Source organism: Sebastes fasciatus, chromosome 9, assembly GCF_043250625.1.
Source record: "Sebastes fasciatus isolate fSebFas1 chromosome 9, fSebFas1.pri, whole genome shotgun sequence".
Taxonomy (NCBI): Eukaryota; Metazoa; Chordata; class Actinopteri; order Perciformes; family Sebastidae; genus Sebastes; species Sebastes fasciatus.
In genome coordinates, this window is record NC_133803.1 from 34229864 (window position 1) to 34374042 (window position 144179).

The following is a 144179-nucleotide window of genomic DNA, read 5'->3' on the forward strand; positions in this document are numbered from 1 at the left end:
AGAGAGACTTCCTCCTCCACTCCTCGTCTCCTCTGGTCCTCTTCTGTCCTCATAATCCCACTCCGGTCTCATCGGCCAGCCACACTCCAAGGGTGGGGTGAAAAGAGCCTGAGGGCTGAGACACCGTAACGTTGGACAGTGTCTCCTGGTGAGACATTCAGAGTGTTGCACTCGGTTGTGCACACAACAAGTGACAGAAATAGTTGTGTAAAGAATGAAATAGAGAGAAGTTGTGCTTTCTTTCTTCCTCTCCTCTGCATCCCTGGCCGACTGCTGTGTGAAGTGGGCCTGATTATCAGAGAGGTGTGTGGGGGGGGGGGCTGTTCAACCATCCAACAAGCACTCTGATTGGAGTATACTGACACCTTTAGTCAGGATGCATTTCAGTTAAGAGCTTTAGTGATGAGTGAGTTAAATCATATGTCTTATTCTGTCTCAATCAGTGTCTATATGCAGCTCTACAGGCTGTGATTAGCAGAGAAAAGACGGTTTCATTTCTTACTAAACCAGAGATTGGGCAGAGCATATTTACACTCATGATATACAGTACTACTGTAGCTCACCCTCGGAACAAGGAGGACCTCATACAATCTTAATTTTAAATGAAGATTCTGTCAAGATTAGTTTCCTGTCTCAGATTAGACAACCACAATGCACAGACAGTGGTGAAATCTCTATATTACATTATGCTTTTGTATATTTTAGGGCTGTCGACCGATTAAAATATTTATTCGTGATTAATCGCGAATTAATCTGTTCAAAATGAACCTTAAAGGGAGATTTATCAAGTATTTAATACTCTTATCAACATGGGAGTGGACAAATATGCTGCTTTATTCAAATGTATGTATATATTTATTATTGTAAATCAATTAACAACACAAATCAATGACAGATATTGATCCAGAAACCCTCACAGGTACTGCATTTAGCATAAAACAATATGCTCCAATCATAACATGGCAAACTGCAGCCCAACAGGCAACAACAGCTGTCAGTGTGTCAGTGTGCTGACTTGACTATGACTTGACCCAAACTGCATGTGATTATCATAAAGTGGGCATGTCTGTAAAGGGGAGACTCGTGGGTACCCATAGAACCCATTTACATTCACACATCTGGAGGTCAGAGGTCAAGAGACCTCTTTGAAAATGGACATGACAGTTTTTCCTCCACAAAATTTAGCCTAACTTTGGAGCGTTATTTAACCTCCTTCACGACAAGCTAGTATGACATGGTTGGTACCGATGGATTCCTCAGGTTTTATAGTTTCATATGATGCCAGTATCTTCACCACTTTGACAGCCCTATATATTTGTATGTTCCAAAATGACTTGTGATTTGTGGCCGATCGGACCAGTTTGTTGTGCCTGCTCGCGTCAGACGAAGACTGTTTGTAAATGTTTCCTGGTGGATTTTCTCAGCATGCAAGAGTTTACTTGAAACTCCGTAGAGGGCTATGACCTCATTGTCTCACCGGCGCCTGCACAAAGATAAGAATAGGTGCGCAAAGAAGTTGTCTCACATTCCTCTCTCTTCTGTCTCACATAATCCAGGATACAAATTACCTTCCTTTCTCCTCCAGAAACGAGTTTCCAGTCTTCCAGCCTGCAGTTCCTCCTCCTCTCCTTTCATGGTGGCTTCTATCATCCCATCATACCACCATGCATTATAGGTGACCGGTCTGTAACCACAGAGATTGTTTTCTTTTGCTCGTATTATTATTGGATTTCTCAACACCAAACATGAAGGAACTCTGGTTTGCATTGTGATGAGAATGTGTTGATGCAGTAATCTGGAAGCAAGGCTGCTATAACAGTAGGACTGCATGACAAAATGATGAATCACGAATACTTTGATCCGTATTGAGATCACAATTATTCATTGATTTTTAGGGACAACATATGTTTATTGCACTTTAACATTTAAATAAACTACTTTCACTTCTATGTTGTGCTACATTCCTGCCGATGTACAACTCTTTGCATATTCACAGTGCATCTCCTAGAAGCAAAATACAATTGTAAAGTTAACAAAATTTTGTACCCAAAATTAAGATCAAAAGAACACGACTTTCACGTTGTGCAACATTCCTGCTAATTAACAAATCTTTGCACCAAAATAAGATTTAAAAGAAGGTTCTTTTTCACCTGAATTCATCGCATTTTAGTTTTGACCGTTTCTCTACAACAGGGGTCTCTAACAAGTAGCTCAAGAACTACCAGTAGCCCGCTACCTGTTTCTGAGTGGCTCGCCAAAGGTTCAAAGAATATGTACATAAATGTGATAACACAAAGTCACTTTGTAAACCTGTTTGAATTTGAACAGCGGTGCCGCTGTAGGGTGTGAACGCGGTGCTGCTGTTGGGTGTGAACGCGGTGCCGCTGTAGGGTGTGAACGCGGTGCCGCTGTAGGGTGTGAACGCGGTGCCGCTGTAGGGTGTGAACGCGGTGCTGATGTAGGGTGTGACCGCGGTGCCGCTGTAGGGTGTGAACGCGGTGCCGCTGTAGGGTGTGAACGCGGTGCCGCTGTAGGGTGTGAACGCGGTGCCGCTGTAGGGTGTGAACGCGGTGCCGCTGTAGGGTGTGAACGCGGTGCCGCTGTAGGGTGTGAACGCGGTGCTGATGTAGGGTGTGAACGCGGCGGCATGACAGCTACCCCGAAACATCTCCATCGACCCCTGGTGTTTGTTTAGAAGCGCTTGATTTGATATGCAGTAGAGTTTTCTATGAGTGGATCACATATTTTAAATGTCAATATTGCAGTCGATCATGTTCATTTAATTGTGGGAGGCCAAAATCGTGATCGTGATTCATATTCAGTTAATTGTGCAGCCCTACACAGACACAGTGGAAGGAACAGCAGAGAAAAGCAGTGAGAACATTCAGCCAAAAACAGGATTTGGCCAGGTGACGGCACACAGCGATGATCTCTGCAATTTACAACAACACACTAAAAGTGTGTCTGTAGCCGGTGTCACCTGGTAAAATCAGCATGTTGCAAATGTACAATCCACGGGGCCGGAGCCAGACTCCTATCTCTGACATATTTAACTCCACAAAACAAACTGCATCTTTCATCTGGCTGGAACAATCGGACCTCTGATGTTTGATTTGCCCAATTCAGAACTCTCTGATTGGACCAACCCAGAAATCTGTTATCTGATTGAATCCACTATAAAACTCTAGTGCGTGACTGGTCGGTGCCCAGACTGATCTGATCAACAACCGGGACCCAAATAATAATAATCAACGTCTCCAGTGGATGGACGGGCTGAAAGGATGCTCGTGTGCCATCGTGGTTACACGCGACGCTGATTCTGACACAAAAGAAGATATTACAGCCGTTTGAGATGCGACACTGCAGACGCCAAAAAAAAAAGCAGAAACATCAGGAGGGAAGAGGGGAAGAGAATATAAAAGGAGGGACGGGGAGGAGAGAGAGAGTCCAGATTAATCTCTCCCCCCTTCTTCCATTTAGCATCAACTGAACCCGCTCATATTTAATGCATTTTTAATGAACTGATCTTTCATTGCAAATCTAAAGCTAATTTGGTTTGTTATGAATCCTCTTTTGCTGGTTAGCCAACGTGCTAAAGCTGACGGTAGCTCTGATGTGTGATGTGTGTGTGTGTGTGTGTGTGTGTGTATGTGTGTGTGTGTGTGTGTGTGTGTGTGTGTGTGTGTGTGCGTGCGTGTGTGTGAGAGAGAGATTGCTGCAGTGCTATGTGTACATGTGCAGTGTTTCTGTGTGGGGATGACAGTTGTTTTGGTGTGTATCGGTAGGACTCTGCTGTGTGTGGCTCACAGATGGGTTGGATATGCAGCGTGGGCACAGAGGGGCTGGCTGAGCTACAGGCCATATCAGCCAATAGCGTCATTACTCACAATTAGACCCTAAACAGATTAAAGAATAGGGTGACAACCAGCCAGCCAGCCAGTCGGGTAGAAAAGAAAGAAATTGTACCATTATTGGTCCACATTGTAGTTTGTTTCTTGTGCATTGCTCCTTCATTCTGAATCCAGCACCATGAAGAGCTGGTTCATTGTGATGCTTCGGACTCTTTGGACCGGCCTTCGTAACTTTGACTTCACCTCTAGACAACGGAGTTGCTTTAGTTCTAATGGTTACACATAAACGCAGGCTGAAGCCCTCCCTGGTTATCCGTGTTACCAGAGGCAGGTCATTTGGTTGTGCCCATGCACAACGGTGATTTCAATCATCCAGATGGTAAAATAATTTACTGGAGGTTTTATGGCAAACCAGGGACGCAGCACACCACATCACCAACAGTACAGCAAAAACTCTAACAACTGTTGCTGCTCCGTCCTGCCGCTGTGTGTGTTTTACTGCCTGGCTCGACGATGATGGAGACACCTGCTGCAAAGGTCAGTGAGAGTGAAAAACACAAAACAACGATCAAGGTTGGATTAAAATGTCCTGGGGTGTCGGTTTTAGCCCAAATTAGAGTTGTAAAACAGTGTTTCCCATACAGAGCTCATATTGCACTCACCCCCCAGTCACCATCAACGGCACAGCGGTGGAGAGGGTGGACACCTTTAAATACCTGGGTGTCAACATCCATAAGGACTTGACATGGGCCACCCACACCACCGCTGTAGTCAGGAAGACCCAGCAGAGACTGTACGCTCTGAGGCGACTCAAGACTTTCAGACTGAAACCGCAAATCCTCAGGGACTTCTACCGGGGCACCATAGAGAGCCTCCTGACAGGCTGCTTCACCACCTGGTTCGGCAGCTGCACCAACGTGGAACGTAAGGCGCTGGAAAGGGTGGTGCGCTCGGCCCAACACATCACCGGGTGCGAGCTGCCCAGCCTGCAGGAGCTTTACACCCAGCGGTGCCTCAGGAAGTCCCTGAGGGTCATTAAGGACACGACACACCCCCACAACAACCTGTTCTCCCTCCTGCCCTCTGGTAGAAGATACAGGACCCCCAGGACTCTCACCAGCAGACTGAGGAACAGTTTTTTCCGCCAGGCCATCAGACTTTTAAATCTATAATTAATTTGACACATTCTTACACAAAAATATTTCTTATACTGTATATACTGTATATATTGTTAATACATATGTTCTTAATATGCCCTTGTATAAAGTATTTCCTTTTATAATTGTAATGTAAATGTAATATAATTTATTATTTAATGGAGCTTCCTAGCGAAAAGTATTTCACACGTTTGTACCTGTACAACCGGCGTGACAATAAACATCTTGAATCTTGAATCTTGAGAGGCTACAGTATATGTGGGTGTTCTGCCCAAGTATATTAAAGCCAGTTAGTGGAGTGAAGGTTAACTGTGGCTACATCGATAACAACTACAGATCTGACCCAAATGCTCTGATGGCCGATGTTTATCTATTGTGTTGCATCAATTTTGCATCTATTTGCGGTCGGTCTCGGAGAACAGTAACCAGCTGATGATCTGGAGAAGAAGCCACTGACTGGACTACGGTTGTCACGAGAACCGATACTTCGGTACCAAGTTGATTCCAAAATTCTAAAAATGTTTTCTACAGTACCGAAGGGACCGCAGTACGATGCCTGCAGGGTCCGAAATTAACACCAAATGCGTCTGCTTCTGTCTTCTGCTCACACAAACACAACATCGCCATGCAGCAGCGAGATCAAGAGATGCAGAGATCCTTTATGTTCGAGAAGAGGGTTCACTCGTGGGGAAAAAAACTGAACTGAACAAACAAAATTTCTATCTTTTGTTGCTTATTGCTAAATCTCTAAAAACGGGGTGTTTTTTTTTGTTTTTTTATTGAACTCTGGACTCTTAATTTCCGGTGAATGTTATTGGGACTTGCATTTGATTATCTTACACCTAACTCCCCAGATCCACTTAGTTTGAATCAATCCAACAGCATCCAATCAAGTTTCAGGAGAAAACCATGAAGAACTAATGCATGTTACTGAGCACCAGTTGGATCCAGTTACTCTGCTGTTAAAGTGACGTTACATTTGGTGAAGAGTGCATATGGCCTGTTTAGGACTCGAGATCTGAGTTGGGACTTGCAGCAGTCCGTACTCCATACCGGGATCCAGTCCCAGGTGAGCAGAGTGCAGCAGCACGTCGTGGCCGCCGCATCGTAGTCCCACTGTGGGTCCAGCCCGTAGAGCTGAGGCAGCGAGGCCCGAGGCTGCACCAGCAGAGCTCTCCGTCCACGCCCCGGCAACGTTCTGCCGCTACTAGTCCACTAGTTAATAGATCGCGGATGGCGTAATTCTCTCGAAAGGATAAACATTTTTAAAGAAAAATGCTAAAAGCCGTCGCCAGATATACTTGGGCGGCTGTTAATACATTGGCCTGTTCTTTAATAATGAAGATGTCTTTGGCACCAGAAACCTCACTCCTGGTTCAGCTGATTTATTCACAAGGACATGTAGCTGTATCCTACATATGGTATTAAAATACCAAAATCAATATTTGGTCAGTATTCTGATCTCTCCATGACAGAAGAGTTTTGAGCGCACACGCTAAATCCACTAATAAAAGGTGACCAGGAAAATCAGGAAATGCTTTGCAAGGATTTATCAGTTTATGGTTTGTGGAAAAATACTCTGCTTTTCAACAGCAATAAAACATTCATTACAAATATTAAGCTGACTTATTTGGAGGATAATTAGGTTATTTTACACTCTTTGTTTCAGTTTCACAGTAATTTTAATAAAATGAAAATGCTAGCAGAGATGATTTCACCATCTGAGTCAACACATGAGAATCAAATAACTACTTAAAGCCAATTTGGACATAACTGAGAATGATCACTCTGTTATGAACACATCAGAAGTATTTTCTCTCTCAGTCTCCACCAATGTGGGACTATTTTGTGATTTGAAATTCATTAGTAATGCCTCATGGCGTGCTCTGTAATCATGACCCTGTGCTCCTTTTGACCAAGTCATATTTCAATGTGGCTCTGAATAAAAACACTGACTGAGGTTTCACTTTGTGGGACCAAAAGGAAGAAATCAAGAATTCCCTTTATTTCTCTCTTCTCTTTCTCTGTTCACTTCATGTCCACGCAGTAAGGAAAGAGAAATGTCCCTTCAGCTGGAGAGATGAATTGAGCACATGGTGACGTCTCTAGAGGGTTTGATGTGGCAGGTTATACTGAGGTACAGAATTGAAGCTTCAGGCACACAGAACCTGCAGTTAAGACATCGCTAATTGATTTGTCAGATAAAACTCTACGATGAATGAATGACTGCCCGGTGTATGACGCTGCATTAATAAGAAGTCATTTGGTTGTGATGTTTCTGATTCACGGGGCTTTAGGTTCAAGTGAATCCATTCATCACATTAAAGTTTATCTGCAAATTAATCTGCAATTACTTCAAATATTTTACAAAGTTCATTGCTGTTTTTCCCCAAATATGTCCCACATATTCACCTTTTCCTTCAGGTTGAATCAGAGGAGATGGAGAGGCATAAAGACACATTTTGAATATATAATTTGTGTTATAAAAGATATAACCTATCTATACCATGCACCATTTATGATCAAGTGGGATTCATCATTCAGCACAAAAGTTAAGGAGTCTTGATAAGTTGAGTTTAGTCAGTCAGCTGACAGCACCTCCTCCTCTCTAGTGTTCATCGTGACTTTGCGATGAAGATACGTATGTAAATGACTTCTTCCTGTTTAGAGGTTCGTTATCATTTCAGCTACAGGCTCTTAAGACACAGATGAACAGTTTAGTAAAGCCTTCGGGATGCAGATTAGACACCGTTAAGCTTACATTGTTTGATTTTCCATAACACCTAAAGAGCTCTCTGATTGGTTTCTCATCATAACAGCAGTCTGGCACAAATCAGTAGAAATAGGCAGAAAAGGTATTTAAAAAAAGAAATCTCATGCTTGGTAAATGTCCTGTTTCAGAGTAATTACAACAACAAATTGAGTAAGATTGACTAAATGTTGGTGAAAATATTTGCAGTTAAACACAGGTAGACCTATAACCCAGCTGCTTCTCTCCTCAAATAGAGCTGGGGTTTTTCACTGAGCCATTTCCTTCTTCACTCAGAAGAAAGCAGGTAAAAGTGCTTTGCAATTACTTCCTCTAATGAATGCTGCCCAACAAACTGTTGCTGCCATGTTGAGACTCGGTGTGAAGTCTGAAGTGGACACAACGTGGGCCGGGTTGAAAGCAGTAAATGTACACGTGACGGAGTGTAAGGGAGGTTTCCACACCGGGTTTTCATAAGGCCACAGAGTGCGTTTTGCAGGTGGAACATCTCAAGAGCCGCAGTGATTTACATCCTGTTGTTCTCTGTTCAGATCATGACACCTACGGGTGGTAGAGTCATACAGCTCCGGGGATCCACCACAATGAGAAAAAAATGCTGCTGACGTCAGGCGCTTTTCCGCTCTGAGCATGGACTGTATATAAGAAGTGGACGAAGTCAGCGTGACGTCACCCGTTGGTTTGTGGACTGCAGTTTTGAAGCCTCGAGTTCGGCATTTTGGCCATCGCCATTTTATTTTTTTTTGCAACCACAAGTGACACGAGAGGGTGGAGCTAAGTACATAATTAACTTTCATGAAGTGAAAACACACTGTGAAAGGGTTAACGTTGTATGACGAAAACACGGACAACGCAGTGGTAGCGACCTGTCAATCACAAGGTAGCCCCGCCCTAAAGCATCCCCTGCTTTATGGTCTATCTAACTCTAAATGGGACCATCATTTACTAAATGAACATCATGCTGTATTGAAGAAGACTTGAAACTAGAGATTGAGACCATAAACTCATGTTTACAATGTTTACTGAGGAAATAAATCAAGAGAGAAGTAGACTCACTTTCTCATAGACTTCTATACAACCAGAGGAGTCGCCCCCTGCTGGCTGGTAGAAAGAATTACAGTTTAAGGCACTTCCACTTTGGCTTCACTTTTCAGACCCAGAAGTAGCCCACTGGCTCAGGGATGACCTTCTTTTTTTAATTTGAGGCGTTCAGGGCACTCCTGTTAAAACGCGAGGCGCGAGTTTAGCTGCTCAAACGCACTCTGTCTGATCGGGGCCTAAAACTTTTAGTAAAAAGACTTAGTGATGATTTCTTACATGCCCCAACGGGTACATCATTTTTTGAATGAGACCCTCGCTCCCTAGAGGTTGGTAATAAATTCAGGATCTGATTACAGCTTCACAGATAGGAAATGTTAACCAGCGCACTCAGCAGCCGATTCAGGCTAACCGTGCTGATTGTCTGTCTGTTTGTGTGTGTGGGAGGCCGACGGCTTAGAGAGTAGTAATTACAATATATGAGGAGAATTCTCAGAATTGTCTTGTCTCCTTTCTGCTCTTTATCTTGTTACTTCCTTCCTTTGTCTTTCCTTCCTCTCCTCTTTTTTGCCTCACCATCTGAGAGCATCCATTTTTATTTATTCTCCTCTATTTTGTCTCTTCTGTCCACCCATCTGCCCTCCTTTCCTCTCCTCTCCTCTCCTCTCCTCTCCTCTCCTTCCCATCTCCTTCCCTCTCCTCCATCGTCTGTCCTCGACATTTTCCCCTCTCCTCTTCTCATTCTCTCCTCTCCCTCTCCTCCTCCTCTCCTGACAGAGCTATGAATAACAATTAGAGGATATACAAGTCACAGAGAAACCATTTAAAAGTTTGAAATCACTTCTCTGTAAAGTATCAGCCTGTCTCAGCCTGAGGGAGGGAGGAGGAGGTTATGGCTAAAACCAGGTCCGTCGCCGAGGATACTGAGAGAAAAAGGAGGTAAATTATTATTTCTCCTCCGCCCTGCCGCCTGCCAGTCCTCAGTAAAGAGGAGATTATTTATCAGCCGTTCCTGTCTGGTGCCCAGAGAGTTCTAGTTATCATGTGAGAGGCGCTTGAACAGCAACACAAAGAAACTCCACTGATTGTCGTCGTCATGCCGCTGCAGCTTTAATAACAAGCTGCTAACAAAGAAACGTCTTTGGCTGGCTGCTTATTAAACACGCTGCTCTGACAACACGCGTGAAACCGAGGTGAAGGCGGGTTTATTTTCTGTTGGGATAGGATCTGTGGTGCCGTGGCACACCTTTCAACGTGTGAGAAGAATTCATTATCAGGGTTGGATGCAGTGAGTTGTTGGCAGGGCCGGGTCGGATTTTACCTGACGTAATCTAAGGGATTAAACTAAAGATGTATTAACGTTTTCAACCTCCATAAGAAATACAAAACTATTTTCTGTAAATACCATTTTCCGAGCATCGTCATTTGGCGTGCACTTTACTCTTCAAATCTCCTCCATGTGTAAGACATCAGTCTCTTTGGCTTTAACACTCCTTTTTGCAATGCCAAACTATTAGTGTCTACTAGTTGTGTGAAACTTGATGACAGGACACATGTTTGAGCTCCATGTGTCAGCTTTTAAAACCACCAACACCACGACATATTTCAAGCCTTTTGAGAAGAATTCACAAGCAGGCAGAGTTATAGTCCGTGTTGGTTTGGCGTGCATGTAGCGAGGCTTGAGAGGTTCAATTAGGCGTGGAAACCTCATGGAAAGGGGACGGTCATCCACCACAATAAAGTCCATAAATCACTTTCCCTCATCAGCTTCGCTTTGTTGCTGTTTTCTGGGATTTCTCACGCTTCATCTCTCCGTCCAACAACGAAGTTTCCCCCACACTTTCTTCTTAGTTTCTTGCAGATCTTCATCACATTCATTCACAAGTGCTGACAGCACTCGAAGTGCTAAAAGAAAATGTTTGCACTCACATTATTTGGATCGGATTACATGGAGTCTGTTCGTCTTCTAAAGCACCGGATATCACAATATTGTATCGATACACGGACGTCAAGTATCAATCTTTCATTATATAGAATATTAACCTCTTAATCTGGGCGCTCTTCTGTCTTTCTTTTGTAGCGGGCTCAGTCTTAAAGCTGGTGAAGATGCTGGTATCATATGAAACAAGTAAACCAAAGGAATCCATTGGTACCAACCATGTTAGCTTGTCGGGAAGAACACTAAATAACACTTTAAAGATGTGCTAAATTCTGGCGAGGAAAAACTGGTATTGCCATTTTTCTCTCTACCTTTCTTTTCTCTTGACCTCTGACCAATCTATGTGAATATAAACTGAGATGAACAGTGTAAAAACTGTATCTTAGTAGATAAAACAGATGTTGACAAACTGCATAGACTGAAGTTGAAAAAAGGAATTCAATTGCAATATATCTTATCGCAATATTTAGCATATCACAAAATGTTTAAAATGGTAATAAGATCATATCGTGACTATTCTAATAAAAAAACAAAATCAATAAAACTGCATGGTGCTAGCTTTACCACGATGCAAAGCGACACCAAAGAGTATAGAAGCAAAGAGACGAAACTCTGGTGTCTTTTTGACAGCTGCTGCCACCATCTTGGACTGAAAACACTTATTATGTGTATAATATGTTTATTGTTCAACACATGGCATTTTGGTAGAGACATTAACTATGTCAATAGTTTTACTTTTGCACGGCACTTGTCGGCGGACATTTTACTGGCGTCCGGTTGTCGCATTCAGTCCAAAATGGCGGAAGCGTAGCTCTGCTGCTGGGCTGACTGTAACGATGAATCGACTTTGACGTCTGCAGCTCGTAGGACATTAGTGGAGCAACAACATCTTCACAGTACACTTTTTTAAGAGGGACTTGATGAAACAAATCAGGAAGCTGCATTAACTCCTGGTATGAAAACAGTAAGAAAGAATAAACAGAGCGAGAGCAGCTCTGCTTCCCAAACATGCCACCGTGCTACCAATCCCCCCTCCCACCACCACCACCCCCTATATTTGAATCCCCCCTCTCCACCAACCAATTTGCACCACAGTCACCTCTGTCCCCTGCGCCGCCTCACACCGGCTAATTGAAATTGGCACATTTAATTTAGCCCCACAGCCAGCTTCATTCCGGTGATGGATGGCGGTGGATGAGTGTAATTGAACTTTGGAGAAAAGAGGAAGGAAGCAAAGGAGGAGACATCAATTAGCATAACCTGACTGGCCACTTCATTTATCAGCAGGGACTGAGGGCTTTGGCATATAATAGAATACAATAGAACCGAACAGAATAGAATAGAAATCAGTGAGCCTAATGTAACTGTCCACTTCATTTAGCACAAGTGTTTTAGTGTTTTCTGCAGTAAACACAAACATGCAGAAAGAGACAGCTGAAAAGGGGAAGACTGGTGTAGAGCGCCGGATGAGTGACAATAAAGATCTCTGGGTATCATTTCATCCCTCAGTAATGCAGAGGGAGGCTGTGCAGTGCCTGTCTTTTACTTTCTTTTACATAAAGTTTTATTTCTGGAGTGTAGCTTCCTGTCAAACCTCGGCTTGTCCGATACCTCGTGTGTGCATTTTAATAATCCTGTTTTCCTTTCTTCATCCCTTCCTTTGTTTTACAAGCAGTCAGCCCGCCCTGACACCGCCGTATATATATACTGTATATATTTATCTGCTTTCATAACAACTCATTGTCCCCTTATTTTATTATTTAAACTGTATTTTAAGACTTGATTCATGCTCGTGTCTCTGAAATGTTTCCCAGAGTCGGGCTGATATTGTTTCATACTGTCAGCTCTGGTTAAGTCACACTAACAACGGATGTACGGCAGGTCTGTGTGTCAGCTCTGTTTCCTCAGCACTGACAATAAACTAACATAATAATAGTGTCTTTGTTGGGGTTTTGAGATGTTAAGGCCCATTGTGCATTATTAATAATAATCATTTTTAATCATATAAGGAATGCAAATGTCACTGCAGTGTGAAAAAATCCCAAATCCTCCGAGTTGATAATACCATCAAGCTGCCTCAAACTTTCCTTTCAGCGACAACAAAGTATTTTTTTTCCAGATGCTAATTTCTTCTTCACTTATGCCATTTTGCTTTATTGATTTTGGTCCATGAATATGCATCGAGGGGCGAGTTAACAAGCTACTAAATGTCATAGAAAGTGCTGAAAAGGTCAAAGATATGCACTTAACACAATGAATTGTTTGGCATGCTCTGATTTAAAGGAACAGTGTGTAACATTTAGTGGGATTTAGGAGCACTAGGGATGCTCATTTTGAAACATTTTCTTAAGCGATAACCGACCCTCGTTAACCGATTATTAACCGACAAGATTTGTGCGTCGCATGCAGCGGTGTACCAGCTGCAGGAGCACAACAAATATTAGTTGACGGGAGTCTCCAGCTCACCGTCCGGGAGCGTTAACTTAGCAGCTACGATGCTGCGTGTAGTGTCGCGGACATGCAGCCACTTTCCCAGTAAAAGTCTTCGCCGCACATTTAGTTTAGTTTAGCAGGTTGTCAGCTGTGTGTCTGCCCGGGGTAACTTTAGCGAGTGTTCAACAAACAGTGTGTGTGTTTGTGCTACGTTAGCAGCTCTAGCATTGCCGGAGGCTTCGTGCTCGCCGCCGCCGCACACGTAGTCTGAGTAACTTTAGTGAGTTTTCCGACAGACCGTGTGTGTGTTGGTGGTGAGTGTGAGGTTGTTGGTGGCGTTCTAGTTGTGAACGTAGGTGTAGCAGTGTGTGTACAGTTTATTTGTCGGTGAATAAATGCTAAGAAACTACAACTCCTCCGCTCCGCTCAAGAGAGCTGGAGAGACCAGAGCCAATCATGAATCATGATTAAATATGTTAGATGATTGACGGCCCTAAAGAACACATCAGGTCTGAACATGAACCACCAGTTTGTTTCCAACTGTTGGATTAACTGATTTCTGAGTTCTTCAGAACCAGCAGGAAGAGAGGCAAACAAAAACATCTGCTTTAAACATGATGAACTTCACAATTCACCAGAGACATAACCTATATATGAATATTACACCAGCACATGTACACACACAATCCACATATTATGGAAGTCATGCAGAGCTGCTTCCGTAGACTCAGGAAGTACTCTACAACAAACACTGTTTGAACAAGGAGTGTTCACAAAGCTTCCAGGCAAAACACAACTTCCACACTTCTGTTTCTTCCCTTTTTGATTTCTTTCTTCTTCCCTATTTCACCTCCCTTTTCTCCATCTATCCCTCCCTCTATGCCCTGTTGTTCTCCTTCCCATCCCTCCATCCCCTCCTCCTCCTCTCTTCCTCCCGCTCCGTCTCTCCTCCAGCTAATTAGATCAAGACATATAGCGGCTGTGTGACAGTATTCTCCATAGAACGCAGGGGCGATATGAATAATTGAGAAGCTATTATCCCATGCTATTACACCCTGAACAGAGCAACAGGGTTGGCTGACACGGATAATACCACAACCAACTGTCATTTGTCATCGTTTGTGTCCGCTGCTAATGAATAAGAGGACATCTGTTTTCTTTCTTTTATCCAAATTATTACTATTAGCAGCGCTGGTATTCCTGTCACTGTTAACGATATTTAGCAACGCCATTTATTCAGTGTCTGTGTGTCTTTGTGTTTCAACTAATAGATGCTGCCCACCTGCTATTATTTCACCCTTGAATTCAAGTTCCTGTTCTGCTTTGGACTCTTATTTGTTGCTCACAGACAAACAAAATGGTGAGAAATTTGATAGTAAGGATAGTGATATTTCAAATTTCATATGTTGCGTCATATCCGTTCTGTATCCTTCAACCAAAACAAACCGCAGCGAGCCGAAACGATAAAGTAGAAAACGTTGGAGGGTCAGCGTGGATACGACCTGCATCCTCACATTTTAAACACTACACAGCCAGTAAAGGATGGAAACACTTTGGGTTTCACACATTGACAGGAAAAGCAGAGCTAGACAGAGCAGAGCTAAAGCTGCATGCTAACTCTGTCACGGACAGGAAACGTCATCGTAACGCGGTAACGTGGCGGTGGAGCCGGCCGTCGCTCTCGTCTCCGTGGTCAAATGGGCCGACGCTACGACTGTAGAGCACCCAGATACTGACATTAATGTTCTCTGCATTGAAACGGCCCCGATGGAGCTGACATGGATGGATAAAGAGAACGGAGCTGACGGGAGAGCTAGAGACCACCTTGGAGAAGTTAGAGGAAGTAGACACGTGGGACTACGTCCGCTTTTCAAAATAGGGTGTTAACAAAGGGAACTGTAGATACAAAATACATCTATGGAAATAAGATTGATGGATTATATTCACCAGAAGTATAAAACATTACATGTCCTTATAAATTAAACAAAATGCTATTAATTTGTGAGGGAAATATCTTTAATCTTTGAATTTGTTGAGAAAATCTGAGAATGTTGTTTCCTGTGAAGACAGAAGTTTATTTTGAAAAGACTGTTTGCATGTAACGAGCAGAAATTGACACGTGTTGCTGGACATTCGTGGGACAACAAACTAAAAAGGAGGAATAACTTTTTCATAAGATATCATACGAACCGTATATTATTTATGAATGTTGTTTTTAAACAGTGAACATTAAACAGAGTATGCATAAGATGCAGGGGCAAACTAAACTAGGATTACTACAACCTGATTACTACTATTACACAACCTTTAGCTACAACTTGAAAACTTAATTCACCCTGAAAGAAATGTTGATCAATATAACAAATATAAACACAGCAGCAGAATATATTAAATGTTGATTAAATATGTATTTACACATTGAAATAACAGCCTTCTGACATCAGCACATCTTATTTTCTAAAGGCTACATACCATCGGTGCTGAAAGAAATCCAATCAGAAAAGGTATTTGCTTTTTGTAATGGGGGCAGAGCAGAACCTGACTTTACTCTTCCTCTCTTCTCTTCTCTTTTCCTTAAATCAGTTTTCTTCTCTTCATTATCTCTCTCTCTCTCTCTCTCTCTCTGTGTCCAATACTGCTTCTCTTTATGTCCTTATCTCTTCACCTTTGTCTTCCTCTGTCTGTTCCTCCGGACGCAGATCACACCGTACACCATCACGCCATATGGCTGAGTGGAGGTGATACCAATTTAACAGGCTGGACAGGAGATGAAGTGTGAGGTAGAGAAAGTGTGTGTGTGTGTGTGTGTGTGTGTGTGTGTGTGTGTGTGTGTGTGTGTGTGTAAATGAGACAAAGAGCAGGACTCTGGAACCCATAAACCCCACAACAACCCCTGTTAAAGAGCAGTCATGCATAACCAAACAATCCTTTACTCACACAGCCGAGCAGATTCATGCACAAAGTCGTACAGTACAAACGTGTGTTGTTGTTGCAAAGAAACAGAGACTGAAGTATCTCATCTAATGAAACAGAAAGACGGAGTTGACAAGGCATTCGTTCAAACGTAATTAAAGGTTCTCAAACAACTCTAGTCTATGTAAAGATATAGATGAGTAATGTCTACCTGAGCAGAGAATGAAGCTAAAGATGCTTTGTGACAAAGATGACGCACTACAAGCTCTGTCAACAGTTTGAGATGATATACACTTCCTGTCTCCTAAGTGGGCGTGGTCACGGCGTGTTCAGAGAGGAAGTTGACTCTCAGTGGACCGTCTCCTTTCTGAACTGTGTCTGATGAAATCACTCTAACGAGCTTCTCTGTTCTTTGTTTCGGTAGCCGGGCCGTTTTAGCAAATTTATCCTGAAGCACGAACATCACTTCTTGCAATTTTCCATACCATATGTGTGTGTTATTAATTTTGTTTTAATGCATGTGTTTCTACCTTCCCATCAGCCGGTGGTTTCAACTCATTTCAGTACATTATGATAATTAACTTCTGGAGGAAAAAACTCAGATAAAATAGGTCATCCATCACAGCCAACACCAGGTTTCCTTCTGCTGCTGTCAACATGTGATTGATATAAGTCTGTGCTGCATTAGTGAGCAAAAATAACACTGCAGAAATCAGACTTCTCATATCAGATTTACGTGTCCATCGAAACCCAACTGTGTTGTAACTGTGGCAATAAAACTTAGACGTGATGCTCACTATGATGGACTACCTCACTCAAGATCAACAACTGGTGCAACAGGCTGCTGACTCTCTCTTCAGTTTGAGTGTACAGTAAACACTGCTATATTAGATCTGGCTAGTTTCACATTATACTGGCCACGTTGTTCACTTCCATTTCTACTTACGAAGTTGATTAATCTCGGTGAACAACTAAGTGGCACTAACGGCAAGTGAAGGCAGCAGAAAATCACACATGTAAAAAGATGTAGTCCGTCACAGGAATGTATTTCTGGTGCCTTTCTAACATGTAGTCTTTCCCATCTTTCGCTATTGCAACATTTAATAAAGCATGACTTACACCTAACAGTTACATACAACTTACACATAGCTGTTGCAACAACCTGCATAACTCTAAAAGAGAAAAAGATAATACGGTACTAAAGTAAACTTTGGAATAAAAGCTGCTTGAGAAAAACAGAAATGTGCGACAGCGTGCCGCCGTACTAGGGATGCACCGATACCGCTACTGGATCGTACATCGGACCAATACTGACTGAAATAGCTGGATCGGGTATCGGTGATAACGAGACCGATCTATTCAATTAAATTCTATGTTTATATACTATATACTACATTATATACTGGAATTGTACGTCCTGTTTGAGTTCCGACCAACTTGTTGCTGCATTAAAAAGGTTTACACTTGAATTGTAACACCATACCAAGATGAACATGTTTCACACAAATAAAGTAAATGTACAGTCGCTGATGTGTAGTTTATAAGAAAACTGGCATTATAGTGACAAAACCCTTTTATTTCTCAAGTGTGGTTTTCTAAAACATCCTTCAACAAAGTATATGTAATCTATCAAAATGCAGGATATGTATTCCCATATCTTAAAGGGACTATTTGTAACTTTCAGAAATGCTTGTTAACAGCGACACCTGTGTCCGTGAAATCAACGAAAGTCAGCGTCTGGCTCGTGCTTGTGCTCGCTCTAAATATACCTGAACGAGCATCACTCAAAACAGTGAGGCAACACACGTCAGCTAAAACCACAATATCACTCTATATTTCAGCTGCTTGGCAGTAATGTTAGCTGACCAGACCAAGGTCTCTCCATGAATCAATGATTTAGATCTGATCCTAGTGTTGGCTTTTCCTGCCTCAGCGCAGGCTGAGGCAGCGGGGCGCTGCAGCGAGTTTTCCTGCTCTCTCGCAGCCCGCAGCCGGAGAGAGCAGGAAGACAAGGGCACCCGGTTGGTAACGAGACAACAACGTGACTCGTTGCAGAGCTCCGTCACTTCACAAGACACGGGAAACCTCTGTTGGTCTGGAGGAGCTGCAGCAGTTATTTCTGCACAAACATGCACTGTACATTCACTAGATATTCTCAGAGCTAAACTAACTCTTCTGCAGTGTGGAGTGAGCGCGCGTTCACGTCTAGAGGTGGAGCGAGCTGAGCGAGAACGCGCGCGCTGTCTGAGTGAAGGCGAGCAGGCAGAGTAGGAGAGGCAGAGGCTACACGCGAACGCGCATGTGTCCCGACCCGGTACATTTATACGCTTAAAAAGTTACAAACAGTCCCTTTAAACAATAACTTTTGTATATGTTTGAAAGTTCCCGTTACCTGCAGACAGGAAGATAATACTCCAGGAGATCCTGTGTTTTTGTGTAGCTTGTTTTGATAGTAACTCAGCTGATATCTAAATAACTTAATGTATTCAGGGATAAAAGAGTATCTGAATGTGTTGAGAGTCATACAGTATGAATCATCGAGATTATTTTGGGAAACTGTCAGATCTCTGTCCCACTAATTTCTCTGTTCCTGTGAAAATCAAAAACAGGATGCAACAGTTTCACCGTTCTACGCGATGGAGTTGTACGTCTACCTGCTGAAGCCCACAGGTCACCTGGGAGAGGATGAAAGTAGGCCAACCAGCGCTAGTTGTACCCAACTCTCACTACTGAAGCTTTAAAAACATGAAGGATTATTTCTGCCGTGCCACAGGAGAACCGCTGTATGAAAACAATTAGTCTCATTTCTGCAGGTTTGATTAACACTAGCTAATGTTTGAGCCCTGAGGCCTGCAGGCCACAGGAGACGCTGCTAATTAAAACATATACCCTCAGCCTTCCACTGCTGGCTAATTAAAACATATAGCACCTTCAATAGTCAAAAATACCTCTTTTAATCCTATAATACTTTCTGTGTTGATTGCTGCCTAATTAGAACATATTACCTCCATTGCTGGCTAATTAACACATACACCTTTATTCTTCATATGTTGGGTGTTCTTATGGAATAGTGATGCTTTTCTTGGCTCTTAACCTTTCTTCTCTCTCCCTCAACACAGAATATGAATCTGTGTAAAAAGGTAAAGGTCGTGCTGAGATGAGGAGGAAGAAGAGCTGACGGTGCTGCTGTCGAGGAATGGGTTGTTAATGGAAATGTTTTAACGTATTTATGGAGTTCTGCTGCAAGTCGGTCATTTAAAACTGGATTCAAAAGCATCAAATTGAAAATGTATAAATATATTCAAAGGGGGAAAAAAAATAGATTGAATTGAACGATTTTCTGAATAAAATTACACCCAAGGTGAACGCAATATAAAATTTACTAGTTCATGAAAAAATAAAAAATAACAACTCTGTTTTAAATCTGTATAGTGCTGGGAAGGTGGTACAGGAAGTGTTTTCCCTTCTTCTGTATTCCCATCTCATTTCTTTTCTCTTTAAACGATATCCTCAATGTCACTTGTTATTTTATCTTTATTTTATTTTACTTTATTCTATTCGATTGTGTCTCTTTTTAAGGTGTATTGGTGTTGGGGCGTGTTGCTTAAAGGGACTTTTTGTAACTTTCAGAATTGCTTGTTAACAGCGACACCTGTGGCCGTGAAATCAACGATAATCAGTGTCGGGCTCGCGCTTGCTCGCTCTAAATAGACATGAACGAGCATCGCTCAAAACAGTGAGGAGACACACGTCAGCTAAAACCACAATATCACTCTATATTTCAGCTGCTTGGCAGTAATGTTAGCTGACCAGACGAAGGTCTCTCCATGAACATGATTTAGATCTGATCCTAGTGTTGGCTTTTCCTGCCTCAGCGCAGGCTGATGCAGCGGGGCTCTGCAGTGTGTCTCTCTGCTCTCTCCGCCCGCAGCCGGAGAGAGCAGGGAGACACCGGCACCCGGTCGGTAACGAGACTACTCTGGCGAGCTCCGTCACTTCACAAGACACGGGAAACCTCTGTTGGTCTGGAGGAGCTGCAGCAGTTATTTCTGCACAAACGTCCACTGTACATTCACTAGATATTCTCAGAGCTAAACTAACTCTTCTGCAGTGTGGAGTGAGCGCGCGTTCACGTCTAGAGGTGGAGCGAGCTGAGCGAGAATGCGCGCGCCGTCTGAGTGAAGGCGAGCAGGCAGAGGAGGAGAGGCAGCGGCCACACGCGAACGCGCATATGCGAGCGCACATGTGTCCCGACCCGGTACATTTATACGCTTAAAAAGTTACAAACAGTCCCTTTAAGCTACTGGATGCCTAGATTTCCTTCGGGATCAATAAAGTATCTATCTATCTATCTATCTATCTATCTATCTACTGACCAGCCGAGTCAGGCCTCTTTCATTGTCATTACATATTTAAACTGTCTTGTTTGAGTATCATCATTTCAGTATTTCTATATGCTTATACTGCCATTTATTTTGCACTTTTATCTGTTTTAAATTCTAGAGTTTGTTCTTTTATTGGCGTTCTAGCTGCCTTATATGAGATCACTTCTGACATTTGCATCTCATGTGTTTATGTGGTTATTTCATTTTACTTAAATGTCACCTGCTTTATATGACCTTATGTCTCTTATCCACATTTTAATTATATATGAATGTATTTTGTTTTATTTTGTGCTGCTAGATGTATGAGCTCTCATTTTTTTTGCATTTTTTTCTGTAAATATTTTAATTTGGAAAACACTTTGTGCTTAAGATTGAAAAGTGCTTTACAGATACAAGTATTATTACAAATTATTATTATTAAGATTATCAATAGCCAAAAGCTGCACAGATCTTTAAAAGACCTGTAAAAGGTCGAAAAGTGTGGATTTATACAATAATGACGCGTGCCATGCCAGTGAAACAAAGAAGAAATCTAAAACGTCATTCATTGAACACATCTGGATGAGATCAGTGATGCTCATCATTTCAGGCAGAAATACAACATCTGCATTAAGAGCATTAAGAAAGACAGATCAATCCTCCGAACATAAATACCCTTTGATTCAGGATTAAGACTAACAAAACTAAATATAGATACTAAGATTTACTTCACATCTCATCTCAAAGTGAGTAGTTTGAATGTAAATGAATGAACAGGGGATTAGTGTGTAACAGGCTATTGTATTTCTACATCCACATTTATACAATTTCATTTTGTTATTATTGCATGCATAGATAATTATGCACAGCCCAAACAGGCTTACAAGACACCGTTATTTAGAAAATAAAGAAAAATACAAAGGCAGAAACCAGAGTAGCCGTATAAACTCCAAATAATACTCAACAAATAAACCATCCTGACTTTTTTTTTCCAAGCTTGAGAAACAGAAGTAGCCGACTTATAAGCATTACAATTAAATAGCCGTTCCATTTTGTCGTCATCGGAGCACCAAAACATTTCTGTATTCTGAACAGACGTTTCATTTAAAACAGAAGTTCTTAACAACAACAGTTGATCATTACCAAGGTCACATTGCTGAATGCAACTTAAAACCAAGGTAACACCCTTAAGATTCAGTTTGTAAAAGTAAATGTTGACATGATTTAATGAGACACTGTCAGGTAATAAAAGGCCATGTATCTGTTCACTAACGAGCTGAATTTAAGTGTTAGTGTTTCATCTAACACCTCTGAAACTCATTGAACTCATTTAATGTGAAGAAAGATGTCACGTTTAGGTGTCCTTGAGCAGGAAGGTGAACATTTTAACTTCAGGATTTCAGCACAATTCATCACCTGACATGAGATATACTGTTTGGTAAAAGGTCATCAGTATTTATGTGTAAACTTCGACAGTAAGACATTAGCAGGTGTCATGAAAGGTCATTCTAATTATACAGATGTCCCAGCCGGTAATCTGTGTGTACATAATAACACCTGAGAAATAATCCTGTGTGACTGTTTCAATCACAGAGATACTGACTGCGGCTTCCTCCGACAACAAACACCTTGAATTATTCAGTGAATTCTTACATTTAATGCCTCTAATGGTAATTCTGTCCTCGATTCATCATTTCTTTGTTTGTTTTTTTCCGGATGAGGGAAATTCATATCCACTGTATTGATATCAAATGGCTAAGCGTATATGATTATCTCGACTCTTCCAGTTGGCTGGAGGGCTTTTAGTTCTGCAACTCTGCTCCTCATTCATCAGCTAATCACAGGCTGTAAATCTCAGCCGGTTCGTTCTAATATCAACGTGCACGCTCATGCACAACAGCGAGGCTGTGTTTATGCAGCGCCTCTAATACCCTCGGTAGTCACGTGTCTCTGATTTGAAAATTCATTAGATTTACACAAGAGCAAAAAGGCAGATGTATTACAATATGATAAATATAAGAATCTCCTATTAGCACCAGTGTCACGCAGAAAATCTACATACATGTTTTATTTTTGTTCTAATTATTATGTATTACTGTACAGCGTCTCACGTTTCTATAAAACATTTTTCAAACAAAAAGGAAATCATTGACTAATAAATCAAAGTGTAACTTTTATGTTTAATTTAAAGATTAAACACTGGAGGTTTTGGGCGTACACTGATCATATACTCCTGAGAAAGGGACAATAATGACACCATTACAAATATGCAGCTTGCGTTAGACAGTTTCATAAATTTGTAATTTTATCTGCTTTCAAACGCGCTTTAAAATAAATCATTTGAACAGTTTCCATTTCTATACTGAGAGCTCATTAGCTGCATGCAGCGACTCAGTAACAGGTAGCACTGATGGCTGTTCACACAAGTCCTCTGAATATGAATATGGCAGACCTATATTTAGAAAGCCCCTGCATTGAATATCTTAAACCTGTGTAATCCAGTTATGGTTTGGATAATGCAGGGTTAAAATCAGCTGTTATGTTTTTCCTGTGGGGAATCTATAAGCTACAATGCTCTGAGAATAGAGTTCATTAACCTTCTCTACTCTCTGTTTCCTCTTTCTATATATCTCCATCTCTCCTACTTCTTTACCACCACCTCTGTCTTTGCTTTCTAAATTAACTTTTTGGCAATAGGAATGGTTCCATTGGGTTCACTACAGTCTTTTATATTTACAATTATTTACAATTTTTCATCAGAAACGGGTTACTGCATCATTTTAGTTTTCCTTGATTCCTTTTTTTTTCTAGTCTGATTTTAAAAATATATATTTTTTCCTTGAATATGATTCACGAAACACAATGAATGTACATGAAATCTGACTTAGTTGACGCTGCATTTGCCAAATTTGCATACTAGTGGTTGGAAATTAGGGCTTTTAAAGCTAGAGTGAAGATACTGGTATCATATGAAACTATAAAACCTGATGAATCCATCGGTACCAACCAGGTCAGACTAGCTGGTCATGAAGGAGGTTAAATAACACTCCAAACTTACGCTAAATTTTGGTGAAGAAAAACTGTCATGTCCATTTTCAAAGTGGTCCCTTGACCTCTGACCTCCAGATCAGTGAATGTAAATGGGTTCTATGGGTACCCACGAGTCTCCCCTTTACAGACATGCCCACTTTATGATAATCACATGCAGTTTGGGGCAAGTCATAGTCAAGTCAGCACACTGACAGCTGTTGTTGCCTGTTGGGCTGCAGTTTGCCATGTTATGATTTGAGCATATTGTTTTATGCTAAATGCAGTACCTGTGAGGGTTTCTGGACAATATCTGTCATTGATTTGTGTTGTTAATTGATTTACAATAATAAACATATACATACATTTACATAAAGCAGCATACTTGTCCACTCCCATGTTGATAAGAGGATTAAATAACTTGACAAATCTCCTTTAAGGTACATTTAGAACAGATAAAAAATGTGATTAATTTGTGATTAATCATGATTAAATATTTGAATCCACTGACAGCTCTAGTTTGCCCTCCTAAATTGCCCTCCTTTTCCAACTGATGTCACCGTTTTGCAAAGCTGTCTTCAAGCTGTTCTTTTTACGGCTATGCACGAGAAAAGTAAAAGTAAACTGCCCAAACCTTTGGATTGCAAAGTTTTCTGCAAAAGTTCTGTCTATTAATGCCACAGTGGTCTACATGTTGAGTAATGTCTGTATTACTCCTGCGATGGTCTGAATGTTACAGTAAAGGTGTGAAGACAGGGTCCACGTCCTTCTCTTTGGAATAACAGATGTCAAATATGTAAAGCACCTTTAATAGGATTCTGTTTCATGACATTAAGTATCATTTCTTTGTCGTTCTCATCGGGAAAATAGTCCCGGTTTTACTTTCATCACTTCACTTCTCAAAGACGGAGAGAGAACGACGAGGCAGCGAGGCAGCAGCAGCAATTCTAGAAATATACGCTCCAGCGCAGACATTCAAAGACACACTGCATATCATGAACGGTATCACGGCGTTGACAGAGTGAGCACGAGGCCTCGTGAACGTAAAGAGTCAATAATGTAATGTAAGCCAGTTATGATTGAATCATTAAATCAAATACTCATTTTGCATTCCAGATATACATCAGATCTCTCTGCAGATACCTGAGGGAGCCGGCTCATTAAAGCAAGACTATTGTTGTGCAGAGGGAAAGAGGTCTGAGCCGTGATGTATTATGAGTCCCGAGCCTGAAGACTTCACCTCTGAGAGGTCAATCTCTCTCTGCGAGATCGACGATTCCCTTAAGTTTATTTTTAATGGAAGCTTTGACTCTCATAAGCATGGACTTTACCCCTTTAATTGGGCTCAATTTAACAGCCAGCGGTCCTGCTGTGTATAGAGGAATACATACATTTAAATGGTTATTCTACATTTAATTTTTATATTTTTTAAATGGAAGAAAAAAGCAGATTAATTTTCATATTGATGACCTGGAGAGTTTTTAGATGTTAATGGGACCTATAGGTCATAAAACTGACTCAGCACGTCACTAATCAGGTAAACGTTTGATTCCATTAAAAATGTAATCAGAAAAAGGTTGAAACTGCCGTAACGTGGCTTTCATTCAAGGCAACAATAAAGCGTTATATACTGTAAAAGGTCACCCTTGTTAATGAGGCTAATTAGCATAAGCTGTGTGTCTTTTAAAAATCATATCTCATGTCCCTTTAACCGCCACCGCTGGTTACGGGGTTAATTAGAAGCCGAGGCAGCAGGTCAAGGACGACCAATCATCATCACGGAGCTCTGGGAGGTGACGAGAGTAGCTTTGGATTCTTTTATATTATTATTTTATTATAACTACTATACATGTTTCAGTCAACAGTATCAGTGCATGTTAATGGTTTCTAATCAGTCCTGTGCACGGTATACCGGGCATGCAAACATTATTTAGAGTCACAAATGAATACAGGTACAAACATCTATACATCTCATATTAAAACTGGAGCCACCACAACTGTTAAAATATGTCATGGAAGATGCTGATTATTAGCATTTTAATAATACACATGAATCCAGGGAAATACCAGAAGAAAACACGTCAACATTACTGCGGCAATATATCGATATTATATCAATATTGTGATATGAGACTGCATATCATCTTAGATTTGACTGTTCTAGCTGTTCTATTATTTGCCTTGACACACTTGAGTCATTAATATGTCCACATTACTGAGAATTATTTATCAGAAATCTCATTGTGTAAATATTTGGAAGCACGAATAGTCAACCTTACAATACCGTCGCAGTATCGATAGAAGTATTTGGTCAAACATATTGTGATATTTGATTTTCTCCAGGCCGACTGCAGTAATATCTGTCCTAATAAGTGAACAATGTTCTCCTTCTACGTTTACTTTGTGTGTAACGTTACTGTTGACAACGACGTCTAGAAGTTGCAGAAGAACCTGATTAGTTCTCAGCTGCCTGACTTCAGCCTGACACGGTGAAACAAGTGACGTCAGCTAAGTTAACACTGCTTACCTAGGGCCAGCTAACGTTAGTGGGCTAAAGGCACCGGCTGGGCTGCGGTGGTCCCTCACAGTAAATTAACTCAATCAACTAACTGTGGAGTTATTGTGAAATATAACATTAGTTGCTCTAACCAGGGCAACCTAATGACCACATAGTAAACACCATTTGGTCGGCATCACAATTAGAACACGTACAAAGTGTTTACTTGTGATTCTAAGCCGAATGATGCGTCGTGGTTGCACGCCGTGGTTGCACGTAGTGACGGCAGCTGTTGACAACACAAACAGAACATGTAGGTGTCCTTGTGAAAACCTTCAATTTTAATATAATCAATTTTAAATACATACTTATCTGTCACTACAACTTGCCACCGCAGTAATGGCAGCGCTGCTAGATAATATACAAGTCTAGTTCCAGGTCTTGTCCACCCTGAGGACCACGGACCCAGGCACATGCAGAGCAATGAAGCAGTCCAGTGCAGCGAGGAGTTTAAACAAACCAGCTCTGTCTCCTAAAAAAATTACGTTCCCAAACTGCATTCTCAATTACGTTTGGAAGGAAACATATTTTGTCATGGATTATGTTTGTCTTTTACATATTACAAATTTGTTTGTAAGTCAGCAGTCGAACGCAGCGAATGACGTAGTACAACGAGCGACGCGCAGAGCAGGTGACGTAGTATGAATGGAAGTTACATCGAATACAAATGTTATTGAATAATTACGGATATAAGAAGCGAGAAAGTCATTTGTTGCTTTTTGTTTGTATTGTTATGCAGTTTAGTTGTATGGGAACGTCATTTTGAGGGAGACAGGGTTGAAATAAACAACCTCTAAAAAAAGTCAAGATGAAGCAGTTCACATCACAGACGGGGGGGGGACACTCTTTTGAGGACATCAATGGACACATATTGGACATAGAAGACAGGTGGTTTGAAAGAGGAGTGAAGGAGGCCATACATGTGAAACTGAAACAACCATCACTCAACAGAAGAGGCGACTTAACACACCTCTTATCAGCTACTTACAATGCTGTCCTGACGTCCCTTTACAGGCAGTTAAAGACCCAATCACACCTTTACTGATGGGACTCTAATGACTCCCACATGAGATGAACTAACAGTAACAGAATCTAAAGTAAAGCCAGTTGCCTTCAACCTGGCACTTCTAGTGATGACTTCTTGTCACAAGGTTTGGATTCTGTGTGCACACTACCTGCTGGTTAAAGATAGCAGGCTTAAACAACTCCACAGCGAGCCAAGTGGACACGGCGTCATTAATAATTCAAAAGATGTGGCGAGACATAGGGATGAAGGATAGCGCTGATACCAATATTTCAAATGAGATAAATCTTAAAAGAAAATAGATGCAGCTGTGCCGGATGTGTAGAGAATCAAAACTTTATTTTAATGGGGAAACTTTTTCGTGCAGAAACATGTTAACCTGAGACAAGAGGGAGGAATCTGAGATTAGCGTTTTACACTGAAGGAACTTGTGTCCAACAAATGTTTGCCTTTTTTCCAAGATATGTTCTAAGTTGACTGCAAGAACATCCTTAAATATGCTCTTCAGATCATGTTAAAGTTAAATAGAAAGTGATTTTTATAAACAAAACCATCTTTTAGTCATCCGTCTCTATGCCTCCTGTATCTCTACTGACAACCAGGGATAAAAAATATCTATAAATTATATTTCTTTAATACAGAGAGCTGTATCTTTTACTCTTTTACACACACATTTGTCTCCCATATGTTCCGTTTGCTCTCATGTCGTCCGCTTCTTCTCTCGTCTTTTTCTTCCCGTCTTTGTCGGCACACACACACGGACACAGATGTTGCTCACATGTCTAACAAATAGCTGACTGATGATTATACACAGATTTTTTTTTATTTATTTATTTTTATTTCCTCCATGTCTCTCATCGTGTCTCGTCTCTTGATCATTTCCAGCTCTGTCCCATCTGGACGAACCAGGAAACATCAAACAGGCACATACATCTGGCCTCGTCATGTTGACATCTGTAGCGCGTGTGTGTGTTCTGTCGGTCGTGATGCACGGATGATTTATTGCTGCATGTGTTGAATATATCACACACACACACACACACACACACACACGATGGGAACATGTTAATATTGAACTGGAATAGAAAAAAAAGTTAACAGCACAAAGTCTAGCAACAAAACAAACCCCATGAACGGGAAGACAACTTTCTAAACCAAACTGCTTCTGTGGTTTCAAAGGCTAACTCTCATGTTTCTGTATCAGAACATGTTAGACTTCCTTTAAAACAGGTTACAACTGGAGGTTAAACACTTCTGAATACACCGTTAAGTCTGGAAGCCATTCTGACACTTCACTGACTACTAATAAGCCTCAAGGGTGATATATGATCCTTGTTATTTGACACCACATAGCACACACCAGACGAAGGAAGCAGTCACCTTGGATGTGCAAATCCAGGAAACAAATGTTGACGCTCTTCTGACTGTCGTCAGGGTCTGCATCCTGACACGGTCAAAAAGTCATGTGATGACATGCAGAAATGTTTTTGTTTGCAGCCAGCCAGGAGAGACACGAGGGTTTTATATCTGAACTTTGACCAGGACACACATTTTTTGATCTGATATTTTCACATCAGATTATGAACAAAGGCATTACACTGAGTTTTGCAGGAAACAAATGAGACTTGTCATGTAGGCTGTGTACTGTATATTTATCATAATTGTAGGTCCGACACATTCTCACTCCTAACTCGTCAAATACCGCCGCTTGCGTTACTTTTGGACGGACCAGGGACGGTATAGTGTCCTTTCAAAATAAACTTCACAGGAAGTTAAGTTTAGGCAACACAACCACTTAGTTAGGATTGGGAAACCATCGTGGTTGACTAACGAATCACATGACTAACGACTGACGTGACAAAATAAGTCAACGTTACTTTTAGTTTCACACGGGACACAAATACCAGTCTCCTGGTTGAAAGCTGTGTTTGTTTGACCCATCCACCAACCCTTTCCTCCGCCTTGACTGGACTCTCGCGCTATTAGTACTATGTCACTTGCTCCACCCTTCGAATAACACCATGGGTGGGTTTATATTGGTTAGTTGAAAACCCGGTTCGTCTCATATTGTTGTTAAAGGGTGCCTCCGTGCGTTGGTTTCCGATGCCGAGGGGCACTGACCACACGGCAGTATTCGACGTGCTGGGAGTGAGAACGGGTCGGTAGGTCAGGTGTAAAAAAAATATCTATAGATAAGAACAAAGTAGGACTGACGTTACATCTAAACTCTGAGCTATGGAGTTAAAAAAAATAAAATAAAATTGGTAGAGATGTGGAGCATGTAATTACTCGTGGTGAAGCCACTTCCCTTCCTTTCTGTGAGGACACACTACTGTATAGGACAGTGAATGCTGCGTCGGCTCCGGTTGTTGTTCCCAGCAGCTAAGTGCTGTTTGCAGGTTTGTATTTGTCCACAATACCAGTAATCCTCCAACATGAACTAAATGTGTTACACTAGAGAAGTTGAATATGATGGAGGTTCTTTATAAGGTTGAAACAATTATGTAAAACCTTGTAAACAATATCAGCTAAATTTGAACAAGCATCAACAGGATGTTGGTGTACGAACACCAGGAGGAAAAAACACATCAGTGGTATCGGATAAGTACTCAGCATCAGCAGGAACCCTTTAAGAGTGTGGACGTCTGTGTTGGAGGAAAAAATCTCCAACACGCACCACTGCAGCTGGAAACAAGATGCTGAGCCCACAAGTTTCTGTGTGTTTGAGTTCAAACAAAAATGTATACAATCAAGCAAATTGCTTGTATTACTTTAATCAATCCAACATCGCAATCACTCAAAGTAATGATTTTGGCTGCAGATAAGGCTAACTTCGTTGGCTATTTGAGTCGGTGTTGACTGAATTGCCAAGAATGGATACGAAGGCAGCCAAAAAAAAGACCTTTATTAGACAAGCGACGTCCAGATAGCAGTCCACACTGTCCTGTTGGAGAAGACAAGAGCCTCAGTAAAGGAACACCTTGTATATTTGTTCTCTTTATTCCTCCTCGCTCTCACTCCTGCACATTTGCTTTGAAACTGCACCTTCGATGGTTTTAATTAGAAACAAACCAGGTTCATTCTCTCCTCTCGCACACAGGACGGGTCGGCTAAAATTAAGATTAAGTGCACATTCTGTTCTCGTTCATCCGCCTCCTCAACCCTGTTTTTTTCTCCGTCTGCCCCCTCACCTTTCTTTTCTTAGCTTGGATACAAATGCATGCAAATGAAATATTTCTGTCATTGGTGCCAGTGAATAGAGTCTCTCTCTCTCTCTCTCTCTCTCTCTCTCTCTCCCACAGCAAAGCATGTCAGCCTCTCTCTGTTGTGGCTTTCAAAGTTACTGCCAGCAGTAAAAGCCAAACAGCCTTGTTATTGCTGCGTTCCTCAGAAGAAACAACATTTATGAAGTGGCCAAGCTAAGATGACTCAGTCGTGTTCTCTGTCTTATTTTATTGCACGCTCTGTGTTGGCTTTTCATTGCTATTTGGTGGTCGTATATACAGTAGTAGAGAGCAGTAGGTAAGATTAGACAAAAGGAAATATGTTTGATGCATGTTGATAAATCAAATTGCCTCAATGTTGAGAACTTTACACATACTTGTGTTGCAAAAAGCAAAGTTGACAACAGATGATACTCATCGCTGCTACCTGAATTATGTGAAATTTAGGCTACATCCACACTTATATGTTTTTGTTTTAAAACGGATAACTTTTGCTACGTTTATTCCTATCGTCCACACTACTCCGACGTTTAAAAACGCTGCTGACCCCGTCTCAGTTTTAAAACTCCGGCATTGCGTTTTAGTCTGGACGGAGAGAAACGGAGACCTTTAAAAACGACGACACAGACACCCACGTTCACTTCTTGATCGGGTCATGACGTGTCCTTCCCTTATTCGTCACGACCCATCACGAGAACCTTTTCCAGAAGAGAACAAGCGCCATCGGCCTCGACCACCAGCGGTTCATTTCAACATTGATAACAAGTTAGAAGCGTTGTTGACCTAACAGCTAGCAGCTGTTGTGCAGTTAAACTCTGTATTTTACAACGTTACTACCGCCTACATGTGCTCAAGCACTTTACATCAATTCCTGTGAACAGCACTGCTTCCTGTTTACACTGGCACGCGCATGCCCGTATACGTGAATGGTCATGGGATATGCGTTTTCAGGTGTGGTAGTATGGACGGAGATTCATTCTGAAACGGTCCTAAAACGCTCGTCTTATCTCTTTTATTCTATTTTATTTTATTAAAATTGATTATTTTAATACAATCTGCTTATTTTGTGGTTTCATAATTTGTATTTACTTTTATTTCCTTGCATTTTATTAATCTTTTATTATCTTAAATACCAATATTCTATTGCTTTCTTATTCAATGAACTTTTATCTTTTTTTTCTCTAAATCCATTTTTAACACTCTATATTTTTGCCAATAGTCTGTCCAGCACTTTGAATTGCATTTGACTCGTTTGAAAGGTGCTATATAAATAAAGCTTGATTGATTGATTGATTGATTGATTGATTGGACGGAGATCATTTTCGTTTTAAAACGAAAACATATTGGTGTGGCTGTAGCCTTAAGTATCTAATGATTCATCCATCCAACAGTTCAAGGCGTTCAAAGGAAAAATAAAGCCCTATAACAGCAGCTACAACTCTGGTGATGTACCTTTTGTTGCTTAAAGGGTATATTTAACATCAACACTTTGCAGCAAATTGGGCTTTTAAGACTTAAGTTTAGTATCAAAGAGCACGGGCTTCTTACTAGACCCCAACGTGTTCAATCAAAATGAAGCTGGAACCAGAATATGTTTGCATTCATACTTAAAGAATGATTGTTTCATTGATTATCATAAATGTTGATGAAGAAACCGTGATGCCAATTTACCAAAGTAGTCATCCATTACCAGCGACTGTTCAAAGTCATTTTGAGAAATGCAGCAAATCCCAATCTGAAATAGGAATAGACAACGGAGGTTGGCGTGAAGCGAATACATCAAGAAGTAGCCTCCATGACTTCATCTCAAAGCAACAACTTGAATGCGCTGAACATCAGATTGGTGATATATGAGAGTGACACGGGGTGAGTTTATCCTCATATAATTCTTTTTTTCTGTCATAATATCAGCATGAAAATCCTCTACTTGTTGACTGGGTTGATTTTGAACTCGGCCACCTCCCGCTAGCTGCCGTCTGCCGGATGCTTGCTGGGAGAGAATGAGAGAGTGTCAAGTGTTGAACATGCTGAGCCAGAACCAGACCCACATTGTTCAGAGCGTAGGTTCAACTCTCTGCTGAGTCACAGCTGGAGTTTCCTCAAGAAACAAGGCCAGAGCGGTGACAACAACAATATTTATATCCATGTTTCAGCAATATTTTATATGCATTTTTTTTGCATGACTTTTGATATATTTCATCTTTATTACCCTGCTGTACTTTATCACCAAGGAACTATAAACATGGCAAAGATACAAAAAAAGGATGGCATTTTTTTACTTGCTTAAGTCTTTATGGTTAAACTATAGTCATTAAACACAAAAATATAATGTCAGTTCTATATTCATATTCCCCAATATACCAAGTTACATTGACATTGATTTTTATGTGGATAAATAATATTAAATAATGTAATCTGACAACAAAATAAAAGCATCTCAGTACACCGACACAAAGCACAATAGAAACTGTTGAACATGCTTCATTCAGACCAGTTGGAGGTATGAGAGCAACGTTTGAGCAAGACAGGAAAAAGGAAGTTGTTAAAATCAAGAAAGACCTTTTGTCATCTGTAAATATCAATAATATAATAATTGGCTTTGTTTTTAAATATTAGGACAAATCTGAGTATCATGCTGGTTCAGGTCTGAGATATCCAACATTTACTGTCAGCAGTGCAGTTCTTCAGGAAAATAATCTCTGAATCATACACAACCTCAGACTTCATGGTGTAAAAATGACACGCCTAAAGCAAGAACGCGTTCTTATTGTACACTTTTGCCTTGCGCATTATCGTGTCACTCAACACGCCTTTTTGTGCAACCGGGCTGGCTGGCAACAGAGAACATGTAGATGGAGAACAGGATGGGGACTAGACCAGAGCCCTGAGGGACCCCACATGGTACGTTGGCTGAGGAAGACGAGGAACTGCATATTTTCACTGAAAACATTCTGTTTGACTGATAAGACCTGAGCCAACTCATGCTGAACCGGAGATACCCACCTACTGCTCAAGGCAGTCAATTAACACGGCATGACCGATGCTGCAAAATGCTGCAGCGAGGTCCCACTAAAGAGAAGTAAAAACCACAGGCTCCATCATCAGTTGTGAAAAGATCCTCTGTGAAGATGTGCTGTAGAGATCTATCCTGAACATATGACTGGTTGTTGATAAGATAAAATGGTAAAAGCTGCTTTTTCTATGATAATATAACGCGGTTCTTAAAATGATGGGAATCTACGAAGAGCTCCCTTTGGAGAGGGTGAAGTTAAACGTGCATTCATTTATTTTTGTGCCTCTTGGGGGCAGTGTACCAAACTGCAAACACTGGCATATTATCACATCATAAAATTGTTGTGGCGGACATGTTTGCAAACACTTGCCTATTTACACATCCATCAGACACCAAGAATGCATTTAGAGTTGTATTTAGTCGTAGGGCAATATCCACTCTCCTGTTAGCTCTGTTTTGGTCTCCGCCAACTCCCAGAGAAAATATTTGTCTCTTTATCTGCTAAATGCTCCAATATGTACGATGTCCGAGTTCAGTCGAGTCATACCATGCAGGGGAAATTGGGCACAACTTTGTGTACCTGCTGTTTACTGCTGCTGGGCAGGTTGTTTACAATTGGATTATCTGAACTTTTTCACTGACACAGCTGCCTTTTATGACTAGAAACAACACGTAAAACTAAAGCTTTAAGCATACGGGTGAAATACGGTCAGGTTGCATTTCTTAAACAAAAGTCTACTACAACTATAAGAACCTTACAATAGTGGTATGACCCTTCACAAAAGTTCCTATATATGGTGATGTGTTTGTATTTCATCAGGAAAAGTAGAATATAAACCACCCAACCCTTCACAATAAAGGCAATAAAAATGCAAATTAAAAATATAACACCTCCTCATGTCACTACTACTTGATAACAAATAGTGATATTAACCGATCTGACCTGCAACGGTAGTGTAGTGCATTACTCATCTATATGAAATATTCTCATCAACCATGAAATCAAGTGTAAATCTTAAAGTAAAAACAATACAGCCAGCATGCTGAACAACTGGAGAAGTTCTACGACGCCATCCGTCACTGCCGGGCTGCTGCACGTTCACTTTACAGTAAACCATAAGGCAGATTCATTATCTAAGATTAAGGCTTTATGTAAAAGAAACGATGATTGTTTTTTCAACCAGTATGTGCCGTACGGAGGGCAGCGATGTGTTCAATCAACCTGGTGGGAATTGTTGCCGTGTTACAGGAGACAGGATCATTGCTTATTATGTGGAGACACGTTTGGCTCCTCAGACCAGAAGCTGTTGAGATGCTGGAGAAAAAGCAGCAGGAAAGCTTTTGAAGATGTGACCCCTAAAATGATTAAAAATAAATGTGTTTACGTTAACAATGTTAATTGAAAATGTTAATAAAAATCAACTGAAGAATAAATATCTAATAAAGGTTTTTCCATGGAGCCTGTTTTCCGATATGAGAATGACGAAGGCTTTGTTTTACTTGCCCTGTATGGTGAAGACAGTAATTGTATTTAAATGTATTTATTTATTCATGTATGTATTTATTTGTATGTTAAGTTTCTGATTTATGCAAAGCCTGTAAATGCATTCATTAATTACTTAGTTTATTGAATACAAACAGGCAGACAAGGACCAAATTGTTTATTGGGTTTGCGCTGCAAAAATGTTTAACTAAAGGTCAAGGAAAACATATATTCATATTTTTAAGCTTTATGAGCTTTAACGACTGATCAACTATTGATTATTAATACTGCCAATGATTACTACATGAAATTGCCAACACATCCTCATACCTCAACGACAGAATACACTATTGCACTATTACAAAACGTTAGTTTCACCTTGCCGTGCAACTTCCTGTTGGTTTGTTTATGATTCTCGGCATTGCAATTAGTTGCTAAATAGCATCCTGAGATCCCGACTCCATGTTTGAGTAATTCTTAACATGATTTATGTTTAATGCTTTGTAATAAACATGATTAATGCTTTAGGCAGAGGATTAAATCTCTCCACCAGAAACATTAGAACTGCATTCTTACACATACACAACACCATATATGCATGTATCGTGTACCTCCACAAACATACACAACAACACGCAGGGACTCTTTTATATGAGTATAAATGAGCAATGTATGTAATTAATCTCTGATATTTTTGTGTCTAAAAGCAGTTCTTTAATCTTATAATGGAAAGGGTTAAAAACAACTCTTCATTTTTCCCCACCACATCCCTCCTTCTCTCCTCTTTCTTTCTGTTTTCTCCTTCTCCTCTATCCCTCTTATTTATTGTTTGGAGGGAAGACTGCCGTCTAAACAGTAGAGTTGGGTCGATTCCCGGTTTTGTTGGTCCAATGTACAAGTTGGTCAGATATTATGCCGACCGGCTGAACCGGCATTTGTCATTATGACACGTTCTGGCAAATTAAAAAGTAGCCGACATCAGCAACCTGTGCCAACGGCGTCAGGGCGCTAAATCCAGCTCGTATTGCATTAGTAATAAGCAACATGACGACGTGATTAACATAATATCATATTGGTTTATAAACGGAGCCACGGTGTCTGACAGGCCAGGCGCAATTTACTGCCGAGCCAAACGAAGGAGATCACAGTTCAGTAGAGGTGGAAGAGGGGGGAAGATGCACACGGACAAACAGTTGTGTTTGTTTATTAGAAAGTTGACGTGTTTTAGTGGAAGACGAGTAGGGGTGGGAGAAGATATTAATGAAGCAATATATTGTATTACTTCCTCTTGCGATACGTTATCGATAAACAGGCCATGTCATGTTATCTTGACATGAAGGAGGTTAAATAACGCTCCAAACGTACGCTAAATGTTGTCGAGGAAAAACTGTCATGTCCATTTTCAAAGGGGTTCCTTGACCTCTGACCTCCAGATCAGTGAATGTAAATGGGTTCTCTGGGTACCCACGAGTCTCCCCTTTACAGACATGCCCACTTTATGATAATCACATGCAGTTTGCAGTACCTGTGAGGGTTTATGGACAATATCTGTCATTGTTTTGTGTTGTTAATCCATTTCTAATAATAAATATATACATACATTTACATAAAGCAGCATATTTGCCCACTCACATGTTGATAAGAGTATTACATTTCCCTCTAAGGTACATTTTGAAGAGATAAAAAATGGGTGATTAATTTGAGATTAACTATAAACAATCATGTGATTAATGGTGATTAAATATTTCAATCGATTCACAGCCATAATTTTATTGCCTCCTCTCGAGAGGCGCTCTAAACGACCGTTTTGGGACGGCTGAATGGAAACTACCGTCAATCAATCAATCAATCAAATAATAGGCATTTTATTTTTTAGGCATAATCACATGTATTATTTCTCCATTAATATTACCAATTTTATAATCTTATTACAGATTCCACAGTTGTAAGGTCCCGCCTCACAGTGTCCACACCGCTGTGGAGACAGTGGCTCTATAAAGAAACGCTGTTCTAACTATGAAGTGGGAATGATATCCTGACATTCTCAGTGTACTTTTGGAGGTGACATATTCCCCTCCTAAACCATGAGTTGTATAATGTGACCTTTTCTTTTTGGCAGAGAGCTGAGTTTGTTGTTCTATCAATAAGGAGAGCTGTCCGAGCGGCGTGTGCCTGTAAGCCTGCGAGGTACAGTAATACTCCTCTGATAATGCCCGTCTCTGTCCCGTGGCCTGTCTGTCCTTTTATTGGTTTTCGCGTCTGCTTTGTTTCTCTCCCTCTTTATCTCTCTACGCTCCCGTCTGCTCTCCGTTATAATTCAAGCCTCATTTTAGCCTCAGAAATTAATCTGACGTTTCCACAATGAGCTTAGATGGCATTACATATGCAAACAAAAGTCTGATATTAAAAATCCAGCTTTGCCGCAGGAGGGGGGGGCTGGGGAGGAAATCACTGTATTTATTCTCAGCAAAGCCCGGTTGATTCTGAACATTTGAAAAATACTGGATTTATATTTGTACATGTTTTATGGTTTACAATCTGTGAACACATGCTGTTACTAATCTCTTCATGGGATGGTAAATGTCTTGACACACAGTGGTATCCGGGTATCTATGCAGTGTGATGGATGTCGTAGAGAAACTGACCATGACAGCATCTTAAAAATGTGTTGAGAAAAATACCATAACACTTACCAATGAAATCTGAACATGTTTTGATCTGTAGATGGTTGATTAGTGGATGTTTTTCATCAACACAATTTAGACAAAAATGATGTGGAGTTTAGATTCCTCCATCACAAAATGGAATATGTTAATGCATCACATGACTCTCATTCCGGTTGGAAAAGACGCCGACATCTCAGGTTAAGTCATTACAGTCACCGTCTGCATTTTCCAGAGAAGACGTGGACCTTTCGAGGCCAGCCCAGCACTCTACTTTAGATAGAAACTAAAGTAAAGGCGCCCGGTAGCTCACCAGGTAGAGCATGTACCGTCAAGGCCCTGACACACCAAGCCAACAGACGGCCGTCGGACAGTTTGGGGCCGTCGGTGAGCGTCCGTCGGCTGGGTTTTTTCGGTGTCTCCTACGGATGCTAATTTTGAAAAATGTTCTTAACCGATAACCGACCCTCGTTAACCGATTATTAACCGTTAACCGACAAGATTTGTGCCTCGCATGCAGCTCTAGCTGCAGTGTATGAGCACAACAGACAACTGAGTCTCCAGTTCACCGTCCGGGAGCGTTAACTTAGCAGCTACGATGCTGCGGGTAGTGTCGCAGACATGCAGCCACTTTCACAGTAAAAGTCTCCACCGCACATTTAGTTTAGTTTAGCAGGTTGTCAGCTGTGTGTCCGGATTAATGATAGCAATTGACCAACAAACAGTGTGTGTGTTTGTGCTACGTTAGCATGTGTAGCTCTGCTGGTAGCTTCGTGCTCCCCGTAGTCACACACATACGCTCTGTCAGCGCGGCGTAACTTCAGCGAGTGTCCGACAGACCGTGTGTGTGTTGGTGGCGTTCTAGCTGTGAACGTAGGTGTAGCAGACGGTGTGTGTACACTTTATTTGTCGGTAAATAAATGCTACGAGGCTACAACTCCTCCGCTCAAGCGAACTATAGACGGGAGCCAACTTCCTGTATCTGTAACGCCGGCTCAGACTCTCTTAAGGTGGACTCTTAAGGTGGACCAGCTTCTCTCCTTTAAGTGATGAGTTTTTCTCAGCTTTTTAATTCATTATTACACATTTCTTTTAACCATTTTAACCGATAGCGTTAATCGATTAAAATGCTTAATGCCGTTTAAACGGTTAATTATTAACATCCCTAGTGTCCCCCACACTGGCGGCTCTCGTCTGCCCGCGTTGGACGGATTCAACATGCTGAATCAGCAAAGAAATCCCTCTGACTGGCGGTTCAGCTTCAGTGCACGAGAAGAGAAACGGAAGTGAGGAAAGTAAGAAAACAAGTTAAATCAAGAGGAAAAGCACAGAAGGCTCTTCTCATGTTTCATCTTCATTTTATCTGATCATTCCAACACACAGATGTTTTCACAACGACATGAACATCTGGAATGAAGCTAAGTGGTGGGTGAGAGTGGTGTGAAAACGGTCGGCAGACGCCGCTTTGTTTCATGTACGTATCATAACGCCTTGTATATCCGCCGTCCTCGCTCTTCCCGTTTCCCTTTTTTAAATGATGAACACAGACTACCGCCACCTGCTGGTGTGGAGAGTTATTTCCTCTCACGCAGGCGCAGGACGTACGTGCTAACTGCTTACGGACGTCGTCTTTGTGGTGTGTTCGAGTGCAACTTTTCGGCCAAGACAAAGGCGACGTGAGGCGACTCAAAGGGGGGAGCCTTCGTCGCCGCTAGTTCTCTGATTGTTTAGTGGTGGTTTAGTGTGTCCCCAGCTTTAAGGTTGAGTCCTTGCTGCAGCGACCTGGGTCAGAGTCCCAGGGTCCTTTGCTGCATGTCATCCACTCTCTCTCCCTTCCTTTCCTGTCTCTCTCTCACTATAAAGCAAAGTAAAGCAGAAACGAGTAAAAACATGAAACCATGAGTTGCTCATAGATCAGTTTAAGGACAAGGTTAGCAGTGAGAACACTTCCTTCTATACGCACCATTACCTACTGCTAGAGACCTTGTAAACTCCGTACCCGGCTGAGGAAACATGGCTGGAGATTCATTTTACATTTAAGTGTATTCATTGTTTTTTGGTCTGCATTACCATTCGCGTTGATAAATTACAACTAAAACCGAATTTTAATGAGTAGCCTACTGAATCTGCTTTTTGTTTCTTTTTGACAAATGATCCCACTCTGCCTCGGTATGTGATGGAGCGCCGGCACGTGGGTCGGTAAACATGGCGGCTCATGACTTAATAATGAAATGAAACTCAACAGGAAATTGAATCGGAAGAACGCCCCACTCTAAAGTAGATTACGATTAGAGGGTTTGTGTGTGTGTGTGTGTGTGTGTGTGTGTGCGTGTCTGCTCAACTATGTGCATAAATGTGCTTGTGCGCATGTGTCTGGCTGATTAGGTCTTGGTGCTAATGCATTTATAACCATTAGCACGAACGTCCATCGATCACAGCCAACATGTGCAAGATTAACGTCAGAAATCTGTGTGGGTGTGTGAGTGTGTGTGTGTGTGAGTGTGTGTGCATCTCCACACCAAAGTGTAGAGTGTGTACATGTGTTTGTCTAATCCATTGTGTGTGTTTGCTCATGTGTGTGTGAGTGTAAGTGAGGGAGAAAGAAGCAACGTTTATCCATTAACAGAATCTCCCTATGTTTCCTAATCAATCAGTTTGTTTGTCCATTAGTTGTTGTGCTTCCTGATACTGTTGGTTAGATATTAATAATAAAATAATGTTTTTCTGGGGCCGATCACAGCCAGCTCAAAGTTAAAGGCATCAAGTAAAGGCTCTGACACATCAAGCTGACGGTCGGCGGTGGGACAGTGTAGGGTCGTCGGTGAGCATCTGTCGGTGTAGTTTTTGCGGCGTGTCCTGCACCGTTGGCTCTAGTCTGCCTGTGTCGGAGGTTTTGCGCTTGCCTGTGAGAGAAATCCCTCTGATTGGCTGTTTAGCTTAAATGAATCCGTGCACGAGAAGAGAAACGGACGTGAGGAAAGCAGCGAGCCAACAAGTTAAATCAAGAGGAAAAACACAGAAGGCTCTTCTCATGTTTCATCTTCATCTCATCTGATCGTTCCAACACACGGATATTTTCACAGCGACATGAACATCTGGAATGAAGCTAAGTGGTGAGTGAGAGAGGTGTGAAAATGGCCGGCAAAACGCCGCCTTGTTTCATGTACGCATCATAACAACGGCTTGTATATCCACCGTCCTCGATATTCCAGCTGGTGTGGAGAGTTATTTCCTCTCACGCAGAACGTACGTGGTAACTGGCCGTCGGCTGCAGTCTTTGTGGTGTGTTCAAGTGCAACGTTTTGGCCAAGACAAAGGCGACATGAGGCGACTCAATGGCCGCTAGTTCCTTGATGTTGGGCTGGTGTGTCTGGGCCTTAGAACTGTACTACAGATGATTGACAGTTGTGTTCACTCAGACATCATCATACTGTGAATCCTGCCTATAGGATGATAACACCACATTCGAGGCTGTCTTTGCTTCTAACTATCAAAATGGAAAAAATCCCGGCTGCTGTTACACTTCCCATCAACGATCCACCAACATCAGTTTTCTGAATAGATGTGGAATGAAAGAAAGGCCGTGCAGTTGCTGAACCAACTTTCAGTTTACATCTATCAAAGTTTCATATCCCTGGGCAAATTTCACTTCAACACCACCAGACTTCTTTAATGTCAAGAGCCTGGAGCCGGAGAGACCTGCAGTATGAGTCTGTCTGCTTCGGCTGGTGGGTGTATATATGAACAAACAGCCAGCTTGCACTCTGATGCTCTATACATACAAACAGAAACAAATCATCTCCTTTCAGTCACAACTGGTTTCTGTCTACATCTTCATTTGAGTTGCAAAGAAATGCGTGTATTGTGTGTTGTCAGAGAAGCCAGTATTTCAATTCAGTAACTGCATGAATGAATGTCTTTGTATTGAATGTACTGACAGTATATTGACCCACCTTGGCGTTTTCATCTCTTGCTCTCTCATGCCATCTTCCTTTCCTCTCCCATGAGTGGTTTTTCCCTCAGTAAGCCTTCCGTCCAGTCGTTTTAGCCACAGAAAAACTCAGCACATCACAGCATAGATTACCTCACTAAGAGTAAACAAAAGGCTCTGTGAGTCTTCTCCATCAGCCCAACAATCCCACCCAGGACCGAGGGATTACTCACTGAGGGGCAGAGAGAGAGAGATGGAGAGAGAAAATGAGATGTCGGGGCAAATGGTACAGAGAAAAATAAAAAAAAGAGGCATGAAGGGAGGGAAATAGAGTAAGGGAGGAGAGGAAATCTATCGAGGTAATCCCTAAGATTCAAGGCTTTGTACACTCCATCATGGATGCATGGACAGGAGTATGGACAGAGGTCAAAGGACGGCTGAATGGAGGATAAAGTAATAGATGAGTGGAGGGATAGAGGGAGTCATAAAGGAAGGTAGGGGTGTAAAGGCAGGCAGAGAGAGAAAGGGGAATATAGTGAAAGATAGATGGATATAGGTGGAGCGAGGGGGGTATTAAACAGTGCTTTAGAGAAGTGGATCGGGGCCAAAGGACCACTAACAGCTTCTGGTTCTCTTAGAGGATCACTCTGATGGCTCTCAGTCTGCTAATTCTGCTTTAATTCTACTTTTCTAGAAGGATTTTCCGTCACCTAAGAAAGCACGAGTGATGTTACTGCAGCGTTGGTTTTCTGCCAGGAACTCAGTATCTTAGTTTACGGTTGATTTGGAAACCAATAAAACTCCTGCAGGGACATGTCTTCAGTCCCAGAGACCACGCAGAGTGACTGCCAAGACACTGGGACATGCTTTACAATTCAAACACAAGACCAACATTTCTAACTCGTGTTTCTGGAAGCTTGAATATATATATATATATATATATATATATATATATATATATATATATATCGCAATTTTTTTATCTGTTCTAAATGTACCTTAAAGGGAGATTTGTCAAGTATTTAAAACTCTTATCAACTCTGACTTGCCCCAAACTGCATGTGATTATCATAAAGTGGGCATGTCTGTAAAGGGAGAGGAAGTAATACAATATATTGCTTATTAATATCTTATCCCACCCCTACTCGTCTTCCACTAAAACACATGAACCTTCTAATAAACAAACACAACTGTTTGTCCGTGTGCATCTTCCCCCTCTTCCACCTCTACTGAACTGTGATCTCCTTCATTTGACTCGGCAGTAAATTGCGCCTGACATGGTTGGTACCAATGGATTTATTAGGTTTCCTAGTTTCATATGACACAAGTATCTTCACTCTCCACTACAACCTAAAGAAATTAGTGTCGTTAAAACAAATTTGCGTTATCGCGTTAACTTTGACAGCTCTATTCATTTTATTTTTCACATAAGCCGAGTTAAGAAATGTAAGTAATATTGATGGATGGACAGCCATAGGGAACCAAAAGGAATGTAAAGTGTTATACTATCAATTTACATTTGCTGCATTTTAAACATGTAAAACATTCAAATAAACTATACATCAAAATCATTCTACAAAAAATCCTGTTAAAATTGAACAAGTAGGATTCATGAGATCATACATTTATATCCAATAATCATAATAATGCAACATGTTTTCACAGAATCAAGTACCATAAGTTGTTGTTTTTTACCATCATAGCAAATGCATATAGCATTTTGATTAGTTTCTATTAATTAAACGTTGATGGTCTAGTATCAAACATTTACTAAGTATAAATTACCAAATGATTTGATTCAGCTGCGATGCAACATTCTTGTTTTCCAAAGCTCAACTTTAAAATAATGTTGGCATAGGTTTAGAAGAAATTAAAAATGTAGCTCTTCTATAATAAGATAGTACATTAGTGGTGCATTTATTATACTGAAGTGTCACATTTTCAATAGTCATGGCATTCAAAAACTGTGTTTGAATGTCCGACTGTGTTCAGCTCACGAACACAACCAGCGTTTCCCACCCGTTGTTTACTAAGCGAGACAAACTCCAACGGATGTGTTACACTGCTGCAAAAGTCCTCGTTTGATTTTTTTAAATCTAAACTTTGTCCTGATGAATTGTGGTGGCAACAGAAAAAAGAAAAATCAGCACAAATCTTCCCGGTCCTCCTAACCTGTTTGGACAGCCATGAAAAGACCACATTTGAGCCACAAAGAGAGAAAAAACAACATGTTAGTTTTTTCTCTCCCAAATGCAAATGCAGCCTCAAAGCCGATGTGTTTTCTCTCTTATGTACGGCGCCGTTGCCTGTGATTGTGATTGTGATTGTGCACTACGAGACGTCCCCCTTTTCTTGTCAGGGTTAAAATGATTTGTCCTACCAGCAGATCTTTGCTCATTTACTCGTATTGGAAGTCATCCATCTATGGCTAATTAGACGGCCTCTCAGTTCAGCTGCCGCTGGAATTCCCGTCAGAAGGAAAATCCCCACATAATAGGACGGAGAGGAGACGCTAAAAGGAGAGATTACCGGGAGGAGGGGAGCTTGTGTATATTGTGTGTGTGAATGCATGTGTTTATAGCACGGCATGGGTGTGCATGTGTGTGTGCGCTTGTTTTGTGAAGACATCTGTAGCATGAGAGAGGACAGATTTTTGAGGACGATAGGGAGAACAAATCCTTGCTCATTGTTGTATGCTTTGCCACACCGGATTTAAAACAATCATTTAAAACAAGTACATTACCTAAATCCCTAAAATGTGCGTGTGCAGCAGGTGTGGATAAGGGTGGCGTGTTACTTGACAGAGTTAAAAAATGCATAATTGGACAAGGTTTCTGCAGAAAACTGGCAAACATCCCCCTCATAAAGACATTTATTTAGCTGTTGACCTTGGGGATACGGCGATGGCTTGGAGAGGCGGAAACAACATGATAAGAGCTTTTTATTCAGATAAGCCTCTCTCGCGCTCCCTGTCCTCTTCCTACTCTGCATAATGTTGTAAAGTGCTACTGGGTGATTTTTCAGCACTCCAATTGGAATAATAACACCGCCTGCTTTTTTTTGGTGAAAAACACTCCTAATTACTGCAACCTTGCAGCGCGAGAAAAAGGGCAGACTACTTACTTTGACTACTTTCACACTGAACAGCTCTTGACTTACAACGGTCTCATGCATGAATCTGCATCCTTATTTGCTTGTATATATATTATATATATATATATATTATATCCTTCCTTATTGATTTGTCAGTCTATAAAAAAAAAAAGAAGGTAGCGCGAATGCTCCTTTCATTTTTTTAATCTGTAATATTCTGAAGTTTTGCAGGACGACCTCAACAAGTACAAAAACCTATCATTTGGACACTTACAGGATGACTGAATAATTAATTCCTCTATAAATGTCACACAGCGATCCTCTTATCAACAGGGTCCCACGGGGTATTACCTTTTGTTTGTTACACAGAGATTTCAAAATAGATGCTTCTACCAGACAACAGCGATGGCGAGACAAACATGTCATACTGCTGCAATGTTATCACGGACACACTTGGCAACTTCACACTCTGGTGTCTCCAAATGACAGGTAATGCAACTGAATTTTCCTGAAGGACTGTAAAAACGCTGAACGCTCCTCTGGCTTGGATTTCGTTTTTCTTGTCAGTGAAAATGTGTGTGAAATGTGTAGCATTTGGTGGCATCTAGTGGTGTGGTTGCAGATTGCAACCAACTGAGTACCCCTCCGCTCACTCCTCCCTTTCTAAGAGTGCGGTAAAGTGAGCCGCCAAGTGCAAAACCGTGGTAACGTCGTTGGCCTCGCTCAGAGGCCGTCCATACCATAATATCTCTACTTTAGGAGCAACAGGAGTCAGACGGTGGCTGTTGCACTCTGCAGCTCGCATTACGGCAGTTTCACCAGAACTGCGGTGGCCTTCAGGTCACGTAAAAAACGTGAAAGTCTCTCTCTAGAGCCAGAGTTTAGTTTGTCTGTTCTGGGCTACTGTAGAAACATGGAGAAGCAACATGGCGGACTCTGTGAAGAGGACCCGCTCCCTATGTAGTCGGGGTTTAACGATACGTCTATAACAACTGGCTCCTCTACCGGGTGGCAGAGCGAGGAGTCCAGTGCGCCGTTCGTCTGCATGCACGCCATGGATGCATGCTCGCGCTGCAGAGGGCAGAGCTGACAAGCTTGCGCATGTCTGGAGAGTGAACCGGAGTAACGTTTAACATTTCTTTACTAATACAAGTGCTAAAAAAATACTTTCATAAAATGTTTGTCTTCCTTAAATACAAGGTGCAAATCCTTAGTATCGATACAATCGATTTCTGCGTTTCAAATCGATTTTATATCGATATACGTCTCCCGTGCTAATGAAAACACATCGATTCTTAGTTTCAGGTACACCAAAGAAAACATAGTTGTGAATATTATATTCCATTTCTGCTAATAAACCCCCTGAATGCTACACACACTGTTCCTTTAACACTGAAGAAACCATCCTCAGTTCTTTTCAAGTGCAGAGCTATTTATCACTTTGGAGGCAGTTGTTGCAGTCTCAGTCTTTCCCTCCCTCTGTTTATCTCTACATCAATATTTCTGTCTCAATCTCTCCCTAAGTGTCAACTCTCTCTCTCTCTCTTTTCTGTCCTCTATTTCTCTTCTTAAAGCTTACTGGGATCATCACGCTCCGCTGGTGTTAAAAGACTCTCACCCCCACTGCGTGTTTTCCTTTGTCTGAACCATAATAAAGTTTACATTGTTGTTCACACTGACCAGTACAAAGCAAACCAGGGCCTGTGGACAAAATACACATGGACAGCTCTGGTTTTGGACTAGCCATTAATTTTGTTATATGGTCTTTCATCAAATAAGAACACACTGATAAATCATTAAAGGGACTGTATGTAACTTTTTTCTGTGAACAGGTTGTAACCTAACTTAAAAAATGAGTATAAATAAAAGGTAAAAAAAAAAAAAATCCACGGAAGCACGAAAAAAGAACAAAAGTTATATGTAGTGAAGACCGTCTGGCAAAACAGGAATGTGACCGACGTCGGGGTGAAAACTAGTGTTGTGGGAGAATAGCAGAGCTAGTGCGAAGAGTGTGTGTGTACGTGGGTAGTGAGTGGTGAAGCAAGAGAGAGAGAGAGAGAGTGCGACGGCGAGTGTGAGAAAACGGGCGAGTAGCGGAGCAGAAGAGAGTTAGTTTAGCTTTGAGAATATCAGTGGATGTACGGTGGAAGTGACAGTTTGTGCTGAATGTGTCTTATTTCTCTGCTGCTGAGTAGAGTGACGGCGGGGGTTAACTCCGAAGCAAGTAACGTTACCGACTCCGTCCCAGGAGACCAAAACTCCGGTGTCTCCCCTGGTCCTTCTGACCGCGGGGTCTGGAGGCTGAAGCAGGAAAAGTTAACACTACGATCAACATCGACCGGAGTTTTGACTCCTCTTAGTTAACGTACCGTTATCATCAGCTCACTCGCTGTGAATGCCAACGTCGGCTGCTGACTTGTTAGCGAGCGTCAACTGTAACGTTACCGTTGACATCAAGCAGTCTAAGGTTAATATTAATACTAGCAAGCTGCTAGCAACAATGCCTCACTGACTTCCCCATTGAAGAATTATGTGCTACACAAAACGTCATTTTCATCGCCGTTCATTGTAACGTTAGCATGGTGTTTTTATTAAAATCTATTTTTACGCTGTTGTTTTCGGCCCTGGGACAACAAGACGTCCTTAAGCTCGAGCCCTTTGAGGAGTTGTAGCATTTATTCACCAACAAATAGACTAAACTGTTCACACTGCGCTGCTATGTTTGCAGCTGTAACGTTACAACTTAACTCTCTCTCTCTCTCTCTCTCTACCGCATGTGTGCGAGTCAAACTCCGACACAGAGCAGAGGACAGAAGCAGCGTGAATGACACCAAAACGCAGTAAAGACCAAGCTTATAGTCGTTTATGATATGACTATTTTGGTACAAACGTTTACCCGTCAATGTGGCGGATAGCCCTCCGAGATTTACTCAAAAATTGACCCGCATTTGGCGCTTGGCAGGCGTTGATTTCAGACCATGGGTTTCACTGTTAACAAGCAATCTCTGATTCTTACAGAGTCACTTTAAATACGAACTTTGGAAGCACTTTTTTCATTATCCAACTTGGTTGAAACCGACCCGACTTTCATGCAGTTTCTGTGAGATGATTATACGTTAAAATTGCATTTTTGCTCATTTGCTCAAAACGAGTCGAACTAACTGCTCCAGAGTTCAGATAAACTGCTCCAAACATGCCACCCACTGGCTTCCTCTCACTTCCTCCTCCTCCTCCTCTCTCCCTCCATGTCTCTCCATCTATCTTTCCCCTTGCTCGCTGTCTCTCTGGATAATAATAACCTACCACACACGGCTCATTACAGCATCAAAGAGGGTCTCCATGAAAAACACTGATCGCTGTGTTGGGAGCCGAGCACTCGGCTTTGATTCCCTCTAACACCCGCATGAAAAGAAACAGCTGAGAAAAACAAGAAAAGAAAACCAGTTCAGAGAGTATTCTTTAACAGGAAATTTGTGCCGTTCTTTGAACGTGATAAACCTCGCGACAAAGAAGCCCGACCAATTTGCCAATCTGAATAGGCAGCCGTGTTTGATGCTTGTTTATGATCTTTCCCCCCCGTCCTTCTGAAACATTTTTGCTTTATTCTCTATGTGCTGTGATTACTGTCTCCGATGCTCCACGAGGTCAATTGTATTCTAATAATAAGGCATCTTTCAAATGTCTGAGAGCTGTTTGTGGAAATTACTTTTCTTGGCAAGGACACATACTGGAGGCTGACCAAGTGAAGCGTATTCAGACTGAAATTAAAGCTATGGAAAAGCGCCTGAATTATTTCCAAATGCATTTCATGTACATAAGGACATCTGTGACTCACCACCACAACTTTACCAAAGCTGCCACAGAGTCAGATAGAAGCAGACTCCAGAGAAAGAGAGAGTCTGGGGAGAGGAACTGACTGGCAAAGACGCAGAAAAAGGGGACAGGATGTGACAGGAGGAGCAGGGACACTGAACTACAAGGAGATCTGAGAGCTGAAGTCTCCTGGAGGGCAAATAAATGGTTGAAAGCCAGAAGGGAAGATAGGAAACAGAGAGGGAGGGAGTCGGGAGAAGAGCCAGTTGACAGAGAAAGAGACTGGATCCGTTGAAGGCCAGTAAGAAGAGGAGACTGAGAAGGTGAATAACAGAAAGATCTACTGATGAAGGAGCAGAGCGGCTGACCACTGAGGAGATAAGTTGTCCAGCTGACTGGGAACCTGCAGAGAGGCTAACTGGATGACCTCTAAATGACCCTGATAAACAGAGAGATCAACGGGGAGTTGGTGCCAGGAAATCTCACATCTCTCTCAGTGACATAAGCCCAACATGAAACTACTCTCCAGAAAACAAAAATAGTCGCAGAGTTGTTAAACTAAAACTCACTTACTGTACGAGATGGTCTTTTTAGTTGGAATGAAATTAAAGAGACAATAACTGTTACCAAATGTATATTTGTTTATGTTTTTTTTCTCTTCAGGACATTAGTTGATAATGATATAAACTCTATACGAGATTGGCAACGAGAAAAAAACATTTTGGTACTGGAAGCGTAGTAGTCTGTAGAGTAGTATTGACCAATCACAACCCCTTGAGACCTGCAAGATCGCGGGCGATCCTGACCAACTTTACTGTCTTTCAGAGGCTGTAGCAGGTTCAGTTTTAGAGCTACAGTGGGATACAATTCTTGCAGAAATCTCCAAATGTCAGAAGTTTTTGAAGCCAAATCACAGCATGGCTTTTTCTATGGTGTTCCTCATGGTCTTCGTATCTTAATGTGGTATTTTGGAGGGATTATTGATCATTTTTATCAATTCTCCAGTGGTAAAATGTTTTTAAATTTAGCACCAAATCTGTACAACAAATGGTATCAACCCAAAAATATGCTGCAGCAACTTATGAGACATAATAGAGCATGGGGATGAACATAATATACTTATTTCATTATGTTCTAAACCCTTATACACTCTCACAATTCATTTTAAAGTTTATTTCTGATTTATGACTAGAACAACTTGTCACACTGACACAGCTGCATCTCAAATTAATATTCAGGTTCCCAGCTTTCAGATGATGTACACCACTTCTACGTGACATCTACTGTTGACCTGCTATCTCCCCCTAAAGACCCCCTGGAGCCCCCTAAAAAACACAAAAAGGGGTCTATTGTGGCTCTCAGAGGGTTAACTGAGTGTAAACTGGCTACTTGTGAAACAATCCGGTCGTAGACGGCTTCTCTCAACTCCATTCTTGCGTCTCAAGTTGCTAATCAGATCTATTAATGACCGGCACGAAAGATGAAATCTTGGCCCTGATATCCGCTGGCTACACCGGAACAACAGGAATATTATCCTAAATTATCTTCAGACCGATAGCTGATGGGTTCCCAGATTGACTAGCTACAGTGTGATGCTAAAACATATACATTGGTTTGACTTAGTACATTAACTTGGTGTTAACATGCACTTGTCATGCTTGTGAGATGTGTCTGATGAGAACTAAGCTTGAACTAACCTTCGCCCTCAAATCAACAAGCTTTTGATAAAGTCCCACGCCAGCTGACTTTGACTTCCCGACCGTCTATTCCGACAAGACAGAAGGAGCTTGAAAGAGGGCAGACAGGCAATCTAGACGATAGTCTTTTAAGTTTTAGCTCGCCTCTCTTTGTGCCCTTCTCTCCTCTCTTTCACTTAGTCATATAGAGGACCTTGACGTTAAAGAGCAGCTATATTGAAATTCAGGGCAGACAAGTGGAAATCAGTCTGAGTCTGAGGGTTGCAATTATCACACTGAAATGGCTCTGAGGGAAAGCGCGCTAGTGGCACACACACACACACACACACACACACACACACACACACACACACACACTCACATTGGCAGACGCTCACATACACAAACTAAACTGATTGGCATCCGAAAAACACACACGAGCAAACTAGCTGACCAACACACGGGGAAGCATGTCTGCACAGGGTCCGTCTGTGCTGGTTCACATCTACCAGGAGCACAAAGACAAACCACAGACCCACAGATTAACTCACACATTAAAAACGCTATACGGAAAGATAATCTTCCCCCGCATGTCTGGCCTCCAGTTATGTGGAGCGCTGACATTTCAACCAGCAGTATGGGCTGAGAGGCCGACCTGTGAGCTCACCTTACTTTGCTTGTTTCTTCTTAGCCAGTAGGTCCCTGTGGGGGCAGCCATCAGTCAAATACAGAGTGGACTATTCACAAACACTTTCAGTAATGTGCAACAGGGTTTTGCTCTTGAACATAATGGGACTCCTTTCAGCTTCTTTCACTTTTAAAGTCTCTTTTAGCTTTTCTTTTTTCATACAGCTGAGGACCACAAGTATCACCCCCCCACAGCTCAGAAGGACAGCCCAGTCCGTTCACACAAAAAGGCGTATAAATGCTACGATAAAAGCATTTAGCGCACAATAAGTACGCCTTTCTTGATTTCCGCGTGTCTTTTGTACGCCATGTATCCTGTACTGACTGCAATGTAAACACATCCGTGTATAAATGCTACAGTTAGAGTTAATGACGTAGTATTAAAAAGATCATCAACATCAAAAGTGGTTTATTTTTGTTCATAAATTCATAAATTTATCAATTTTTTTATTTCAAAAAGTATTTTTTTTTTTATATATACTTTGCATGTTTGTTTTGATTTTGATGTTAACAATGCAATAAGTTCAATTAAAATATTTTCTATGTGTAAAAAGTAGCATTTGGTCAAAAAACAAGATTCTGCATATGGGCCCTCAAAGCTAGAACCGGCCCTGCTAATTAGAGCCATTGTAGAGTTTTGACTCCTCGCTCACTCACCGTGACTCGTTAGCGAGCGCTAACCGGTAACGTTATTACTAGAAAGTTTACCACATTGACTTGGGAATAAATCCCCCTGGATGCTGCGGCTGTCGTGAAATCACAGGCCGTCGGTACGTGCTGTGTGTGTATGTGACGGGCACTGACAGTATGTGTGCATGTGTGTGTTTATGTTGTCAAGGAGGTTTAATAATAACGCTGCGCATCATTTTCATCACTGTTCATTCTAATGTAACGGGTATTTTTCTTTCAACTCTCGTCCCAAATTATTCCCAAAATTAATTTTAATCCTCCCCGATCAGATTTTTTTCGCCCCGGGGCGACGGGACGTCCTGGGATGGGTCCAACAAATACTGGACTTTTAACCAGGTGACTTGTAAGTTACGTTAGGGATGTTTGTCACATGTGTGACGTGTTTTCCATAGGTGTTTCCGTACATGTTTTACGTAGTTTACGTACGTTTTCCCTTACCCCAAGTGGTTTTCTTACCTGAACCTAACTGTGGACGTTTGTGTGGCGTACAAATGACATGTGGAAACGCTAAAATACGTACTCATCACACGCGGAATGACATGTGCCATTATTGTTTTTCTGAACGACTCCATCAGCTGCAGAAAATGTAAAGAAGAAGAAAGTAAAAGCATAAAGAAGTTCTAGCTGGAAGGTGCAGCGTCGGGCGGGTTTGTTTCCAGCCCGTGTCCTTACTGTAAGTAGCTCCGGATAAAAGCATCCGTTAAACAGCTGAAACGTCAAATGGAAAATGTCTGCAGCAAATAACCGATCGCCCCGGCAACTTGCTATCTCCATGTCTGCGTTATTATTACACCGCGGGACCGTTCTATTATGCATGAGAGTGATTATGCTTTAGCAGATTACAAGCTGACCCCATTGCCTTTGCTTTACCTGAAGTGTAATTTGGATCCGGGAGAGACGGGATCTAATGTTTGTACCATCAATCTCCGTGATGTCGGGGGATTGAATGCAATAGAACAGAATAGAATGGGTCGGCTCTTAATGACGTCCTGATATCATTTTAAAACGGAATGGGACAACAACATGATGAAAATGCTTATTTCCCTTGCTGACAACAAAACCAGTACAAATGGTGTCCCCCCCCCACACACACACACACCTCGACAATGTTTCCAGTGGAAATGGAGTCGGTATGTGTGTACACGCAGCAGTATGATGTATTTCGAAGTTGATGTTAAGGGAATGGATTCCGACTGACTGAGAGTGCCAATTGCATATGGCTGGGTGAAAATGACCTCCGCTCTCGCTCTCTCTCTCTGAGCAGTCTTACACTTTTGGCCCTCGGTTGTCTCGGTGCCTTTGAAACACAAAAATAGACTTTCCCTCGCTGAAGAAAATGTGGGAAATGCAGACGTCTAAGTGCCTTAAAGCAAGGCACTCAACTGCTTCCAGGAAGTCGCTCATATGTCAACCTGTTCTCCGTCTCCATAGGCCCTTTTCTTCACAGCAGACATGGACAACGCTCCCTCCTGTGGTATTCACAGCCTCCTAAGTAGAAACCTTCTGAAAGCTCAGAGTTCTCGAGTCGTGACGTGTTTTGTTGACGTAGTCAGAAATGGCGGAGGCCATGGAAGTTAATTTTTTTCGGTGCATAATGAGTAGGGCTGTTAAAGTTAACGTGACAATAACACGTTAACGCAAATTCGTTTTTACGACACTAATTTCTTGAACGCAATCAATCTTTTGGAGATTGTAGTGGACTCAGTTTTAAAGCTAGAGTGAAGATACTGACATATGAAACTACAAAACCTAAGGAATCATAGGTCATACTAGCTTGTAGTGAAGGAGGTTAAATAACGCTCCAAACTTGTGCTAAATTTTAGCGAGGAAAAACTGCTGCTGCAAGCTTGGCACAGAAGCATAAAATGTCATCAGAACATGAACAAGAACATTAAACCTTGGGCTGTCACAAGTTAACATGATAACGCAAATTCGTTTTAACACCACTAATTTCTTTAACGCATTAATGCAACTTTGGATTTTGAGGTTGTAGCGGCTCAGTTCTAAAGCTAGAGTGAAGATACTGGCATCATATGAAACTATAAAACCTGATGAATCCATCGGTACCAACCATGTCAGACTAGCTGGTCATGAAGGAGGTTAAATAACGCTCTAAACTGACACTAAATGTTGGAGAGGAAAAACTGTCATGTCCATTTTCAAAGGGGTCCCTTGACCTCTGACCTCCAGATCAGTGAATGTAAATGGGTTCTATGGGTACCCACGAGTCTCCCCTTTACAGACATGCCCACTTTATGATCATCACATGCAGTTTGGGGCAAGTCATAGTCAAGTCAGCACACTGACACACTGACAGCTGTTGTTGCCTGTTGGGCTGCAGTTTGCCATGTTATGATTGGAGCATATTGTTTATGCTAAATGCAGTACCTGTGAGGGTTTCTGGATCAATATCTGTCATTGATTTGTGTTGTTAATTTGATTCCCAATAATAAATATATACATACATTTGCATAAAGCAGCATATTTGTCCACTCCCATGTTGATAAGAGGATTAAATACTTGACTAATCTCCCTTTAAGGTACATTTAGAAAGATTTAGCCCTAATAATAAGTTAACATATTGTCATTAGCAAGCAAGCGGGTAAAGTAATGCAGGAAATGTAAAGGCATAAAGACGAGGCCTTTTTCCTGGATTCTATCACAATGTTAAATGTCTGTTTTATTCCTCTTTTTAAAAGTATGGTCTACCGTGTTGTTTTTTTTCCTCATTTGCACTTCTGCCACTTAAAAAGACTTCAGTTTCCAGTTTCAATGATCTCTTCACACACACAGAGACACACACTCTCCACCTCTCTTCATCCAAGGTTAGGATCAAAAGGCCAGTTTCTACCTGTCCTCTTCCTCTCTCAAGGGTGTCTCTTTAATGTGGAATAGCCACAGCAGAAAACACACACACACACACACACGCAGTGTTAACACACACACATACTCACATACTCATGCACACGCAGCACAGTCAGATCAAAGGTGTGATGTCCAGCCTGCTCTCTTTGTCTGATCCAGCTTCAAACAGTCACATGTTGACAGAACAAGGCTGGGTGAGAATGTTAATCAGACTCTAAAGGACGGCAGCGCTGCAAAACAACTCCTTCAATAAGTCAATGCAAACATGTGCTGCTCGCTGGAGGAACCAAGTCTGCAGACCGACGATCTCATCTTCTAAAGTCTAGACTATTAGACCTCTAACAGGGCTGTCACACCCATGTCTCATTGTTCTTTAAAAAGGTAAAGATGGGACTGTTTAGTTCGGACTCTAGGAAGCTCCCTTCAGAGACACAAACTACCAAATACAATCATTTTCACAGGCTGTGTCTTATGCGGCACACGCTACACGAGAATCAGCCGATTCCCTCCTCCCGACAATCGTCAGCAAAGTCCAGACTTTTTGATGGTTCTTAAGATAATCTCTCTGGATGTTCCTCTGGTGTGAGGTATGTTAAGAGTGTTTTGTACATCCCTCGGCTCCCACATCGGCTCTGAAGTCCATCCTGACCGCACCGATCTCAAATTGTAAATATTAAACATCAGTATTTAAGATAGGATATCCTGTTGTGTGTGGGGAACCCCGAGGACAGCCGATGACGCCGTCACGTGGGAAAGAACGATAGCCAATAGAGAACCAAGCTGACTGAAGAAAGAAGGACAACCACCGCATGCAATGCCCGAGCTAATGCTAAACGTGAAGCACAAAGTAGTAGTGAGATGGAGCTCAGAGATGGAGGACAGACTTGTTGATTTATAGCAACAACATGAGTGTTTATTTAACATGTCTCCATGACTTCATCCGTCCATCCTTCGTGACTTTTCAGTACAAAGTAAAAACTAACATCTCTAATTCTTCCTGCCCGTCGTCCGCCATGGTTGTTTAAACTAAAGTCACGTTTGATCGCGAGAGATTTTGTGAGATTTTCGTTTTAGTGGGGACTCTTGTTGTTCATGAATGAATCTGTTAGTGTGTGGTGTTGCTTTGGACAAATTGTTGCTCTCCACACACTATAAGAACAAAACTGTTCAATGTAACAGAACGTCGTTATGTTAGGCTCTCACATTTTACACATCTGTTAAGATTAGACAGATCTTTCAGTGTTACTCAGAGCTTTCTATAAGCTACTTCCACAGATACTTTATTATATACATTTTTGATTCTAATAAAATCATTTTAATTAACAAGTTGTGATTCGCTGTGGGTTTACATTTTACGAGTGATAGCCACCACTTCAAAACAACGCGAGCATGATGATAGAGAAACGTATGTCCCGCCCTGCGTGTGCATGTGCTCAGCTGAGAGATTGTCCTGCAGAGTAGAGAGCAGACATTTGTCTTCGGTGTTTGACAAATATTAGAAAAATAACTGATGAAAAAAAAACACATTAAGAAATGCATTGATTGCACAGACATCTGTCAGCAACTTGAAGATTGTGCAGTAAGCATTCAAAAGTCCACGGAGCATTTTCCACACACGCCACACAGACGTTTATGGGCTTAATGAATGAACACATTAATTAATTATGTTTATTTACACTGAGCTCTGCAGCAGGGACATCTCTTAAGATGCATTGCATACTCACACTAAAACATGTAATGGTGTCTAATTAACAGGCCTCTGTCATATGAGGAAACTGTAGGCTACGTTTCAGCCTCACACTTTCATTTTACACGTTGAAATGTCACAGAATGCTTCTGCATTTACAAATAAACTCATTTTCATGTTCAAATAAAATGTATCAAAAGCTGCTTTTGATGAAACACAGCATGTCTCTGAATGTGAAGTCCCCAACTACAGCTACAGACATGCTGGAAATGATCCGTCCTTTAAAACTGTCTTTTCTAGGACAGTCAGAACCTGTTTCATAACGTTTGGTTTAAGTACCACCAGAAATTTAAGGAAATATTCAAAAGGATATTTTATATATATATATAAAAAATGGCAAATAATACAATGAGGAAAAAACTAAATACAACAAGAGAAACTAATTTGTGCAGGTTACATAAAAGAAAACCTCAAGGGGCTTATCAGAGCAGCTCACCTCACACCAGAGAAAACAAGCAATCAACACACGGCTCGGAGAAGAATTGATATCAAAGGTTACGGGCAGCGTCGGCGGAACAAGACCGGGAGAGAGAATGGAAATCAGAAGTCGGGGAGCAACAGATGTAATGGGATTACAACAATCTGGTTTCAGATAAAATGACAACTCTGCTTTGGAATGATTGATTTTAAATGATGTTGTAAAGTCGAGAAAACAAAAAGGCATAACCTCCTTAGGTTATACCGTCAATAATGTAGGTAAATTACAAACACAAAAAGCAAGAAAAGGTGCTCATAACATGCCCCCATAAAGGTTTATAAAGAGTGCATATGTTATAAATATCAATCAATTTCCAATGCTAGTCTTACAAAACACAGACATATTGCCATTGGTTTTCAAGATAACTTCTTGTGGATGAAATCTCCCCCTGGTGGTCCTCCACATCACCAGGGATCTTCTGTGTAGGATTGTGAATAGATAATAAATGTCACTGCGATCCGATCAGCAAGTGTGAGTCTCTCCTGAACCTGAACCAAACTTAACCGATCAGCTGACATCGTGATCCGCGGGACTGAGAGGGAACTGTCACGGGCTGCGGTAGAATAGTTTCTTTTTTGGATATCCTGATACGTTCTGTTGTCAGGTCACTGTCAAGATGCCAAACTGCCTTTAGAATACTCGGGGGAAAGGAGATGCACGTTTGTGGAAAAGCCTCGTCTCTCTAGGCCCTCTGTGTGAGTGTCTCTGTGTGAGTGTCTCTGTGTGAGTGTCTCTGTGTGAGTGTCTCTGTGTGAGTGTCTCTGTGTGAGTGTCTCTGTGTGAGTGTCTGGCTGGGCAGCCAGTTGTCAGGATGGCCTTGTCCACCGCGGCCCGCTGTTCCCTGTCTCCCAACTAATTGTCAGGGACAGCCTGGTAATTCGGCAGGTAATAGCGGAGCAGCCCTCTCCTAATGTATTCCTGCCCAGGAAATGAGACTTTGGAACCGGCATGACAAGATGACTGACAGCTATATTAGAGCACAGACAGCGGGAGGATGGGAGACAGAGACAGAGAGACAGAGAGAGAGAGGAGGGTACGCAAACAGAGAGGAAATGAGGAGAAGCATAGCAAAAATACGCAAGAGATGAGATAAGATGAAAAAGAGATGGAGATGGAGTTTGGATCTAAATGTGTGCTGCCCCTCCCAAGAGAGGAACTTTCACTGAACAACTAAACTTAGAAACTTAAATTAAACAATTGTTTTAAGTCACATTTGACCAGGAGATAATGCCAAATAAGAATCATAGTAAAGGTTCCACTGAAGGGATGCCACAGTAATACAGATTAAGCTGACGACAGAGGTGGAGCAGTTCTGGTTTTAATGGCTGAAAGCTTCTTAAAAAAGAAATAAATGTCCACAATACATCACTTAAAATACAAATATAGGGACTTTCAGCACAGAATAAGTGTTACTTATTAACGCCTGTGTCACATTAATAATGCCTTTTAGTCAGATAAATAGTCTTTAGACAACCGTAATTCTTGATGCTTTAAACCTCAGCTGCGTCGCTGGTGCAGATTTATCCTGCCTTTAAAGGAAGTTTTACCGTCTCTCCACCCTAATGAGGCACTTGTTGGGAACACAAAGTCACTCCACCTTCATAAGAGGCTTTAAGCAAACATGATTATTCCTCGTTAATCTCTGTAGTGACAGCCCCGGAGAGGCTAAGTGTCATTCACAGAGTTTTACTCAGTCTGAAGACGGTGAAGGCTATTTAATGCTCTGACATCATGTGACAGCATCAAACCTTTCTGCATGGAGAAGTCATCCAAGAGGAACAACCCTGAGTTTAAAGAATCATCACACTGTTCTTATGTCTTCAGTATGTTCACACTATGTTGGTTAACTTCTGCACTCGGGCTGGGGATCGTTTAATAAAATGACGATGCCAGTGGCAATACAAGTACCCTTAAAATGGTACCGATACGAATAGAGGACTTATTTCGATATTAGATATTAGTGCGTTCAGAGCCGTGTGCAGGCAGACATTCACAGCTGTATGGGTCATACGTCGCATTAAATTGAAGAACGCTTGCAAGCAGAACCATACAGAGAGAGCTTTTTCCTCGATCTGGACACAAAAAAAGGATTGATTGCTGGTATTATTTGACTTATTTTGATACTACTTTTATTAAAAATGTAAGCAAGATCGTAACAGCTTAGCATTGGTGGGATGTAACTACATATAGTTATTACGTAAGTACTTCACTTTAGTAAAGTACAAGTATCTCAAAATTGTACTTGAGTATTTCTATCTTATGCTACTTTATAGTTTTACTCCACTACGTTTTGGAGGCAAATATTGTACTTTTGATAGCTTTATATACTTTGCAGAATACAACATATAAATAAAATGAACATTCTGCATAGTGAGTACTTTTTCTTTTGGTACTTTAAGTACATTTTGATGCTAACAATTTTGTACTTTTCGTAAAATTTTGAATGCAGGACTTGTAACAAACTATTTTTAAAACTGTATATGGTACTTGTATTCAAGTAGAGGATCTGAATTACCCTTCCATCACTGCAGCTTTGTCCATGCCTAAACAAAGGTGTTGTTTTCTAGGTTGTGGTAGACTATTTGATCTAACCCACAACATTTTGACGATATGGAGTCGCTCTAACAAACTCTGGGTAAAAGCGAGGATAAAAAGTTGAAGTTTAACAATCACTATAAAGCCTCAGCTGATGTTGCTGTCCTCACATTTAGTGGCAGGGAATGACACAGTTTACACCCTTTTCTATACCATCTTTGGATAATCTCGTTGGAAGTGGTTTTCCACCTGCCCTACCTGTACTGTATCTGTTTTCCGCTTATCCTCTAAAAGCCAACTTGATAGCAGACAGTTTAAAGACAGATCATAGAGGATGAAAGGAAACACACCACACTCTTTTCTTTCAGTCCGCCTTGCTTTTTTACGATTATACCAACACCTCAATAATAATAATATGATAGTATTTCAATGATGCTACATGGCCTTTGAAGATGATTGATTGTGATTTCAGTCCTCATGATGCGGCAGGTTGTCCCTCAGAGCCTCTGGGAGGTATTTTCCAAACAGTTCATGAAAAAAGTGGGATTTTCTGGGGATTGCTTCAGTGAGCTTCAGAGGGCGAACACTATTACTGCTGGGACATCATTGGACGGCAGCAGATGGAACAAGCATTACAGTAACAATACAACGGGCTGACTGAAGTAAGTCTGTTGTAACCGTGATCGAGGCTTGATTGCTTTCTTCCACACAACAAAAGGAAATGACAGCTCGAAGCAGCTGAACATCTTACGGTTAGAAATTAAAAAACGGTTGCTGTCAGATGAAATCCTCCTCGAACAAGAGGCTGCTTTTCAGGAATTTAGAAATAAACATGCTCATGCATCAGATTGACCATCATCTTCTGGCTAAGCTGGATTTGTTTTGACAATTTAACAGCCATCACAAACGCAGTGTAACACGGACACAGAAAATAATATCTGAATCCTCCTCTCTGAGCTCACAGTGTTCCCTCCCTTTAGCCCTTTTTCTCCATCTTTCACTTTCCTCCTTTTTATTCCGGCTTTGTCAGCTGTCTCCTATTTGCACCTCCTTTGCAGAATACAGAGGAGTGAATCACCAATGAGACAACAACTTTTGTTGTTCAGCTGTTTCTGTTTCGTGTTGCTTCTGGTGTTCTGTCACTCTTCTTTTTTTCCTCTTTCTAATTCCACTCGTTTCCTCTTTTGAAGCTCAGATGAAATTTGTCGTGGTTTCTGTCGCTGTCCGATTGTTGTTTTTATCCCTCACTCCGTTTTGTCAGTACTCATTTGTCTCTTTCTTTCCTCTCTCTTCACTCCTTCGTACATTTGTCTTTTCCCTTTTTCAACAGGGATGACAGCATCTGCTGTTTGTTTCCTTGCTCATCATATGGTTTCTTCTTCTCTTTTCCCTTCGTGTGTCTGTTTTCTACTCTCTCTGCTCTCTCCCTCTCTCTCTCTCTCGCTCTTTTAGTATTTCTGTGCCGAGATGAAAAGATCACTCTTGTCTGCCGTTTGTTGTCTTCGCTCCGAGAGTTTTTCCTCTGGTTCTTTGCCACATGCTGCTAGTCTGACGGCTCGGGTCAAACGAACTGACCCGCCGCGCATCGCTAATGTGCTCCGGGGGAATCAGTTAAATTATGCTCACTGCGGGGGTGAAGACATACATAACACTGGCATCAAACTCCTCAAGGTTGCGCAGTATTTAGCCCTACAGCTTCCAGCTGTTTACAGAAGATGAGGCATGTTTTGCCAAACTGACACGAGCACATGTCATACGGTTTTGCCTGCGTCGGCCATGAGACTGACTGAGGGGCCAACATTACAGTCGGTGGCCTACATTGGCCTTCAGTGGTCTCAGGAGAGATACCAGATGACAGTTTGTACTACTACACTGCCACAGACATCTAAAGGGGGGTTTATCTTGAACACTTTGACCAGATCGGAGCCACATTTAAACACACACACACATACTAGACATGATTTCAGTGTTATGACTCTAGTTTAGGTCCGACACAGCTCAGAGTTTTTTGTCTTTCTATCGTCTGGTTTTGGAACGAGCTACAAATCCAGGCTGGTCTCGTACACCATTCATAGATATACCTAAAATGAATGCACTGCAATTTATATGTATCCCACAAAATCAATGCATATCTAATCTACGTAATCATGAATCAGGAAGCATAAAGAAAGACAAACGCCGCCGGAGGAGGACGGGGTGGATAGGTGGATGAATTAAAACACTGGATTTTCGCCCAGGAGACCGTAGTTTGTAGCCCGTATGAAACCCGGGTCACCTGTCACGTAAATTCCTTACTTAGGTAACGCCACTTCCAACCCGGTCTCACTCCCAACACGTTAAACACCGTCGATTGGGCAGCACCCCTCGGCATCGGAAACCGACGTACGGAGGCACCCTTTAGCGACAGTATGTGATGAACCGGGTGTTTTCTACAAACTCCAATGTAAACCCACCCGCGGCGTTATTCGACGGTCGAAGCAAGTGACGTAGTATAAAGAGCGTGAGAGTCCACTCATTGTAGATGAGTCAAATAAACACAAGACTTTCAACCAGGAGACCGCCGTTTGTGTCCCGTGTGAAACTAAAAGTAGCGTTGACTTATTTTGTCACGTCAGTCGTCAGAATCATCAGCTCAGTGAGTCGCTAGTCAGTGAAGTTAACGTCAACCACGACCGTTTTCTAACCCTAACCACGTGGTTGTGTTGCCTAAACCTAACTTCGTAAAAAAAAGGATATTTATTTTGAAAAGGACTCTATGCATGTAACGAGCGTATATTGACACGCCGTCCCTGGTCCGTCCAAAAGTAACGTAAGAGGGGTACCTCGTGCATCAGTCTGCCGAGGGGCGCTGACCAAGCGCCGGTATTTGACAAGATGGGAGTGAGAATGTGTTGCCACTTCACCCAAACCACGATCTTTTCCTAAACCTAACCAAGTAGATTTTGTTGCCTAAAACAAACCATGAAGTTTCCTGTGAAGACGCAGGTTTATTTTTAAAAGACTGTATGCATGTAACGTGTGGAAATTGACACTTTTTGCTGGACATTCGTAGGAGACAAACGAAAAATGAGGAATCATTTCGTAAGATATCATACGATCGCTTGTATGAGGACACATTGGCGAATACATATTCAAACAAAGGTTTACTACTCCTTACTTGTATTATGTACCCCAGAGGACACAGTCTAAAACAGGCAGGTTTTTATATCAAATATTATAATACAATAAAATATTGATCTGTACACTATCTCCATCTAAAGTATGTGAGCTAGTAAATCAATGACCTTCCAACAGAGCTTCATTAATATGGCCGAGTATGACAACGCTTCGATGAGGTAATTGATCAATGCCCAGGTAATACACTGGCCACATGCTGAGATTCCTCACTTTGTGAATCTCACCTTCCAGAAACAACAGACAGACAGACAAGAAAGCAGGCGGATGAACAGAAATAGATCAACGGACCGACAGAGGAGAGCAGACATGTGAAGCCCCAGGGACATGTTGTGTCTAGGTGAGGTTTTACAATGTGGAACATCACAACACATCCATATCAAACATCAAGACGACTTCTACAACTCTCTTCTGTCCTCTTTCTCTCTTTCTTTCTTTCTCTACCACTCTTTTGCAAGTCTTTCTGCAGCCACTCCTCGTCTGCCACCTGTCACATCTGCTCCCTTTTATCCGAGGTGGAAGGAGACAGATGAGTGCTTTTTCTATATATACTGAAGTAGAAGTGCTGTTACCTTGCTGAAGCTTTACAAGTCACACCAACATTTCTGATGTAAAAATCTGTAAGTAAAAGCTACCCATGCACCACCCAATGCCTTCAGACATATAACAGATTCAGTGTGATTGATCAATCGTGGTCACGTAGACACTAAAAAACTCCATTGATGATGTTAAATATGTCCTCTTTGGTTCAACTTTCATTCAAATAAATGTACAGAATATCTCAACAAACCTACTTCAGAACTAGGTGTAAGAAAATATAGAAAAAATCAAATGTCGCTGTATCGGTTTATAATCAATAGTTTACGTGCAAAGATGAACTTAGACAATACTTCATTTCATTTGCAAAGATATGCATCCTCTCAGTGTATGTTCCCTCTCAAAGTAGTGCTGTGATGTTGGATGTTACAGGGACTGAGATAAATGCAAAAGCAGATCCCACTGTTCAGATTGCATAAAAAAAGTAAACGTTTTTACTCAGATTTTATGCATATGGTGGTGGGTTCTTTATACTATGACAGTTATCCAAAAATGTTATTAAAAAATAAAAAATAAAATCGCAATATATCGCCTTGCTTACAGTATCGCAATAAATCGTTACTCCTGTATTGTGATACGTATCGTATTGCCAGATTCTTGCCAATACACAGCTCTATGCAGTACTATTCTTTTCTTCTTCTTTTTTCTGACTTATTTCAATATAAAACAAGACAAGACGAGTAGGTTTAGGACAATATTTTGTCCCAAGACTCGGTCAAAACCAAGTCTATGTCTGGACCGTGTACGGTTAATCTCTGAATTTGTGACTAAACGGTTTTACAAATAGTCAGTGGTCATGTCTATAATGTTAAATCCAGCGGTGCATGTCCACCAGGTCCGGCGAGGACACTCGGGGGACACGCTGCTTCACTCAACCGGCCAGTCAAGCAGTGACGTACCCTCTCGTTGAACGCACCTGATTGGTTCCTGGTTCTCCGCTCGCCGTTTCAAACAGGAAACAACATGGCGGCCTGCTCGTAAACTTTCTGTTATTCCGTCTAAACGATCCACCAAAATCTACTTCTGAAAACATTTTACATTAAGAGAGAAACAGGCGATGATGCCACTGCTGAGTCTGGTTTCATTTTAAAACTAGATCTCCTAGTTTCACAGCTTAGTCCAAGTTTTGTGAGCCAGACGCGTCACGTCTCGGGACTGTTACCCGCCCTTCATTTTGAACGAGCAACGACCAACGAGGAAACTCCAACACTCGGCCGACAATCGTGTAACTTCACTCACTCAGTCAGTGACAGACTTTTAGAGTTGGTAGGCCTGACCCCCTGTGGTCCAGCTAAAGAACACCTCTAATAGGATAAGCTTTACTGAGCTGAGCCCTGCGACCAGACGGCAGAGGGGACCGTTCTCTTTTTAAATTGTTAAGAATATATGGCCTGACTACAGTTCGTCTCTCTTCTCGTCCTCTGTGCCTCCCATCTCTCCTTTGACAGCATGTTAATGCCTCTGCCAAAACAGAGGTCACACCAAGGCCATGACAAAAACAACACAAGACAGGGAGGGGTACACAGACAGATCCAGAGATAGAGATGTAGACGGTACAAAGAGGGAGACAAAAGAAGATAAAGATAGAAAAGGGGGTCAAAGAAGAATATGGAAATACTATGGAAAAGAGCTTTATTCGCCCCGTGGAGAAGCTTTTCTATCCACGCTTTGAGCGGTGAAGGAACAGAGAAAGACATAGCATCATTTCACTTTTAGATTTGTCTGTGTGTGTTTTCATAGTGACTGAAATGTCTACTGTTGAACTGTTGGCTTTAGAGGCCACCTCCACCACAGACAGACGGATGAGGACGAGGGAAATGTACGAATGTTTCAGCAAAAGTCTTCTGCCGTTGTAACCGTCACCTTTGAGAGGACAACTAAAATCTAAAACAACCAAAACAAGACACATCTCTAAGTCTATGATTAGTACGCAGTGAATGTCACAGACTACCAGATAGTTTATCAAAGTGATAGGATGATAATAGTATTTTTTGAACACCTCCAATAAATGCATTATTAGTGTTTCACCACAATCCACGAGAGGAAATGAGAGAGAGAGCAACAAAGTGACCTGCGTCAGGAGATTTGTGTTATGATTGAACAAGGCAGCCCCAAGATCCAATCACAAACATCCATCGATATATCTACAGGTAGATACCCAACCATGGATGAATTCCAGAGTAAAATCAGCACTTGTGAAAGGTCTTTCCATGAGCAGCGACTGTCAGATATCTGCGGTAAAACGTTGGTTGTTTCCAGTTGTACAATCTCCTCTTCTTAGAGGAGGTTGATTTATCCTCCTCTATCAGGTCATTCGCATCAGGCAGCCCCTTAATAATCACAATCACAGGACACCCCTCGTCCCCAGAGGACGGCTGCTATATGAACCATATATCGTGTGTGTGTGTCTCTGTGTGTGTGATTACTAATGTGTGAAAGCTGTCAGGTATACTTAGCTCAGACCCAGTGATGAGTTCTCCACAGTGGCTGGAGGGGTCACGACCCCATTATACACAGGTCACACACACACTGACCCCCAGTGGGGGGGTTTATGGGAGTAAAAGTCCTGGTTTGGTCTGATTGTGCACTTTATGGATTACATATTGTGCGTTTATGTCTGTACGTCTCTGTTTCTAGCCAAAAAAAAACAATAATTACGGAGCCAGACGAGGGCTAATATTCAGAGAAAAAACTAAATCATTTATAAACATAATGCTCGGTATGCGTTGCACTTTATCCTCATGTTTGACCTGTTTTATTTTGCCAGTTATCAGATAAATCCTAAAGATTGCCGTTTCTGATGTAATTTCTGACGGACAGCCTCTGAGAAAAGCAAAGGTCCTGAAAGGTACATATACACATTATCGTTCATGTTCTTCATGTGTTGTCTTTTATAAACAGACTACCCCAGATCCTGCCTAACCCAAACTTTACCTACCTGTCTTCTGGAGCGTGCCGGGCTCGAGGCGACTTTAAAGGCTGAAACTTCAGCGGCCGGAGCCCTGAATCCGCCTACCTCCGCCAGGGAACTTAACCCCCGCCCAGAATTTACTCCGAAAACAAAAAAGGCAAAATAATAAAGAAGTGCCCGAAGGAGAGACTGATTCAGCCCAGCTGGGCACTCACCTGTCTAATCTGAGGAAGCTGTGTACACTAGACAATAGACATCAATACTTATAGCGCAATAGCCACCGGAAACAATGTCGATACAAAAAAAAAACCTTGCTCATACCATAAATCAGTTACCGAATGAACTTTTTCGATCCCAGACGAGCCCCCAAATAGTTAAGTTCCCCAATTAGTCCAGGGGATACAATTAATCCGGAGAAAAAGTATATACATAAAGGAATTTATTAACAAATTAAAGAATAAAGTATAAACTTTCAACAAACAACTGAACATTAACTTAAAATACTAAACACACTAAACTCACAGACCCAGACACCTCAGTAACATTGTCGACCCCGGCACACATTAGCATCATGGCATCAATACACAACACCACAGCAAGGAACAGTTTATAATCTCGCAAATTTGTTTTTTTCTTGTAATTTTGCCACTTTAATATTTTGTCACTTTAATCTCAAAGAATATCCAATTTTTTCTCATAAATTTACAACTTTAATCTTGGAAATTCCAAGTGTTTTCTCGGGATATTACCCCCCTCTCCGTGCTCCGTATTTTTTATTTATTTTTTTAATCTACAATCTGAAAACAGCCAGATGCTGTGTGTGATTGTCAATAGAAGTAATCTGATCCATTGTAAAGATAAAAATATTAATTTGTGGATTTAGCTTTTTTTTTTTTTTTAAGTAAAAAACATTATTTGATTTCATAAAATATTTTTTGCTTATTTACTTTTTCAGATTGTTATATTTTATTATTATTTATATTTATTTGCTTATTTTTTCTTTTTCTTCTTTCCCTTTCGTGTGACCAAGACCAACATGGGGTGGGGGGAAAGCGTGGTCCATTTTCTGTTAATTTCATGTCACGGACACTGAGTTATGTTCTACATTTGATAAGATGACCTTTGCCATGTCTGCAAAAAAATAAAAAAAGATTTTGAAGAAAATATATCTAAAAAGTGTAAGCGATAGGAATAATGTCTTTGGATGTACCAGGCAGCAAACCTGGGGATTTTACTCCACCAACTATTCTCTATTTCTACTGTCTCTTATGAGATGATTTGCTGCTTTTCTCTATTTCATATCATTGTAAAGATTGAGATCGTTGGTAACATGATTAAAAGACTTAAAGACTTCAAGTTGTAATCTGGGAAATTGTGATAAACATTGTTTTTCCAATTACCTGACTTTAACCAGACTAGAAGAAAAAAAAAATCAACAAAATTGTGAACAAAAATAAATGCTTGTTGCACAAAAAAAATATATATTAATTTGTGAAACTTTAAAACGGAGGTAAGTCAATTTTGAATCTAATGTGTAATAACCCCATTTATATGAATGTAGAAGGCTCTCTTGTTGTCATTAGCGGCCGATCCCTCCACTCATTCTGCTGAACTTGTGTCATGCTGCCTTCAGCTTTGGATGCTGATGCTAACACAACATGTTGCCTAACCACACCAGCACAGAGACTCAAGTCTCTCTCCTGATTACAACCCCAGTCAGTCAACTAGAGAACAGAGCACAGACGAGTCAATTCAACTTAGTTTATGTCACACAGTAAGATTTGATTCATTTCTCAACCCTCCCACCCGACTGCAAAAACAAACACGTGTCACTTCATGTGACTTGTGTTTCCATGACCTGCTTCCTCTCTAATTAGACGGTTTGAACCTGAACAAACAAAACAAACTTCATGTCACCGAATCAGGTAACTGTGTTTCCTGGAGACCGATCGTATTAACGTCTTGTCCATCAGGGACAGAAACTTAGTAAATGTAGGTAAATTAAAAACAGTGCTCTCATCTTACGAGGTCTTAATGCGAGTAAATATAGCATCTCAACCAGGAATCCAGGCTAATTAAAATATACTAGGACTCTTATCATTTGGGGACTTGTACTAAGTAATCATCTCTCACCTGGGGGCCTGTTCAAGGGGATATTTTGTGTTTCCAATTCCCGTCCTTCAGACACTTTCTTTTAAACATGAGAGCAGACTTTTTGCCACTTCAGAGAATCATTGCCACAGAGCTGAAGAAAAGGAGGAGGAGGAGGAGGAGGAAGACAGGAGGGATGCCCTCAAACAGCAACAAATTAAATCTCTCTTCCTGTCTGTCTCCTTCTGCTTTCAAACTGTGCTGCAGTCAATACTCCATGCTGCGGAGTCAGAGAGTTGAGTTATTGAACGCATGCGTCTAACAAAGTGCATTTGGTTCACTGTCTCACCTGGAATACAAAAAACAAACATATTCTAAAGTTGGTAATGGATCCAACCTCAACACTTTAACCCCCTGAGGCCCGCCATCCCCGACAGACTTTACTGTCTATCAGAGGCTGTAGTAGCTTCCGTTTTAGAGCTAGAGTGAAGGTACAGATATCATATGAAACTACAAAACATAAGGAATGTCATGCTTCTTGGGAAGAAGGCTAAATAAAAGTTGGGCTAAAGTTTGGTGAGTAAAAACTGGCATAGCCTTTTTCTAAGGAGTCCCTTGACCTCTGACCTCAAGATATGTGAATGAAAATGGGTTCTATGGGTACCCAGTCTCCCCTTTACAGTCATGCCAAGTTTATGATAATCACATGCAGTTATTTGAATGCAGTATAAATGTGTTATTGTCTCCTATTCTAAAATGGTGTATTTGAATATTTCTGCATACCGGGGTCTCTAAACAGTCTTGGAAATACATAAATTGGGTATCCCTTCAAAGCTGAGACTCTTGTGGATCCAATGAGTATTCATATGTGATGATGTTAGTCCCCATAGGAGACATTTGAAAGAAGTGTATTATATCAGGATAACCCCTTGAGATGAATCATTTCGTTTTCGAGGGGGTCCTAAAAATGTCATTGTATTGAGACCATTTTTTTTTTTTTTTTTTTTTTTAAATTTGACCTCACTGTATAAAATGACCTGTGGTGATATAGTAAAATAATCAAAGTAAATGAATGTACGAAGATATGAAGACAAGTATGACCTGACTAAACAGCAGATTTGTGTGCAGTGTAGAAAGCAGCAGTGCAACAACCAGACGTGGAGACTGGACTAGACTTGAAGTGTCCAAGCATATCATTTTATAAATCGCTACCAGCCAGAAACAAACTATATTGTCAGTGGCCATATAATATGGTAATAGTACACCTGTCTTCAGTATCCACTGTGTGAAAGAACTTTGATCAAACCCGGCAAAGCAGGTTCTCTTCTTGATTTATCACCAAGCTAGTCGCATCTTATCTAAAATGATGTATTTGGGATGGAGCGGATAACACGAGTATACCAGAACAAGTCAAAGCTAGGAACATGTGTTCAATAAACCAAGCAGGAAACCTCTGGAAACACTTCAGACACACGGCTAGGCATTAATGCCAAAGAATAAATACAAACGTTAAACAGGAATACTTTCATACCAGACATACATCTGATCTGAATAAATCATATCTGGGCACAATCTGGACGTTGTCGTCATAAATGTGATAATTTAGTTCCTACACAGAGACACGAGAGGTCAAAAACTTCTTCCAAACTTTGTTCTTGAAGCCACTAGGCTGGATGCTTTCACTGGTCTCCTGTTCATCAGTCGTCTTTCTGCTCATTTCACTCCTTGCTGAAGTGTCCTTCAGTGTGACATTGTTTGTCTTAGATTCCTTCTGGCTTCATGAATACTTCTCTGTGGTCGGCGCTGTAATTTGACCTCCCCGTGGGCTGGAACATGTAAACACGACGTATTTCATCGTTGGTGATGTGTTAAAAATAATACAACCTCCATCTTTTATGATTTTTTATTTTTTATAGAGTTGACCTGCTCTATATGAAAAGTGTCTCGAGATAAGTTCTGTTATGATTTGACGCTATATAAAAATAAATGTAATCTTTTGGTGCTGACTGTTTTACTATATTTCATACATTCAATACTCTTGAAGACATCCACATATTTTCCTATCTTTACAAATTGCTATCCTTTCATTGGATCATGTGTTACACAAAGCTGCATTTACCAATAACTAAAGAGATGAAATAGTTTTTTGTGCCTAGTAAGGGCACTTTCAATTCTCCTGATGGTGTATCACTAAAAAAGGCCCTTTACAAAACGCCTTGAAATAGATTTGATTCTGGAAATCTCAGTCTACGCATCGCCCTGAAGGCTTGTTCTGGTTTAGGATCTACAATACATCTGTCCTCTTCTTTCTCTTTACTCTGTCTGTTATTAACTTCCCACATTCATGTGATAATCGGCTCCTTCACATGGACCGATGAAGCCAATACGCATCACTTTTAATCATCAAGCACCATCGGACATGAAACATATTTCTGTTTGTCTTTTCAGATTCCAACCACTGGAATGTGAGCTCTTCACCAGACATCTTTCAACCAGCTGGAGATCATCCTCCTTTTTTAATCTGAAAGCATTCAGAGTGCATCTCCGAGCACCCCGGACGGGTGAAATATTACACCCAGCGCCCCTCCACTCCTCCAATCTGGGTCCATTAAACAACTGTGTGAACATCAACACCATTATACCTCCAAAAGATATTCCCCCAAAACAACAAACAGACCAGGAGTATTGAGTTAGTGCTGGGACTCTTTGCAGTCCTTAATTTGTTCTGAATTATAGCTTAAAGAGTAAATACAGTACCAAAGGACAGTTAACCAGAAAACAGAAGCATAGCCAAAACATAGAAACAACCACAGCAAGGATAATAACCAAGAACTCGCTTTTAAGTTGTTGCACACTTTAAGAAGTAGTCAACAACAGTCAATATAGAGACATTACATTATAAGAGTTTGACTAGGCTATAACATTTAAACAAGAACTGTGTGCAGCCCAAAGAAACTCCTTCATTGACTTTACTTGCGTCGCCCTTTCCTTCAACAGTTAGCTGCATTTATACAGAAGAAATGTCCGTTCAGACTCCAGAAGTCTGAAGTCTTAAATTGCTTAAATTCTCCTCTGAAGAGATGCCTTCATCCTCGCTGTGGTTGCACTCAAAACAAGTATGTTTTTAACCCTTTGTGGCCCTGATTCACATTTTTTAAAAGAAATATGCAAGTGTGTGTGTCGGAGGATTTCAGTATAGAGCACACAGCAACAACAAGAAGTAGCTTTAGAGTAAAATCTCTCCGTTTACTCAAAGCATTACTCCATCTAAAGAACACAAATATACTTTGTAATTTCACCCACCTATATATATATATATATGGTGCACATCTAAATAATGCATTTAAAAGTTCATTAATCTGTTTTTAAATGTGCATGTCGTCCTCAGAACAGTTTTGCTCTGACCATCACAGACTGTGCATTCTGTCTCACAACGTCCTCTCACATCAAAAGTAAATGAATGCAATCGTGTCGTTCCAATTAGAGCACCATATCTGTGTCTTGTTCTCTAATGTTCAAACCGGTTTGATATTACGCCCCAACACCGGACCGGACCGCTATACTGAACTTAGCTGTCTCACTTGACTCAGCAGCCGCTTGTCACAAATTGAGAATAGCTGGTCCACCTTAATTGAGCCTGGACTGTTGTTGTCGTTAGCTTCGGGGCTAACCCCCTTTCACTTTAATCAGCAGGTGGTGAGTAGAAGATGGGAACTTGGCTTGGGTCTTGAGGAGTTGTAGCATTTATTCACCGACAGCCTGAACTGTACACACACTGCACTGCTACGTTCACAGCTATAACGTTACTGCTAACTTCATACCGTCAGTCACACCCTCGCCCCCTCCGTCACTCTCAACCGCATACTCGCCAACGTTACGGGCCACCGGGCTGGTGATAACCCGGCTGACGGATGTCTGTCTTGTCTCGTCACCCCAAAAATATGATTTGGTTTGACGTGCGCTGCTTCCCCTTCCCACCTCTACTTCTCTATTCTATTTATTTAACCTTTATTTAACCAGGCAAGTCAATTAAGAACAAATTCCTTTTGACAATGGAGGCCTGGCAAAAGGTAAAGCCTTTTGAGGGAAGGGGGTTAAAAGAAATATCAAAACTACTGAAATGTGATCTCCTTCATGTTGCCGGTGTTGTGTCGAAGTCGCCGGCCTCGGCTCAGCAGATCCAAACGGCCTGTTGGACACTAGTGAGTCCGTTTATGAACAAACATAATATGTTATGTTAATAACGTTGTCATATTGCTTATTAATAATGCAATACAAGCTGGATTTAGTGTCATGATGCCGTGGGTACCTGTTGCTGATGTTGGCTACTTGTTAATTTCTCAGAACGTATCATAATGGCAGACGCCGGTTCAACCGGCTGGCATAAAATCAAACCGGTGTAAGTTCGTACATCGGACCGGACCGGCAATCCCGGAATTCAACCCAACTCTAATGTGGTTGTTCATTTGCAAGTATTTTTACACACAATACAATCAGTCTAAACTTGTGAAAGCATTAATTGTTGTCACCGGTTTGTTTTCAGCTTCCAGCAGAACGTTTCCTTCTTCAGCTGAATAACCTTTTCATCAACAAGGGAAGGAAGTTTCATTCTAAAATGAGATATCTGCCATTTCAAAGAAGTGACACTTCTTGTGAAGAAATTGACTAATCTAAGAAATGGAGTTTTTTTAAAGGGTATTTGGTAATGCGAGAGAGTGATTGACAGCACCCCCGGTGCTCTGGATTATCTTCAATATATTACAGATATACAGATGAACTTTGGGTAATGATTTTTAGGCCAGAATGGGAATGGAAGTGATGAATTCTCTGCATGCCATTAAATTGTGAGATATGAGGTGTCTATAAGACACCGACAGGTGGCTTGCATTACTCATCTCAAAGTGCTCTTTCATATCCCCTTCAGGCTTCACCCCATGTATGAGCGAGGAAGGAGGAAAAGATGGAGGTCGGTGTGTGTGTGTGTGTGTGTGTGCATCTTCTGAACAGAAACAGAGAGGAAGGACAACAAGCCGAGGAGGATGAGAACAGAGAGACTGAACAGACGTAGAGAGAGAAAGAGAAACACATTGGTGGCAAATGTACAGACTGGCAGAGAGCGCCAGACAGACGACAAAACAGGCAGACTGAGCGCGCGCACACACACACACAAGTATATTTGCACATACACTCTATAGGCCATAATGTCATCAAGCCCTGCACCGTGTGCTGTGGTTCCTCAGTCTTATACTGCCCTCTAGTGGTGACAGTGGACTCATTGTTTTGTGTTTATTTTATTAAAATACTTATTTTAAGTGAGGTGGGATGTAACTAAGTACATTTAGCTACTCAAGTACAATTTTGAGGTACTTTTATTTCCATTTTATGTAACTTTATACTTCTACTCCTCTGAATCTCAGAGAGAAATGTATTTTTTAACTTCACCACATTTATTGGACTATATTAGTTACTAGTTGCAGATTCTTAATACAACATATAAATCAAATTATAAATTAATAAATCAAAATTAGGATGTATTATTGAGTATATAATTATTATGTATATACAGTAGTTACAATAACCTTTCTTCTAACCACTTCAGCTGCAACATTAAAATGATGAACGCATTAATGCATCAATAATTATAATCCAATAATATAAATCATATTATTCTGAAATGGGTCACCCGCATAATTTTGGTACTTTCAGTATATTATGATGTTAATACTTTTGTAATTTCGCTTTGAGTAACATTTAATTGCAGTACTTTTACTTGTAACAGAGTATTTTTACACTGTGCTCTAGTAAACAATTTAATCACTAACACATTGGTTGTATAGATATTAATGGTGACGTCATAGCAAAAAGTCACCCGAAACACAGAGTCACACCAACAGCTGAAACATCTTCAATTTGTAATCTTATAATTGAGAAAAAACAATTGTTCAACTCCATAAAATGGCACCTCAAGTAAACGTTTAAACTCTTTGTGCAACGTATTCTCATACAACAATTCATATGTTCTCTTACCAAAAAGTTATTCCTCCTTTTTCGTTCGTTTTCCTACAAATGTCCAGCAACAGTTCCTGATTATTCCATGCATACAGTCTATTAAAAATAAACGTCCGTCTTCACAGGAAACAACAAAACTACGTAGTAAGGTTTAGGAAAAGATCAACTTGGTTAGGATTAGACTACAAGTAAGGGACAATGTACGGCAAGCTGGACATTGTTGTGAAATAAACCCTGACAGGGCGATGCAGCACCCCGACGATAAGCGTAGCCCCGAAGCTGTACATTATCCCGCTTATTACACAGCTAATTACTGAAGAGTCCAAGAGTCCAACATCAGAACTGCGCCCATAGCAACGGTCTGTTCTACATAAATAACAGACCGTAGAACGCTGTGATTGATCGAACTAAGCCGTGTAATAAAACAACTTAGTTAGCTTTAGGAAAAGATGGTGGTTTGGCTTGAAATAACTCTGGAAGTGGCGTTACTTAAGTACGGAAGTTACAAGACAAAAATACAATGTATTCTCATACCGCGGTCTGTAACGATATTCCTCCTTTTTTGTTCGTTTTCCTACGAATGTCCAGCAACACGTGTCAATTTCCGCTCGTTACATGCATACTGTCTTAAAAAACTTCCGTCTTCACAGGAAAACAACTTCCTTAGGTTTAGGCAACAAAACTACTTAATTAGGTTTAGGAAACGATTGTGGTTTTGGGTTAAAATAACTCCGGAAGTATGTACATTACTTGACAAATAAATCAACGTTGACTTCTGGTTTCACACGGGGCATGAACGCTGGTCTCTTTTCTGACGAACCTCCTCCCTACGCAGCTTTGGTTGCTCTTTATATTTCCTGGTTCACGATTATGTGGATTACACATGAATTGATTTCGTTGGATATCCTATAATATATGAATTACAGTGCATTACTTTGCGTAGTTATAGCTAGAAACGGTGTATGAGACCAGTCCGCTTTGTAAGAAGTATTAACTGGTCAGTTCAGTCTCAGTGAGTTTCCCGTCATGTCATCCATGCTGGCAGGGTAGTGGGTAAAGTGTGTGTGTGTGTGTGTGTGTGTATGTATTGTGTGGGGTAGCAGCATGTGTGGACATGCTTCTCATTCCATCAGTGACAGCTCTCAGCTGTCCTCCTGTCTGCCTCCCTGTCTCCGTCTCTGTCCTGTCCCCTACACTGTCCATCTGTCTGTCTTTCCTCATTTCCCCTCTGCTGTCTGTCGTCATGCCTCTCTTTGCTTCTCCGTCTCACTGACATATAAGATGCTATACAGGAGGCATTACCGGAAGAAAAACTTCCACATGAAATGATGACAGTGTTGATTAGTGTCTATTCAACACACACACAAACACACACACACACACACACACCCACAGGCACACACACTCCCAGCTGTCTCCCGTGCCTTGAAGTGCGCTGAGAGGTTGGGATGTTGTTGGGTGGGGGAGGTTTTCAGGGAGAAACCAGAGCTCACTTACTGGGCGACCCACCTTCCCACTGCACACACTTTAACTCCAAAGTGACTGTTACAGCTTCAGTGCACACGTAGGTCTGCTTCTGTGTAAAGTCAGTTAGCTTGAGGTTATCTTGTGACATGCTAACTGGTTAACTACACATTATTAAACGGATGCTGTAGAGTTCAGGGCTGTTTTCATAATCATCTGGTGGAGATATGAACCTCTCTAAGGTCCAGGTCTTGCTGGCGTGGATTCTCGGTGTAATTGCCGGTAAGTCTTCCTGCATGTGAGTGTGCTTGTGTGTGTGGGGGGTCTTGATATTTCAACCTTCTCTGTTCTGTTTTTTGGCTTGCTGTATCAGAGCAGGTCCTAAAAATGTCTGGATAGAGAGGTAAATGTAGTCGTGTTCCCTGGGACTAAAGCTCTTTGAACAATACTACTAACATTAACTAGTAATAATATGTATTTAATTTATCAAAGAGGGATTGGCCTGTTGTCTCTACAAGTAGAAATTAAATCTCACCCATTTTAACTCTTCAGAAAACAACCCCCGAGCTGCCTTTTTATGAAAGCTATTATCTTAGATTGTATGTATTATACGTGTTTAAGCATGCATTTTGCTAAATACTGTGTGGATAAAGTACTGATCTCTCCAGAGACTGTACTAGGTGTGTCGATGGGCATTGCTAAGAAACAGGAAACAGCGTCCTGACACATGGCCTGGGAAGCAAAGAAAAAGCTACAATGCAGACTAGGCAATACCAATAAAACCCTTTATCACTGTGCATGTACTTTTATTTCACGATATTGATATTAGCATTGTCACAATACCAAAATTCCAACTTCGATAAGATACCCTGCCTAAATATCTCAATACCGATACTGAAACGATTCACGGCAAAAAATCTAAAACATCAGCAAAAGTAATGAAATAATAGAGGACAGATCATGAAATGTAAAAATGTATTCACTAAAATAAATTAAATGGTATGCAGTAATAGGATGTCCCCTATATTTGAGTATGTCATTTTTTTTATATAATACCTTTCTAGTATCGGTATAGTGCAACACTAATTGATATACCGTGCTATAGTACATTTTCTGGAAAAAACCCTTGAGAATCAGTTCATGGATAAAACAAGCAGACAGGAATCTCTGGTTTTGGTTAATCTAGTGACAAATCAAAGTGTTTCATCACATGATGCAAAAATCATACAGATGCAATAAATGCCATAAATCAGACTTGCTCACTGATTTCCAACATTTCCCACAATGGTTTATATCACAACTAAAGACATTAAAGGTATAGCTACCATGATATAAATAATATAAGCAGGGAAGAAGAATGGTGATTAATATCTTGTACTATTCTGAATCGTAAACAATATATCATGATATCGACCACCCCTACTGCATGTCTTATACCACCTGAAGACAGTTTACTACTGAATCTGTGAATAAGACATTCTGCCTGTTAACCATCTGTGCAAAGCACTTCTAGAAATGAGAGTGTGTTAGCATTCGTCCTTCAGCTCCTAAAAGGCAGCTCAGCATTGTTAGCATTCCTCTCCGCGTTCATATTTAAGGCATTTACTGTATCCGCTGTCCTCTTCAAGAGTGATTTATATTCATCGGTGAGTAGGTATGCGTTCAGTGTCTTTGTTCAAGGACACTTGGACGGGACACATGCTTGATGATGCACACACACACGGTCTCTTGGGGGGGGGATTAAACCTGTGACCATTCAAATACTGGAACAACCAGGTCAACCCTGCCTCCCCAAATCATGGACCACTTCACAGTCATCCGTATTCCTATGCCTGATCTTCTGTCTAATGACTCTCAATCATTTAAAGAAAGGTTTTGCCCATAAAGTGCATCATCCACTGATTTCTGCAAGTCAAAACACTACATATTAATTAAATGCTCATACACATTTATTTCACAAACTCTGCTATGAAAGACATACATTAATTAATGTGACTGGTTTATCTGGTAGGCAGCAAAAAACAAATGAGACCATCATTTAAATTACTGAAAACATCACATCAAATTACATGATCTGTAAATGAAATTACAGAAATTACACACGAGAGTTAAAACAAAACCTAAGAATATTATCTTCACAAAGAAATAACAGCTCTGAAAAAGGCTTGAATGTAGTTCAGGAAAGGTTTGAATGAACTCTCCCTGATATACAGTATCATGATATACAGTTTAAATGACTAGCAGAGTTTTGATCAGGCCTTAAAGGACCAGTGTGTAACAATGAGGGGATCTATTGGCAGAAATGAAATATAATATTAATAAGTATGTTCTCTTTAGTGTATAATCACCCGAAAATAAGAGTTGTTGTGTTTTTGTTACCTTAGAATGAGCCGTTTATATCTACATCTACTTTATATCGCCATGTTTCTACAGTAGCCCAGGATGGACAAACCAAACTCCGTTAACTTTTCCTGCTTGGGTCGAAGTCGATAACGTTACTCGCTGCCGCCGCTGCTCTCTCTCTCTCTCTCTCTCTCTTGCTTCACCACTCACTTCACACAAACACACACACTCCCCCAGGGGTCCTTGAGGGAGTTGTTCCAGGGGGTCCCCAGAAAAATGGTGAATAGTTAGTTTTCACTATAGAAGTAAACCCAATGTGAGTTAAGAGTCATAGAGTGACTACTCTGACCACAGGTTTCACTTTCTCCACGGTTATCTCCTCAACTGGAGTTGACAAGCGTTGTGGTATTAATCATATCTAATAAACCAAAATCTTTTCAGATGGAGATCCCTGGAGTGAAATCTTATCAAATAGGGGTCCATGACATAATGTGTACCAATTTAGGAGTCCACTGACCTAAGCTATCCTTACAACAACAACTGGCTCTAGAGAGGGCCATTCATGTTTCTGCCTCGACCACCGTAGCTCTCCAACACGCTTAGCACACGGGAGAATTCACCGCTAGATACCGCCAGATCCAACACACTATTCCTTTACTAGAAAGTGTTTTACATTGTGTAACTCCTTTATTAATTTTATGAATACAAATGTTCTTTTTTTGTTTTTTTAAGTTTAACAAAACTGCGTTTTCATTGAAACGATGCGTTTCTTATTGCATACCTGATTTCTGTTCAGTATTTATTTTTTAGTTTAATCAAGCATTCAGTGTCTGCACCAGTGAGATTAACCATCTATTCATTTCAATAGGAATTACTTTTATTTATCATTTACCAATTCAGTGATTTGGGTACTGGCACATTTTATGAAACACACTGGTGACAAATTGATGTGATGGCCAGATAGCAGTGCCGTGTTAGGATGAATGGACGCAAGCCTGCGAGCCACCAGTTGGACATTATCTGCATCGCTGCAGATGTGCAATAAAAACAAGGCTCAGTAAATCATTTGAAGGTCTTTATTTCCCGGACGGTACACATCCACTTTGAAAAATATTTACTAGCTGGAGCTTGTTTTGTCGGTATATCAGACAGATCATTCCAGCCTCCACACATGATTGTTATGTCTCAGGTTAGATGGGCTACATTAAGATGTTCACATTACATAACTTTAAAAGTGTCTAGACAGTCGCATATGCTCTTTACTCATTGGGAACAATTGAAAAAAGTCGCTGGCTCTCAGAAAAGAAACCACCATATGGACACTAAGAGATCACAGCTATAAACCACAGAAATGTTTCAGCTACATACAGACAGATCTACAAGAACATTCAGGTCTTAGTGTCAGTCAGAAACACAAAAACACATAAGGATTCATTCTTTGGCTTTCTACTTTGCACAGATGTTTAACTGTCAGTACACAAGAATTTAATTGAGGAATAGGAAGAATTCATTTATTCGCTCACGATAAACTTAATAGACAAGAATGCAGCCAGAGATATTTTGTGTAACATTGCTGCCGTATTTATGCCTAGATGACGTTATGTTCAGTGTTGATGGAGCAGCTGCAATGTTAGCATAACCTGGCACTGATCAATCTGAACTCCATTAAGAAAACAAGCATTTTAAAAGTTGTTTGCTCATCGTCTTGCGGACAGACCTGACTTAGCATGAATTCAGACTTTTTACTAATCAGCATTATTATGCAGTTATTTCGGCATCCTTTTGAACCGTTTATTTTGGGCTCAAACCGCAGTAGAGATGCGTGACTTGCTAGATACAGTCGGTGCAATAGCATAGTATGTGAATACAGCTCGCCACCGGGTGATGTTATGAACCCAGACACATCAGCGTTTGGTTTTCTGACATATCTGGGACTTCCACAACATGTACAAAGCAGCAACAGAGGTTATTTCTTCCATGGTTGATGGAGGAAATGGAGGAAAGAAAAGTTGTTGCTATCTATGGAGACAAGCTCCTCCTCCTCTCCGGAGCGTCTAGCCTTAATGAACACAAATGATGCCGGCGGTCCAACTCTCGCGAGTAAAGCGAGGCAAAAATTTGCTTTTGTGTGAATGCAACATAAGACAACGAGCTATCTATAGCCAACCATTCAACCACGTTTGACTGAATGCAACAATGCATGACCAAAAGTTCACTGAGAGAGCAGACAGATGAGGCAATTTGAGGGTAAGCGGCTACCTATTTCTTCTCCTTTAAAGCCCTGCTCAAATGCATCGTAACAGTACAATCAATTCACTTTCCTCAGCAGCATTTTCTTCAAGCCCACAAAACAAAATCATGGACTCAAATACAACTCAAAATAATCTCCACACCCACGCTTGTGTTGCTTTTCAGCTATAGAAAGTGGCAGAAAATAGAATATTTTGCAGCGGTAGTTCAGTATCATGCGGAAATTGGAGTTGAGAGTGGGCAATGATTGACAGCTCCAAGTGGCCCCTCCGTCCCGCCTTCCCTCCCAATCTATTTTTGTCTGTGGCCAGATCAAAGCGTGCTAGCAGGACAACAGACAGCGAGCAGGCAGCCAGCGACAGATAGAGGCGACGGCAGACAGCCGGGGAAATGAACATCAGCGCTGTACACAACAACACCACACTCCTCGTCCACATCACCCAGACAGATGCCAAAAGAAGAAGCGTGTGTGTGTGTGTGTGTGTGTGTGTGTGTGTGTGTGTGTGTGTGTGTGTGTGTGCCCTGCTCTTGGTTAAATGAAACCAGATCCTAGCCTGCTCAGTTCAGTGTGGATTACCAGCAGACTCCAATAACATGCAAAAGATGAAGCTTATGTCACAACCTGGCTAGCAGCACGATGCTAATCTGCTGCGTCATGTTATATTAAAACTTATATGATGTGTTAAATGTGATTACATGAACAAAAGATGATGCGATAGTCCACTTGTAGTACAAAGTATAGCCTACTACAGGTGGCCAACAGGTGGGCGAGAAAATGACGCATGTAAATTCAGTTAGTTCGGTCTCGAGAGCGGTGACCAGCCTACCGGATGCTGTGGAAGTCCATCCATCCATCTTCAACCGCTTATCCGGGATCGGGTCGCGGGGGCAACAGCTCCAGCAGGGGACCCCAAACTTCCCTTTCCCGGGCCACATTAACCAGCTCTGACTGGGGGATCCCGAGGCGTTCCCAGGCCAGAGTAGAGATATAATCTCTCCACCTAGTCCTGGGTCTTCCCCGTGGCCTCCTCCCAGCTGGTCGTGCCTGGAACACCTCCCAAGGGAGGCGCCCAGGAGGCATCCGTGCTAGATGCCCGAACCACCTCAACTGGCTCCTTTCGACGCAAAGGAGCAAGGACTCTACTCCGAGTCCCTCACGGATGACTGAGCTTCTTACCCTATCTCTAAGGGAGACGCCAGCCACCCTCCTGAGGAAACCCATTTCGGCCGCTTGCACCCGCGACCTCGTTCTTTCGGTCATGACCCAACCCTCATGACTATAGGTGAGAGTAGGAACGAAGATTGAACGGTAGATCGAGAGCTTTGCCTTCCGGCTCAGCTCTCTTTTCGTCACAACGGTGCGGTAAAGCGAATGCAATACCGCCCCTGCTGCTCCGATTCTCCGACCAATCTCACGTTCCATCGTCCCCTCACTCGCGAACAAGACCCCGAGATACTTAAACTCCTTCACTTGGGGTAAGGACTCATTCCCTACCCGGAGTAGGCAAACCACCGGTTTCCTGCTGAGAACCATGGCCTCAGATTTAGAGGTGCGTATGCGTGGAAGTATCCGGGGTAATTTCAGAAATGATATGGCCATTGTTTCTGGTAGAACCAGACCAATATCTTAATATATTATCAGCTAATACCACAGTCTGAAATTAGAACCCGCCACCCACCAAATGCGGGTAAATGTTGGCAGTGTCGGATAAAATCGTCAGACAGGCAGTGAAAATGCTCGTGATGAAATTAGAGAATCCGTTCCAAGTTGCTCAACTCCTTGGCATCTCATGCCTCCATGACTACTGATTCATCTGTATTGATTGAGTTATGCATGCACAATGACGCATACGCACGTTGTGTCATGTTTCAGTTTGTTTGGGACCGGAGCCACGGCGGAGAGAAAAAAAAGCGTTCAAAAGCATGGCGCTACTACGACTAAGCCTGATGGAACGCACCCTATTTTGTTCCCTGATAATGCGACACTGAACAACAAATCTGTGTTGAACTCAAAAGGAAGACAGCGAGTAACGTTACCAGTCAGAAGCCGTTAGATGCTCAGTCCTGCTTGGTTAAATAACGGGGCTACTAACGTTAACGAAGGTTCCATTGAGTTACATTATGAGGCGTTCAAGCTCTACTCAGTAAAAATGACTACTCTGCAAAGGTAAATTACAACGTTATCATGATGTGTTAAATAAATACACTTTGTAGGAGACGTTTTTACAGCAATATAAAATAGATAAGAGGGAATTATGTACAACATTTGTTTTAATCAAAGCAAATATTTAAATAATCATAATCATTTGAATTATGTGTTTTTATGTAAACAACCACTACAGATGACAATAGCAATCAAGCATACAGTTCTGTGTAGGCTACAGTACCCTCACTCCGCCGAAAAATATGGCTCCCCCGGAAGCTACGGTATACTTTGAACACCATGCATGTTTTTTTAATGTAAAATATATCAAACATTGAATGACATCAGATCTAAAATAATATTCCTTCATATAGTGCAGAGATTTCAAAAGTGACAGACAACATTTCTGTGTTTTTGCAAATATTCAAAAAATAAATTGCAATCAGAAACTCTTAAAAAAACAAATTTGAGGGATGCCAACCGTGTGTTTATCTGGCATTCTCAGATATTAACATAAGTATCAGCTTCACAAATTCATTCATGCTCTATTTCATGTTCAACAGAAAATTAAACACTCATGTAGATTCAAAACCTCACTGTGTCTAAAAACTACTGATCGTTTTATTGTTGGTAAAGTAGCTCGAGGTTTCGACTACTGCCAACATCTAGTCTGCTGATTTTTAATAATAACCTCTTGGGATTTTTCCAGGGACAAAAAGTTCAGAACCCAGTCATACAGCAGAACCTTTGTCTCTTTGAATTAACATAATTGTGGTATTGCAGCAAACGTCACAGCCACACAACAACACCAACTTGCAGTCTAAAAAGATTGTAACACTGCCAGAATCCAACCAACAACCAAACACGCTTTTACAAATTAATCTGATGAAAATCTGGAACAGTTTCATGACAGCTCACAGAGGTCAGCTGTACTACAGATACACACGTCATGAATTAAGATATTTCCTGTCTCTAGTTCATCAGAAACCAACAAGTGAAGCTGGTTCATGTTGCATATCCCGTAGCTATAGCATCATTTATGGGCTCATAATAAGGACATAACTGCTGTAAGTCTGTTAGCTGGAAACACCTTTAGTCTGAAGAGGTGTTAAATGCAGGTTAACTGTTCTCAACTCTGACTGATCCAGACTTAATGTGGACTGGATTGGCCAGGGATGGTTTTCCCAAACACCCTCTTAACACTCAGATTAGGTTCCGCTCCGAGGATTTATACAGAAACACACTTGATTGCAGCGCTTAGACGGCTCATGGGACAGTCACTGCGGAGGCTTTTCACCGATACGGCACGTCACTCACTTCACTGCTGTTGCTGCTGATCTGTCTGCATGTGCCTGTCTCTGCCTCTCTCATCTGATATTTCCTGTCTTCCTCTGTTCCAGTTGCATTCTCTAACTCTCCCTCAGTCACGTTGAAGGGTTTCGGGTTGCTGGTTGTAAGCCTGGGAAATGTTTGCTGTGTGAATCACGGTTAAAAGCAATCTGCTGGCCTCCCTCTCGCTTCAGCTGTGATTTTAGCTCCAGTGTGAAAACATTTGGAGGCGACACAGGCGTCAGCTGGGAATGGCCACATGTCAGACTGTTTACCTCAGCCAGTTTAAGCCCAAAATAAAAATGTGTTGTGAATGTGTTAACCAGAGTTTGTTTACAGCATAAAGCGTGCATTACTGACATTACTTTAAAGTTTGAGGGTTTTTAAGTTCAATTCCTCCTCAGACTCACCAAGTAAAGAGTGTGCAACACAATAAAGTTTATTCCTTGTATGTCTGTGTGTCCTATAGGTCCAGTATTCTGCTCAGAAGATGAGACTCGACTGGTGAAACACCTGTTTACTGGTTACAACAAGGTGGTCCGTCCCGTGAACCACTTCAGTGACGCCGTGTCGGTCACCGTGGGATTGCAGCTAATACAGCTCATCAGTGTGGTAAGGGAGAGGAATGACTTATAAATATAATATAAATAAATACTACTACTGACATTATGCTCACAACGTTTTCACTTGAGGATTTCAGGCCTCCTCCAAATACCTAGTGAAGACCATCCCTGAATCCATTTCTGTATTTTACATAAAGAAAGAAATTAAAGACCGAACTACATGACTGTAATTTAAATGTGCTACTGATAACATTGATAACATTCAGGCACTAGATATCCCACCCTCCCACGCCCGTTCCATTGCTTTCACTTCACAACAAGCGGTTGAAGCCTGGCGTTTACATCAAACTCCATTTATCTGTTTTTTTCCACACTAACTCGCAACTACTAAGACTCGTGATCGCTGACGACCGAACGTTGTTTATTCAATATTTTTTAAATGATTTATTCAAAATCTGAATATTGTTTTAGGAGAAGAAATACTTTTATTTGGCACCTTTCTAAATTAATTGAATATATGAAAATGTTATGAATAAGACCTTTTAACAGCTCTTTTATTCTAAGAACATACTGTAACATCTGGGCAGACCTGTAAGCACTTTGCTATCAAGTAAAAACTGTTGTTTCAGTGCAACATGTTGGTACTTTCAAATCCCGGGATATGCACAGCACAAATTAAAAATACATCTTATTAAATAAAAAAAAAGACCACAACACATTAACTTACTAACTACAAGAACTGTTCTAATTGAATTACAAATACAGATCAACAATTAATAGAAGTTTTAATCAAAATCACGATATGGCCTACTACAATATTCAAATCACAGCAGGTGCAATATTCATTAAAGGTGAAATGTGCATCAAAATACCATTTTAAATTAAATATTTTCGTGCTACAGAGAAGTCCTGGCATACACATAATATTCTACAGACTTAAGAAAAATGTCTTTGTTTGGTATTGATCCCCACAAAATTCCCACCATAATCATTTTAAGATATTTTTTTCAATAAAAATGAGAAAAATTATGTATAAAAATTATCATTCCCTCTAATATTGCAAGTCATATCGCAATTGCAATATCAGTCAAAATAAATGCAATTTGATTTTTCTTTCCAAGATCAGCCCTAATTACAAAACAGGGCAGCAGTAGAGAAGCTTGACGGATTAGAAATGTGGCTCTCCATACCATAATGTGGCAGTCATGATTTAGGACCAAACATATCGGCAGTTTCACTTCACGATTGTTGTTAACTCAATTATGCTATGTTGCAGGAAGGTAAATGTGGGATTTATCAAATTCATTTATAGCAAATAACATCATAAAAATATAAGCGAACAGTCCGATTCATCAGAGACAAAGTCACAGTAATCTATAGATCACTAAACTTAGAGCTATATAGCGTAAGGCACTGTCCATGGTACTGAAATAAACCAGGCAGGTCTAACTAATACAGAAAGGATGATATGTTATGCAACTTATGTGAAATAACAGCAGAACATATTCAACATATCTAGCATCTCTTCTCAATTACCATTTGCAATACACTCAAGAAACAAGGTTTCCATCTCATGCAGACAGAGAAGTCACAAGCTGTTACACCATGTCATGTCACAGCAGCCACGATAATGCAAACAGAATGCAAAACAAACAGGAATTCACTGTAAAGACCAACGCTGCTACTCATATGAATCCAGCCACACTGGTAATGAGACAAAGATGCAACAAGGTGACAGAGACCTAATGACAACAGGCTAGGCGTGGCAGCCATGTATGCTACCCATAATGCATCAGGGTCATAACGAGCATATCAGCTCTGAGTTGGCACAGCGGCCACAAAACAAGCACAACATAAATAATATTAAATAGCTCTCTTACCGTTGTAGATCTCCTTCTGGGTCCAAACTGTGAAGAGGATGATCATGACATCCTCACAATAAGTGAACATATCGACACGGCGGCCAGAAAACACAAACACAATGCAAATACAAATCAGTTGTTTCTAGCTCTCTTTCTGGGTCTTTATCTAGCTTAACCAGTCTGTAAAGACGAAGACCATGACACTTCACATGATGTTAAGTTAAATTATCCTCATATGGAAGTAAAGAACAACAAATGTAATGTAAGAAAGCAACCTATGTAGGTCTATGCCACCCATACTATAGAATCAGGGATACAACAAACCGTCTCAGTGATGTAAACACAAGCAGCACAACACAATGCAGACATAAAGAAGTAGCTCTTACTGTTGTAGATCTCCTTCTGGCTCCTCAGCGAGCTTCACCAGTCGGTAAAGATGATGAAGACCACGGCTGAAATTCGTTCTTGTCAAGTCCGTCTGTAAAGACAAAGACGATGGCACTTCACACAATGTAAGAAAAACAGAGTTTAAATGATCCTCATAGGGAAATAAAACACCTGAGCTTTGCTTAATCAGCACATTAATAGACCAAATGATCAGTTTTCAGCTTTTCACCCCAACAATGGATCGATGTGAACCTGAAGTGGAGGCATCAGGAGGAACATCAGAGTCCTATGGAAGTTTTTATTGGACTTTATTAGTTGCAACCCACAGAAGACATTCCACAAATGTGTACCATGATCTGCAAATATTTCACTACCCACAAACATGTATTTTTGTATTTGTGTTGTGTAAAGTCACATCCACAAAAATACAGGGCGATTTGCAAATACGCAAAACTCACTCTGTAAATACGTATTTTAAGGTTTACATGTAAAGTGATATCTACACATTTGTGCATCTATTTCGCATTTGCAGATCGCTTCCTGTGCATTTGTGGACCATGTGACATTTGTAACAGTACCAATTGGACAAAATTCTGTAAACAAACAGGAGGGAAGTTGCAAATGTCACATGGTCCACAAATGCACAGGAAGCTATCTGCAAAATGTGAAATAGATGATTCATGTTTGTGGAGATAGTGAAATATTTGCAGATCATTGTACATATTTGTGGAATGTCTTCTGTGGGTTACATCTAAAAAAGTCCAATAAAAACTTCTATAGAGTCCATTCAACTGATGTTTGTCTTTGAGTTGTATGCCAGCCATACCAAAGAACTTACATTGATAAGAAGTGAAACTAAATAGTTGCTCCGCCATTTTGGACTGAAGGCAACTGCAGAATTATCAAAGTAAAACATCTGCCTCCAAAGTGCCATAAATAAGGTCAAATATCATTATTTCTATTCTGTTGTCATATATTTAATATCTCTACCAAAATGGCCTGTGTTGAACAGTAAAATATTATTATATCTATTTATGTACTTATTAATTTATTACACTTTTGTGGTTTCCCTACCAGATGTAGATAGCAGACAACGGTTAGTTTAGCAGAGTCATAAAAACTGAACCTTCATGTTAGGGAACGTGAATCCCCTCAGAGAGATGCTTGAGATCCTGAAAGACTGTTTCTAGACCAGGAACCACCCGATCCGGAACACACGCGGTCCGGTTCGGTTCCTCTCCTCCTCCACAGAGTCTCTGGTTGATCTCTCGGTGAACACAGAGGAGTTTAATGTCAAGTTTTTCTTCTAAAAGGTAATTTAGACTTTCACATTCCTGCTGTAGAAGATAAAACACATCTTCCATCTGAAAATAAATACGAATTCATGTCACCTGCGAGGCGACAACGACCACAGAACTTAATGTGGGCAATCAGTGAACGGCTGTGAGCTCTGAGCATGCGCAGTGGAGTCTTCCCGGTACCTGACATTGTGAGCAGGTGCGTCTACATCAGGTGCGTCTCTAGATGGTAACCCGTAAATTGCGAAATAAAACCCCATTTTAAAACTCTTCTCTCCAGTCACTGATCTTAAATAGTAGAATAATGATAAATAACAACAGAGGATATGTTATATTATTTTTTATTTTTTTACCCAGTAGCCTACCACTACACCACACTTCTTTCTAACTAATTAAAATGACAAACAGAGTCCATAAAAACACAGAATAAATAAGATAAGATAAGATCAGATATTCCTTTATTAGTCCCGCAGTGGGGAGATGTGCAGTGTACAGCAGCAAAGGGGATAGTGCAAAAAACAAGATGCATCAGCTAAACAAAGTGTAACAAAATATGAATCATTTAAATAGAGGGAAGTATAAAAATAGGAGCAGTATATACAGTAGTGACAGTAAACAGACTATTAACAAAATTGCACAAGTGGAAAATGATATTGCAGAGTGAAAATGAATGAATGAATGAAATTCCACCTGAAAATATCAGGTTATTGTCAGTGTTTTGGTGTGTAAGTGGTCTACTGGGAGCTCTGTGGTTGTGGTCTACTTGTGGGCAACCCAGGACACAGCTGGCCTTCCTGATGAAATGGTTTCAAGCATACAAATGATATTTGGTCCTGACTGTTTTCTGTCTCTCTCTGCTTCTCTCAGGATGAAGTCAACCAGATTGTGACCAGTAATGTTCGTCTCAAACAGGTAAATGTGACTATTGAATTCAGGATAACACAAATATATACTGTAGGCTACTAACCATTCATTTAGAAATACCACCATCAGAATCATAATGTTTGATTTATGTAAATGTAAATGACCACATTTAAACAGTTAAATTGTCCATTTGTACATGGTAAAGTTTATCAGCCTATTTTATCTGTAGTTTGGGATTTATCCAATAATTATTATTACTGTCGATGTGTACTTTATTTTTAATTATTTATTTATTTATTGATTGATTTATTTGTGTGTTTGTTCGTTTGTTTATTTATCTATTTATATTTAAAAAAAATGTATCTTCTTATTTTATTTTTATTTATTTACTTAATTTAATTTGCTTTATGTTCTTTATTCTTTTTGCATCAGCAGTGGGTGAGAACATAAAGATGTAATAGTAACTAAACAATAAAGATATAATAAATAAGAAAACAATAAAAAACAAGATACAAAATATAGTAAATATATTAAAACAACTGAACATTAGTAGGCAGAATGATGTAAAGTTTTCTGATTTTCACCCAAGAAATGGCTCGATGTGAACCTGAACTGGAATCCGGATGAATACGGAGGCATCAGGAAGATCAGAGTCCCTTCAACCGACATCTGGAAACCCGACCTGGTGCTCTACAACAAGTAAACACAAATCCCCCCCCACGTCTCTTATATACTCAAACACACTCCTACATTTATTTTTATACTGTACACTCCTTAAACATCTGGCTCTGTCCTCCTCCTCCTCCTCCTCCACAGCGCTGATGGAGACTTCGCCATCATCCATCTGACTAAAGTTCTGTTGGAGCACACTGGGATGATCACATGGAACCCTCCGGCCATCTTTAAGAGTTACTGTGAGATCATCGTCCTCCATTTCCCCTTTGACCTGCAGAACTGCAGCATGAAGCTGGGAACCTGGACATACGACGGCCTGCTGGTCGTCATCAACCCGGTGAGTGGAACCATCCACCATAAACATAAAATAAGAAACCTAACCATCCTATCACTCTTGTCATAACATTTTGTAATGCCGTTTTCTATTGCAGTGCATTCATTCCTACTCTTCTGTCTTTTAGGACAACGATCGGCCTGACCTCAGTAACTTCATGGAGTCGGGTGAATGGGTGCTGAAGGACTACCGGAGCTGGAAACACTGGGTTTACTACACCTGCTGTCCCGACACGCCGTACCTCGACATCACCTACCATTTCCTGATGCTGCGCCTGCCTCTCTATTTCATCGTCAACGTCATCATTCCCTGCATGCTGTTCTCTTTTCTCACCGGACTGGTCTTCTACCTGCCCACTGACTCAGGTACGCAGAGCCTGGAGAGTGTAGAAACTAAATAAAGTAGGTATGATCATGTGACCCAAGTGACCCATTTCAAATGTACCTGCTCACATGTATGTGGCACATGTATCAGATATGTATTATGAATGAGGGAACTCTGAAAAACTGTATCCTGAATGTCTGTCTCTGTGTCCGTCTCTCCGTCTCTAGGTGAAAAGATGACTCTGTCCATCTCCGTCCTGCTGTCTCTGACCGTCTTCCTGCTGGTCATCGTGGAGCTGATCCCCTCCACCTCCAGCGCCGTTCCTCTCATCGGGAAGTACATGCTCTTCACCATGGTGTTCGTCATCGCCTCCATCATCATCACCGTCATCGTCATCAACACGCATCACCGCTCGCCCAGCACGCACACCATGCCCGCCTGGATCCGCAAGGTCATCATCTACCTGTGATGATTTAAGACTGATAAAAAAACAACAGGGATGTAATCAACACCTGCGTGTGTCTGTTTCTCTCTCAGGTCTTCATCGAAACCATCCCCAACATGATGTTCTTCTCAACGATGAAGCGTCCCAGTCAGGAGATCAGACAGAAGAGGATGTTCCCGACTGACATGGACATCTCGGACATCTCAGGCAAGGCCACAGACAAATGACTCATCACACAGACATGTTTACTGTAACATGCAGCTGTTATTATCAGTGGAAACCTTTTAGATAATGTGAATGAGATAATTCCAACAGATCATAGATGTGAAGAAAAAAGCAACGTGGTATCTCTCTGTGTCTGTCCTCTGCAATGTGGTATCTCTCTGTGTCTGTCCTCTGCAATGTGGTATCTCTCTGTGTCTGTCCTCTGCAATGTGGTATCTCTCTGTGTCTGTCCTCTGCAATGTGGTATCTCTCTGTGTCTGTCCTCTGTAATATGGTATCTCTCTGTGTCTGTCCTTTGCAATGTGGTATCTCTCTGTGTCTGTCCTCTGCAATGTGGTATCTCTCTGTGTCTGTCCTCTGTAATATGGTATCTCTCTGTGTCTGTCCTCTGCAATGTGGTATCTCTCTGTGTCTGTCCTCTGTAATGTGGTATCTCTCTGTGTCTGTCCTCTGTAATGTGGTATCTCTCTGTGTCTGTCCTCTGTAATATGGTATCTCTCTGTGTCTGTCCTCTGCAATGTGGTATCTCTCTGTGTCTGTCCTCTGTAATGTGGTATCTCTCTGTGTCTGTCCTCTGCAATGTGGTATCTCTCTGTGTCTGTCCTCTGTAATGTGGTATCTCTCTGTGTCTGTCCTCTGTAATGTGGTATCTCTCTGTGTCTGTCCTCTGTAATGTGGTATCTCTCTGTGTCTGTCCTCTGTAATATGGTATCTCTCTGTGTCTGTCCTCTGCAATGTGGTATCTCTCTGTGTCTGTCCTCTGTAATGTGGTATCTCTCTGTGTCTGTCCTCTGCAATGTGGTATCTCTCTGTGTCTGTCCTCTGTAATATGGTATCTCTCTGTGTCTGTCCTCTGCAATGTGGTATCTCTCTGTGTCTGTCCTCTGCAATGTGGTATCTCTCTGTGTCTGTCCTCTGTAATGTGGTATCTCTCTGTGTCTGTCCTCTGCAATGTGGTATCTCTCTGTGTCTGTCCTCTGTAATGTGGTATCTCTCTGTGTCTGTCCTCTGTAATGTGGTATCTCTCTGTGTCTGTCCTCTGTAATGTGGTATCTCTTTGTGTCTGTCCTCTGCAATGTGGTATCTCTCTGTGTCTGTCCTCTGCAATGTGGTATCTCTCTGTGTCTGTCCTCTGTAATGTGGTATCTCTCTGTGTCTGTCCTCTGCAGGTAACCCGACCCCCACCAGTGTCACCTACCAGTCCCCCATCGCTAAAAACCCTGACGTCCGCAGCGCCATCGAAGGGGTGAAGTACATCGCCGAGACCATGAAGTCAGACGAGGAGTCCAACAATGTAAGACGAAGTCTGCATGAATACTGGACACACGTGTATCAACAAGCTCACATTTCATAAAACCAACCTTATGTTTATTAAAAAAAATAAAAAAGACTGGCTGCACAATTAGTCAAAATGTTGTAGTTTAAAATGTTAAATCTGTAAAATAAACGTTATCTGTATCTGCATCAAAACAGTGATAGACTATCAGGAGTTCTATGAACAATTCAAGTGATTGAACTGTTAAAAATAGCAAAAAGTAAATGACATTTTTCAGTGACTTCCTGAATTCTTGTCACCATGAGGTTGCCTGGCAACCAGCTACTCAGTCCACCCTAACAGAATATAGTCCAGTACATAACCCCCCATAAAACTGCAACTTGTCGTGGTACAATTATTTTTTTGTGTGAATTAAACAAAGAAGATTTAACATGTTAATTAGTGAGCATTTCTTTTTTACCTCTGGACAGAACCAGGCTAGCTGTTCAGCTGTTTTCAGTCTTTATGCTAAATTAAACCGACTGCTGTCTCTAGCTTCATATTTACCGTACTGACATCATGAGAAGCGTATCGATGTTCTTGTCGATCTGCCAATAAGCAAATTTTCCTAAACGTCGAACGTATAGTACCTTTTGGGGGATCTATTAGCAGAAATGGAATATAATATTAATAACCATGTTTTCATAAGTGTTTAATCATCTGAAACTAAGAATCGTGTGTTTTCGTTAGCTTAGAATGAGTCCTTCATATCTACATAGGGAGCGGGTCCTCTTCACGGAGTCCGCCATGTTTCTACAGTAGCCCAGAACAGACAAACCAAACACTGGCTCTAGAGAGACTTGTACATTGTTACGTTACCTGAAGGCCACCGTAGTTCTCCGACACGCTGGTCAAACTGCGGTAACGTGAGCCGCAGAGTGCTAAACCGTGGTACCCCCAGCCGCCGTCTTGACTTCCATTGGTCCTAGTAGTGTTATTATGGTGATGATGGTCTCTGCACGAGGCGAACGGTGTTACCACGGTTTTGCACTCGGCGGCTCACGTTACTGCAGTCTTGGAAAGGGAGGAGGGGTGCTCAGCTGGTTGCAATCTGCAACCACACCACTAGATGCCGCCAAATCCTACAGACTGCACCTTTAACTTTACATTAAATTTAATTGACATCTGTTATATTCGTTCTCATTCGGTCTCTTGTGTGTCTGTAAACACTCTTTATATCACTGGTGGAACATCACCTGTGACATAACATCAGTATCACTTACCATTATTAAATACCCAACTTCCGTGCCTCCAAAGTCAGAGCTCCTCCAACATACAGTAACCCTCTCTGTCTTCCTCATCTCGTCTCCAGGCAGCAGAGGAGTGGAAGTTCGTCGCCATGGTTTTGGACCACATCCTGCTCTGTGTGTTCATGGCCGTGTGCATCATCGGGACGCTCGCCGTCTTCGCCGGGAGACTCATCGAGCTCAACACGCTGTAGAGGCCTGACCCATGAAGGAGGAGTAGTACGTGTTGTCACAGTTGGAGATGCACCAGAACGGTGTTTATCATCGGTTCAGGTTGTCTCTCTCTCACACAAACACACACAGTTTGAGTCGATCTTTAAATCACTCGTGTGTCACCTCTGAACGTGCACGTTTGTGTATTTACTGAGGAGAACGCAGTTAGATGCAAATCCAGGCATCTGAAAGGCACGAGTCTCGTGATCGACATGGAGTCCTACTTGAAGCTGCTCTTGTCTGTTGTTTTTGTACCGTGTTTTATTGCCTGTGATTCACTCTGGTGGGCTCGGAGTGGATGGTTTTACTCTGATAATTCATTTGTTTTATCTTTATTGGCAGCTCGATGGAAGGTTTGGGTCACAGTGTTAAAACAGACCTTTAACATGAGACAGTTTTCATGTCCACTGTGCTGAGGATCAACTGAGAATGGATGCTGTATACGTGTACTGTCTATTAACATTTTGAGTGGATAGAAGATTAACCCGTCTCGTGACTTAGAGTGAATGTCTCGTGTTTAATTGTGTTTCAATCTGACTTTACTGCCAGTTGTACAGACTGAGTCTATGTTGAAGACACAGTCTTTGAGTCTTTGAGTGCAGGTGAGATATATTCCAGCCTGGAAGTTTTATTGTTTTGTTTTTCCTGACACTCACTCGACGTCTAAACTTCTCATTTATATTTATGGGGTTGTGAATTGTGTAGATATTCATGGATTAGTGGGCAAGGTTTGCTTTGTCACGGACGCGTGTAAATTCCTCTTAAATCTGCTGTACAGTTTAATAAGAGCTCAGCAGTTTTTAATATTATTTTAGGATTCTCAACCACACAGTAAACTGATGTGCTGTAAAAACTAAAACCTGTTGTAGGAAGAGTTACCGGTAAATGTAGAGCCAACGAAGGCATGGAGTCTGTTAAGTTGTATTAAGATACCACACCTGACATAAGAATTATGAGATCAAATATGTGTTTCTCCTTTAGGGAACATGAGATTAAAGCTGATAAAAACTGTTTATTGTGCCAGAGTAAATCAAATAAACAGTGACACAGCAAAAGCAGATTGTTGTCTGATATCACAGCTGCTGCCGGAGTTAAACCAGCTGAAGGCAACTTGATTGATTTTGCAGCTGTGATTCATTATGACAGAAGAACATCCATTTAGCTTGGTTTAATAATAACAATAAAGTTCTGCTGTCATATTGTGCTGATCATTTATTGTTTTTATATATATTTGCAGTTGTGTAGATGTGAAATAGAAGTGAAAAATAAAAGACATTATTCGTTTACTTTCTACCAATTTATCTCTTTATTGTTTTATTGTAATGTGTTGTATAAAAGTGGCTTATTGATTATTCTTCATTGTGCACTTTGTAGGTCACATTGCTCTGACAAACTTTAACTTTCTTTTCCATGAAAAATGATTTGTCAAAAACTAAATGAATGTGTGAAGCGGACGGCTTGTAAGAACCACAGCAGAACAACCGTCGGCTTCTTTTGTTGTTGAAAAACTTTTATTAGGCGTGTCGTGCGCCAACGTAATGACAACCAGCGTTGGCAGAAAGGTAACCGATAAATCTAGCAGAGAAAAAACAAAATACAAAGTAAACAGGTATTACCAGGGCTGATCCGAATGCTTCGAAGCTTCGACCGTTGCCATGGTAATCAATCTCCAAATCAGTATTCAAATGCTTTTCTTTTTAGTATGTAATAATAGAGTATAAATCCCAAAATAGCCCGTGAAATAAGGAACAATCCAACATTAATTATTATTAGTTATTCTCCTACGGATATCTTCGTTATCTGTAGAGATTCACAACGAAGCTTCAAATATCTTTGAATATTCCTCACCGAAGCTTCGAAGCCCAATAACAGGTATTGGGGACAGCCCTAGGTATTAACAGGAGTCAGTGCGAGAGACAAAGCAGGATTGGAGAAGTGTTTAAATATTAAATATAAGTGACAGCTTCATATTAAGAACTTTTACCACGTTTTCATCCCCAGCAGGTATCATGTGAGATAAAAAGCTTGCTAACACTCGAACCATTCAAAATGTCACGCTGTGGAGTCGGGCAACTTTAAATTCATGACGTGGTCTCTCCTCAAACATCCAACACAGGTTTGTCCAAAAGCACCTTTTGCTGCCATGGACAGATTCAGAAGGAGAACGGAGCAAACATTTAAGGCCAACTTCTGCCAAATGATTCTGGGTTGTTGCAACAACTAACCAGAAACACACACAGAGTTAGTGTGACAATGCAAAACTAAAACACATTAAAATACATATTAAATAGAATTCAATGTGTTGTCTGTGTACCCCTCAGCCTGCGTGTGTTTCTAAGACCAGACCTGAACAACACCACATATTTACATTTGCATAGACACTCACTATTTCTTCTGCTTCCATTCAATAACAAAAGAAGAGACACTCTGTATGCACTAGTGTTGGCCAAATGAACCTCCTTAGTTTATATGTTGCTACAGTAGCTCGACATAGGGCAGATTACACTGTCAACTCTGACAATAACAGGAGCAACCAAGGCACGCACTATGATGGCACCATGTGCCGACTGTGACATTTAAAACACTTAAAGTGAATGTAAGCAAAACAACATCAAAAATATCTCAATAAATGCTACAGAAGCCAAAACCAGGCCGTCAGGTTGAAATAATCCTAGCATCAGTACCATGGCAGTTCAATAATCCTAGCATCAGTACCATGGCAGTTCAATAGTCCTAGCATCAGTACCATGGCAGTTCAATAGTCCTAGCATCAGTACCATGGCAGTTCACTAGTCCTAGCATCAGTACCATGGCAGTTCAATAATCCTAGCATCAGTACCATGGCAGTTCAATAGTCCTAGCATCAGTACCATGGCAGTTCAATAGTCCTAGCATCAGTACCATGGCAGTTCAATAATCCTAGCATCAGTACCATGGCAGTTCAATAGTCCTAGCATCAGTACCATGGCAGTTCACTAGTCCTAGCATTAGTACCATGGCAGTTCAATAATCCTAGCATCAGTACCATGGCAGTTCAATAGTCCTAGCATCAGTACCATGGCAGTTCACTAGTCCTAGCATTAGTACCATGGCAGTTCAATAATCCTAGCATCAGTACCATGGCAGTTCAATAGTCCTAGCATCAGTACCATGGCAGTTCACTAGTCCTAGCATCAGTACCATGGCAGTTCAATAATCCTAGCATCAGTACCATGGCAGTTCAATAGTCCTAGCATCAGTACCATGGCAGTTCACTAGTCCTAGCATCAGTACCATGGCAGTTCAATAGTCCTAACATCAGTACCATGGCAGTTCAATAGTCCTAACATCAGTACCATGGCAGTTCAATAGTCCTAGCATCAGTACCATGGCAGTTCAATAATCCTAGCATCAGTACCATGGCAGTTCACTAGTCCTAGCATCAGTACCATGGCAGTTCAATAGTCCTAACATCAGTACCATGGCAGTTCACTAGTCCTAGCATCAGTACCATGGCAGTTCAATAGTCCTAGCATCAGTACCATGGCAGTTCAATAATCCTAGCATCAGTACCATGGCAGTTCACTAGTCCTAGCATCAGTACCATGGCAGTTCAATAATCCTAGCATCAGTACCATGGCAGTTCAATAGTCCTAGCATCAGTACCATGGCAGTTCAATAATCCTAGCATCAGTACCATGGCAGTTCAATAGTCCTAGCATCAGTACCATGGCAGTTCACTAGTCCTAGCATCAGTACCATGGCAGTTCAATAGTCCTAGCATCAGTACCATGGCAGTTCACTAGTCCTAGCATCAGTACCATGACAGTTCAATAGTCCTAGCATCAGTACCATGGCAGTTCAATAGTCCTAACATCAGTACCATGGCAGTTCACTAGTCCTAGCATCAGTACCATGACAGTTCAATAGTCCTAGCATCAGTACCATGACAGTTCAATAGTCCTAGCATCAGTACCATGACAGTTCAATAGTCCTAACATCAGTACCATGGCAGTTCAATAGTCCTAGCATCAGTACCATGGCAGTTCACTAGTCCTAACATCAGTACCATGGCAGTTCAAGATCACACCTCTAAATGTTTAAAACAACCAAACAGGGCAGCAAACATCTGAACGGATGAAAACACAATATGGCCATAATAAATAGAAAGAGAAAGTCAGTGCAAATGAAGTCAGGAGATACAGAATAAAACAACAACAGTGCATTTGGCTACTGAGAACTAGGATTGGCAAGAACCAGATGTTCATTTCAGTTCATTTCTGTCACTTTCTAAATGTTTAAAGGTTCTTCACTGTTAGCGTTGCTCATCAACACTCAGGCTATCCTCAAGCTACTAAGTTAGCTTAGGTTGACACGCCTCATCACAACAAGACCTGCTGAGTCCTCATGTTGTTTCTATGTAGGGAGCAGCAGGGTTATACTGAAAGGTCGATAGTCTACAGACAAACATGCATCTCTGCTCAAAACACACATTCTGCTGCACCCTGATGGCTGATCTGGGTTCAGTTACTGGGTGCTGCACAGTGTTCTGCAGTAGCTAGTGGGACATTTTAACATTAGTGAAAATAATTTCCTGCTGTCAGAAGTTGGCCAACGAAAAAGTTCGACCTGCGTGGAACTTTCTCACCAACTAAGAGGAAACAAAGGCATCAATGTATGTATGTATAGACCTGCAGCAGCCGCTTCCTCTGGGTAGTGTCATCCAGTTACTTGCAGATCTGAGTGCAGCTAACAAGGAGAACATTATCAAATGCACAAACTGCAGTTGTTGTCTGGGTAACCGCTCATATCCCAGATACCGCTCGTCTGGGACAAGCTGCTAAAACGTCATTAAATAAAAAACTTTAAAATCCAGCAGGATAAAATGTGAACACGCGTCAGTGTTTGGTAAAATGTGAATATAACTAAGAGCTTGTATGGGGGATTAAAAAGAGGAGATGAAGACAGCTATAGCAGTACTTTGTCCTGATTCACAACAGGTTTGTCTTGAGATTGAACTTCTCATATACTTGAATTTGCATCATAATTAGGGATGCACGATATATATATAGATACATATCTATATATATATCGGGTCTGATAAATTATCAGCCGATAACGGGGAATTGATATTATTATGTATTATTCAGTTAATGAAATTATATTCGATAAATTATCGGCTGATAATACGAAGCCAAACTGCTTTTATGGACTTAACAAATGCAGCATCTACACCAGAAGGTGGCGGTGTGCACCTTTAAAGTTAGTTTGTGAAGAAGAAGAATAAATAAATAAATGAACATTTGCAGAGTCAGAGCTGCTCTTTGTTTTTGTTGTTAACTACAGTGATGTCAGTCAGAGCTATGAAATATTAAATATCTTTGCTCACCTTCAGATGTGCATAATAAACAACAGATTATGAACTTCTGTTCGATATATAAAAGTGTGAATTAATCGGTTATTTTATCGGCCATGAGAAACAGATAATTATTGGTATTGGCTGGAAATGCATCCCTAATCATAATAAACTGTGATATTCAGCAGAATATACCGACACCACGCTGAGTGGAGTCGGAATCAAAGAGAGAATTCAGATTCAAGTTTGAGTTTTTGCTTCATCTGAGGACAAACTCGCTGTGAACCAGCAGTTCTACCTAAAATCACAACTTGTCATTAACGACTCACACAGCAGCCGGCCAACTGCTCCAAACCTAAAAGAACCTTATAGTGTAAATTATAGAATACTGAAAAATGACCTCAGTCAGTCACCACGTATAGTAGAGCGTTATCATTACAGCCAACTGCTCCATGGAGAACCAGCGTTAGGATTCAAACTACAATCATCAATCTGACACCTTCCCACTGAACCAACAGAACTGTTGCTGGCTGTGATATGTCGGCATCATTTTAGGCAATATCGCTGGACAATTTTACAATTATATGATGAACACAATGCAGTACGTTTTTGAGAGCTAAATTCTCTGACTCCAGCTTCTTAAATATGAATATGTTCTGGTTTCTTTCCTCCTCTATGACAGTAAACTGAATATCTTTGAGTTGTGGACAAAACAAGACATTTGAGGACGTCATCTTGGGCTTTAGGGAAACATTGAGCGACATTTTTCACCATTTTATCGACCAAACAACTGATCGATTAATCGAGAAAATAATCGACAGTGGTCTTGACGGTGAAAAATGTAGACTCCTGAAACTGAAACACGAGTGTGGTTGATGTAGTTTTTGGTTGTAAGGAAGAACAATATCATTAAACTACAATCCTTGTCCATCTATATTGCTTTAAAATGCCACCCATCTATCACGGCCACCTTCTGTTTGGAGCGAATGATCCGACGTCTCTGGTCCTGTTCTGGACTCTCTGCAGCTACGAGGGCTGAGACTCCGTCTCACGGGGGGCGCCGTGACTCTGCTCTGATTCCACCTCTTCCTCCTCCTGAACCACTTCCTCCTCTTCCTCCTTCTGCTGCTGCTGCTGCTGCTGCTGCTGCTGCTGCTGCTGCTGCTGCTGCTCCTCTGATTGGCTCTCACTCTCTACTTCTTTAGTGGGTCCTTCCTCTTCCCCAAACTCTCTCTCATCTGAGGAGAAGATACGTAAGTTAGATGTGTATACAACCAGTAAATGAATAGACACAACAATAAGGAAGGGTGAGAGAAAGACGGAGCATCCCAGATAATGTGAATAGTTTGCAGTGCAACAAATGATTGGTTTGTTTGGAGTTAAAATCAGCCGTAAATCAAAGACAATCTGCAGCATTCCCTTTGTTAGGATTAACATGAGTTAAAAGAAGAGTTGGGAGAAGCAGAGAACGTAAGAGGCGTTACGAACATCCCTTAAAATCTCCCTCCTCCCATCCAACAACAACACAGCCTTCAAGAGGAGGATTCAAACCGTAAAATGTCTCCGATCAACTTAAACAAAAAACCCTTTCATTATAAAAATCAAAAACACTTAGTATGTTTCAAATAGGATTCTTAATCTAGATGCACCATTATTTGCACACTTTAAGATTCATTCAATTACGTAGAAAATAATCAGAAATCCAGATGGAAGATTTGAGCCCCGTTTGGACTGGAGTAGATTAATAGACGAGAATATTCTGTAGGAAAATCACACGACACGCATCACCTGCTGGACTGAAAATAACTGGAAATGCAGGTCTGAGTGTGTAAAAACTCAGATATATATACTTTAAAATGCACGGTGCCTGTACAGATGAAAATCATGTAAAGGAGGTACTGAGCACTCTCATTACAACTGGGAGGAGGGGAGGATTAAAACCACTAATCAGAGCTCTTTTATTAAAATCTCCCACGCTCCCCTAAAGACATACATCTCGTCCGAATGGGGGTTAAATGATCAGACACAGAAATAACACTTCATGCACAAAATATTTTGATCTTTTTTTGACTTGATGTAGGCGAAGATGACACAAATTTAGAAAAATATTGAGACAATTTAGACGTTAACTTCTGTAGATTGGAGAGCAAATCAATCAATTAGGAAATCCATCTGAATATTTCGTGCACTCAGTGAAGACCAGACCTGGGTCGAACAAGTGGAGGTTTTATTTCAGGTTTTGTTTAGCATTAGCTAAACAAACGTTTAGGATGAATCCATCAGGACAATAGTAGAACAGTTGTTCAGTTTCTGTGATTTTCTAAATTTTGAAAGATGAATTTTAAACCTCTGAACAGGATGAAATGTATTTGGACACACTGTTTGAGACCCAGGTCTGGTGCAGACATCCAGTAACTGCTTAAACCCATCGTTGCTTTAGTGTGATTAGAGGCAGCAGATTGGGATAGGGCTGCGTTCTACGATGTTATGGATTCTACAGCCAAAGAAAAATTGACCCATTCTGAAGTAATCAGTTTAAATTAAAGCCAGATCAGACATGTGCAGGGAGAGGAGGGGAACCTGGACTCTGCAGAGGTCGGGTCTGAGGGTTCTTTGGACTCTGCTGGATCTGGAAACTGTGCACCAAATTCCACGGAGCCGGAGCCTTAGCTAGAGGCAAGATCACACTGTTAATCCCCCGCTGGTCACTAGAACGCAACACGGTTAGTGTGCTCACAGGTCTGACAAAAAGATATGTGCTGAGGAACGTCTGTTTTGTTCACCGTTAGATTACTGACGCACGCACACAATCAGTTTATAACTCACTCTTTAACTGGTTTGCCACCCGGCAGGAGCTCAAAAGAGAGCAAGCAAAGACATTTGTATTTCTTCTGGTAACTAATTGGATTGTGTTGCACCACCATGACAAAAAACAAGAAGGTTGTCTGCACCTAGAAGGAACCATGTTAGGATTCATTATCAACTGATCTCATCTTGTAAAAAAACATGAATAAAGAGAGAGATTATCTCTGTGTCAATTAACTCAAATGATAATTTCACACTCTCTGTTGCTTCCTGTAGCAAAGAGGATGGTGATAATTGAAGGTGGTGGTGTCTCACCTCTGCTGGCTCACTGCTCTCTATCTACTCACTACAAAAAGGTTAAAAAAAAGTTGATATCATTAACGTTGGGAAAAGAATCAAACACAAACTAATGAAAAAAGGTCAACTGGAGCACTAAAGCATTTAAAACGGGCGGTTAGGACATGGAGTTAAGTAACATTAAGATGCATGAAACGGCGTGAGTATGAATGTGAATGTGAGGTGAGTGTGTGAAGGTCTCTCTCAGAGGTAGCACACATGTTCAATGTCTGTGTATCTGTGTTTTTCAGTACCTCCAGAGGGGGGTGCACTCTCCCCTGTGTCCGTCCCAGAACGCGGCGCTGGTCCAGGGGAACGCGATTCTGATCGCAGCCTCCTCTCGTAGCTGAACTCTGGAAGCCTGGGAGCCTGAGGGCGCGTCTTCCTGGCCGGATTCAGGAAGTAGCAATACGCACAACGGAACGCTGGAGGGTTGGAGAGAGAAAGACGGAGGGAGAAAACAAGATAGACAATTAGAAGGAGAGATTGTATAATTTTATAAACTACGGCAAAGCCCAAGAATTGAGATTCCATAATTTCAATTTTCATTATAATAACTTCCTAAAGTTTATCATCTCAAAAACTCAATTTACTTTACTTCTCATTAAATGCAGCGGTGTGTTCAGTGTTCTTACCTAGATATTCAAACTCTTCTTTCAGAGCCATGCCGTTATGAGAGAAACACTGCTGGCAGACCAAAGCGTATCTATAGGAAGGAAAGAGGAACAGAGGGAGCGGAGAGACTGTTTGATATAATACTTTCATAATGTTCAGGAGTTATTTAGTAAAAGTTCATTTCCATTAATCTGACTCGTCTACTTCACCAGTGATTACCTGTTTCCCAGAGGACTTTTGATAACCCCAGGAGACACGCAACCAAGAGCATGCACTTTACTTTTCAATCAAAGATAAACATATAGTCTAATAGGTGCAGCTAACTGACAAACTACAGACGTGTTTGTGATCAAGTACTCCACACAAGTCTTTTAGGCAGGAAAGGATGAGGCAGCAGTAGATCTGCAGATGAAGACATGCCGATGTGCGCCATCTACAGGAAAGAACATTAAATGCTTCTTAAATTAAAACACTTGTGTCACATGCTGACAATGAGTGTTACAACTGCAGCTTTTCCTTTTTTCAGTTTCTGTTGGATGTGATGTGAGCACAGCTGGGTCCAGGCTGCAGGGTCGTCAGCCGGGAGCCACTCTTCACCTTCGCTCCTTTAATCCTGGAACATCTCAAGGTGTCACTGTTACTTACTTTGCCAGTCGGAGGCGACATCGATGTGTGTTCATCTACAGGGTTAAACTGCTGCTGCTACTATTCATTCCCAATCCAATAGATATAGATGATATTGAGCTGCCATCACTGGAACATCTTCACAACACTCGCTGCATGAGGAGGGCTAAGAACATCATAAAAGACATCACACACCCTGGACATCATCTGTTTAAGCTTGTCTTGATAGTGCAGGTTGGTACGAGTAGAGGTGGTCTGATAATGACTGAACACCACTCCCTTGTGGGGAACCTGCAGACTGCTGAATGAGAAGAGTTTAGGAGGAAGTTATGAGCTACTTCCACAAGGGGTATAATTACATCTACCAAAAAGGGTCTTTACCTGTTCTGGGGTCCGTCCCCTACCAGGTATTCGATGACTCGGTCCACGGCTCCCCTGTCTTTGGGCAGAATGGGTCTTGCTAATGGAGGACCTGGTGGGTGCATGCCTTTAAAAAAACAGTCCACACAGATGGAGATCAATACACAAACACACACACAGAGAAGAATGCATTGCTCTTTATAAATTCAGAAATATTATAGTGCATTTCATATTGAGGGTTTTGCATTTCAGTTCACAGACTTTTGCTGTGGTCAGTCATCCTGGGTAAGTCATTTGTCATGCAAAAATATGGAGATTTTCCTGCTTGTGTCTGTTTTATATCATATTAAACTGAATATCTTTGGGTTTTGGACTGACTAAACAAGACATTTAAACACATCACCTGGGACTTTGAGAAACATGGAAGGACATTTTTCACAATTTTTCTGACACTTTATAGACCAAATGGTTAATCAGTTAATCTAGAAGATAATCACCAAACTAATCGTTGATGAAAATAATCGTTAGTTGCAGCCCTTAAAATGAAGAACAAAACCCAAACGTTGATTGCAGAAACCAGCTATTTTTTTATGCACACATAGAAGCATTTATGCCAAGATGCATTCAAAGGCTTTCCGACCTACCTACTCCCGGTATAGGAGAGCAGGGCGTCCTGGGTGATGCCCCATGGAGGACGGAGGCAGACAGAGCAGATCTCTCCGGCGGTCCTCCTGGAGCTGTAAGAGGGACAGGTGCTGTAGGGGGGGCAACACGGGATAAAGACACACACAGATAGTCTAAAACAACTAAGTCAAAGGCAACTTCCTGCTGCCTTTGACGTCGCCCATGACCTGGATGCCTGAGGATCTTTCAAGCTCTCTCTGTCAACTCACGTTGCTGCGGGCCTCAGCATCAAAGTGTATGCACTTACAAACTGTGATACTTGATGTGAAGTATCTCTGTATGCCCCCTTACCCACAGGTGTGCCCCCTGGTCCCAAAAGGGGCCGTGCTCCAGGCTGGGGAGTCATTGCCATTGCACCCGGGGTGCCCATCGGCATGGGTCTCATTGGCATCCCTCTCTGTCGAATCTCTGCGTAGAGGAGAGGAATTCAACCCAGGATTTAATGTGTTTATCCTTTAATCATTATATTCTACTTTCTGTAGCTCTCGTCTCTGCGTACGTCTGGCCTGAGCTCCATCAAACACCACTCAACAAACCTTAACCTGATGCTTTATCTTTCTGTCGTGTATTTTTGTGTGTCGTACCTTGTCCTGGCCTGGGAGTCATCTGAGGACGCACCGGAGTCGACTCCAGCTCCTACAACATAACGCCAAACAAAACCAACAAAGGTCAAACAAAACAAAGATACAATAAAAAGATAAAAACTAAACAAACGGCACTCACAGCTTTCTTCTTAGCTTCGGGATCAAAGCGTTCCAGGATGAGTTTGGCGTTTTTGTAGGTCTCTGTTTCCATCACTTCCTCCAGCTGGAAACACCAAACAAAGGAAATGTTCATTTTAACATGCATACTGAACTGTGGTCTCTTAGTTAAAGTACAAAGGAGCCCCGGGGGTAAACTTGACCAGTATGATTAATCTTGAAGTAGCAAAACTGAAATGTTGAGAAGGAAAACTACATATAAAACTAAGCTTGATGAAATGAGCCATTAGTAAAAGAAACAGTAAATAACACATTAGGAGAAGCTGCAATGAATGAATTTAGACAACAGTCTCACTCCCTCCTTCTTTAAACGAGTCAGTAAAAGACAAATAAATGAAATGTGAATCGTGAAGAATTGGACACTTACAATCTTTTTTTTGGAAACCTTTAAATCTTCCAGTTTATCATCTAAAAAAAAAGGAAGCAGAAATAACTTAGTCAGTTCACTTCATCTTAAATCCGTTTCATTTTGATCCATATGTCAAACATATTTGGAAGTGGTGTATACTTAGCATATTATTAAGCTAATGAGTTTGTATTTTTTACAATATTATCAACAAACTATATTTGTTTCTTTCCTGGTGTGCAGTTTAAAATATCCTGTAGTGATTGATTTCTGATGTTTAGAACACAAAAGTCACGTCTGCCTTTATAGGGAAGCCTGTAAAATCAAATCAGTTTCACATGTTACTATTTCATGTATGAAATCAGAATAGTGTAGTACTACGTAATTATTATTGTAAGACAATAACAACAGTCCGGTGAGTTTGAGGAAATAAAAATTCTGAGTGAGTGCACAGTGAAAAGTGTCATTTGAAGATATGCTGTGTGTTAGCTGGATGGATAGATGAACAGAGGAGGACTGACGGACAACTTACTGTTTCTCTCAGTGCGTTTGGAAAAGAGGAAGACCAACAACCTCCTGATGAGCCACACCCTGATGACGAGGAAGAAAAAGAGAGATGGAGTTGTTCTTAATGATCAACTTCAGATTCAAACAAAGCTTATCAAACTCACAGAAAATAATAAAATGCAAAAACGCTGTGCATCCCAGGAACAGGGTACTAAAATAATATTTTAAGATGACACATCTACTAGATTAAAAATGACACGTTGCAGATGGTTGTGAAAGATATTGTACAACAACATGAGCACTCACAGCACTGGGTATATGAAGAAAGGCAGCGCCATGGCTATTCTCCACAGCCATTGTTCAGGTAGGTAGAGACAGTACACGACCAGAGAGGTCAACAGGTACAGGACTGACGAATAGAGAAGCAACCTGCCGACCCACAGCTGCAGACACACAAACACATTAGATGAGAGAAAGGAAACTGCAAGTCAAGAATATCACTGTGCACATCATCTCGATGTTTTGCTGACCTTTTGCAGACGTTGATTTTTGGCTCTGAACTCCTCCAGGTCTTTAATCTCCTACAAGGGAAACAAAGAGGTTAAAGGTTATTTAGCCAGGGCAAAGAATCTGAAATAATCAGACGCTAAGTTCAGAGTTCACCAATTGTGAGTTTGCAGTCAATAATCCTGCATTTGAGACAGGCACCACTGTACTGTACTGTACATCTTATGAAAAACTAAAATGCAAACTGGGCATGCATATTTCATTTGACTGCACTCAAATACTCTATGGAAAAAAACAGGAAAAGTGAGTGATTAAGAAAAACATGACATACATCTTCTGAGCTATAAGCATTGTGTGAGTGCATCAAATCAGATGCAATATTTAGTCGGTACCTTATCAATGTTCTCCAGCTGCTCAACTGTGGTTGGCTTTGTCTGGATTGAGGACAAAGATCAGAAAATCATCACCAGGTTAATCAGACAAATGAACTCTATTTCTCAGTGTTGCTCACAGCCAACAGAATCAGAACTCAGTAAAGATCAACCCTGTTCCTGTACACACATGCTTACTTGTGACTTATCCAGGGGACAGATCAGTGTCTCGGCACAATGTAAATAAAAGCAAAGGTGATTTGACATTTCTCTACATCTGTACATATGTGTATCCCTCTGTTTGTACTTCCTCCTCTTTCTGAAAATGAATATACAAGGGTTGAACTTTCTATTGCTGACTCTCTGGCTGTTTCCCTCCCTTTCCCTTTAACTTCTCTAATATCACGTCTAAAAATAGTATATGAATTCTCTATCTAGCTCGGGTGCAGGGTTCACTGTGTCGACAGCTAACACATCCAAATTATCTCAAATACTGTCATCGCTTAAGTAGAACACAAGATAAAATCTGTTATTTATATTTATAAATTATTTATTGCTCACTGTTAAAGGCTTGTAAAGTAAAATAATTCAATTGTTAAATAATAAGAAAAAAAATCCGAAATATGAAAATATCTTGTCTCGTCTTGTGTCACTTTAATCTAAGTGCAGCTTGTTAAGCAAATTTCTAGAAGTCTGATAACTGCTACAGACCAAACAATAAATACAACCTTTAAATGTCACTATTTTAAGAACTCGACCGTTCAGGGCAGAGGGTCAGTCTTACTGATTTCTGTCTATCTACAACCGTTGCCTGTACATTTTGGAGCTAATGTTAAGGTTTTACAAACACTGGCTGACGTACTGCATGACTATATATATCAGCCCTGTTAAATCCATGTGATGAAAGGAAACCTTTTAAATGTCAGTCCCAGCTCTGCCCAACAAAATCAGTTTTATCTGCTAAATCTCTTCTTTAAAAGGACTTCCATTCAGATTTGATGAAACCTGTTTTTGTCTTGTCTCATAATTGTTAAGTGTTGCTGTTTATCTTGCATTCTGTTTATATTGTGCAATGTTAACTCCTTGATTTCACTTTCCTTTTTTGTACTTAAACCTGAGTGTTTTTTGACTTCTTTCTTTTCTCTCATCCACTCACCTTCCATCTGGATATCAGGGCCCCCATATCTGTAAATCACAGTAGTCTCCTCCTTGATTCACTATGGAACAGAAAGTCTCTGTTAGCACATAATCCTGGCTGTTCCACTCCACATTTAAGCCCTGCTACTATGAGATTTAATACAACCCTTACATCATCACAGGATTTAGCGAGCTGCCTACAGGAGAAACTGGACACACCAGTTTGCTTATGGCTCCTTATATAACTTAAAGAACACAACAACGACGTAGTTCATAACATATTCTGTCATATATTCCACACTGACGAGCTGTCCAATACAAAGGATGTGATCCAGGAGTGATTTACTTTATGACTAAAGTTAAGTTAGATATCAGACCATGACTGATGAATGATTTAAGTCCACATGTGGCTGTTGTTGTTTTATCACTGCTGTCATTCCAGCAAGAGAAAAAAACAATAGGAAACCATGAGCAGTGTTTTTTATAATATGAGTTTAAGCAGAGAGTAAGAGGCAATATTCAATGAGATAACTGGCTTTGTTGATTTGCTTGATGTAAATGCATCTCTAGTTAACAGTAATGTTATGGATCATATGTAAATGTATCTCTAGTTAACAGTTATGTTATGGATCAGATGTAAATGCATCTCTAGTTAACAGTAATGTTATGGATCATATGTAAATGTATCTCTAGTTAACAGTTATGTTATGGATCAGATGTAAATGCATCTCTAGTTAACAGTAATGTTATGGATCATATGTAAATGTATCTCTAGTTAACAGTTATGTTATGGATCAGATGTAAATGCATCTCTAGTTAACAGTAATGTTATGGATCAGATGTAAATGCATCTCTAGTTAACAGTTATGTTATGGATCATATGTAAATGCATCTCTAGTTAACAGTAATGTTATGGATCAGATGTAAATGCATCTCTAGTTAACAGTTATGTTATGGATCATATGTAAATGCATCTCTAGTTAACAGTAATGTTATGGATCATATGTAAATGTATCTCTAGTTAACAGTAATGTTATGGATCAGATGTAAATGTATCTCTAGTTAACAGTAATGTTATGGATCAGATGTAAATGTATCTCTAGTTAACAGTAATGTTATGGATCAGATGTAAATGCATCTCTAGTTAACAGTAATGTTATGGATCAGATGTAAATGTATCTCTAGTTAACAGTAATGTTATGGATCATATGTAAATGCATCTCTAGTTAACAGTAATGTTATGGATCATATGTAAATGCATCTCTAGTTAACAGTAATGTTATGGATCAGATGTAAATGCATCTCTAGTTAACAGTAATGTTATGGATCAGATGTAAATGAATCTCTAGTTAACAGTTATGTTATGGATCATATGTAAATGTATCTCTAGTTAACAGTAATGTTATGGATCAGATGTAAATGTATCTCTAGTTAACAGTAATGTTATGGATCAGATGTAAATGTATCTCTAGTTAACAGTAATGTTATGGATCATATGTAAATGCATCTCTAGTTAACAGTAATGTTATGGATCAGATGTAAATGTATCTCTAGTTAACAGTAATGTTATGGATCATATGTAAATGCATCTCTAGTTAACAGTAATGTTATGGATCAGATGTAAATGCATCTCTAGTTAACAGTTATGTTATGGATCAGATGTAAATGCATCTCTAGTTAACAGTTATGTTATGGATCATATGTAAATGTATCTCTAGTTAACAGTTATGTTATGGATCAGATGTAAATGCATCTCTAGTTAACAGTAATGTTATGGATCAGATGTAAATGCATCTCTAGTTAACAGTTATGTTATGGATCATATGTAAATGCATCTCTAGTTAACAGTAATGTTATGGATCAGATGTAAATGCATCTCTAGTTAACAGTTATGTTATGGATCAGATGTAAATGCATCTCTAGTTAACAGTAATGTTATGGATCATATGTAAATGCATCTCTAGTTAACAGTAATGTTATGGATCAGATGTAAATGCATCTCTAGTTAACAGTAATGTTATGGATCATATGTAAATGCATCTCTAGTTAACAGTAATGTTATGGATCATATGTAAATGCATCTCTAGTTAACAGTAATGTTATGGATCAGATGTAAATGCATCTCTAGTTAACAGTAATGTTATGGATCAGATGTAAATGCATCTCTAATCTCTAGTTAACAGTAATGTTATGGATCAGATGTAAATGCATCTCTAGTTAACAGTAATGTTATGGATCAGATGTAAATGCATCTCTAGTTAACAGTAATGTTATGGATCATATGTAAATGCATCTCTAGTTAACAGTAATGTTATGGATCAGATGTAAATGCATCTCTAGTTAACAGTAATGTTATGGATCATATGTAAATGTATCTCTAGTTAACAGTTATGTTATGGATCAGATGTAAATGCATCTCTAGTTAACAGTTATGTTATGGATCAGATGTAAATGCATCTCTAGTTAACAGTAATGTTATGGATCAGATGTAAATGCATCTCTAGTTAACAGTTATGTTATGGATCAGATGTAAATGCATCTCTAGTTAACAGTAATGTTATGGATCAGATGTAAATGTATGGAAATGCATGTAAAGTCTCGTTTCCAGCTAACACACACACTGCCAGCAAGCATCAGAAACGTTATATAACCATCTTAGTACCAGACTAACACCTGTAATGTGACTTAAACACACCTGAAGTGTACCTTAGCATCATGCTAACTGCTAGCTGCTGTATAACGTTACCAGACGTTAGCATAGTTAGCTGCTACAATGCTAACAACAACACACTCCTCTCTCTCTCTCTTTAAGGTTGTTTATCTTCATTAAGACTTTAATTTAAATAAATACTTACATGATGTGGTGTTGAAGAGTTTCTGTTTAATGCTCATTTAATCCAGTTAGAGTAGAAACTAACAAACAGAACAAACACTTTAGACTTTATCTGCTGTCAGCTTCACTGACATCTCAGCTGTCACGCTGTTTACGCTGCGTGATGACGTAACGGAGGTAACGCACTGGAGACGTCAACCGGAAGCAATTTCCCAGCGTCCTTTGCGTTGTAGTCTTTTCTGTTAACCCATTTGTGCTCAAACACTATATTTAGTATGATAAGGAAAAATGCCACAACATTTGTTCTGATTGGTCAAAAGTCTTGAAATTTGGTATGAGCATACTTTTTGCAAGTATCTGACAGTACAACTTGGACATTTTTAGATTGCATGAAAATTCACGCTTTTATTAATAGAACGAATGTTGTGGCATTTTTCTTTATCATACTAAATATAGTCTTTGAGCACAAATGGGTTAAACACTAGTATTTGGTATCTGAACTCATAAGAAGTTGAATATCAAAGAGATGCTCACAAATGCAGTGTAAAATAACATATATTTAATTTGGAAAACATTTAATAAGCGTTTTTTTCCCTAATATTTAAAAAATCCTGATTTTGATTGATTGGTCAAAAGTCTTGAAATTTGGTACGGGCATACTTTGGGCAAGTATCTAACAGTACAACTTTGAAATTTTTAGATCACATGAAAAATCACGCTTATTTTATTAATATTCAAAATCAGGATTTTTGAAATATTAGGGAAAAAAACGCTTATTAAATGTTTTCCAAATGAAATATATATATTTTTTACACTGCATTTGTGAGCATCTCTTTGATATTCAACTTCTTATGAGTTCAGATACCAAATACTATAATTGATCTAGTATTTGGGTACATGGGACTCCTGTTTTTTCATAAAATATAATGGAGTCTATTGCAAAAACAATAGTGCTGTGTGCACAAATACTAGATATAGTATGTTAAGAAAAACTGATTTGAAAATGTCTTCACATGTGTGCTGAGGCAAGCCCAGAGAACATTTCCACCAAGAGAAATTAAAAATGTCAGTTGGGTGGGTTAAGCGTTAAGAAGAAGAAGGACTAAAAACAACTTGACAGATTTTTCAATTAGCCCAAATCAACTAATTAATTAATCTAAAAAAATGTAAAACAATAAACACAACAAAACATGTTTATTAGTTGGAATTTAAATTGTTTTGAATGTCTTGAGTCAAATAGCCTGTAATTCATTAAACATCACCAAGCAGCTCAGGGATGCATTCATTTTAACTGATGGACTTTTATATAGTATAGCAGAATTCATGCCAGTGTCCGGCAGTTAATCAACAACAACTACTGAATATGTACTGTACATCATCAAATAATAAATATTCACAGCAAATAACGGCCTGGCACAAATAAATAAATACAAATTAATAAATAATATTCATGTATTTATTTACTAATTTATTTATTTATTTATTCGTTCATATATATATTTGTTCATTTATTTATCTATTTGTTCATTTATTTATCTATTTTTTTTTTTTTTTTTTACTGTAGCCTATTTTAAGCTGTGAATCCTATTTTCGCCACTAGATGTCGCACACATTGTATTATTTCACTTGTGCTTTCTTCAGTGCAGCTTCAATGTGAGCTGATCAGCAGAGCAGAGAAAAACATATGTTTTATTGGGTTGTCACTATAAACTGTGATGATATCACATCTTAAACTAAACAGTTAATGGTAATATTGTAATTATTATGCATGTGACCATGTATTTTTATTAATTTAATAAAATCACCTCCAAAATATCATCAATGTAATAATTTCCTTTCCAGCTAAACACCAACATGAACTATGAAACATGTTATTATTAGGGCTATATTTATTCTTTGAGACCACACACTGCACATATGTTAGGTAGCAGAACCCCAGATTTACAGTTACAAAATAAGTAACTCATTTTATAGTTTCCCTTTTAGTAAAAGTGTATGTTACAAAATAAATCTGGGCTGCTGAATGTCACACAACCAAAACATATTACAGTTCCTCACATATGGTGTTCCCTTTGTTATCATCACATTGTAGGAGATGTAGTGAAGACGTGGAGTCTCTCTCTCTCTGATATTCAGCAGCATTTTCTCAGCCAGCTCCCATCTGAGCTGCTTCACATTAGGCTGCAGTGTTCAGAGGTTTGGCCTTCAGCTTTAATGCTCAGCTTCCTCAGGAGGCCCAAGAGTTATGAGCCTAATAAAACTCTCTCTCTCTTTTACCCCCCCCCCCCATCCCTCTTTCTCTTTCTCCTACACACACACACACACGCTGTGTATACTATAACTGATGAGTAATCTTGATGCTGATGTTATTTCCGTTTCATTAACCAGTAATGAATTAAACACTTGATGAAAATGAAAAGAGGGGACTTTTTTATTTTATTTTATTTTTTACAACTCTCAAGGCTAATGCACAAAGTACACACACACACACACACACACACACACATACACATACACTAAGTGTGTTTTCGTGTAGTGGGACAAATGGATTCTGCAAAGTCACAGAGCACCAAACAATAATCACATCATCTTTTAAATGTTTTTTTTCTTAATGAAAGATGGAAATAGACGGCGTCTGTGTGGCATATATTAATCTTTAAGTGCATGTTTTGAATAACAGATCAGATAAGACTTTACTTTAAAGCATTTGTTAGTGAGCATTCATTAGATTTATTTGTTGATTAAATGAGACCCAGCCTGTTCTGAGCACAGATATGTGTCTATAATAAATAACTGTACTGCAGGTTTTATTCCGCAGTGTGGCAAAATAAAAGGTAAAATTTGACTTGATCCATTAAACCTAAAATAAATAAACTAAAATAGCATAAGAAATGAAACACACTGAGCTAAATTGGCTATATAAGGCCTCTTATACTGTGGTGATCTATCTGCTTTTTGATCTTATAATTAAAATTATCTAACATGCTTTTACATTATTATAAGCTGTGGTGTCATTGTTTGATATATTAGTATTGATATTGACTCCCATTAGTCACACATATCTATAATACATAACGGTAATGCAGGTTTTATTCCGCTGTGTGGCAAAAATAAAAAGTAAAATTTGACTTGATCCATTAAATCCAAAAAAACAAACTAAAATAGCATAAGAAATGAAACACACTGAGCTAAATTGGCTATATTAGGCCTCTTATACTGTGGTGATTTATCTGCTTTTTGATCTTAATTAAAAATATCTGTCATGCAATGACATTATTATAAGCTGTAGTTTGATAATAGCCTATATTAGTATTGATATTGCCTCCCATTAGTCACATATGTCTATGATAAAAACTGTAATGCAGGTTTTATTCAAAATAGCATAAGAAATAAAACACACTGTGTTAAATTGGATATATTAGGTCTCTCTTATACTGTGGTGATCTATCCGCCTATAACATATCTAACATGCTATTATATTATTAGAGCTGTAGTTTGATAATAGCCTATATTAGTATTGATATTGGACTCCCATTAGTCCACCTAAAAGTCTCTCTCCATTTGATCTCATAATTAAAAATATCTAACATGCCTTTGCATTATTAGAGCTGTAGCTGGATAATAGCCAAGTTTCAAGTTTCAAGTTTCAAGTTTCAAGTTTATTTGTCATCTGCATTTAAAAGTACAGTGAAATGCAATGAAATGCATTTTACCCTGATGGCTCTCTCTCAGCCCTTACAATCTATAAATAGTACCGTTGATAAATACTACAATAAATTAGACAATACCTGAGAATAAAATTATAAAAAAAAAAAAAACATCCATAAAACAATCCACAGCTCTGCATTCATTTAGTTCTACTGTTCAGTAGTCTATATTAGTATTTATATTGCCTCTCATTAGTCCACCTAACAGTCTCTCTCCAGTGAGGATGAACGGATCCTGTTGCCACCATTTGCTGTCTGGACATGTCCAGTGGACACATGGTTCAAAGACACTTCAGTCTGGAGGGTTTTACCGTTTATTGGACTTGGCGGTCAGAAACCGGAGACACCTGCTTTAGAGGACAAATGTCCACTCTGGAGACGCACAGCCAGAGAGGTTGGACTAGATCTGCTGCTGCTGCTGCTCGGCCTCAACACGGTAAAACTCCTTTATTCTGCAGGATTATAATATATCTCACTATTAAAAACATGAGATTATTTTAATGTTTCTATCCTTATCTTCCTATATGTTACTTGTTGACGTTGCATTTTAATGCACTAAATGTTTTAAAGCCTCGAAAAGTTTCACTAGAGTACTTTAAATGGACAAAAGCAAACAAAAATAAAAAACTGTAGACTACAAACTATTATTACTGCTGCAAGCCTGTTTGCTGCTGCTGCCTTTTATTAAACCAGATAATGATCTTATTCTGCACTAGAGCTTTAACTCTTGTGTTATATTCTATGTTAGCTTCTTTCCTAGCTTTTATTTGTAGCTTGTTTTTATTTTCTAATCTTTAATGTTTTAACTGTTTTAATTATGTCTTAATGTTCTTTTGCACTTTGTCGCAATGTTCTTGACTGTTTATGTAAAGCACTTTGAATTGTTGCTGAAATGTGCTACACAAATAAAGCTGCCTTGCCTTACACAGGAGCTAGAAACAAGGTTACAGGAGGAAAATATATATTTTTCGACTTATTTACATAATTTGAATTATTTTCACATTATAAGATACGATAAGATAAGATGAGATATTCCTTTATTAGTCCCACAGTGGGTAACTTCGCAGTGTACAGCAGCAAAGAGGATATATATATGTGTTACTTGTTGACGCAAAACGTTGCATTTTAATGCACAAAATGTTTTAGAGCCTAGAAAAGTTTCACTAGTTTACTTTAAATGGACAAAAGCAAAACAAAAAAACTATTATTACTGCAAGCCTGTAATACAGGAGCGAGCTATAAACAAGGTTTGAGGAGGAAAATATAACACTACTAAATAGTTTACATGATTTTTAGTGCAGAAACAACAAGCATCAGCTAACACAGTAAAAAAGAGCCAAACAAAGTGAAACTAAATATGAACAATAAGGAAATGTAAAAATAGGAGTAGTATATACAGTATTGACAATAAAAAGACTATTAAAAAAAATGCATATTATTGTATTATTGTATATTGTATTCTGTATTTATTTACAGAATAGCGCGCAGTGGTAATGGATGAGGATTTAATAATCAATATGTTTTTGTTTGTTCATCGATTTGGATCCATTATTAAGATTACTTTAGTTCACTATGGCGACCCACGTGATTTTACTGAAATAAATAATACCTATATGAGCTTCATTCATTAATCCCTCCTGGTATAACGTTGTGTAAGCAAACATAAAAGCACAAAGCTAACTGAAAATAATTGCTTTGCTTTTTTTTTTTATTTTGCTGTTGAGCATTAAGTCTTTTAATTAGACATAAATATTTATTATACACCTCTAAAGGTATTTATATTGCTTTAGCCTGTACACCTGAGGGGGTTTCTGCTGCAGCCTGTTTCAGCCTGTGATATGTGATGACCTAAATATAGCCATGATGTATATATTAGAGCAACATCTGGTTTCTTCATTACCTTTTAGTACTAAATGACTTAAATGTTAAACAGAAAGGTTTACATTGCTGTAAGTTATGTTAAGTCATATTATCTAAATTTATGGGATGTAACCAGAAACAAAACCACCAAGCTAAGAATCTGTTGGAGTTTAGTTCTATATGTGCATTAAAGCCCTCTTGGTCAGAGAAGCATGAGAGAAACAACCAGTGAGATGTCTCAAGTACAGCAGACACCTGCTGAGGCTCTAAACACAGAGTACTGTAGGTCATAATGAAAACTAAACGTCAGCAGAACAACACACTGTTTAGCAAATAAGAACTATTGGTATCTTTTACAGCATCATGGTCATGGTATAAAACATTAACGATGGCTCCGTTCTTATAGTCCTAAACTGTGACAGTGTGAAAGTACAAGATCCGGCATGAACAATAGCACAATCATTGTATTATTATTAATTAATTATGAATTTATTACTTTTTACTGCTGTGAAATGTCAAAATGTCTTCTGTATTCAAAAATAAATAAAAAAGACAAACAAACAATCAATGAAAACGAGATGTTTCTGTTGTAATAAGAACAAAACATCTGCAAATAGAACAAGTGAAAATTCACTTTGGTAAGATTTCTTGAAATAAGATGTAATATTTAGGTCTTTCAAAATAAAAAGAGATCTTGAAATTAGCTGACATTCTGAACCATATTTCACTAGTATTAAGAAGTGTTGCTCGTTATAATAATAATAAGTCTGCAGTGCTCAAACTGAAGATATTCAAGATGAATTGTCTAAAAACAAGTCCCTATATCTCACTGAAATGTTAGTGATGGTGTCTTATATTAAGTGTTATGAGATATTTAATTAGACAAATATACTTGGTAAGACATGCAGTGGGGATAAGTAACTAACTACATTTACTAATGTAGTGTACTTTAGTAGAACTACTTAAATTTGTGATTTGTGATATTGGGCGATACAAATAAAATTGACTTTTACATCTTAGAGGTAAATATTGTACTTTTTACTTCACTTCATTTATTCGATAACTTTAGCTACTTGCAGATTTTGATTATTAATACAAAATAAAATCAATAAATAAATTATGATGTATTTATTATTATTTATTATTAAACTACCCAGTATAGTATATAAAGTAATTAAAATGAGCTCCACCTTTACCAGCTGCAACATTAAAGTGATGAACACATTAATGCATCAATAGGAATACAATATATAATATATATTATTCTGCATGATGAGTACTTTTACTTCTGGTAGCTACTTTAAGTATATTTTGATGCTAATACTTTTGCACTTTTACTCAAGTTAGATTATGAATAGAGAACAGTATTACTGGTACTTTGAAGTCAAAGGTCTGAGGACTTTTTCCCACCACTGTATATACAGCTGACAATTTGCATTATATTTCATGACAGTGGTGTGAACATATGAAAAAGCCACTCCAGGCCATGATTAACATCCCCTACATGTACTCAAGGCCTCTTCTGTGGACAGTCACGCTAACAGAGAGGCAGTCAGCCAGTAAAAGCCAGCCCTCACGGCGTTCCCTCGTCCTCTGTCTATTGTCGTCTTCTCTCTCTCCAGAGCCTGATGAATGAAGTAATGAACCTGAACTGAGATACTGAGATGTCCACAGGCTACACAAGATGGAGAGGAGAGGAGAGAGGGAGAGCCCGGCAGCACAAAGCCTTTTGTTATGTTATCGTTAATACTTTGATTTTAGTTGGTAGGCCTGTTTTCAGGTTTTAAGGCCTTAAACTACCTCAGGTTGCTGTGGTAGTTTAAGGCCTCGGCTTCTTGGACCTATATGTTGTTGGTTGGTCTTTTCCCTCCTTCTCTTAAACAACCTCCAACTGCCTTTTCCTGGATGGTTAAATCTTATTTATCAACATATTAGAGCTGTCAAAGTTAAATTGATAATAGCGCATCAACGCAAATTTGTTTTATAGCCACTAATTTAACTAACGCATTAACGCAACTTGTGATTTTTAGGTTGTAGCGGCTCAGTTTTAAAGCTAGAGTGAAACTAGAAAACATAATGAATCCATCGGTACCAACCATCATACTAGCTTGCCATCTTCAAAGGGGTCCCTTGACCTCTGACCTCCAGATGTGTGAATGTAAATGGGTTCTACGGGTACCCACGAGTCTCCCCTTTACAGACATGCCCACTTTATGATCATCACATGCAGTTTGGGGCAAGTCATAGTCAAGTCAGCACACTGACACACTGACAGCTGTTGTTGCCTGTTGGGCTGCAGTTTGCCATGTTATGATTGGAGCATATTGTTTGATGCTAAATACAGTACCTGTGAGGGTTTCTGAACAATATCTGTTATTGATTTGTGTTGTTAATTGATTTACAATAATAAATATATACATACATTTGCATAAAGCAGCATATTTGTCCACTCCCATGTTAATAAGAGGATTAAATACTTGACTAATCTCCCTTTAATGTACATTTTGAACAGATAAATGTGCGATTAATCATGATTAACTATAGACAATCATGCAATTAAATATTTGAATCGATTGACAGCCCTTATACTGACGGTCTTTACTTGAGCCTGTGTGAGTGTGCGTGTTAAGAAGCCTTTATCAGCGTCATTGAGACATTATTTTCTGTCACATGCATCTATATTCAGCAGCGCTGTGACATCATCAGCTTTGCCTCTAGGGCTGGTCAAAGTGTGTGTGTCACAAGCCAACCTACATTACACGCTCTATATACTGTGCAGTAGCCCGAGAACATCTAAAAACATGTAACTCTGGGCGTTAACTTTAAGTGTCAAAGACCTTTCTTCTGCAGAACAACACACTGATGTGTTTCACGGAGACGTCCTCATGATGAGTGAATGCATAAAATAGGAAATGTCCTTTACATAAATTTGTGGAGCAATAACTGGGAAAATCCCCTAAAACAACAACACAAGGGTTTCCTGTTCTTATATTTCACCATGTAACCTCACGACAACTGCTCGGCTAATACTTCTACTGCTCGTCTGCTACCAGTACTGGTTGTGTTACTGCTGGTACTTCTAAAACAACTAGTACTCTTTACTAGTCAGTAATTATGTATGGAAGGTGATGGGAAACTTGCTAATACAATTAACTACTATACTATACTGCACTGCTGCTATTAATAATATTGATAACTTTGCAAACTTAAAAATGTATCAGATGTGAGACTAAAGTCCAAAGTTGTAAAGTTTTGTCTTCCTAACAGTAATCAGTGAAGCGTTGCATCTATTAAAAGGATGATTAACAATTAGTTGGTGATGATCATGATGCCAAAAAATCCACCATCAAAGTAAAAAATAATTAAATTTAAGAAAGAAAAGAGTTGAAGAGATAATTAGTTTGCAAAATATTGAGCTGATAATAGAATTTCATAACATATTAGTAGTTTTATACAAGTTGTTAGAGCAAATTTTAATATTTCTCACAATGTTTTGGCACAAATCTTTCAGATTAGTTGAGCCTTATCAGTAAAATGATTATTTTCCCATCAAACACATTGTTTGATACCTTGATGTTGCTGTTATAATGTTTTATAATACCTGACTGTATTCTGTAAATAAAACTGAATATTGTTGCTGACCTAAATTATACTTATCAACCAATAAGCCACAATATACAAAGCTTCTATCATCTCAGCTGGATGTTTCCAGTCTGGACTCATTAGTAGAGGATGGGTGATCACAGATAATAAAAACCATTTAAAGGGCTTTAATGTGCATTTAACCCCCAACTAAAATATAAGCCTCAGTTACAGATGTCTAAAATTGGCTTTTGAAGTACAGCTTTTTTTCTGCAGGCCTTGTTTATTCCAAGAGATTTACTCTTGAACATCTGGGTGTGGTTTTAGAGTTGGAAATATCCAAGAGGTCTCATGACAATGTGTGCATGCAAAAGCAGAGGCAGTTTGGGCAGGCTCAAGGTCAAAGACTATCTTCACTTTGCAAAGGGCTTCATTTGGTGTAATGATGAAGAGATGGTGGAGATAAGGCTTTTTATTTATAGGCTATATTATGTTTCTTGTTTGAACTTTCAGGGGTCACGATGCAGAGCTTTATATTAACTCTATTATAATAACAACTGATTTGCTGTGTCCATGTTGAAACAGGGTAGACATCTCACCCTGTTTATAGGTTTTGTTGGATCATTGGTCAAAAACACAAGCTGTTAGAATTTAAAGTATTTTAATTGTCCATGTATTTACCGAGCTGCTCCTATCTGTCACAGTCGGACTTTGGCTCCATCACTTCACCGTTTCCTCCTCTTCCTCCTCCTCTTCCTCCGTGGACATGGACTCTCCACCCGGTCAACCATCCCATCACCTCTGGAGCTCTTTACGCACAGCCGTTCTCCGGAGACGCGCGGAGTTTCCCCGGTGGTTACGCAGCGTTCAGTCCGGACTCACAGCTCCTGATCCCGGCTGCTGCAGAGAGGAGGAGCAGAGTCCTGCCGGAGGGCTTCGACCAGTTCCTCCAGTCTGCAGCAGCAGCGGCAGAAGATGATGATGGAGATGGAGTGGATGCAAGAGTGCAGATTATTACAGCTGGCTGCAGCCGACAGCAGAGAGAGAAGAACCGGAGCTGTGACACCGGGTCAGAGTCTCCTCAGGCTGGGAAAGAGGACGAGGAGGATGCGCCTTCATCCAGGAGCAGTGGAGGAAACTCCAGAAAGGCCCATGGTGAGTGGAAAACATCCAGTAGACTACTACTGCCACAATATAGCGACCGTTTTATAAATATAACTTTTTTTCAATCATATTTGCTCCAATCTCGCCTACTTCAGCTGTAAAGTACCAAAAGTACACATTATGCAGAATAATGTATATTATTGGATTATACTTATTGATGCATTAATGTGTTCATCACTTTAATGTAGAAGTTCACTGAGAACATGTAGATAAACTGTGCAACTCCTAAATGAGAGCATGTGGAGACATCTGGAAACTCCATTATGCGTCCATGGGTCATGAGATATTTAGGCCTACATCTAATAACTTGATATCCTACGTGTTTCAGTAAATATATTATAGTATATATAAATATGTATTATCATTTATAGATATTCAAGCAACTCGTAACTCGAAAATGTTGGCATGTGAAATGCTGCTAAAATAGGCCCAAACTGGGCAGCCATAAAAGTAATTTAATTATTTTAGACCTTTCTTCCAGGCAAACAAACGGACTATAATAGTTAACTATTTAATTGATGTATTTGTTTATTTGCTTTACAGGCTTCTACTCTGTGTTTATTCAGTCTAATATCATTTATTAGTTCGCATTTTCAAAATAAAGCTATTGTGATACAGAATCAGAATCAGCTTTATTTGCCAAGTATATGAATTTGACTTCTGTTTTACGCATCTCTCTAAACTAAGCTACTCACACAGAAAAAAAAAAAAAAATAAACAACAAAGCTGGACAAATAAAGGTGAAGAATAGACAGAACTGTTATGTACTCAAGTGGTGACAAAATAGATGTATCTATATAAACATTATATAAATATAATATATATAAAGAGCAGCAATGAACAACAATAAAATTAGAAATAAAATAAAAAATGTATAAGTCAAGTGTAAGTTGTGGACAATGCAAATAGTACAAATAAATAAACATTGAATGGCTATACATATGGGCTGTTATGTAAACATATCTATAATCATTAACAACAACAACACAAACATTACTAGTATCTATACTACTACAGCCAACCTTTCTTGGCTAAACTCTCTTTCTTCTCTAAATGTCTAAAATCTAAAGAATGTATTTAATATAATCTCTCTCAAGTCAAATATACACAGCATGATGATGGTTATACGATTTAAATGTACTTTTCATATGAACCATTTTTCTTAGATCTATTGTATATGCACTGACAAATATGGTTAGTTATCAGTTTACACAATAAAGTTAAAAAGTTTCCATTTGTTGGCCATTGTAGCTGCACGTCTAACTGATAGTGTCTAGCTGTTGAAATAGTAAACAGTCACATGGTACTAACCAGATAAGATGTTGTTTGACTCACAGATTTGCAGATCTACAAATGCAAACTTAATAATTAGTCATGAGAGCATTAATTACTTACAGACTCTGGCTTCACTAAAACAGTCACACAGCATGGAGGTCATGTTAATGTCTGTGAGTCTCTGAGTTTGGACTCTTAGACCTTGACATTCACCATAAATTAAAAGTTTAGAATAATTTAAATTTAATTAAACTCAGACAGTTTTATTTCTGTGAGTCAGTTTAAAAGTTGTTGCTCATCTCTTTTGGGTGTTTGGAAGAGTTGGGTCCCCTCCGACCACATTAGACTCACTGGATCTATTCTAATTTTAAAGATGGATTATAGTTCTGTTGTATTTCATTTATTTAAATTTACTGTTAGGTCATTTTTTTGTAATAACCCTTTTAATTTCCTCTCTCTGTCTCTCCAGCAGAGCCCAGTGTGAGGAGGACGAAGCGCTGTCCTTACTCCAAGCAGCAGATCAGAGAGCTGGAGAGAGAGTTTCTACTCAACATTTACATCAACAAAGACAGACGTATGAAGCTGTCCCGCCTTCTGCGCCTGACAGATCGGTGCGTGCATGTTGCAATATTTCTTTCTTTCTTTAATTAAATTTCATCCTGGACCTCAGATCTAACATGTGTGTTAACATCTGTAAAATACCAGCTGCTGCCTGGGACACAATGAACACATCTAACCTTGCACCACCTCATTATCACTGAATAGATTTGGCTTTTGGACTGTTGCTCAGACATCTGAAGGGGTCAACTTGGGCTCTGGGACATTTTTGATGCTTGGTTTTTCACAATTTGTCTCTAGTCCTGGTAAGAAACCATAAGCCCAACCAGGTGCATGCTGCTCCTATACCTGCCTATCTACCTACCTAACTGTGGGTGCCTCACTGTTTTATCCAATTCATATACAAAAGAAAACAAAAATACCAATTATGCAAAAAACTAAAAATAAGAAAATAGTTAAACTAAAAAAATACCTGGCAGAAGAGAACACAAATCCAAATAAGGTAAACATCAAGAATAATAAATAAAACAACAAATAAATATCTCCTAGAATGAATATAACTGTGGAGTAACAAATCGGAAAATGTTGGTGATGACCATCATGCAACTACAGAATATTCTGTCTGATATGTTGCTTTTTATTTTAACATAAACTCATATCTATCTTGCTTTATCTCAGAGCAGCATAAAGAAATGAAATGGTAAAAACATGTTATCCTTGGCTGATCCAGACAGGTGAAAATCTGGTTCCAGAACAGAAGAATGAAAGAGAAGAAACTGAAAAGCAAGACACTGCTGTTCCACCACCACCACGCAGGATATCACCTGTTCTGAAGTAAGAGACAGTCTTTCCTTTAACGTCACAGCACTGTATCGTTCAGACCGTGCATACGCAGGTTAACAGAGACATAAATAAAAAGTCAAAACAATGTGTTGTCCTGCCATCGAAGGAGGCTCAGCTTTAGGCCTGATTCTCTGTTGAATATTCTGCTGATTATTTTATTGACTTTTCATGAAGAAAACCTTCCTGCTGCTCCTCATTTAAACCTGACGTCCCTCTGGAGTAAAGTGGCTTATTGTAAAGAAATGAACTTTCTGTCTGCCTTTATGTCCGATAAATACTGAGGACATAATACAGGGAAACATCTACTACAGATGCTCTTTATATGCTCGTCTGTGGAGCCTCGTGTTTTTGGACTTCACATCTCATTCATGTTTGTTGTGTGTGTTTTGGTGTTGACTTGCACTGTTGACACTCTAATGACATGTCTGTAAATTAGATATGTCCTATCTATCTGTATTGCTGTCCTGATTTTTGATAAATCCTCATGTAAATATGTTTATAATTAGGATGAATCAGAATTTTTTTTGCATTTCAGATTTCATTTAGGATGTGAAAAATGAAAGAATGCAGATATCACACTCATAAAATAAATCATAGACATATCAGTACTCTCTCATGCCAAGTTTTATCAGAAAAATCTGCATTTCCTAATGTGGGACAGTCGTGGAGGTGGAGCTCATTTTAATTACTTTATATAATATACTGGGTAGTTTAATAATAAATACATCATCATTTATTTATTGATTTTATTTTGTATTAATAATCAAAATCTGCAAGTAGCTAAAGTTATCAAATAAATGTAGTGAAGTAAAAAGTACAATATTTCCCTCTAAGATGTGATAGAGTCAAGTCAGTTTTATTTGTATCGCCCCAATATCACACGTTTGGGGGCTTTACGATGTGTGCAGGAGTAGAAGTAGCATAATATGGACGTTTTACTAAAGTACACTACTTGAGTAAATGTACTTAGTTACTTATCCCCACTGCATGTATGTTAGTTTTGCATGACTGAAAAAAAATGCAAAATCTTACCAAGTATATTTGTTAATAATAAATAAATAAAGAATTATGAATATAATAGTTTTGAAGCATTCAGGCATATTAGAAATACATTAAATATCAATAGTTTTATTGCTTTTTATTTGTTTGAGGAGCTTAGGTGTCCCACTTTACGGCAACTCACCTTAAATGATGATATACTTAAACCTCATAAAGTCATATTTAACCATCTATTTAGCATATAAATACAATCATTTAAGGTAAGTGAAGACAATCTGAATTAAGTATTCTGATATCTGTGACATTTGTTATTAGTATAGTTAATATTTCTTCTGTGATTTTAGGTAAAAGACTGTAAAGACTGACTGCATAATAATAATAATGTGACATTATTTAATGCCTATCTTCTACGTTTGTATCTATATGTGTCTTTGCATTTATTGCAACATTACTCAATTTGGATTTCAGTATATTAATGTATTATATTTCCATACACTTGAAGACAATGTATTAAAATGTTTGATAAAATATCTCTATAAGATTAAGTGTTTCTTGTTTCTGTTGAAAGAGCTTTAAAAGTGTGTAATCCTTAATTTGATGTAAAAAGCTTGAGTTAAGTTTTATGATGCGATTTACGAGACTTCTTAATTGCATTTCTAATTCACAAAGGATTCAAACCTTCGAAAACAAAAACAAATTCATGTGACATTTAGAGATTAGATTTAGTCTGATTGTGAGATTACAAATGGGAATTTTTAGCCTCTGAGCTGCGGCACAAACCGGTTCAGATGCTTTTTCAAATTAGTTTTTATAAAATAAAATGTCAATAAAAAGACACAAACTATATTACTTATTTTAAATGTGTCGTTTGAGGCCATTCCCAGGATGTTGTGTTGAATGTTTTTACATGGTAATAAAATGAAAGCATCATCTGTGATCACAACAGAAAGTATACCCAGGAGCACAATTAAACAGGCTCACGTTTTTAGTAATCGTAAACACAACAACCACACTAAAGAGCAGATTGTTCTGCAGGTAATTGCTGCCCCAGGTTACACTGATATAAAATCTAAGTGTCAAACTATAAAAAAAGAAAAATAAGTAAAAAGTAGTGAAATAGCTGCTTTGTGATGTGATTCTCGACCCAGACTTTGAACAACAGCAGAAACACACAGTGAGTCCAAGGCTGCACCTTGAACCGAATAACAGCCAACCAGCATCCCCCCTCAGCTTAATGACTTTTATTATGGCAATACAGACCGTCTGCTGTCTCTCTCTCTCTCTTTCTGTCTTTGTCTCACACATTCACTCGGTCTGAGTGTGTGTGACGTAAAAAAGAAAGACAAGGAGATGAAAGGAGAGGTTGTGTTTCTGTTGAAGGAATTCAGCTAATGACCTACAATAAACTCCAACTCTACAGCCTTTTACTTTCACCGACACAGGCATGTTTTAAACTGATTGTATATATATTGTGCTGTTTTTGTCTTAGTTATTTACCTTAAAGAAATGGATAATGTAACGATAACCTTAGGCAAGTAGAAAGTAATAGATCTTGTAGCAGAAGCAGGCATATGTGTAGTTATTGTTGTGCAATTAGTATTAATAGTAGACGTAGTTGAAGAGGCAGTATTAGGGGCAGTAGTAGTAATAGTATTTGTAGCAGTAGCAGTTATATTTTAGCAGCATTATTGCTGGGAGAAAGTGGCAGCAGTAGTAGTTGTATATTGAGATTTATAATAATTAAATTCAATTAAATTAAATAGAAGAGCTAACAGCAGTCAATGTAGTAGTTGCAATAATAGCAGTATCTATAATATTAAATAGAAATACAATAAATACAATACATACAATAAACTCCAGCAATAGAGACTTTTATTTTCACCAACACAGGCATGTTTTAAACTGATTCATTTATATATGTTGTGCTGTTTTTATCTTATTTATATACCTTAAAGAAAGATTTTTTACAGCTTTAAAGAAATGGATAATGTAACAATAATCGTAGGCAAGTAGAAAGTAATATAACTTGTAGTAGAAACAGGCATATGTGTAGTTATTGTAGTGCAAATAGTATTAATAGTAGACGTAGTTGAAGAGGCAGTATCAGGAGCAGTAGTGGTAATAGTATTTGCAGCAGTAGCAGTTGTATTTTAGCAGCATAATTGCTGGGAGAAAGTGGCAGCAGTAGTAGTTGTATATTGAGATTTATAGCAGTAGTAATATTAGTACCAGCAGCAGAAATAGTAGATCTAACAGCAGTTGTTGTAGTAGTTGCAACAATAGCAGTGTCTATAATATTAATAGAAATACAATAAATACAATACAATTAAAATTTAAATTATTTAAAATAATAATATTGTGCTGTTTTTATCTTTTTTATTCTTTTTTTTTAACTGAAAGAAATGGATAATGTAATAACAACAATCGTAGGCAAGTAGAAAGTAATAGAACTTGTAGTAGAAACAGGCATATGTGTAGTTATTGTACTGCTAATAGTATTAATAGTAGAAGTAGTTGAAGAGGCAGTATCAGGAGCAATAGTTGCAGTAGCAGTTGTATTTTAGCAGCATTATTGTTGGGAGAAAGTGGCAGCAGTATAGTTGTATTGAGATTTGTATCAGTAGTTACAACAGCAATTGTTATCGTAGTAGTTGCAATAATAGCAGGATCTATAATATTAATAGAAATAACAGTGAAAGAGCAACGCTTTACTTTAACCCCCCTCTATAGCATTTATATAAACATGTAATAAATGGTTTATAACACACTGCAGGCTGGTGTATAAACAGATAATGAACAACAAAACACAGCTGTAATAATATAAATATGTCTGCAAAGGAGAAATTATAATTGTTGACAAATATTCTACATTATAATAAGCACTTAAAATATCTATATGTCTGCTTACAAATGTTTCAATGTTTGTAAAGTGTTACCAGGTGGAACTTCTGCACCTTTATAGACTTGTTTTACTGTATTCTACAAACGTATAAATGTACAGCTATATTCTGCATTTTAGTCTATTTTTTTTTTTTAGACTCTCTTCCTCAGTTCTTGTCCTGCATTATATTCCATATTTGACATTTATTAATCCCCCTGGTCTCTACTGTATATCTCCTATATTTCATTATCCAGCACTATATCACTTTTTGCACTATATTCACATTTTTAATAGTCTCGTATCTCAGTTATAACCCTGCACTATATTCATTTTTAACAGTTTTCTTCATCTCCTGTTATTTTTTTATATCTGGTATATTTGTCTTTTATATATACTGTGTGCCTTTTTACTAATATGTTTGCACTATGGAACTGTGATGCTGGAAACGTGAATTTCCCTCGGGATCAATTAAGGTACTATCTATCTTTCTATTTATCTGTCTATTTAGAAGTAACATCAATAACAAAGCCATTGTAACAGTAATAGTAATAGACATAATGTAATAATAAAAGTAAAATAATATCAATAGTAAGAGTAAATGCAGTAGTGTTAATAATACTTCACTAACAGATTTCCATCTCTAATGGAAATGCATTGTGGGCGTGCATACATGCAAACAATGCATGCAAAATCTATATATCTATATATCAATATATGTATATAAGATAAGATATACTTAATTTCCCTGCAGGACAATGAACATGCCGACACAACAAACCAAAGTCACAATGCATAGAGCATAGATTATATATACTCTCATGCATGAACGTGCTTAAAAAAAGGTAATAAAAGACAGTAGTTTTAAATACTAATACCAGGTATAATCATACATATCTATACAGTATACTACTGTTATATACAGCAGGTTGAGCTTGACCTCCTCCTCCTGATGATGTTACTGCCATCTAGAGGATTTTACTGCTATAACATCCCTGTGGCCTCCATCCTCTGGAGGGTCTGGATAAATTAAATCATAAGAGCTGATTCATGTGTTTCTTCATTTTATTACTGAGACCAGTTGACACAGTTTAATAATAATAAGAATAAATAAATAAAAACAGAATGTATTAAAGTGCTCGCCTGCTGAGATCTCTTATGATATGATATGAAGTTCAGGACTGTTTCCTGCAGAGAGCTGGTGCTCTGGTTTAACTCATCCAGCCAGCAGGTGGAGACAGAGGACACAGCAGACAGAGATCAAGGTCTATGTTACAGAAGAGGAGGCTGCAGTTCAACATCCTGCTGGTCATCATCTGCTCCAGCCAATAGGAGTTCACTTTCACACTCAAACATGGAGACGAGGAATCTGGAGAAAGTCTTCAAACGAACTGGTATGGAGACAAATATGTGTTTTGAGTTGCATCTTCTGGAGTATAGGCCACAGATTGATCCTCCAATAATGTTAATTATTATTAAGAAAGGAAAAGCAGCTCTGTTTTCACCTTTATGACGATGCATTTGTCAGATAATCCAATGAGGTATTACATGTTTTTTTTTATTATTATAATTTGAAGGCACTTAATCCTTCTGTTGTTTTTTATGAAAAATTCAAACTCACCAAAATTGGAGTGGACGACTGGTCTTAACAGGAAAACATCCAAAGACAAATAAATAAATAAAAGGCTAAATAATAGTCAATTAATTAACGAGTAGGCTATGTCAGTGAGTATGTAAATAAATAAATAATAGTCTATAAAAAAATTAAATCCATGCAACTTTGAGCAAGCAGACAACATAATTATAGGCTAAATTATAGTCAATTAATTAACGAGTAGGCTAAGTCAGTGAGTATGCAAATAAATAAATAAATAATAAAAATAATTATAGCTATAAAATAACTTTAATAAATAGCTTAAGAAAATCAGATAATAGGTAGCTGAACATAATTCCAAATAAAGCTCTCCTAGCGACATCCAACATGGACTTCGAGGGACAGTTTCTCCTCAATTTCCCAAGAAATACATAAAATAAAATAAATAAAAGGCTATAATAATCAATTAATCAATGAGAAGGCTATGTCAGTGAGTAACTATGTAAATAAATGAATAAATAAAAGCTTAAGAAAATCAGATAATAGGTAGCTGAAAGGGGACATAAATCTAATTAAAGCTCACTTTGCGCATCATCCAACATGAAGTTCGAGGAAGGAGAGTTTCTCCTCAGTTTTCCAAGAATATAACAGTATTTTCATTGTTAGATGAAGATGAAGGAAAATCACATGTCCAGACACAGAAAAACACCAAAACACAACCTTCTCCTCTGAGAACCTCCATCAGTCTCTGAGGCGACAAAGACGTGTTTTTATCACTAATTATAAGCTTTCATTTTCTGCACTGTAAAAAACTGCTGTTAATTTCCAGCAGGATTTCAACAGTATGAACCTGTTATTGCTAAAAAACAGTGCTTTACTGTTAATACAAAAGAAAACCTGTTAAATTACGCTCATAGGCTGTTTGTTTTTTAACTGAACTATAATGCATTCTTTAAAAAACATCACTTTACTGCTGATCAACTGTCTAAAGTCTCATCAGTAACAGTTTCATGCAGTATCTTTTTAATTCTGGGACCTGATCTGCTCATGTGAGGCTTGTACATTGAATATGATTGTAAAATCAGTGAATTATCTTTATTGTTCTTCACTCACATGTTGTTCTGGTTTCATTCTGTGCTTGTAGCAGCTAGAGACACACAACAAGTCTATTATAGCCTTTTTCCTAACAACCTTTAATTGTATTTAGTGTGACTATTCCTATGTCTGTAACCTGCTAAGTCTATTCATCTTGGCAAAAAATAATGTTTATTCAAATGTATGCAAAAAAAATAAATAGTGCATTAAAACAAATCAGTAAGATAATGTAAAAGAAAAGTGAAAAACAGTTATATAATGTATCTTTAAACAGTAAATTAACTGTAAAATACTGTGAAATTAATAAAAATATATATATTTTTCATTAACAGTACAAAGCTGTAAATTTCAGCATTATAGTATAATAATGTTAATTTTACAGTAACATAAAGGCAACCCAGTTCTTTACTGTTATTTTACTGGGAAATTCTTAACAGTGTATAAAGGAAAGTGTGTAATAACCTACTATTACTACTATACGCGCGCGCACACGCACGCACGCACTTCAAATAAGCTTGTAAACGACTCCCTGCTACTTTTTATTCTGCTTGTAAAACGCTGTGAAATAAAAAAGCTCTCGGCCTTTAGGCATCATCCAGCAGGCCCATCTGGCAGACAGGCTACGGGCCTATTATCACATATCTGAGCACAAAAGAAGGATTAGATTTATTCCCTATATACCGGGTAAATACAGTGTAAACCATGTGATCCTCGGTGGAACCAATAAGCAGCCGAGGAGAAGGTAAGGAGAGGAAAAAAAAAAAAATACTACCATTTTAGTGGGAGGATGTATAAGCCACTATAGCAGCCCCATCTAACGTTTTACAGTCGCACTTTCTTTTTATTGAAATAATAAAATAATAAACATGTCGCTAACGAATTATTATTCCATGATGGGGCTGCAGACTGAGGAGCCGTTCGGGGCGCATTTCATCCCTGGAGGTCTGCAGGGTTCAGCGGGAGGCTGCGTGAAGCCAGGCCGGAGAGGAGCTGCTGCAGCCGGGGAGGAGGAGGAGGAGGAGGAGGGGACCCCTGGATCCGGAGCACACATTCCTGATTTTTCACATTTTTCCAACAAACAAACGAGCTTAAACGGGTTTTCTCCCTGGGCCAACACCTCCACTAACTCTGCGCCCTCGTCTCCGCAGCTGCAGTCCGCCCAAGGAGCCTCCATCCCGGGCCTTTTCCATCCACATCACCTCCTGAGCCACCACCACCACCACCACCACCACCCCTACTACGGCGCGCAGACGCACAGCCACGCCGAGCACCACGCGTCCTCGGCGGCCTCAGAGAGCAGGTTCGTCCGCTGCTGGGAGGAGAGCGCGTCGACTCCAGCCTCCTCGGACACCTCTCTGGTGCACTTCTCCTCGGCTCAGGGTGACCTGTCCGAGCCGAGCCCGAGGTACGAGCCGGTTAAACCCGAGAGTTCACCTCCACAGTCCCACCACAGCCCCGAGGATTCCAGCTTCTCCAGGCCGACCGAGGTGGTTCTAGAGCGGCTTGGCACCGTGGAGGAGCTCGGTGCCAAGCCGGAGCCCAAAAAAGAGGAGGAGAGGAAAACCAAGCAGCAGATTGACCCAGGTAAACCCACATATAGACTAACTCAGGAATGTCTATTAGCATTTAAGAATGTGCATATATGCAATGCAATATACAGGTGTGTGTGTGTGTGTGTGTGTGTGTGTGTGTGTGTGTGTGTGACTGTGGCCTAAGTAAGTAGGCTAAGTGTGACTTTTATAGCCCAATAAATGTCTTGTAAACGGTAAAATATAAAACTTTATTGTCCATTAAAATAATGAAGGTTAAAATATATATAAATACTATTATTATTATTGTTATTATTATAAAGGTTATTTGCTGCTGTTTGAGGCAGGCTGCATTGTGCAAGCTACAAACATTAAGTAGATGAATCCTGGCTATTTAAAATGCTTTAAACCTCATTTATGACCAGCTAATAGAAGTTTATAGTGTTTTATTTAATTGCACATAACAATAAACCAAAAGTCTATTTACAGAAAGTTATAATGTAATGCCAAGAAATAATAATAGCCAATAAAATGTATTGTTATTATTATTATTATTATTATTATTATTATTATTATTATTATTAGTGTTATTATTATTATTATTATTATAAGCCCAGACATATTGTTTTGCTTCATGTCATGCATTTTTTCGTGTTCTTCTGTCATTTTTGTTTGTTATAATTCAAAGTTTAAAAAAAAAATACTTTTATGGATCTCAAGTTAAAATACTATTATTATTATTGTTATTATTATTATAAAGGTTATTTGTTGCTGTTTGATGCAGGCTGCACTGTGCAAGCTACAAACAGTGAAGGGCCTACAGTATAAATCATTAAGGTCGTTTTGGATTGACATGCTTATAAAAATATATTGGCTATTTTTGTTTTAATTTTTTTTGCACAATAAGCTTGGAACATTAATTACATAACATAGAATAAATCATCATTCTACTACAGTACAGAGACATGCAGCACAAGCTTTATACCTGCGTTTTTCTCCTGAGTGGCAAATTGTTAAATGAAAGAGGACGAGGAGAGAAAAACAAAGCAGCAGATTGACCAGGTAAAGCCACATATAGACTATACTCAGGAATGTTTATTAGCATTTAAGAAGTGGTAATACTCAGGTGTGTGTGTGTGTGTGTGTGTGTGTGTGTGTGTGTGTGTGTGTGTGTGTGTGTGTGTGTGTGTGTGACAGGGAGGGTGACTGTGGCCTAAGTAAGTAGGCTAAGTGTGACTTTTATAGCCCAATAAATGTCTTGTAAACGGTAAAATATAAAACTTTATTGTCCATTAAAATAATGAAGGTGCTATTGCTGTTATTTAACAATTTGCCACTCAGGAGAAAAACGCAGGTATAAAGCTTGTGCTGCATGTCTCTGTACTGTAGTAGACTGATGATTTATTCTATGTTATGTAATTAATGCTCCAAGCTTATTGTGCAAAAAAATAAATACAAAAAATAGGCAATATATTTTTATAAGCATGTCAATCCAAAACGACCTTAATGATTTATACTGTTGGTCCTTCACTGTGTGTAGCTTTGCACAATGCAGCCTGCCTCAAACAGCAACAAATAACCTTTATAATAATAATAATAATAATAATAATAATAATAATAATAATAGTATTTTAACTTGAGATCCATAAAAGTATTTTCTTTTTTCAAAACTTTGAATTACAGCAAACAAAAATGACAGAAGAACACGAAAAAATACATGACATGAAGCAAAACAATATGTCTGGGCTTATAATAATAATAATAATAATAATAATAATAATAATAATAATAATAATAATAATGATAATCATAATAATAATAATAATAATAATAATAATAGTACTAATAATAATAATAATAATAATAATAATGATAATTATAATAATAATAGTAATACCACTACTATAATAATAATAATACATTTTATTGGCTATTACTGTTTTTCTTTTTTCTTGGCATTACATCATAACTTTCTGTAAATAGACTTTTGGTTTATTGTTATGTGCAATTAAATAAAACCCTATAAACTTCTATTAGCTGGTCATAAATTAGGTTTAAAGCATTTTAAATAGCCAGGATTCATCTACTTCATGGTAAATAAAGCCTTTCAGGAGATCTGTGCCCAGCAAAGCGAGCAAAGATGTCTTAATACTTGTTGCTGTCTGTCTGTCTAACTATAATTTCACTCTCTGGCTTTCTGCTTTACTTTTTCTTTTTTTTAAGTGGCCAATAAAGCATTTTTAGATCAGTCACAGGTTCATATATCCCTCCACCAACTGCAGTTTAATAATTCTAAAAATGAGTTGGCTTTTCACCAACCTGCTCTGCCTGCAGGCTCTCACACAGAGATTTACACTTTATTGGGTATATTTATTGCTGCTCGCTGTCTTCCCAAAAAAACATTTTCATCTTAGCTACATCACAAACCACAAACATAATTTTACATAATGTCAAATTATGTTAAATTATTAAAAATGAAAGAAGGGGTAAAATGAGGGCATAATAAACAACTGTTTGCTAAAAGGACTAATATAAGAAAGAAAAGAAGTGTCTTTATTTATGGAGCTGTGCTCGGAGCATGTGGTATTGTTTCTTTTTCTAATGAGCCAAAAGTTGCAGGCTCATAAAATTTGTTCCTGAGAATATTTTCTCTGATTTTTATGTCAGTCTTTGAACTCCTTGCAGCACACACCATGCAGCAGCTGGCTTGCAGTTCACGTAAAAATCTCTGCAACCCCTGTGTCTTTTTTTCTGCAGACAATCCAGCAGCTAGTTGGATCTACGCCAAGTCCACCAGGAAGAAAAGGTGTCCATACACCAAACACCAGACCCTGGAGCTGGAGAAGGAGTTCCTCTACAACATGTACCTGACCAGGGACCGGCGTCTGGAGGTGGCGGGACTCTTAAATCTGACAGAGAGACAGGTCAAAATCTGGTTCCAGAACAGACGGATGAAGATGAAGAAGCTGATGATCCGGGAGAGGAGGCCCGTGAATGAATGATGGATTTGGAGACGAGGCTGGGGATGTTTTTTTTTCCATTTTACTCTCCAGGATAGGTGAGGATGTGGTGATGTTGTAGCTGATAAAAAAGAAACGCAGTGCACCAAGAAGCCCAAGATCTTTTAACATCAGCTGGCACGAGCAGCTGTTACTAAGCAACGGATTGTGTGTGGAAAACTGCAGTGGTGAAACTCTGCAGGGGGAGACCAGGATGTGTTGTAACACTTTTACATAAAAAACATATTCCTCAGAATAAAAAACATTTACAGAAAGATCCATAAATTGAATAAAAAAAAAAAAAATAACAGTTGATATCAAAGACTTTGCTCATTTTAAAAACTCATCTGTTTTTTATATCTCACATGTCCAAAAACTGAAACTACTTGACTTCACATAAATTGTCTGTGCTTTTCTGCCAAAATGCGAATAGCGTTTTATGATTTAATGCTGAAACTATTGTCCTCATAAAAAGCTGCTTTCAGAGTGCCAGACGTCTGTTATGGCCTCAAATAGTCGCAGAGTGTTTTTTTTTTTTAAATGAAATACTTGTGGAGGAGAAGCCTAAGCAAACAGAAGCCTGACCACTTAATCATGATAACAGACTAAAAGAGAGACAAGAGAGGGACACAAAATCAGAGAGATGATGTACAACGGAATATGAGAAATTGATGCATTTAATTAATCCCTTTATTATCTTTAATTTAAAGGTGCAATCTGTTCTCCTTGGTTTAAAATACTGCAATTTAAAAGTTGAGTGTGTCCATATTGTTGGTTTAAAATACTGTAATTTGAAGTGATTTGCATGGTCCACTGTCAATGTGCTGCTATTCAGCCTCATTGCTTCTGGTTGACGACACCACTACTCCCACAAAAATGTGAGTCTGTGTTGTCAGGCTATTAAATAGGCGTTATCAGTAAGCACCACAGATGTGGATCAGTAGGGGCCTACTACACCCACTAGTAGGTTTTATCATCTATTCACATGGTAGATCACCGAAAGAAGGAATAAAAGAAGGGTTCACATCCTGTGTGAAACCAACGTCTAGTTGTGTTTGTGTTCAGAAGTTTGACTTTCACTTTTGAAACGTCATTTTAAGCCGGAACATGATGTTTGTCCCTAAACTTAACTAAGAGTTTTTGTTGCCTAAACCTAAAAAAATTAGTTTTGGTAATGTTTATTTCAGTTTTACGGCATGTTAGAATATGTGGCTTTTAAGTTTCGCTCTCACGTATAGTAGGCCCCTAATGATCCACATCTATTGGGCTTATAGCGACCGATATATTACATGTGAAATATATGAAAATAACATGTACTTATTGAAATGTGAAATCTTTACATGTGAAATGTTTTTTTTCCTCATGAAATTAACAAATGAAATGTGTGTCGAATGTCATAAATTCAGGTTTTTTTTTCAAACCAGACAAAAACACAATAACTTCTTTTTTAACTGAGCTGCAAATAGGTTATAAGGTGGATATATTATTTCTGCTAGAGATGGCTGAATATGTGCACAAAAACAACAAAGTGAGATGTTATCAGACTGATTAGCTGTAGATACACTACGGTATTTAAAGTAGTGAGTACATTTACTCAAGTACTGTACTTTTTTGAGGTACTTTTCTGCTACTTTCAACTTCTACTCCACTACAATTCAGAAGGAAATACTGTACTTGTTTACTCCACTACTTATTTTTAAAGCTTTAGTTACTTTGCAAATTTTTATTATCGATAAACTAATAGGTTATACTATATTATTATAGGTTAAGCTACCCAGCAGTATATAAAGTCATTAAATGAGCTCCTTTACCAGCTGCAACATATAACATACTTACCCTGGAATCTGCGTAATGAGTACTTTTACTTTTTCCTTTTAAAGGGGAACACCTCCCAAATTAAGAATTCCTATATGATATTTCCACGGTTTAGTGAAGTTCAATCATTATGTGTGAACATGAACAACTCTCTCTCTTAAAGCCACAAACCAGAGAAGTAAGACTGAAACTTGTGATGTCATCGGGTATAAAGTCTAGACAATGAATGGGAGACTGATTTTGTGTTTTCTTTTTAAGAGCTTTATTCTATTGTAGAGTTCTCAGTTGTGAAACAGAAAATGTTCCCATATACTCGTTCTATAATGTTCTCCTGGTTGCTCTCAGTGTCATCTAGAACATCTCTCCCACACTTTATACCCTACGACATCACAAGTTTAAGTTTTAGCGCTCTAGTTTTGGGATTTGGGAGAGAGTTGTTCATGTTTTTACTTAAGGTTTTACTCTGTAGTATTGCTACTTTTACTCAAGTAAAAGATCTGAAACTTCTTCCACCATCTCAACACCATCCATGTGAAAAGTTACGGATTTCTGTGTTAAGGAGTATTGTTGTCAGGCTATTAGATAGCCGTTATCAGTTGCTATAAGCCCCATAGATGTGGTTTAGTAGGGGCCTACTACACCTACTAGTAGGTTTTATCATCTATTCACATGGTAGATCACCAAAATAAGGTATTTCCTTTTTTTTTTGCCTAAACCTAAATAAGTTGTAGTTTTGTTCCCTAAACCTAAAGAAGTTGTAGTTTTGTTGCCTAAACCTAAATAAGTTGTAGTTCCTAAATCTAAAGAAGTCGTAGTTTTATTGTTCAAAACTAAATAAGTTGTAGTTCCTAAACCTAAAGAAGTCGTAGTTTTATTGCCCAAACCTAAATAAGTTGTAGTTCCTAAACCTAAAGAAGTCGTAGTTTGTGTTGCCTAAACCTAACGAAGTTGTAGTTTTATTGCCTAAACCTAAATAAGTTGTATTTCCTAAACCTAAAGAAGTCGTAGTTTTTGTTGCCTAAACCTGAAGAAGTTGTAGTTTGTGTTGCCTAAACCTAACGAAATTGTAGTTTTATTGCCAAAACCTGACTGTTTTTTGCCTAAACCTAAAGAAGTTGTAGTTTTATTGCCCAAACCTAAATAAGTTGTATTTCTTAAACCTAAAGAAGTCGTAGTTTTTGTTGCCTAAACCTGAAGAAGTTGTAGTTTTTGTTGCCTAAACCTAACAAAGTTGTAGTTTTTGTTGCCTAAACCTAACAAAGTTGTAGTTTTTGTTGCCTAAACCTGACTGTTTTTTTTCTCCTCAATGGGTTGCTTTTAAGTTTCACTTTTACAACGTAGTAGGTGTAGTAGGCCCCTATAACCCACATCTATGGTGTTTATAGCGATTGATAACGCTTATTTAATGGCCTGATAACAGTGGAATCGGGTGCTCTATGGTCCAGGGCTATAAGATATCGAAAAATGTGTAGAGATAATAGTTGGACAACATCAACATGCTGAAACATGTGTTATGTTTATGTCTATCCACAACCTTATAGATGGTTACACAGCTTGTAATTGTAATATTGGAACAGAAAAAGACCTCAAGTTTGCATAATTTTAACTCTAAAACAAACAAACTAATTATTAAATATGTATTTCAGGTGTGTCCGAGAGGCCTGTACTGTATACACAGATAATCATATCGTTTTTAATCTGGCTCCTGATTGGAGCAATTCTGTGTGTCACAACCAGCCCCAGTCTCCCCTATAATAATAATAATAACCCAGGAGGGTGTTTAACATGAGCTTCCTTGTTTTTGGTTCTTTTTATAAACTGTGCATGTATTACAGCCTTAAAGGGCCTATCTGTTGTTACTGTTGTTGTTGCTGTTGTTGTTGCTACAGTGTGTATATCTGTTGTTAATGTCTATGTTCACACACACACACACACACACACACACACACACACACACACACACACACACACACACATACACACCAGTCATGCTAAGCTATGGTGTGACAGCAGTCTGATGGTTATTTCTTTGTTACTTCTTGTCAGAATAAACAGTTCATGTGAGACGTTTTACACACAGAAACAACGCACAACCTATTTTTCATTTTACAATGTACAATAACATCCAGTTTAAATATTATTATAGGAATATTATGGGAACATTTTTTTCACGAGGAGATGAGATGGACTCAGTAACAGCAGATTGTCTCAACAGGCTATGTTAGCCTTCATCTACTGATGTGATGACAGGAGATTAAGAGATCAACGTGCTGCTCGTGAGGATGTTTTTCAATGAAATAAAAGATGGATTACGTCATCATTGGTAATAATTATGCACTTTCACTGTTTTTATTCTTCTGTTCGGCTCATCTTCAAGGATTTTACGCAGCGGATTGGTTATTATGGCCACATCGGTTTTTAGACTTCTATTTAATATTTACACTAATGCTATAGTTGAATAGATGTAGTACGGTTTAATAACATTACTGGCCATAATTACGGCAATTACAGACATGATAATAGGCTACCAATTTACTACTACTACTAACTATACTACTACCACTACTACTACTAATAATAATAATAATAATAATAATAATAATAATAATATAATACATATTTTTTGTACACAAAAAGTTTGGTTAGATTGTTATTTATTTATTATTATTATTATAGCTGTAGTAAAATTACAGGTGTATTGTTATTTAGAATTTTTGTATTAAATGTTTATATGTTGTATGAAATACAAAAACATACAAAATACAACTACTACTACTACTACTAATAATAATAATAATAATAATAATACATATTTTTTGTATCCAATAGTTTGGTTAGATAAGAAAATTACAGTTGTATTGTTATTTATAATTTTGTATTAAATGTTTATGTTTTGTTTGAAATAGAGAAACATAAAATACTACTACTAATAATAATAATAATACATATTTTTTGTATCCAATAGTTTGGTTAGATTATTATAGCTGTAATAAAATTATAGTTGTATTGTTATTACTATTTTTTGTATTAAATGGTTATATCTATATTTTGAGAGAGATACACAAAATACTACTAGCTTACAATTACTGCTACTACTACTACTACTACTACTAGGTAGGCTATACTACATTTTTTGCAGAAAATCGTTAGGATAGAATATTATAGAATAAAACCAAATTACAGTTGTAGACTGCTGTAATTTATTATTTTTTTAAATAAATGTTTATATTATGTTTTTTTTATTCTACAGTACATGGTATTTATACTACAGTACATGGTATTTATACTACAGTATTTGTATGATAGAGAAACACACAGAACACTACTGCACTAAAATGAGTAGTTGTAATAGTAAAATGAGTCTCGTAGTGGTCTGGTATCATCGGATATTCCGTTTTTCCTTTGGAATTCAGAAAGGAAAAAAGGTTTTTTTATTTTTTCGTTTTCGTTTCTGAATCAAAAAATGAAAAACGAACCCAAACCGGGCCGTTTTTTTGTTTTTGCGAATTCCTTTTCTCATTATTCGTTTTGAATTGAAGAACGGAAGTCACGTGGGTTTTTCGTTTTTTCGTTTTAAACCACAAACGAAAAACGGAATCACGTGGTGCTCTGTTTGTTTTTTGTTTCCAAACGAAAAACGAAAAAACCAAATTAAAAAAACGATCCGATTTAGTTTCTTCAAGTTTCTTTCTGTCATTTTCTCTTTTGAATCGAAGAGCTGAGAACGGCAGTCACGTGACCCGGAAGTGAAGGCAAACATGTCAAAATAAAAGCCAAGAAGATAGTGTGGTCATATTATAAAAGTGTAACATTATTTAAGCACAGGATCAAAGTAACAGTAGAAGATAAATAGGCTAAATAAATACACAAATAAATAAATAGATATTTTTTTGTTTTGTTATTTTCATTAACACACGAATGTCTTTTATCCAAAAAGTGTGTGATAAATTACAGGGAGGGTCTCTACAGATGTTATACAACAGGGAGGGTCTCTACAGATGTTATACAACAGGGAGGGTCTCTACAGATGTTATTCAGATAATTGACAATGTTCTCTCTCACTATGGGCTGTTTCTTTATGTCGGCAGGTGAGAAGCACTATGTGGCTACTCCTTTCAACACACCTGACACTTCCACCTGATCCCTTCACTCCACTAGGAAGACTGTAGCCGAGTAGTTCTACATCATGATAATGCTGATTTTTCAACCAGCGATTATGACATTAATGCCAGCTAGACAGAATAAAGCTCTGTCTGTCATGACAATACTGTACTGGACTGAAGGCCACTTCATCACTCCAGATACTGTAGATTTAACAGATACCTGCTGTCTTCAGACGGCTGTAAAGAGTCACCCGAGTAAAGGAAAGGCTTTCAGTACAGTTCTATTGTCATGACAGACAGAGCTTTATTCTGTCTAGCTGGCATTAATGTCATAACCACTGGTTGAAAAATCAGCATTATCATGATGTCGAACAAATTAACTAAATTACATATACTAACAAACAGACTAGAAATGATTGAAAAGCCTCATAAACTACCAAACAGGCTAGAAATGATTGAAAAGCATCATAAACCACCAAACAGAATACAGAAAGTTAGTGATTTCAGTTTTTTAGTGAACTCAGGCTGATTAATCCTCATATTAGACTATGATGTCTGAAGGTTGGCAAACATGCTGATCAACCATACTTCTCTATCATTGACCATGTTTATTGACTTGACTTTTCATCTATAAATGCATCAAAATGGAAAATTTGACTGAAAAGAAAATCCTTGGGGATTGAGGAGTGGTGACCTCTGACCCCTACGGTGGGTAACGTCACAGAAGGCCCACTCATAAAATGCACTGACTTCACTGGTACTGAATCTCCCTCCAAACTAAATTGTAAAGCTGACGGCCCCTCAATATGAACTGATCAATACAATCAAACTTTATTGTCCACCAGGGTGGATTTTTCTCTTCGGCTCACAAAACACAGAAAACAACAGACAGCAGTTAGTAAAAAACAGACAGGTTATGTTACACATTAAAAACAGTTCATGTCAGTGTCTGTGGCTCAGATCTGCTCAGTCACTGTGTTGAGTTTAGAGTATTGATGGCATTTGGGATGAAAGACTTTTTAAACACATGTTTAGTTGCCAGAGGGGCTCTATAGCGCCTCCCGACTGGCTGCAGAGAGGATGGGAGCTATCTGCCAGGATGCTCCTCGCCTTCTTCCTCGTCCTTTCTGTAAAAAGTTGAGTCAAGGGCTTTTGGGGTTTACCACCTATTTTGCCTGCCATTGACACGATCCTAAACAGTTTATTCTTCTATCTACAGTGTAGGTGACCGTACCAGGCAGGAAGGTTAAAGGTTAAAATCCTCTCAACAATAGTTTTGTACACTAATTCTAAAATCTGCCGGCTGACACCGAGGCCACTGAGTTTCCTTAGAAGATAAAGTCGCTGTGAGCATCTCTTGAAGATATACTCTGTATTTTCAGAGAAGCTCACCTGGGTGTCCAGGACTGTACCGAGGTATTTAAAGTGTTCCACAGTTTCAACATGTTGGCCATCAAGTGAAACTGGCTCTGTGATCAAATGTTGTTTTGTGCAGCACATGATTAATTCTTTCGTCTCGGCCACATTGATTTCTAGCTGGCTAGTGTGACACCGTGTCTGAAGGGCTGTAGTGTGGGCCAGATAGGCAGCTTCACCTAGTGGGCCTGTTTCCTGTAAAAGGCCAACTAAGGCCATGTCATCCGCATACTTAAACAGTCTAAAATGTTTCTCATTGGTCATAAATTCATTAGTAAAAAGAGAGAATAGCACAGGGGAAAGAACACAGCCTTGTGGGCAGCCTGTCTGACATGTTCTCCCTGACACAGACCCTCTGATCCACAACACTAACCCTGTGTTGATGTTGAGATCAAGGAGCCTTTTCAGGAGAATATGTGTCTTCATTGAGTTAAAAGCTGAGCTAAAGTCCACAAATAAAGCTCTGGCATAACCTTTAGGATGCATAAGGTGTTTAGTGGACGGTGTTAAGCAGAGTCAGCACAGCGTCGTCTGGGACTCTGTCGCTCTTATTTAAGCGAACTGGAGCAGATCTAGCTTAGTAGCCACTGTGCTGGTCAGGTGGCTGGCAAGAACTCGTTCCATGGTTTTACACAATATGGAGGTTATTGCGATGGGCCAAAGATCATTTGGCTTACCTGCGCCTGGCTTTTTTAGCACAGGCCTAATTATTGTGAATTTCCATGATTTTGGCACAGTGTAGGTGTCTAGGATATATAATTAATTAGGCTTTTTTAGGTACAGTATGTATTTATTTAGCCTATTTATCTTCTACTATTACCTCGATCCTGTGCTTAAATAATGTTACACTTTTATAGAATGACCAAACTATCTTCTTGGCTTTTATTTTGACATGTTTGCCTTCACTTCCGGGTCACGTGACTGCCGTTCTCAGCTCTTCGATTCAAAACAGAAAATGACAAAAAGAAACTTGAAGAAACTAAATCGGATCGTTTTTTTAATTTGTTTTTTTCGTTTTTCGTTTGGAAACAAAAAACAAACAGAGCACCACGTGATTCCGTTTTTCGTTTGTGGTTTAAAACGAAAAAACGAAAAACCCACGTGACTTCCGTTCTTCAATTCAAAACGAATAATGAGAAAAGGAATTCGCAAAAACAAACAAACGGCCCGGTTTGGGTTCGTTTTTCATTTTTTGATTCAGAAACGAAAAACGAGAAAACGGCCGTTTCCTGGTTTTTGGTTTAAAACGAAAAAATAAAAAAACGTTTTTTCCTTTCTGAATTCCAAAGGAAAAACGGATTATCTGATGTATAAAAGCAGTATGTCATGTCTGACGTTTCACCGGATTACAGCCCAATAACATGATTTTATTATGATTGTATTATTCCAACGTCAAGGTGTTTGACTGCTCTCAGGTATGAAGTGTGAGTCTCAGAGTCCACAGAGGGACATTTTGTGCCTCCTTGTTTTGTCAAAGTCACTGCAGCAGCTCGTAGCTTCGCTTCTTTATTGCAGCTCATATAAACTCAGCTCAGCTCTGCAGCTCATCCTCCTGCAGGGTCATAAACCAACAGCATGCATTTGGAGAATAAACGTGACTTTCCGCCCAACTCAAGACACACAGAGACACGCAGAGAGAGACAGAGACATGCAGAGACATGCAGAGAGAAGCACCATAAAGTCATTTAGTCCAGACAGCCAGCAGGACTATATGGTTTTATTGGAGGACTCTTTCCTGCCTGCAGCTCCAACTGTCCTCTAAATGTTAAAGTCATTGTCTGCAGAGGAGACCAGACCAGACAGCCTCAATCACGTCTCCACACACCACAAACACCACAAAACACAGGAAATTATACTATTATACAACTGGAAACAACCCTCTTTATGCCTGAGAAGCGTCTGAGTCTGCACTGTTAAGAATTTCCCAGTAAAATAACAGTAAAGAAAAAAGGTAGAAAAGGCACAACAAGGTAATTACAGTACAAAATAAGTAGCACATTCAACTCAACACAATAAATAAATAAATTATTAAAATAATATTCCCTGGAGCGCAAAATAACATCATTTAGTAAATTAAATTAAAAACAGAGATATCTTTATTTGTATTTTCAAGCTTTATTTTGCTTCAGTATAAAAAGCTGTAATAGCTCACACACCGTCTGTGTGCGTAATGACGCACTGACATTTTATTATAGGAAATGAGACAAGAAGGTTATTTTCTTCTTATTCACTGCAAGAAAACATTACAATTCTGTTCATTATAGCAAATAGTGTTGTTGAGGATTTGTGGCATTAAAGCTGCAGGTCAGTTTCTTATGTTGGTTTACACTGAAGTGTTAAATGATCCTAAAATAATAGATTTTAAAATGATAGAAACCAGATTAGAGATCAACGATACAACCAGTCCGAGGTCAAATCCAGACTCAGACGCTTCTCAGTTGTAAACTGGGTTGTTTTTGGTGTGGATCTGACCTCGGACTGCTTGTATCGGCCATCTCTAATGTGGTTTC

At 39.5% G+C, this 144179-nt stretch overlaps 4 protein-coding genes and 1 long non-coding RNA gene across 8 annotated transcripts; 3 read left to right on the forward strand and 2 right to left on the reverse strand.

Annotated features, from left to right (window-relative positions):
• Positions 1-27424: 27424 nt before the first annotated feature.
• On the reverse strand, positions 27425-88564 carry LOC141774603 (uncharacterized). The gene is made up of 3 exons (XR_012595383.1): positions 87218-88564; positions 86091-86182; positions 27425-28075 (listed from the first exon to the last, which is right to left on the reverse strand). It is a non-coding gene; the product is annotated as an uncharacterized LOC141774603 (long non-coding RNA).
• LOC141774601 (acetylcholine receptor subunit alpha) lies at positions 75157-94317 on the forward strand. Its single transcript, XM_074647387.1, has 10 exons — positions 75157-75496; positions 83749-83891; positions 88257-88301; positions 88843-88952; positions 89070-89265; positions 89390-89627; positions 89814-90037; positions 90124-90256; positions 91402-91550; positions 92884-94317. Exons 1-10 carry the CDS (start codon positions 75442-75444, stop codon positions 93010-93012), a joined length of 1422 nt encoding a protein of 473 aa, XP_074503488.1. The 5' UTR covers positions 75157-75441; the 3' UTR covers positions 93013-94317.
• Positions 94318-94520: 203 nt separating this feature from the next.
• On the reverse strand, positions 94521-110402 carry lnpk (lunapark, ER junction formation factor). Of its 4 annotated transcripts, none has more exons than XM_074647384.1 (16): positions 110275-110398; positions 107439-107499; positions 106304-106345; positions 105935-105985; positions 105711-105847; positions 105430-105488; positions 104919-104959; positions 104514-104597; positions 104375-104426; positions 104082-104198; positions 103751-103843; positions 103128-103233; positions 102143-102213; positions 101762-101932; positions 100947-101036; positions 94521-99604 (listed from the first exon to the last, which is right to left on the reverse strand). In XM_074647384.1, exons 2-16 carry the CDS (start codon positions 107463-107465, stop codon positions 99393-99395), a joined length of 1353 nt encoding a protein of 450 aa, XP_074503485.1. In that variant the 5' UTR covers positions 107466-107499; positions 110275-110398; the 3' UTR covers positions 94521-99392. The 4 variants fall into 4 exon arrangements, with proteins under 4 accessions (XP_074503485.1, XP_074503484.1, XP_074503487.1 ...); XM_074647383.1 differs by having other exon boundaries at positions 103751-103861; XM_074647386.1 differs by lacking the exon at positions 100947-101036 and having other exon boundaries at positions 110275-110402.
• A 9670-nt stretch (positions 110403-120072) lies between these two features.
• On the forward strand, positions 120073-123334 carry LOC141773601 (homeobox protein Hox-C11a-like). Its single transcript, XM_074645444.1, has 3 exons — positions 120073-120556; positions 122310-122451; positions 123129-123334. Exons 1-3 carry the CDS (start codon positions 120073-120075, stop codon positions 123229-123231), a joined length of 729 nt encoding a protein of 242 aa, XP_074501545.1. The 3' UTR covers positions 123232-123334.
• A 7046-nt stretch (positions 123335-130380) lies between these two features.
• Positions 130381-136929, forward strand: LOC141774598 (homeobox protein Hox-D9b-like). The gene is made up of 2 exons (XM_074647380.1): positions 130381-131391; positions 134094-136929. The coding sequence occupies exons 1-2, from the start codon at positions 130674-130676 to the stop codon at positions 134336-134338; spliced, it is 963 nt and encodes a 320-aa protein (XP_074503481.1). The 5' UTR covers positions 130381-130673; the 3' UTR covers positions 134339-136929.
• Positions 136930-144179: the final 7250 nt, after the last annotated feature.

Bases quoted from the DNA above. Each gene is read 5' to 3' on its own strand.
- LOC141774601 (XM_074647387.1), top strand. From the start codon at position 75,442: ATGAACCTCTCTAAGGTCCAGGTCTTGCTGGCGTGGATTCTCGGTGTA. The intron at 83,892-88,256 runs GTAAGGGAGAGG...TGCTTCTCTCAG, and splicing joins TAATACAGCTCATCAGTGTG to GATGAAGTCAACCAGATTGT. The intron at 88,953-89,069 runs GTAAACACAAAT...CCTCCTCCACAG, and splicing joins GACCTGGTGCTCTACAACAA to CGCTGATGGAGACTTCGCCA.
- lnpk (XM_074647383.1), bottom strand. From the start codon at position 107,465: ATGGGGGCCCTGATATCCAGATGGAAG. The intron at 105,489-105,710 runs GTGAGTGCTCAT...CCTCGTCATCAG, and splicing joins TTCTTCATATACCCAGTGCT to GGTGTGGCTCATCAGGAGGT. The intron at 101,037-101,761 runs GTACTGAAAAAC...TCTTGCCTCTAG, and splicing joins GAGTGCACCCCCCTCTGGAG to CTAAGGCTCCGGCTCCGTGG.
- LOC141773601 (XM_074645444.1), top strand. From the start codon at position 120,073: ATGTATTTACCGAGCTGCTCCTATCTGTCACAGTCGGACTTTGGCTCC. The intron at 120,557-122,309 runs GTGAGTGGAAAA...CTGTCTCTCCAG, and splicing joins AAACTCCAGAAAGGCCCATG to CAGAGCCCAGTGTGAGGAGG. The intron at 122,452-123,128 runs GTGCGTGCATGT...TGGCTGATCCAG, and splicing joins CTTCTGCGCCTGACAGATCG to ACAGGTGAAAATCTGGTTCC.
- LOC141774598 (XM_074647380.1), top strand. From the start codon at position 130,674: ATGTCGCTAACGAATTATTATTCCATGATGGGGCTGCAGACTGAGGAG. The intron at 131,392-134,093 runs GTAAACCCACAT...TTTTTTCTGCAG, and splicing joins CAAGCAGCAGATTGACCCAG to ACAATCCAGCAGCTAGTTGG.